This window comes from Triplophysa dalaica, chromosome 16 (genome assembly GCF_015846415.1).
Source record: "Triplophysa dalaica isolate WHDGS20190420 chromosome 16, ASM1584641v1, whole genome shotgun sequence".
NCBI classification, from domain to species: Eukaryota; Metazoa; Chordata; class Actinopteri; order Cypriniformes; family Nemacheilidae; genus Triplophysa; species Triplophysa dalaica.
Window position 1 is genome coordinate 5,910,068 of NC_079557.1, and position 121,896 is coordinate 6,031,963.

Genomic DNA, 121,896 nt, shown 5'->3' on the forward strand with positions numbered 1-121,896 from the left:
AACTCGGAGGCTTTGATTGGCCAGGGGCCCATTTAACAAGTTGGCTTTGCCCCCTGGAGTGTTGTACATGGCACTCAAATGACCCCTGTCATGTGGGCTGCAGACTCTGTGCCAGGTGTCAATGCTAGTCGCAGTGGCATAAGAGCAAAGCGAAATGACCACCAATCTCACGCTGGCCAATAATGCAAAACATAACAAAGATACATGTGGCAGGAGAGGAAGAAAAGCAAATTGGGTGAGAGATGGGGAGGTATTCTGTGGAAAAGAAGAAAGAGCAGGAGAGAATAAGCTTGGGGGAGAGCGAGAGAAAGAGAGGCAGAGAAGGGTCAATGTTACTGTGTCTGCACAGAAAAGCACAGAAAATCCCCAAAGGAATTTTTGAAGGCTTAAATCCAAAAAGAAAAAAGTCTGCTAAGGAGTCTGTCTCAGACAACACAGATAGAATACTGTTTGGTGTTCGGAGGTGATGGTGAATGAGTTCATGTGTATCCTTAAACTCACCTTCCTCAGCTTGACTTTATCATACCTCTCTATATTATAAAGATTTCTGCATTTTCACTGAGGTATAACATAAACCCAGAAGGGATAATTCACCCAAATATTTGGTAATAATTGATTCACCCTGATGTCATTTAAAACCTATGAGTACATATATGACTATTTCTTCTGCGGAACACAAAAGAAGATATTTTGAGAACTGTCTCAGTGGTGGTCTGTCCATATAATGTAAGTCAAATGGGGCCAATGTTGTTCGATTACTGACATTCTTTAAAATATCTCCTCTTTTGTTTGCAAAAGAAAGAAAGTCCTACAGGATTGCTATGACATACGGGGGGAATCATTCACATGTTTGAGTGGGCTGTCCCTTTAAGACATATTATCTGCATATTGTCTTCACTGCACAGTGGCACGAATGTCCATTATCTGGATGCTTAAATGACACTTCAAATGTAGAAATATACTGCCATTGGATTTAGCAGAAAACCATTGGCATCAAATTATTATGATAGCTCAAGCATGCTGTTTAGGCAAAGCATTTCACAATGATTATCTTTAAAAATATTAAAGTGTATTAGTATTTGCCAATAAGATACGATAAATGAAGTGTTTGTGCATCAGATCGAGTCCAAGAATGCCATGAGAATCTGTTATGTTTGGTAGCAGACAGCTACCGTCCTGAAACATGAGTTCAGAATCTACGAGAATGATAATCTCATAGGAACTGCCGTGCTAATCTCCGGTGTGTGTGTGCGCGTGTGCGTGTAATCTGCTGATGAAGGGTTCTGCCTTCCTCTCTCTTTCATAGTCTCTGTATTTCGATAACCTTTTTTATTTTCTCTTTAGTTTTGTTTCTTGTGTCTGTGCTTGTGTGTGTATATGCTCTCATTTATGTTTTGAGATGGTTTCTCATTTACTGTCTCTATGCATCAATTACATTTTTTTGTATTTTATGTGTGCATTAAAACAGCAATATGCCGCGAGAGACTGAGCTTTACAGTGATTTTGCCACACAGTAAGGATGGTTCTTATGCATAATACCCTGTGCTAAAATCACTTTCATACATGCCCTCCAGTTAGTGTTAAAAGTAAAACAAACGCACTAGCAATATCATAAAACACATAATACTAAAATGTATTTCTATATATTTTTTACTTTATTTCTATTTTAATAGTTTTGGTGCCATATTGCTGTTCACTGAAAGCTTCTGAAATTAACCCTGCGTCCCAATTCGCATACTATTCATCCTAAATAGTATTTGAAATTAGTATTAGTATGTAACAAATCATAGCGAGCTGAATTGAATATTCTTAAAGCACCCGATGGCCTACTGTTTCAGGGGGAAATTTGAAATGTTCATCCATGAACACACAAACAACTCATATCTCACCGTGAGAGCGTGGAGTTTAGTGACGCTCCCTTGCATTAATCAACTAAATTAGGGATGCATCACTGAATTTATAAAGTATACAGTAAACAATACATAAGATATAATGAATGAAAAAATACTCAAATACGAAGAAGAGCTGTATTTGAATGTGTATATAACTGTTAATGATCACATAGTCTTCTAGGCAACAACGGCCACTTCCGTTTCACCAGAGCCGCTGAATATGAGAGTTACGACACACCACAACCGTGTGGTTTCAGCTGCCAACTCGTATAAATTTTTAAAACATGCAGTTCTTTCACCAACTGTACAGCAAATGTGTTTGGGAGATGTATATAATAAGCTTCAGTGCAATTTTTGGCACTATCGGACACTCCGTGACGCGAGTTACTATCGCATTTTATTCTTACTATGGAAGTCTATGTGACTGTCATAGCTCTCATATTCAACGGCTTTGTGTCATGTTAGTATGTCCCACTGCATGCTGTTTTGCTACGCACTAAAATTAATATACTTTTCCATAACAAACACAGTACATACTTTCAGGGCATAGTATAAGTATGCGAACTGGGACACAGCACAAGACCAATTTTCTGCCAAATAATATTATACATAAGTCTAGCTCTAGGCTGTTTACGGTTGCCAAGCAACGTAGCAACTTGGTGCACAGGTGCACATTTATCTATATCAGTTTTGAACATAGCTCGTCCAATCTGAGACCGAGTCTTAAAGGGATAGTTCAACCGAAAGTGAAAATTCTGTCATCATTTACTCACTCTCTTGTCATTTTATGACTTCCTTTATTCTGCAAAACACAAAAGAAGGGATTTTGAAGAAAGTTGGTTACCAAAAACCATCGGTTTTTGGTAACCCTATTGACTAACCCTATTGACTAACCCTATTGACTTAAATTGTATGGACACAAAACCAATGCAATTGGAACGGTTATCCTTTACCAACATTTTTTCTAAATATCTTCTTTTGTGTTTGTGTTCTTGGGTTGAACCATCACTTTAAGGTTGGCTTGGCTTTGCTCATTTTATAATGCTGAACACATATCATCATTGGTACTTAGTTGTTTCTTCGCTGTGTATCTGTGTATTTCTATGTATTTCGTGGATAAAAAAATAACAAGAACTCAAGCTCCAGGTGAGCAAGCTTTCTAAAACATGATTTTTTACCCTGTTTGTGAGAGTAGATCCCGATACAGGTTACAAGACTCCTTTAGAAATTATGTAACTAAGAGCGGCAGAGAAGACAATTATTTAACAATTTGTTCTCAGCGTAATGATCACAGAATCAACCGTAAACGTCTGGTGAACATCAAAACATCAGTTGTGAGTGAGATGTTTGATAGAGGTGTAAACATGTCTCAACACATGTTTGTCATTTTCATGTGTCTGATGTAGACAGAATAATCATAAACTGACTATACAGTTCGAGACAGAGATACAGAGGTGTGTGTGTGTGTGTGCGTTTGGGTCTCCTGCAGAGGTGGAGTGTGGGTAAAATTCCACTCCCTCGTTTCGACAACATTCAGCCTGAGACTATTCCCCTGTGACTGGACTCTGTGTGCCCTAGAGAGACACAAATACACACACACACAGAGATCACAGCATATGCTCTTATATGATATAAATGCCTATCACACTATTTTAAATACATATTTGTGTAGTATGTGGACGAACAGCCGTCACGTTCTATATGTGGTTATTTATGGGTGTTGGCAAATTTGTGCCATGGTTAACATGCTCATTTTGTGTTTGTGTGTGTGTCAGACTGAGATTCAGGCAAGCTTCCTCCCTTATTAACTGACCTGCAGGGGGATGGGGAGCCAGCATCAGTAGGGGAGAGGAGAGGAAGTAGGGATGGGGGAGGGAATCGGTGCGCGTGTGTGTGTGTGTGTGTGCTGCTGGTTTTATAGATGTGTGTACTGTATTTGACATTCCTTCTCTCTCCCTCTCCCATTTTCTCCATCAATAAAACTGGGTGTTTCCCGGTACAAAAATGATGAAATTAAATTATAGGAGTCTGCTGTGTCATTTATCACGTTTGCCGAATGTACGTAGAGATTAACGCGAGACCGTTGTGTTAGTTGATATGTAAGTGTTCGTGAAGGGCCTCAACCCCATGACTGAAATTGTAAACAGATGTCGGATGATGGTGAAGATGTATGTAGACTTCAAGACTCTGGGCAGAGAGAGAGCAAATGTTGAGGAGGAAAAAACACTGTGTTGGTGTGTTTGAGAATGAAAGTAAGACCTCAAGTGTTGAATCGATGTAATGGGTTTAGAAACGATATCAGAAATCTTTTGTATGGTCAAGTGATATAAAAACCAAATCTGGAGCGATTATCAAAATCATTATCAACATTAGAATAAAGTTGTTAGAAGGCTGTTTGCCCCACAGGGATTATGCATTATAAAACTCAATCGGTTTAGTTTACTCTTGTGATTTGAAGAGAATAATTGCCTTGAATTTTTGTGCGCAGCATTTCTTAATTTACTTTTATGTCCTTTACGGAGGCGCAAGATATAGTGTATAAATTATGCTTTGCAGCTTGCAACTAAACTTAGTCAAGGTAATTGTTTCCCATAAATCACTCTGGGGAGTCAACAGTTGCTCGAGTGACACAAGTCCGACAAGCCAAGCATGTTAAACTGTGAAATTAGATTTCTTTTTTCCTTGTTTATTACTTGAATATTAATAAGATTGTCAGATTCCAATTTTAGACTTTAGACTGATAACAACAATAAGGATTATTTAAGACATTTGACGTTCTTAATGAAAGTTGTCCTTTCCTCCTACAACAATACTACTGGCGTCCCTCTTTCTCTTTATTTAGACCACTTTGCGAAATGCAGACACTGGTCCTGTTGAGTGGTTTTTAATCAATTTATTACAATTAATATACTATACATATTTATATAAATTAAATATTAAATAAATTGTTATATTATAACCAAACATTGACTGGAAATTACATTGTGCATCCCATCAAACCGTCTAAAATAAAATGTTAAAGATGTTCTTTTGAGATTTTGTATTGTGTATAATAATTTGCATGGTTGTATTTGTTCTTATGTTTGTATAGTGCTTTAAAAATTGGACCAGCGTTGTTTACGTCTTTTGAAGTGGTCTATATAATATTTAAATAGGAAATTTAAATGGAATATTGCAACGCAACTGACCTTTAACGCACAGAATGTCAGTTACCTTGCTGTCTATGGGCAGGAGTCAGAAAGCTCCTGAACCCCATAACGCGTTGCGAAGATAAACTGATGGCCTAGGCTTGTTGGACGACTTGAGGGTGAGTATTTCATGGCAGAATTTTCATTTTTTCGGATGAGTTCCGTCTTTGAGTCTATTATAGACAATGAGCCAAATCTCTACCTTCACTTCAATTCAGGGATTATATTAACTCGTAAAATTGTTGTGAGCTGAGCACCAATAGAGTTGTCATATTTAAGTTAAAATTTCTTTCACACAAACATGCCATGTGCCAGTGAAATGATGTCCTACGGTATATGGAAGTCAAACAAACAGACACGATTACCATGCGGAAAGGTCAGCTGTAATGAAGCATGTAGAAGAAGCGCACATGATATTTCACATGCTAACAGCAAATAAAATGAGATCGAAGTCTAATGCACATGAGAACAGATCAAATGTGCATAAAACAAAAAATACTATTCAAAATCAATATTATATAATTATTTAGTGTTGAGTTTGTGGGTTGAAGCTTGTGTGTCTTATTATGTTAACGTAATGTTAATGTTATCATGTTCAAATAATGTCCCTGATGTCATGTGACACATTTGCTGTCTTTTAGAGAATGTAGATAAATTGAATCACAAACAATTTTTTTACCTTGTAATAAGAAAAACTAAATATTGTTTGTCTCAGCAGTTAATGGTAGTTTTTTCAGTAAATGCTCAACAAGTCAACTATTTGTATCTAATACAAGCCGGGAAACATAATTGAAAGGCGTCTTTCAATTAGAATTTGTTTAACTTAAATAATGAAATAAAATATGGAGCTTCAAAGTTTTTGCTTTTTACGATCTCCCTCTCTCTCTCTCCTTTATCCAAAGGAAAAAAATCACTCTTGGCAATATGCAAATAAGGCTGCAAGCTATTACGATGCTAATGAGATTCTCCAGCAAAACTAGCAGTTCCTCCTCGAGCACAGGGGTACATTTCATCCATATTCAAAAAACATTAGAGAGAGTGTGTGTGTGTGTGTGTGTGCGTGCGTGTGTGCGTGTGTGTGAATGTGTGTGTGTGTCTGTTTGTGTGTGTGCGCGTATGTCTGTGTGTGAATGCAAGTTCTAGGTCAAAATCACAATGTTCAATCCCTCTGTTCGTACATTTCTACTCCTGAAGTCATGATCTTTGTACTGTATCAGTCACCACATCAACAACTGAGACATCATAATAACCCATCTGTTAAAGCTTGTTCCTCTGGTTCATCATTAGTACTTTTTACTTTGTTTGTGTTGATAGAAATGTTTAATCATACAGTAAATTCTTCTTGCAGAAATGACAAATGCTGCTTGTCCAGAGTTGTATTATCTTTTGCAGCTTGTCAAAACAGTGTTGGAAAATACGCTGGAATTGGATGTTAGATTGTAAACGTCCACATAATTACCAGTCAACAAAGTTAACAAACTTGAAGTCACGGCCCTTTAAAAATCCATTTCTGCACATCTCAAGAGAATGAAAGATCCTAAACTATATTACATTCATTCAGAGCTGCCAGACCATAACTTGATGATGTGTTTTTTATCAACAGGTTCAAGGACAACATACATAAATCAAAAGAGTTAATATAATGGAATTTATATTTTGCAAAGAGATTATGGGTTATTCAGGTAAAAGTTGTTTATGTGTTAGTGTTTGTGTGTGCGTTTGGGTTCAAACCTTCAGAGAAGGCGGCATCCGCCACGCACCATGGTATGTTACCATAGTAACAGCAGGGAGCCTGGTGAAGGATTGTCTATATGTGTCCTGACCCATTTCGATTTCCCCCAGAAGTGCTCTTCCTCTTTCACCTTACCACGTATATCTCCCCCTACAACCCTAACTCCTCATTCTCTAATTAAAAACACTCCAGTTCTATCCCCTCTCTCCTTACACCCAAAATTAAACAAGATGAGAACTAAAGGAAAAAGGAAAGTTTTTTTGGAAACAGTATCGCCTTTGGTCACACTCTGCCAAAAAGCACTTTGGGCAAATAAGCTGATTCCTTTTAAAATGTTCAATGGAAAGTTCTTGAGATATTAAATAATGTAATTTTTAATTAAGAGCTTATTAATAGATTTTTCCCTCCAACTTTTGTAATGACCTATCTCTTCGCCCAGAGTGTTTGGAATTGAATTTTCATTCGTCTAGACTCTAGATGGTTGACTTTTTTTATCTCAGCCCTAAAATATTTCAACAAAACACACAATATAGAAATAGAAAATCAGATTATGGCTAATTAGCATAATTTGAGAAAATGGATTTTGGAGAGTCTGTTGGGAATGACTTAAAAGGCTGTATTGAATGTGGAATGTATACACAAAATCATCATCACATTAGTAAATTAGTGAAACCATTAGTCAATAAAGAATCTTTCTGTTTTGAATAACTCTAAAACTATTTTAATAACTTAAAAACACACGCTGTCTCTCACTGTTATCATCTGATGACAAACTCAGAGAAGTCTCAAATGTGACTATTATTCTGTTATATGGAGATATGACCCTATAAATATGTTATACAATAGTTCTAGTTTAAATTAAAGTGACAGTGACTGTGGCTCAATTAAAGCTATTATTTGTAAGTGTAACTCATGTAAAGCCAATCATTGAGAAAATTAAAAGAAGGTATTTTCTCTTGTCTTTAAATGTCTATGAGTGAAATTTGTTTATATTTGTGACCCTGGACCACAAAACCAGTCTTATGCCCGGTTTCACAGACAAAGCTTAAGACGAGTTACCGACTAAAATGAAAGTCTGAGCTGTCTAAACTGAAAATAAATTACCTTGACATATCTTTAAATATGTAGTTGCCATTGTTTTGTCTCAAGATGCACACCAGTCTTGTTTTAGTCAAGGGGCAACCTTCCGATCTCTCTTGGAAGTCAACACGAAATTGACTTAAACTGCAATTCATCGACTGGCCACTAGAGACGGGCTCCAAAAGAGAGCAGAATCTCACTGACTCATTGAGCTCTGTGTTAAAATGGGCAACTTTACAGCGGAAAAAAAAACATGGTTACAGCCTGGTACAAAAAATATTTTCGTCTATTAAGCAAATTTTACCCTTCACTGTGTGGAGGGTTGAATTGTTCTATAACTCACCCGTATAACTTATCTTTAGCCTTAAAATTCAGCAAATTAGATGCGTGGCCACTTGAGTGACAAATGGTTTCAGCAACCAGGCGCCTCAGCTCCAACCACATCCTGCCTCTTTGCTCATTTTCGATTATCCGGAAGTGACATGCTGCTAAAATGTTGACAGCCAGCTCCTCCCATGCACATCAGAAACCAAGGGGTCCATATTTTATACAATTTATGTTTTTTGTCTATGGCATTGTAACAAAAGCGACTTAAACATCCTTATATAACTAAGGTATAGTCATGGCTTGAACTAAGCCTTGTCTATGAAACCGAGGTAATAAAAAAAGAGATTCACACATCACCTGAAAGATTAATAAATAATCTTTCCATTGATGTATTTGCCGAGAAACAACTATTTGAAAATCTGGAATCTGAGGGTGCAAAAAATCGAAATATTAAGAAAATGGCCTTTATGGTTGTCCATCAGAGGCGTTGTAGGAGCCCATTCTCTATTGGCTTACCGCTGAGATGAAGTTATGGAGAGTAGATGAGCCCAAAATCAGAAATTCTAAACTTTACAAAGATACGGGTAATTCCCAAGAAGAGAAAGCAGTGAACGAAGTTTGTTGGCTTGCTTTCTGACATTTTTGTTTGCGAAAACACTAAAATAAAGTTTCAATATATTTAGGGTAGGACATTTACAGAATTTCTAAATGGAACATGATGTTTTCTAATAATAAGAAAAAATCTATAATTTTGACCCATACAATGTATTTTTGGCTCTTTCAACAATATACCCAGGCTTACGGTATAACTGATTTTGCATTTGTTAAGGTTTAGTGTTGATACAGTATCTGAATATATCTGACGTATTTGGATTTTCTTTGTATTCCGTACCCTTTATATTATTTGCCCTTTGAAAAAACTGTGAGTAAATACAGTTCTTTAAAGGCATTAGATTATTTACTTTTGCACTGTAAGTATTGATATAGAGGCGACTGTTTTAGGTAGGTTTATTTTTGAAAGTTATAGACACTTTAAAGATTGCTATTGAATATTTGTACTGTTATTACCCAAGTAAACCTTTTTGACATTTGTCATAATGCACGGGGTAAATTGTGGGAGTTTGCTTTTTTAATAGTCTATTATATCTGGTTTCATCAGTTTAAAAAAGGGATTATAGAAAAACACTGTGTTGATTCTTAACACAAATTGTATACTAAACACATTAACTTGCCCAAACTTGACACGTATTTGAAAATAGTTGACCTGATGGGAAACTAAGTTTAAGGATATAATACAAAACCACTGCTAAAACATTAACTAATTGTTGCATAATACAGATAATAAATAATAATAATTCAGGAATGCATATATTTACATGAATTGTGACAACTTTGTTGTGAAATTGTTCAAATACCTTCATTATGATGTCACTTATTGTAACTGAATATTTAGTTTTATAATACATAAAACCCACTGCATTTTACTAAAAGCTTGATAATAATTGATGTAACCTAACGGCCCTGTGACACTTGACCCACTACGTGTATGACTGTAAATGTAACGCACATGTTTTACGGTGTTTATTACAGTGTAAATTCTACTTTCTAAGGCAAAAACCCTTATTACATTCAACTAAACCAAACCCTTATCCTAACTATATCGAAAGTATGTTGATCGTTAATATTTCCTCGTACTTGAAATTGTTACTCTAACGCAAGAACACCTTGCAACACAAACCACAAAAGATGTTTCCAAAAACAAACATTTACACAAGGGCCGGTTGCTTTGTGGGATGGTAAGACTTGTCTGGCTCACCCTCAACAATGTTCCAGTGCAGCCTGCGGCTATCCAATGAGAGGCCAGCGCTCCTCCTCTCCCACCTCCTCCTCGCGCTCTCATCTCCGCGCTCCAGAGCACAGCCACTGACTGCTGCTGTCTCGCGGCTTTTGGAGATCTTGCACGCGCGCTGTACGGATGCTGAAGCTTTGGCGCTGCTGTGAAAGCGACACGGAACCGACATGTCCAACCCTCCTCACGACCCGTTCTACTCGTCCCCGTTCGGACCCTTCTACCGGAGACATTCGCCGTACATGGTGCAACCCGAGTACAGAATCTATGAGATGAACAAGAGACTCCAGTCCCGGACAGAGGTGAGTTTGGGCATCGCTCCACTCGTGACAGCTGTAGTTTGGGAAAGTTATTCTGACCAGCGCGTTTAGAAAAACGTTCTCGTTTCACAGACTTTCTCTCAGAAACTAAGAGTACGAGTGATAAAACTGTGTTTTAGTTTTGTTACTGTGGTTTTGTGCACGAGCACTGCAAGTTGCGGGTGCACAAGTGCAACGTCGAGTGCAAGTGTCATCGCTTCTCTATTGCTTGCAGCGCTTCAGTAACCACTCGGGAATTTCCTCGAAAATTCTCAAAACTTAGCTGCATTTATTTTAAAATTAACGTTTTAAGTCGACATTTTAGGCACATGATGAAGGGACCAGAAGCCTCCGCTTTAATCACTCATTAAAATACACGTGGAGCTAAAGTTAATGAACAGCGCACGAGCGCAAACTAATGACGTTACTTTCGATTTACTCAACGATTGTTAAAAATACTTTATTAGTAATAATAACAACAATTAAACAGCCATCACTGTTACATAAAAGGAAATTTGTAGTTGAATGTATAACAAAAACCTTTCTGCTTTTGATCCCATAAACTTTACTGAAAAGTGACGTCAATGTAATATCGGTAATGTTGTACGTACATAATGTATGAATAGAATTCTTTCTTTATTCTTTCATTCTTTTTAAGAAAAACACAGGATCTTAATTTCTGCCGCCGTTGGTAAACCCCTTGATAGTACTTTAAAACACAGTAAAACAGCTGTAAATAATATCCATACATATTTTGCTGTGATACAGGAAAGTGGCTATTATGTTGATCCCAGTGGGAAAATTCATGTTTTCTTGGAAGATCTATGTGCCGGTTTCAATACGTGTCTGCCGGCACAAATTCCTCTAGGATCTGCACCCACAACCTCTGCCTCCACAGACTTGATGCTGTGTTCAATGTATTCCAGCCACCTGTCATAGAGCAAGCCCATTATTTGTCACTATCATGATCGGTGCAGATTTGGGATGTAATAAAGAGAAAAACTAAAAATTGTTGCCTATCTTCACCAGGAAGCCTTGAATTTAAAACAGCATTAAATAAGCCAGCGTTGCTGTCACGGTGGACACACATATTCCACTCTTCATGTGTTTGATGTCTCATGCGTTTGTAACTTTAAGGTTCGAGCTGTGTTGCTGAGATGTATTGGCACAACACCATGAATAATGCATGAGCAGTGGCCTGAACCCTGAAGTCTTCCAGTCTGAAACGGCACTCACCAAACAGCCTGTAATAAACACATGTGCCAATATATCATCTTAATCTTCTCAACCTCACTTTGTCGTGGCGGGGCATTTGCTAAGATTAAATCTGTGCATGTGTGATAGATCTCGATAAGAGATTTCATTGTGGTGATAACAATGAGTTTAGTTGACAAATATGATGCTCTGTTTTTGCTTGTGGAAATAGCTGTTGCAATCGATGCAGTTCTAAAGGGGAAAAATAGATTTGGAAGGAGAGAGACAGACAGACTGACGAAGAGAGACAAGCAAAAATCAAGAAATTCTTAACGAAGTTAAAATAAATTTTAAAGCTAAGTTAGTCCGATTGTATATTTTAGAATTATTTCTCTTCTGTTTGAAATATGATGATTTTTAAGGAGTATACTGATAAATGAGATATTGACAGCATGGTTCTCTCACAAGTCATCCAGGTGACATTGAACTTGAATTGATTATTGTTAGCCATAGATGTGTAATATATTTATTCTTTATATATTCTTATACATTTATATGTTTAAATATTCTATAAATGCATAATATACTGTATATATATATATATATATATGCCAATAAATGTGACAACAGAGAAATAGTGTCTAAAGAGACATGTATATATTTCAGCGTATTATATCTCTCGATATTCTTTATGTACAGCCAGGGAAAAATTAAGAGATCATTTCAAAATCATTTTCAGTTTTCAGAATTTACTAGGTATGTGTTTAGGAAATAATTTAATTCTCTAAACTACTAACAAATTTTCTCCAAAATTTTAAATAAAAATATTATTATTATTTACATTTATTTGCAGAAAAGGAAAACTGGACAAACAGGTCTCGGATAATGCAAAGATAACATGTGTCTATTCCCTTTTATGCAATACAATATTGATGCACGTATTAAGAAAAACATTATGGTACATGTGTTAAGGATAACCTTTATTTTTATCACAGTTTGCATGTGTCTTGTCATGCTGTCAGTCTATCACATTGCTGTTGAATGACTTTGTCACTCTTGAGGTTTACATTTGTCAAAAATAAACAGACACTGGACTGGAGTGACCACAATACATCTAGAAATGCTGATCCAATGAAAATCTGGAATGGTCTCGTAATATTTCCACAGCTTTATATATTAGAGAGAGAGAGTCTTCTTGCAAACCAAATCTTTAGCAGAATCCTGAACTGTCCTTATCTAGAAACAACTAACATTTTCTCTCGTCCACATGTAAATAAAAACAGACAGAAGTCTTATCATAAGTGAAAGTGACGCTATCCCTGTTCACAAACTGGTCATTTTACACCGTACAGAATAATGCATAGATTTGCACAATTGTGGTGTTCTTGAAGAAATTGGAACAAACGTGTTCAGACTTTTTACTTGATGTTCAAGGGTAAAACGACCCATTTCATACCCACAAAGTTTATTACCTCCTATGGAGAGAATGAGTTTCTCTGAGTCATCGGCTTAGAATTGTTCTTTTTATGTGTGTTGGGGGGTGGACTGTGACTAACAAACCTCTTTGCGTTCCACAACCCTTCACAGAATTTGTAAACGGTGTGCTATATCTTGTATCCTTCTTGTAAATTACAGCACATATGCAGCAGGTCTCACCGTATAAACGTAATAACGGGACTTTGTTGCTATATCTATGCAAACAGTCGGTGAAATGTTTATTAGGCGAGCGCGGTGATGTGCAATTGAAGCCGGTGGTAATTTAGCACAGATTTTACAAGGGAGAGTTTCCCTCACAGCCATCCATCATGTAGACACGCAGACTTTCTTAGTTTACAGGCTCCAGGCGAGCAGCGAAACAACAGGGGGAGCGCGGCGCAAAAGTAGCCACTGTCAAGCCGAGGTGTTTAATAACTGCTTGGCTCTATATTTCTGTATTAGTCATTTAATGACCGTCCACAAAGGCTAACAAATCGATGCATTAACGCTACAAAAAGAAGGAAAATGCTCCGTGCGCAACACATGACTGGAGGGAAAGTTGCATTGGACAAAAGCAGGAAGGAGCTCAGGAAAGCTACACAAGAGACTTTAAGAGTCCGGACTCTTGACTCGAGAGTTCTCTGTAGAGAAACTGGTGATTGATGTATTTTATTGTCTCGAGGCTAACACTGTTCAGACCATTTGCTGGCAGTAAATGAACTTCAGAAGAGCAGTTTTAAAAAGCGCTAAATAGTTAGTTGTTTGGAGCCTGTACAATAAATAAACTGTAATGAGGTGAATTATGTAATTTTATCACTGTTAATGCCGGCTTGTTGTAGCCCGTCTAACAGATAAACGTTTTCAATGTGATATTTGTTTAAAGTTACTTACCTCCCTTGAAATTTGCAAACTCACTTCGCAAGAACAGCACATATTGATTTGCCTATGGAAGATCCCCACCTTTACATGCAAATCTGACAGCTTGTCTTGTTAAATAACATCTTTTTTTTATATGAAAGCCTGAACTTCTGGAATCCATAAACAGTTTGCTCATGTAAGCAATAACATTTAATACACGTCTAGTTTTGTACGCTTGTGAATTTGGACCTTGCCTCGAGGCATCGGCGTTATACGAACAGCTCTGGCTATCTAGGATGTTTGCTGCTGTTTGAGACGTTTACCGGATAACCTGCCGCTTAAGCATATGCTAATAAGCAAGCCGGTTAACATTCAGAGGAGGAGTCTTGTCGACCTCAGCTGGTGTAAGCTCATTAGCATAGCGCTTGTTAATATTCAGAGGCTTAGAGAAAGTGAGAAAACGAAAGAGATGAAGAAGAAGAGGTCACCGGGAAGGGAACGAATGAAAGCTTTGCTCTATTAATCTATATAATGGTTTTGGAATAGGATGCGTTTATGCAAAGGAGAAGTGCAGGTTCACGACGACGCTTCGTTTTGATCTAAAGGCAATCGATAATGCATTTCACTGTGGAGCAACTCGCTCTCAAAGTCTTTGAGGTAAACCAATCACTGTTTGAATCAGCTCATCCACCGTCCCATCAGAGCTTAAAGCGGCACCAAATGGCAAATCAGTCCAACCATGTCCATCATCATTTATATTACATGATGGTTAATTGATTTTGTAAACAGCTGCTGATAGACAATGGATTGCGTTTTAAGAGCATGTGATAAGTCTAACATAAATTGACATGCACAAATTGTCAAGATTTGTTAAGCTTTGTAGGGCTTTTGTATTACTATACCAGTAAAGGCACTGCGTTGACGATTTGTGGTAAGATTTATACATATCAATGTTGTTTGTATATCATTTTGTGTAAAAAAATATTTGTTTTGTGCGCTTATTATTGTTCCAGACGAAGGAAAATACAAACACAGATAATATCTCAAACATCTCAATTATTTATTCAAGACATCATTGAGAATAAATGGAAACTTATGCTAGGTTCCCGCAGATATTTCTCCTGAGAAAAAGAGTTTCAGTGATCTCAACAATGCCATGGGCTCAGTTTGCTATGTCTCCTTTCAAAATCTTAAAATGAACTCAAACCTTTCTCAGCACATGTACCAAATCCAGATTATTTGAGCTATACCATCTAAATTAATTTGATGGCACTTTTCTCGTAGGTCATTTAAAAGGATAGTTCATCCAGAAGTGAAAATTTTGTCATCATTTACTCAGTCTCTTGTCCTTTCAAACCTCTATGACTTTCTTTCTTCTGCAGAACACAAAATAAGATATTTTGAAGAATGTTGATGACCGAACAGCAGCACCACCCATTCATTTCTATTTTATGGACACAAAATCAATGCAAGTTAATGAGTACTGCCGTTCTTTGGTTATCAAAATATCTTTTGTGTCCTGCAGAAGAAAGTCATAAAGTCAATGTCATCTTAGTTTGCTATTTGTATTTTCCCTAAGAGAAACATTTAGATATTTTTAGAGGTCTTCGCATTTAATTTAGACTGTCTGTTGGATGTAAATAACGCACCACTATCTTATCATTTGGCTACTTCTATGCAAGAACAGGTTATGGGGTCCAGTGTGATATGTGACATATTGAAAACAAAATAGAAGTAAAAAATGGATATTCTGGAACAATAAGGTGGCGTTCAAACTGGCAGGATACTAGGACAATAGTCCCACCTTTTTCCTGCGGCTTTCCCAAAGTTCCTTCCAGGGTACAGTGTTGCGCTGATAACAGATAAAGAGGGATCGCCCATTTTGACCACCTTCCTGTTTTCAGACAGTTTCTACGCAGATCATATTTTGATCCCTTCTGTCCAGTCGTGAGTGATGATGTTTTTAAAAAGCTTTGAATTCATTGTGGTGTTGTTTGATATCCTGGACATTGAGAGTCAGAAAGAACTACATGTGTGTATATTTGAGTGTTTCATCATATCTTTGTTTAAATTTAGCTAGTCTGCTGAAGATGAGGCCCTTAAAGACATAAATGCTGCATTGTTCTAAGAAATAGCAAAACGACAAATAACACAATGTGTGTGTTGTGTTTGTGTGTGGTGGCCATATCGGCTCAGTTTGAAGAAAGTTTTGATGCCCAGGACTATAAAATTATGTTTTTTCCACAATTGTTGTCTTGGCACTTTTTGGGGACTTTCAGAGGGCGTTATTTCACTTTCCTGTTCCGAATTGCGTTTGCATAATTCACAATATGTAAACTTAACCTTACAAACGACCCAAATATTGTCAACACTTAGTAACTCTTCAATAAACCTTAAAAGAATAGCAGAACAAGGGCGAGCGGATAACAGCAGCCAGCCAAATATACATTTCCATGTATTATATTTCCAACTTATTATATTACTGTTTAGTGTTTAATAAAAAAGGCATTATGATTTAATGCACAAATTGTTTACATGTTTACTGGAATTTCTACCACAGTTTTGGGTTGTTTACGCGTTTAGCATTCCCTAAGATCCGTCGGCTGCTATCACAGATACGTAGGAGGAAGAAGTTCACCAGCAGCTGTACAAACCCTGCGCGCGTGTGAATGCCCACACAGAGCTGCGCTCAGCTCATCAAAGACCTTGTGTACATTTCATGATTCCTGAAAGGTGAGTCTAAATGGAGTCTGGCTAGTGGAGGACGTTTTAAATGTCACTTCACAGATGTGGATATATAAAGACAATTTACAGCAGTTCCCGTGTTGTTTGAATTACTAGGTTGCTTTCTGCTCAGTACAGTTAAAAGAGGTGTTGAATGGGTTGGATTTAAAATGTTGGGATACATAACTGTCATCTAGATGCAGGATTTTGCAGGGACGTGGCAACCCAGGTGAAAAAAGTGCACTAAAATACACAACAATTTATTTAATGTGCTCTATTGTCATGCACTAATATTGTACCTAAAATACGAAAAAATTGTCTAGTACTCTTTAAGAAAAACGTATAATCTCAACTTTACCAAAGTACTAAAGACAGTGTATAATGTCTGAAAATAGAGCATTTAATTACACTTACACTATCGAAATTAGATTAGTATTTTTGTACATCCTATTACATAGGATGTAATACTGTATTGACAAACAATAGAATAATATTATTCTTTGATTCTTTGTTAAGTGTATAGTTATTCAGAACTGTGATTAATTTCCACTAGTTTCCTACACCTGCAATAAAGGAGTAGTTCAATTTTAAAATAAAATATATATATATATACAGTAATGCACTTAAACTTCAAAAGGCTCTACACGACACCAGCCGATGAATAAGTGAATTATCATGAAAATTTGTATTAAACCGAACTGATACTTTAAACATCATCCTTGCATAGTCATATTCCTAGGATAGAGTTTGATTGAAAATAAATAATTTTGTGTTTTTTTTCCCAATGTTAAATTTCCGTCTCACAGACTTGGTATGAATAGATTTTAGAAGTCTTTTTTTAAAATCTAGTCCAAGATTCATGTGAAAAAGTAACTACGACTACACACTATTAGCATGAGAATATTGATACAGTATTGCAAATTAAAATATTACAATACTAATCTTAAATATATGACGTCCCCAGTTAACACCAATAGGATCAGCACACTGATCCAACGAAACCCATTTATCAGAAAGTTGGTGTGTGTATGTGTCTGTTTTCTAAGAAAACAGGCACCATTGTTATTTACCAAAGATACAGGACGTTGTTGTCTCGCTAAGCTCCCGGATCTACCGTAAATCCAAGCTGCTTGGCCCCCGCGGAGCGCTGACTGGGTCTAGAGCCACCATTGGCACCTTGATGAATCCCTTTAGACGTTCCAATCAATACGGCTTTATCTTCAGGCAACCCGTGCAGACGCCCGTGTTAGTTCACCTGAGGTCCTGAAGGAGCAATCGGCGTGCCATACATCAAAGCTCACTATCAGCTATAGCGTACCAGACAGCCACAATCAGCACTGAAGGCAGGAACTTCTCATTTTCCATGTCAGCTACAGATTAGTGATCTATAGTCGACTCTCTACAGACCGTTGTGTTATGTGTCATCTTTATCAAACATGATCTGCGTCTATGAAATGTAGCAGCTTTGGTTCAAATACATTGTACAGGGATGTACAGTATATAGATTTATCAATATAAATGCAAATAGCATTGATATAAATGACCCTAGAGATCGTGTTTAACAGGAAAATTGACAGTCATATCCAGAATTGTCCAGTCTCGGCTCATCACATGCCTGCACGTGAGTCTACGGAGACAGTAAAGACTGCTGAAGCATTAAATAGGGTTAATTAGTGCAAATGGCCGATCAGATTTCCTATCGATTGTGACAGTGTAGATTGGCTTCCAGATAAAAGAAATCCTTTAACTTCTCGGCCCGCTGCAAATACTGATAATGCTGTTAGCGGTCATTAATGTTCTTTCTCAATTAACTTATCAAAGTAATTAAAACAATGGCAGTGTAATGTAATTAAGCAACACACTAATTCAATATTTTGTCCGTGTTATCTTAACCTGTATTCTTGATCTCTACATTTCAGAGCACTTTGAAGGGGCCAATGTGCCGATGTCAAGTGATTTTGATTGTGGTTTTCAAGATAATCTTCAAATTTTTATGTTTTTTTGTCTAAGTAGGGAGGTATATATTTATTTTAAGAGAGCAAAGAGCTATCGGCGCAATAATATTTATTATTAGTATTTAACTTATTCGTTATTATTCATTTATTTTGAATATGCAAGAGACGTTTATTTTTGGACCTTTTAATTTCTGTACTATAGATTTATTTCATAATATACTGTATATTGTCTTTATTATAACTATTGTTTTTTGAATATTTTTATTTACAGATATGGGTAGTTGACCATTATACTTTACAAGTGACCTATGGCGTGACCACTCAAAATAATTTGAAAACAAACTGTTATAGTAAATAATCTATTAGTACATTTATATTTATTATATAAATAGCAAGAGAGATTTATCTTCATTGTTAGTTTTTGGTTCTACATTTTTGCTGTCTCACCATAGGACACATTTATGGTTTATTTGTCAACTACCCATATATTCACTTTTTGGACTGTGTGACAAACAGCAAATCCTTTTTTTCACTGAAGATGAGCCATTTTCTGTCTCTGAAACAATAAAACAGCACCTGGCACAAAATATGAAAAAATTGTGTCAGTTCATTTGGAATAGCTTAATGCTAAGAATAAGCCACCCATCCGTCACCACAAGTACCAAAAGATAAACCTTGAACGGTACATATTCCACCAAGGACTGAACAGTTGTAAGACCCTTAAGTGATGGCAGATGTTTTCTGAGAACTGAATTGCTTACATCATTTTTAAATATCTATTTTAACCGTGTTACCTGTCAGTTGCTGAATCTGACAAAATCCCTTTTCTCAGTAGGCATAGAGAGCATTTGCATCGTGTTAAAGGAAATGTGTAAAGATGCAGTACGTGTTAATGTCAAGAATGCCAACTACGGTTGTCAGACAAGTTTATAATATGCATAGTGCACTGAACAAACCTATCCTTAAATCTAGGTCTCAATCTGAACTGCACAGTATGGGCATCATGACCTAACCGGAGGTCAAAGGCCAACAGTGCTGAGAGTAACTGTATAGATGGATCCCCCGCTGACTATTGACCCATCAGATGTGTTGGGGTGGAGTAGATCAATGAAGACTCAAAGAGAGCAGTCAACACCTGCTGATACAAACACTGTTTGATAAGCTCAGTGCAAGAGTTCCCATCAATGGAGCTGCAAAGAGATATTGAACTGTAAGGTAAATCAGACAGCGGTGGGGTTTCAATCACTACGACAGTAAGCAGGGTTCCCTCACTCTGGTTTTATTTGCGTTTTGAAATTTCGGATCAGAAACGAGTGATGGAAATGCCAAATTTCAAATTAAAAACCCTTCATTCGTGAAAAAGGTTTAATGCAAATAATGGGAGATGGAAATACATTTGCTGCATAAATTCCTCCAAAAAGTCACGTACCTACACTATGAGACGGCGTAACCTGACTAACCAGAGTATTGATCTTGTTACACAGCATGTGAAATGTTGTTATGGTCATTCTTAAATGCCTGAGCAAAGTCGTCAAGTACGTCTGTAATTGCCTCTTAGAACAGTCACGACTGTGTTTCCCAAACAGCAGGCATCCACAGAAGCACCGAATTTATTGTGTTTCGTAATTGTATTATTATAAAGTATTATTATATTGCAAGTATTATTATAAAGTATAAGAAGATTATTTTATTCAGTGGGTTCTCTTACTTTTCTTTCTGATATTTAGTAGCAGTTTATTAGGAAGTGACGATTATTTAGTTGGAAACGGTGAATATTCGCAAAATGTTTTACGCGATATTCCAACTTTGCACATAAGCTAAACTTGCAACTTTGGATGGAAACCTGGCTGTTGAGGCTGAAGCTTGTGGTGTGATACGGCAATTGTCTAGCTCAAAAGAGAGATTATACTGACCCAACGAGAATTTTCCGCGTTTGTAGAACCATTCAATAGAGAAAGAGAGAGAATAGAGTGAGGTTTATTTTAAGACTATGCTTTGTCAATCCAGGAATGTCCAAGATGGAGAAAAGTAAAAAATGGTGTGAACAAAATAAAGGAGGATTATTTAAATTATTTACATCATTATCTGATACATAAGGTTGAGTGGAACAGCAGGATATCTGAACACACCTTAGAAACAATATTAGCGTGGACCTGTCATAGATGCAAAAGTCCAAGATGATGTTTACAACAGTACCCAAATATATACATGTTCACATTATTGGATTTAAAGCAGAACATGATTTTACCAGTTTTAAGTATGCAAATAAGGAGGACCATGTCAATATTCTCACTAATTTAAAAAAAATGTTTCATTATATGTAAAAAGGTATTTTCCCAACCAAAGGCCAACTGAAGTAGTTGAAGTAGTACCCATTTTTATGGCTGATGGCTATTTTAATGCAGATATCCAATCTCTTATAATGTAATTATCCAAACCTAAAATATAACATTTTTATTTAAAATTCGGCTATTTTTACATTTACATTAAGGCATTTAACAGCATTTTTATTTCAAAATGTTGAATATATAAGATAAAGAACAACTCTGGAAGATACATTTTTGAATCCACACCGGTGTCTATCCCACAATCCCTTTCAAGATGACACTAGGCTGCTATAGAAATGAATAATTAAGACATTTCAAGTATATATAATGTTATTTTGGTTATTTTCAAGGTGTTGGACAGGACAGTGTCAATTTCTTAGGAGTTCTTAACTCTTTTACGAGCTGGCTAATACGCATGATTATGTATGATGTTAAAAAAAGAAAACATGTATAATTATTAGAAAAAAAGCAATATGGAAACCCCGCCTCCAACCCCACCCAAAAACCCTAATCAGGTTGTTAAAATGTATACGAATTAGTCACCTCCTAAAATAGTTACGAATTCCTGTGAGATGTGTGTTTGTGTATCAGGACATTTGAGGTGACATTTAAAATGGCTTATAATTTTACCTAATTGCATTTTTATTTATTTAAAGATGTGCACGTTTCTGTGAGGGCTTGGTTTAGGTCTATTTCTGATTAAAAATCAATTAAAAGTCCATGATATGAACTCACTAATATAGTGAAACACGTTTTTTTTCTTGTCGTGGATGATAGACAGTTGCTCATAACCAGCTGTGTTGGACAGTTGCAGTCTTCCGCTTTTCTGAATTAAAACGTTCACTGTTGTCAAAACTGATCATTCATATCCATTAACTAAGACGGCAGGTTGTAATAAATCACTGACTCGCTCCCAAAACACAAAACAGACTACACTGTTTCCTCCACGCTGGAAAACAGCACTTCTAGAATATGGGATGAGGGACTAAAGGTCTCCTGGGTCAGCCTCTATGGAACGTGATGCTGGCTGAAGTCGACAGCCCTAATTGTAAACATCTGAGAGGGCTTGTGATCTGTCACAATGCACCATCGTCTAGATGGCAATGTTGGTCTAAACGACGTCTGTTAGAATCAGAGCCCTGTCAATCACAGGATGCGGAGCAGTATAATTTTACATATGCTGAGGATGTTCACAGCTTGTATGCCGTCTAATGGAGTGACCTTAATTGAATACAACTAAATTTACGATTAGATTTGGATTTGGAATCTCTACGTGCCCCTTATGCACATTTATTTAAGGAATGTTTATGTTATTGTTGACAGTGAATTTATGCTTTGCATTTACATGCATAAGCTCATGTAACTTCAACTGAATCTGCAAAATTGTTGAGAATGAAAGGATTTCACATGTGTGGAAAGACAGATTCATTTAAAGCTAATGCTCTTATGTTCTGAAAGAGTTTGTAATTGGCAACTGACATATGTACATAGTTACATATAGACTACTAAATGGATAATTATATCAACCTGTTAACCTACAACCTTTTTAAACACAAGCCAGAAAAGTGACATGGCCAAACCGAACTGGCTGAAGTTCATGAACCCTTGACTATCCTGACTAAAGGAATAATTGTGGTCTATTTTTAAATGAGACACTTGGGAGTTGTAGTCCAAAAGTCAAAAATAATAAAGATCTCAAGGGAAATGTAGAGCTTGTCCTCCTCTATAGATCTTCTCTTGTTTTAGACTTTTTAATATGTATGATTTTCAAGATTTTACATCTTATAATTTTCAGATCAACTAATGTAAATGCTTATCACTTTTATTATTATAACATGAGCAGTTAAGAGAATTGAATAAAAAAAGATAAAGATATCAACAGAATAAGTTAAGAGAAGATCTTGTTTCAGTTATCTTTTAGGCTATGTCATGCATGCATTATTTGATAAAAATATGTGTTACAAATAAATATGATATAAACGTGCAGTCAACAGCTGAGTAAACAGCTGACAAATGGATCTCTATAGATCAGATTATAAATGTGACCTCTGTTGTGAGGTGGATATCATGGTGTAAGTATCTCGACTGACTTTCTCTTGTCTTCTCAAATACAATACTCAGTGGCGGAGCTAGAGTTTATACATAGGGTGACCTGGGGGTGACCAAGACTGTCTCAGGGGGTCCACAGGCCATGACGAAAATGTTTGTTTAACCTTGAACTGGCATCGAATTATAAATAAATAAATAATAGCATGGCAGATTAGAGGTACAAGTAATAATTTACTTTCCACAAATGTGACAAGTGTATACAAAACAATTGCACACCATAAAGAGAGTAAATGTAATTCCAAATGTATGTAGATGAAATAAATTATAAAAGATTAAAATGTTGAAACACTTTCATCCTGATAACTTGTTTAATTTACACAGAAACAAAACAGCACCAGAGGTGTCTTTAATGTGATCTGATGTGGATAGAGCAGTATATCAGATGTAATAAATATAAAACATATACTCATTCCATACATAAACTATGCACTATTTCTACAGATGGACACTAGTTTATTTCTAGGATTTCAACTTTTGGAACCGCGGGTTATACAGTAAATAGTCTAACTGCTCTAATGAATCTCATTTTTGCATCGTATCTGAACGCGCTTGTTAATGATCAACTTTGTGAGCGTGGTGCACTTCAACACAGCTCTTCTTCACCGTTGAATCATTTAAATGCCTCTGATTGGCCAGACTAGTCATACGATGAACTTGATTGGCTGTAATGGTCAAAGCTGAAGCAGAGCAAAAACGCTGTCATTAACATTCATTCATTTTCACCTAATCTTATTTAGACTGTGACTGTCGTAGTTAGTTTTTATTATGCAAGGACCGTTTGTCCCCTTCTATCTTGTATTTGGAGGGCAGTTTTGTTCACCTTTTTGTCATTTTTTTCCAAAGCCTCTGTTAATTTCCGACCCTGATGTAAACAATGTATGTTGGGAACTGATACTATCTATTTTTAGAGCCTGCAATGAAAATTTTTAGGAATCCTAAACATAAGGCTATAGTGAAACTTATTTCAAATACTATGCTTCCTTCATGTGTATTTCTAAAGTTCTTTTGAAGTAATGAAAGTAAATCAATGAAAATTAGATTCATATTAATGCAATGAGTTTAACATTAATGCAACACTTGTTAAAAACGTGTTTGTCACTGAGACGTGGTAGTGTGGTGTTGTTGTGCTGTCCGTGTGTTGTGCGATGGCTTGAAAAAAAAATACAAAAAATTACAAATAAACAGCCATTACAGTCAAAGTGAAAATATAAATTTTCTGGGTTAATTTTAAAATTTGTCCCTTTCTGATCTAACGCTGGTTTGAAAATTGGTTTATGAATTTATGATTGATGAATGTAACATAATGTATAGGGTATAAACCAACTATGTTTTGTAAATGGATGTATGAGTAAACATCTATTATCTTGGTACACTGTTAAAACATTCAGTATTTTTAGTAATTTTGTGCTCATTTTAAATAAAGTTTTGACTACGATGAAGTCTATCACCCAGTGTAATTAACTCTCATTAATTAATCGTGACTCTCTCTCTTCCCAGGAGAGCGACAGTCTGTGGTGGGATGCGTTTGCTACAGAGTTTTTCGAGGAGGACGCCACATTGACCCTCTCCTTCTGCCTGGAGGATGGACCGAAAAGATACAGTAAGATTTATCTCGTACAACTTCAGCAAACATCATATGAAGAGTTCAAATGCAAATCCCTCTGAAAGCCACCTCCGTCAAAAGTGAGAGTACGATGTTGAGTGAATGCGTTCCACGCAAAGTATACATTCATAATTTTGGTTCAAAACCCGCTAAATACCACACTCTGCTCAGCCTGAAATCTGTGGTATTAATTGCTGAAAGTAAATGCAGGAACCTGATGAAAAATGCTAATTTATATGAAAAGTCGTCTGACGGATTTAGAGGGTTTTGCATTTCAACTCTACATATATAAAACAAACCGACAGTTTCTGAAGTATTTGTTTGGGGAGGATTTATAATTAGTGAACTAGCTTGCCAGTCTAGTGTGAGTTATTTTGTCTGCAGGGTTGCCAGATTTACATGGAGAGTAATTGTTAGCAGTGAGCTCGCTTATGTAATTTTGGTTGTGTTTGCTTTAGCCCTGTTAGTCATTTTTTAGCGTCTTTCTCTTCTGTAAGCATCACACACTTTCCCTATCTTTCTCTATCCCTGTCTCTCTCTCTCCCTGTTTCCCTCTCTCTCGCTCTAACTCTCTGATGATTTGAGCTGTGTTGTCTGTACTTATTGAGTTCTTGGCTTTTGGTTAGTCATGCAGAACACTTCGCCTGTTGCAAAGAAGGAGCGACTCAAACCGTTCACCGAAGCCCCCCCACCCTTCCTGCAACCTTTGTAGTGCTGATAGATTCAGAAATATATACTTTTATTATTCAAAAATGAATATGCCATCAGACTATGGGGTGCATAACAATAGCGTCAGCTTTCAGCGCCTTTTCAAGACATGAATGAATTTTTCCTCATTCATTTTGTATAGCTTTAATTGATCGATAATGTTTCCTCAGGCGTGAAGTAGTTTAAATTTTAAAGAATGTCTCTCTCGCGATGAGTGACAGACAGTTTACTTTCAAAATTCTTGTATGTATGGTAATTATATTTACAGTATTTTGTAGTCCTCAGAGGCAGCTTTTAAAAGTGGAAAGACCAAAAGTTGCACAAGGTCCGGGCGCCCAAAGGGAACCAATCCCGTATATCGATTGTGGGGGAAGCTCGGTCCGTCTCCAGTGACAGCTCATCTTTAGTCTTCAGAAATGACTTCTCTTAGTTTCAGTCGCAAACATACACCCTCACTTCATCACTGTCACTCACACGCACACACACAAACACTGCACGTTTGCTTAGGCCTCTATAAATTGCTTGATATTTACTGCACAGAGGATCATAAGGTATTTCAGCACATACCGTACAGCATCAAGGCTCTTGTTTTGTTCTTGGTTGTCAGTATATGACATGTAGTCACTGTTCAAGTTCCATTCGGTTCCTCTGATTTTCAATTCAGTTTATTAGGCCACTTTTTGGTCAACATGTCAGGCTTTATTTCTTGTTTAATGTATAACCTGTTTGTACTTTTTAGTAGAAATAAGCACATATCATTCACATCTAATATTTAATTTTTATCAGATTTTATTTCACTTAATACCTTGTGACGTTTTGATGTCAAATATTTGTGAATAATGATCGGCTAAACTGTATAAATGACTGTTGCCAGGAAACCTAAAAAACATGTTTGCGCTAGGGGTGGGCGGAATGGCCGAAAATCTTTATTTATTTATTTCACGGTAACAATCTCCCATTATAATTCTATATCTTATACCTCATTTGTCTTAGATTGATTTAATTAAAGATTCATTTCAGATTCGTTGTGATGGCTACATCATATGTATACAATAGGAAGATGGACAACATGTTTAACAATGGAATATGTATACATGCACAAACAATGAGACTACAGTATGTGACAGGTATTTAAACTGGTGTTCATGGGGTCTGTACTGTAGGTACATTAGGTCTTAAGGTTTGTTTATTCTCGCGCTTGTCTTTGCAATGTGAGTCTCTGGTGACTCCACACGCATCTTTTGAAACGGGGGTAAGCGGCGTGTCACGTCAAAGCGCTCATGCAGCACGCATCATCCCATGTTTCAAAGATAATTTCACATTGGCTCGCCTAAAGTTGAACTTTATTAAAACAAAAGCTTTACAGAGCAATCTGACTTCTGAAATATGTGGTGAGAACAAGCTTTATTATATGCATATGCCGATCTAGGCACGAGCTCCGCAGGTGAGAAAGAAAGCGCTGGACTGGAGCGGATCACAAAACTACAGACTGTAAGAAGGTCACAAGAATATTTGATACGTTAATTAGTTATGGGTGGATTAATTCACATGTGTTCAGAATAACTTGCAAAACGCCGAGTTAACCACACTTACTTATTTACATTTGACTGAAAACACGGAATAGAAAAATCTTTTCGTTGACATTTTATTCTGTGGTAACTGAATATTCCGCCAAACCGTCCATCCCTAGTTTGCGCTTTATCTTAAGATGTTCATATTAAATTATTTCAGATCAAATCATATTTTATTGCCCATTTATTTGATAATTTGGTAAGTAGCCATGATATAAGACGGTTAATGTACAGTGAGCAGGTTATTGTAAATTATTACATCAGATGAAATAAATGGAAGGGACATGCTATTAGACCTAATTCCTCTTGTGTAATCCACAGTTTTGTCAAATGGGTTAGGAATGACATGAGAGCAGTTGTATTTGTGAGAAAACTGCCCCAATAATTTATTTAATATGATGTTTTCTCTGTTTTAGTTTTGTCATAGTTTATATGCCTGTCCTCTTTCAGAGATGATGAACATACACTCAAACTCTACTCACAGATTTCTTTATTGCTTTAAGAAATGTTTCCTTAACGAGAAAGAAAACAAGACTCTGAAGGACTCAAACATATGTGAAATAAACTGTGGGCTTTATTTCACCGCAGCTCTTTTGTGGGTGGATAGATAATGGATGGATTATTGAAATGCATTAGTTTAAATGGCTTCACTTTCTCTTCTGTCTTTCACACCCGTTTTTTTCTCATTTAACTTGCTCTCGTGTCTCTCTTTCACTCTCTGGTCTGAAGCTTATGGTCTGTCATGTTCATTCTCATTTCTTATCACGTGAACTTTAAAAGAGTAAATAATGATTTTGTTTTTGTGTTCTCTCTTTGTCTTTATATCTTTAGTGAGATTGTCAGAGACATAGAATGTGTGTTGTGCATTTTTGTTTCGAACTTCCGACTCAAAACTAACGCTAGTTAGTTGGCCAAAGCATTTATTTTTGTATCAAAGGAGAACATAAGATTAGTGCAGATATATTTGGCAGACACTATTATCCAAAGCGACTCACATTGCATTATACTACACATTTGCTTCTAAGTATGTGAAATCCCTGGGATCGAACCCATGGCCCAACACCATGCTCTAACCACTGAGCTACAGGAAAGATATGTGACACACTATAATGCTGACTGTCTAGACAGCACTTTAAGGCATCATAGTAATGTTCCCGAGGCAAAGGTTGTTTCTGAAAATAGGCGGCAACATTATGCTATTGTATAAGATGGTATATTCTATGTCCAAATTTTGAGACAAAATTGTATCTATTATGCATGTATAGGACAATCCCAGAATGCATTGCTTCGAGCTCAGGGAAGGAAATCATCCTGGATAGTTAAATCTAAACCGAACTTGCAACTTGTGTGTTATGTATTTTAATTCTTATTAGAATATTGCATCATTAGATTTGCAACGTTAACGTCAGATTCCATTGCAATCAATTGTGGGTCGAGTCTCTTGTGAGCTTCTTGCGAGACACGCTGTTTCTGCGGAGCTGCCGTCTATGTGGAATGCTCCAAATCAGTCACATAATATGGTGTTTTTCAGTTTGGATGTTGCCTCATAGGCAGATACAACAAGGTAGCACACTAGGTTTATAAAAGAAAAGTGTAATGTATAGATTTATTTTTAAAACAGTTTGTTCAAAGGCATATTGTATACATACCTGAAATAGACTTTTTTAGCTCATTGATCTGCATAAGCCAAGCCTGAACGCATGCAGGAGCAAAACCCACAACATTATAGGCAAAGCCATCTTTATTAAATAATCCAGTAAAAAATCTCATTCTCTTTTGTAGCGGTTGTTGCCTTAATGCTGTGCTACTACTACAGTTTAGTATTTTCTTCACACCTTCTGTCTTTTTAAGCAGGGGAGTAATTAATAACCGAACCCTGTTCTTGTTTCGGGTTGAGGCGAGGCAAGTTTCAAAGCGTGATGCAATGCTCCTGCAACTGTGACGCCCTCGAAAACTTTCAGTGCCGACCCGGAGCACTTCATCAGACAATAACACAACAATCAGACGCACATTTATTAGCAAATTTGGGTTACAGATGCTGCAGGTGCTTGTTAGGTGAAATCATCAATGCCTTTGGGTGGTTATTGCTTCAGAATCACACATCCATGTCATTGAAAGAGCGTGATTCAATGAATACTGTATATCAGGCTTCGCGATTTAGATTTGAAATGAATCAAGGGTTGATTTGAGTTTTTGAGGATCTGATACGGGTGAATTGAGATTTATCAGTCATGAATGTTAATTATGCTTTGAGAAATTTGCATGGGGTGTCAATTTTAAACATACTTTTAGTTAAATGAGAATTAAAGCAGCTAATCATGTCCTCTGACCTGTATGTAAATTCTGTAAGGGATTTTCTAACTGTTGAATCAGTCGGCACATCAAATACTCCCTAAATGCAAATCATGTTTTTTGCATTTGCAAATCATCGCAGCACAAGCTGCAAACACGTGCTTTGCCAAACAGCACGTACAGAGAGAACACAGCCGTTCACATTGTGAAAGGTAGTAATTTGTGCATCTTGAAGAGTACATAACTAGGGATTTTCAAGGTCCTACTTTGAAGTGTCCAGTCTACACAGACAAGTCTATGTAGAAGGTGTAAAAATATAATTATTTCGTAATAAAAGTCAGTTATTATTACCTTACTTCTTGACTGACTCTCAAATGATAATCCGCGATTCATATGTCTAATCTGTCTAGCAAAACGTATGCGGGGACTATATGTAGTGACATAAATCCCCGGCGGTTCGCCAAACGGACAAGGGACGACTCGTTTACGTGAATCGACTCCCTTTTTTCCAAATCAATAAATTTGTTATTCCTTCCCCTTCGGATTTACAATGTGGCAGCTTACTTTCAAACACAGCAAAATTACACACTGGATGAAATGTCATTTTCATGATCTGATGTTATGTACTCTTTAAAAGCACAATCGTAGTGATTGAACATCATTTATTGATATAGAAGTAAAATAAAAATAATTTAGCAAATTCTAAAATAACTTTTTTGTAAAGTGCTTTACCCGTATAATGACATTTGTGACGTTGTCTTTATTTGGAGGATTTGCTTGGCATATTTTGTAAATAATAGTTAATAAATCAATTTAATTCATATAATGTATTTATTTAATTCAGAATTTGATTCAGTTTGAATCGTTTTACAGACAGATTTATTTTGGGGGACATTCTATTGTTTAATAAGGCTTGGGAAGAAAACAGCAGAGAGAGAGAGAGAGAGAGAGGAGAGAGAGAGTTTTGATTGACAGTGTGGGGGTAGAGCAGGCTCAGCTGCAGTCCAGCATTTGTGAAGACACAGGTCTCTGATGACTGACAGCCCAAGTTTCAAAACAAACTTAATGCGGTCTCTGTGTTTGTTTGTGCATTTTAGAATGGTGTGTCTGTTATAACTGATTGATATTGTTTGCAGATTATTGAGCAATGTTAAATGCATTTGTGCACTGGATGAAAATATGTGTGTGTGTGGGCAATAGAAAAAAGAGAACAGCTGTGTGATGGGACGGTTTATTTCTCTTCACTTCCTGCTCCGACTCTCTCCAACTCCTTATTCAATAACAAAATAATATCGACTCTGCCGTCTGAATTCACCTCCGGGTCAGCATCAGACTATGTGGGTGTGCATGTTTGCGTGTGTATGTTTGCATGTGTGTGTGTATGGTTGCACAATATACTTCAATGCCAAAATGATGCTTTTGTATGGTGTCAACATTTTGTGAATTTTGGTTCCTGACCTGGATGACCGTCTGATGCAGTTTATCAGTTTCTCTTTGTACAAATTTCTTTGCAAATATTTTAATGAGAATGAGTTTGAATTCCAGGGACACCAATTGATCAAAAATATATAAATTGTTCCTTGCGTAGGATCGCTTGTAAGTTGCTTTGGTAAAAGCAAATTCATAAATAATATGTATAAACAGAATGCCTGGTGCTTAACACTGGTATCTTACTAAAAACAAAAATGTCTGCATCCCTGTGAATTGTTCCATCACGTCATCGGGTAACCGGTGTAGTGTCCATTAAAGCTCTCTAAAATGAGTAATGCACCGTTAGTGTAGGTTGTGTGTGTGTGTTTTCTTCAGAAACGGGGGCAGAAACACTGTCACGCTGCACGGTAGATTTGGTAAATACAAAGTCATGAAAAAATGAGAAGTTATGAGGAGCCTGGTGCACTTTTGAGGCCAGTATCTTCCAGAAAGTCAACATGCTCCATACATAATGAACGAGAGGCGCTTTCCCCTTACACACTGGGAGATTGTATAGAAAGTAGAGAAACACACAGGTGAGTGCATTGAGCACAGGCTTTTGCACATAGTTTGCAGACGCACACAAACACTCACAAAGACACATAGCTAGCTATATTGATAATGCATGCATTCGGATGGGCTCTTTTATAATGGACTAATGTAAGACTAATGGACAGAGGATGTATATGCGTGTCATCAGGGTATTAAATGTTTATGTATCTCTGTTTCCCCGCCACAATGATGTTATGTTCGGAAGGAGCCCAGGATCCTTCAAGATGACTTTTGAGTTTTGATTTACTTAAGATTTGGTAGGGGAAAACATGTGTTATATGGTGTGATATAAATTGCAGGTTGGAGATGTACCCACCACTTTATTGGAAGAAATAGAAAATACGGAGTGTCTATTTACCGTCAAAGTAGCCCGCTTTGTGAGCAGAGGCTATTTATACTAACTCCGCCTATCAGTTTCAGATTGTAATACTGTAGACAAAATGTAAAAAAGGCACATGAAAATCGACTGCTCCAGGGGCGTTGAGCGTAAAGCATGTGTTACCTACTTCATGTCGTCAGAAGAAAATTTAGGAAGTTGTACAGTTTATTTGTAGCCTATATGGTAATGCCCATGGTAATTTTTAAAGATATTATTTTTCCATCTGGGGCACGGTGGCTTAGTGGTTAGCACGTTCGCCTCACACCTCCAAGGTTGGGGGTTCGATTCCCGCTTCCGACTTGTGTGTGTGGAGTTTGCATGTTCTCCCCGTGCCTCGGGGGTTTCCTCCGGGTACTCCGGTTTCCTCCTCTGGTCCAAAGACATGCATGGTAGGTTGATTGGCATCTCTGGAAAAAATTGTCCGTAGGGTGTGAGTGCGTGAGTGCGTGAGTGAATGAGTGAGTGTGTGTGCCCTGCGATGGGTTGGCACTCCATCCAGGGTGTATCCTGCCTTGATGCACAATGACTCCTGAGATAGGCGCAGGCTCCCCGTGACCCGAGGTAGTTCGGATAAGCGGTAGAAAATGGATGGATGGATTTTTCCATCTGTTTCCCCTGTATACTTGAATGTTTGTGCTTATTAGCAGGGGGTTCCCAAACGGCTCAATCTTTGACCCACCGAGAGGTAATCAGTGTCGAACACCAAATTTTTCACATGGGGAAAACACACATTCGTTAAAGTAGTTTTTATTTTATCACAAATTAATAGGTTTAATTACGTATGTCAACAGCCATCCTTACATATAATAAAGCACAACATGCTTTAATTGATCTATTGATGAAAACATGATATAGTTTATAACAAAAGGAAGCAGATCTGATATGTGATGTGAAAATTTAGAATAGTGTGTTCAGTGGATTCGAACCTGCTTCACGGCAGTGTCAATATTATTTGTTTTCGCACTAACGTTACACCACTGAATCCATCGATAAACAGTGCAGTTTTTATACTCTTTTCTGGTGTAGGAGTCACCTATATTTGTCCCGCTTGTGACGCACATGAATATTCCCAACGAGTTATAGCAGAAACAATTTATTAAAGTTTATACATTTATTAAAGTATTGTTTGTGTCGTCTTTGCCCCACCACTTTTCAAAACAAAGTTACGCCACTGATAAATTGGATCAATTATTCAGCGCATTCACAAATTTATATTCCAATTCCTAAACTCCTTCATTTCTTATTCTTTCCTCCTCTCTTCTTCTTCCCCTGATCTCGCTTTAAATTTCATCCGCAATCCATCCAGTCCATCTGAGATGAGCCTCTGTTCCTGTAGGCCTGGCGTCAGGTGCGCACAGCAGTAAAGAGGAAGGTTATTTAAACAAACCCGGCAGGGAACCTCCCATCCCAGACTGTAATTCACTCAGGAGCAATAGGAGGGGGCATCGGACTGATCGGGGCACAATGAGAGGGATTACCTCGTGGAACACGACTTCCCATGTCCCTTTATCAGCTGCGAAAACAAGGCCGTATCTACGAGCATCATCTCAAAACCCAGCAGAGGGCTAAGAGGGGTTTAAAAGCTGCACTGAGTCCTGACAGTGACAATGAAACAGACTTCAAGAGTCCTGCCGTGTTGCCAGAAACTTTGGAGATAGTTCCGATACAGAAAATACTTGATGGAAAGATTGCTTTAGGAGATCCCATTGTCCCCAGGCTCTTAGAAAGAAGAGTTGCGAGCGGAGGTTTTACAAATTCACGCCACTAGAGAACCTTTTTAAGATCTGCTAAGATCTGTTAAGGAATTTTCCTTAGGTATTTGGAAAACTATACGGGTGTTTAATAATCAAGAAAAAGATGCTGATCTGAATAACTTAATGCAACATTTTTTTATTTGTACTGGCACTGCATTTCATGCCAGTGCTGTGTATGCATGTGTGTGTATAGGGTAGGTGCTTCTTAAACCCTTTCTTTGCTTATTTCCTTGACTTGTTGGGATGATGGGACCAGATTGATGTTTGCATCTTAAAGGTCTAGAGTGGGATTTATTGCGGCCACTAGCGCTGAGTTTGAGAATTGCAACCATTCTCTCAGTCCTCTGCTCACTTTCGCTCATCCCTCCCTTTCGAACCACAACGGTGGCCACCACAGTACAAAAAGATGTCGTTGGCTGAGACATCACGTTTTAGCATGTTGATCCAGGGAAGAAATCATGCGGGCATCAGAAATACTTTTGAAAGAGCGATGTCTTATTTATTACATAAAATAAAGGGTCTGTGGATTTTAAGTGTAGAAAGAAGGATAAAAGTCAGGCACGAGCTAAAGCAGGAGCTGCGTTAATTTATATGACTTTCCAGCAGAGACGCGTTAGGACCCGCGGTAACGTTACTAAAGCTTTTAGCAGAGATACTCCGATAGATATCTATGGAGATATTTTCTAGCAGAGAGACGTTGGAGAGAAAGCAGTGTGCTGCTTGTTTATACCCGTGTCGTCTTCGCTTATTTTATCCATATGCATTAATATTTGCGTGGTCTAAGCTATGATAAAGCTAAGTATTTCATGCTTGCATTGCAGAGCATGTTTGAGTGCAGAGTTATCTACAGTAGATAGCAACGCTGTTAAAGGCGTTTGATCTGACAGCAAGATAGCAGTTAAGAGTAAGTTAGTAGACATTTTCCCCCCTTTGTAAAGTCAAGGACAACTGAACTACATACCGCAGGTTAGAGGGAAAGGAAACGCGCTTGTAGAGGATACATAACATGAGACATAACGTTTCATTACGTAAGGTCTTTATACACCTCTGAAATAGTTTTGTGTATTATATTGCATTTCTGTCTGTAAAAATCCCATATTGCTCCTTGAAAGGGACAGTCATATTTCAACTAAATATGAAAATGAACTGCTCAACCTCAAACCTGTATAAATTTATTTGTTTTGTCGAACACAAAGAAAGATATTTGGAAAAACGTCAGCAACTGATATTTCTGGAGCACCATTGACTACCATTAAAAGAAAAATGTCAAAGTGCCCCAGAACTGTTTGTTTTCCCAAAAAATTCAAAATATATTATTTTGTGTTCAAAGGAACAAAAATCATTATATTATAAATAATATTTTTTACACTAATATATACATATATTTACATTATTTGGCATTTCATATTTTCTTCGATATTGTGCCTAGTCACTTGGAAGAAATGACAATTATTTTACTGTGCAAAAAGTATCACCACCACACCTCTTAAGAACTAAATCAAATCTAAAAGTGGATCTTTTTAACTTTCTTTTGCTGCCAGTAGTGCAGAAATTAAGAAAACGTACATGGCTTTAGATACACATACTAAGAGCGTGGAACTGCAGCTGAGCATTGTTTTTATGTTAATGGAGGCTAGGCATTTCAATGAATCAAATCAGTTACATGATGGGAAGTCATACTGGTTATGGTTGTGGTGGCATCCATCCGGAAGCCCTTGAGGAAGAATGTCCCCCATGGGTATGTGGTATAGCTTGAAGGGAGAGTGGGCCAAGCCAGCTTCTCTTGAATTATGGATGGAGGGGAAGGGAGGGGGGTGGATCAGGACTCATGGGAAAAGCACAGCACACACACACAGACGCAGTGGTGTGGGGCCAAGCGTGTTGTGAGGGCGGTTTTGGGTGAGTGGAGCTGTTCGCCTGTGTTTCGTTTTGGCGCAGATGTCTTCAGGGATTACTGCTGGAGAGGGAAGAAGTTGGAATCTATCACACAACCTCTCTCTCTCTCTCTCTCCCTTTCTTCACATCAATGAGATGTGATGAGTCGGAATATTCTCCGGTGGTGTATCATAATCACATGTCTTTCATATCTGCTGAATCTGTTTTTTAATCAGTCACCAAAGCACAGATGATACAAGACACCGCGGCCTCACAAAACCCACATTTAGATTGACGGAATTTTTCATTACGTTTAAAAGAATAGTTTAAAAAATGTTCAACAATGAAAAAATCTTTGAACTATACTTTTACAGGGCTCAAGGCTCAGGATTTTTTCTACTGGCCCAGTCGGGCAAGTAGAGCCCCAACTTAAAGAAAGTATGAAATAACATCTAGTTATTTATTTGTTTTTTTTGTTACCTATGTTATCTTAATAAGTAAGCGTTTGATACCATAAACACTATAAGCCTATAACTCAAAAATTTCAATTATTGTTAAAAACAACTAATCAGTAAGTAATCAAATAAGATCAAATAATTAAAGTGTGCAACAGCACAGATAAATGTAATTAAACAAACTTACAAATAATCAGTAATTTTCAGGTGTTTAAGATTGGTTTAATAATAGTATTTATCAGGTACAGAAATTAAATAATGTAAATAATTAAAATAAATATAATATTGATTTAACCTTACAAAAGTAAAAATTTAATCAGTGAAGAGCAGTGAGTGTTTTTTGTCTTCGTTCTTTGTTGTATGATGAACAAAACTGAGACGTTTATAATGCTGCGGCCCCTTTAAGAGAAGCACGGATCTAATATAATGTAACATGCGCGTTTTGTTTTCACATGCATTTTTTTTTCCGTTACACATAATTGATTACTTTTTACAAGTATACTTGCTAATATTGCCATTTTGCCATACGATTTGTCCGATTATGAGTGAGAAGATGTGAAAGACATCTCAATTCAGTATTTTGCGTGTTGTCTGATGCGGCATTCCGGCTGCACGCGTATCTCAAACAGCAAGTGAGAAACGAATCCAGTACTCTTTTGCATCTTCTTGGGAATATTTAAATAGGCAAGTCTTAAAAACGTACAAATTATAAATTTCCATGACGATACAGCACTGGACCAATCTTGCAAGTGACAGTTCTCTCAACTGGCCCGAGGATCTTGGATTTGTTGTTTGATTTCTGTTGCTTTTCTGTCCACCTTTTTTATGTATTTATACAATAATATATTTATTAAAAAGCACAGGCACACTTATACTTAAGCTCAATAGTGTTTCAAAAGACATTGAATTAGCTGGCTGCGCCTGCAAGCAACCACCAGAAGAAAGGCCAACCCAAGGGTTTGGGTCTCCAAGTACCCCATAAAAAATCCATAAAAAACATACAGTATGTAGATGTTGTTCATGTTATCTTTTTCTTTGCACATAAAATATTTGATTCTCTGAGATCAATGCACTCTGACGAAAGTTTGAGAGTTTGGGATAAAGGAAGAAGAAAGGGAGGAAAGAGATCGAATTAAAGTTTTATGAAAGATGAATATTTAATATTCTGGGCACTGTGCTGTGTGTGTGTGTGTCTCTTGTCGGTGCATCTTCAACACTTTCCTCACATATTTTATTCACTTATTGGTTGGGACTAGAATTGTATTGGCACCTAAGGAACTTACGACTTAAAGTATACATTTTTGGTGTCCATAATAATTTGATAAAGTATTTGGACATTCGGGTATGAGTTGCATTGCACACAACATCACACCAAGTAACATCTACATGCTTGAGCTGTATTTCTTAAAAGCCACTTGATATCTTGTTGTCGCTTGTTACAGTATAGCATTAATACATTTTTAAGGATTGCTTACTGCAGTTGTCTAAATACTTTATTGTATTTATCTACTTTCATTTTGCTTTCATTTAGTTGATGATTTTAGCCAACAGTACAAATAAGAATATTTTCAGAATGAAAAGTCGCATTCTGGTTACAAGAATTGCTATTCACTATTTTTAATTTTGGTAAAAAATGCAGTCACTTGAATTTGCCAACATTAAACTATCAGGTAGAAAGCGAAACTAAACACTTCACATTTCTTTAACAAATCATTCTCTTTGCTTGTCCACAATCTTTACTCTCACATCGCTATTTGAACTGATACCTAGTTATTATTTATAAATAATTCTTACTTTAAATATCAGTGTTGTTCCAAAGAGGTTAAGACATGGAGTCATGGGAGAATATTTCCGCTGCTTTTGCATTTTGGACTGGGAATCTGTGTGTGAAAGAAAGAGAGAGAGCGGGTTGTGTTTTGGAATGGAGGAATTGTCCCCAGAGAGATAATTACTGACAAAGAAGGGCAGGGCGAGAGATGTTCTTTTCTCTTTTTTAACCACATTCATTTTGGAAACCTGACTGAGTGTCTCGCGCAAAATGAAAATCTCGCATGCCTCACGCAGTCAGTCAATATTGAAGTCAAGTAAGTAAAACCGCATTTGTGGTGTTTGATAAGTTCACTGTAGCGCAGAGATTTGACACCCTTTGTCATTTTTGCACACTTACGTATTTGTTGCTGCGACTTTACAAGTCCTCACAGCATGTTTTATAAATAAAAATGTATTTGCATTGGTGAAAAAAGAGTTTATGAGAGGCGGGATCATTCAGTTTTGGAAAGTCATAGTGTGACCTGAATAAGTAGGTGTGATTTTTTTCTTTCTGTAATTCCGAACCACTAATAATGCTGCTGTTTCTGCGTCTAAAAATACTCACCTGTTTTTAATGGGACCTCACCTGGGGAAACACAGCCACCCACTGTGAGCGCCTCTGTACCTAATATTTCTTCTCTTGAGTTTTTTAGCACAGAATCTGTGTTTCATGATTTATAAAAGTAAAAGTGGGGAAGCTTTCTTTTTTCTCTTTCTTTCTTTGTTTCTTTCTTTTTCTTTGCTTCTTTCTTGTATCCCCTTTTCTTTCTTTAAGTGTGTGTGACTGCTTTTAATTACTTAAATAAAATTCAACACATTTTTCTTTCCATCGTTTCAATTCTAATTCCAATTGAACACCATGTGGGGCGTGGCCAGTTTAATTCTGATTCCACCTCTCATATTAATGCGAGCAAATTCTTAAACGCATCTACAGTTCAGATGGGTGCATAGTTTGTCCTGTCGTTTTTCTTCAATTTTTGTTCTTTTTTCTTTTTTAATGCTGTTTCTGAAAAATCCTCAAATAACTTGTCTGTGCCCTTCGTGAGTCTGACCTCTCTGTCGTGTTTGGCATGCCAAATGATTACTTATTCTTTCTGTCTTTCATTTACCTACTTATGCTTGTCGCTCTGCATAACCCCCCTGTCCACTAGCTCCGAGTCACCTCGCTTCCTGCCGTCTGCTGCACCACTTGAAACTAAACTCCTCTCTTGTCTTTTTGGCTGCGAGTGTTGGCATCCATCCTGGAGCCTACGCGCAGCATGAATTAATGTGCCTAATTAACACGACGTTAATTATTTGTAAATTGCGTGTTTGGGTACACATTACTTGAGAGGCATATGTTGTGCGGCGTGTTAGCCGAAACAAGTGACTGCTTAATCCAATCTCTGGAGTACTTGCTTCTGTAGATGGGCCAATCAGTCTGTAGTCCCATCAGAAGGCGCAAAAGAGGTGCACATGCTAAAACAAAAAGACAAATGAAAGCATTTGGCGTATTGTCACAAATTGTATTTTCGAGAGAAATTTAAAAAGAGTTGTATTTGAAAAGCTTCTTCTACAGGTTTAAATAAAAATTGCAAATGTTTTTGAAATTTATTTGCATTTTTTGTTCGACGCAAATAGAAAAGTTTACAAGTTTTTAGTATTTTTTTTATTAATTGTATTATATTACATTAAAACTACTTTACAGTTATTGATTAATTGTGGAGGTCTACTGGAAGTTAAAGCTGCCATAATACATGCATTTTCTGCCAATCTCATATTAATCTTGAGAACCTATAGAGTAGTACACTTTTCGATGATCAGACACAATCTCCATATTTAATTCTAGATTAAAGACACATCTTTACAGCTAAGCTTTCCATTAATGCATAATATACTAAATAATACACCGGGAGACTGCATTTACTAGATATTATTTACCAGAATGATCTTGCTTGTTCTGTAAACACCATGCAGCGTACTGTGTTTTAGCTTTTTTGTGTTTTTCTTATTTTTTCCTGTAAAGCATCTTTGGAACAATGCACATTGTGAAAAGCGCTATATAAATAAAATGTAATTGAATTGTAGTATTGCATATATATATAAAGCTTTACATTACGTTTTAAGAATACATGTCAATGAATGTTATAATTTGGATTAACATTAAGAGAAAAGAAAATGATACATTTGTTTGGTTGAGAATATTTTAGCAATTAAGTATAAAGCAATTTATTTTCAAAGTAGAACTTGCTCTTTTAAAAAGAAGTTGTTAAAGTAGAACACATTATGTCTTGAGTTTAAGTATAATACACAATAGTGCCCATACAACTATATAGAGATTAAACAGACCATGAAAAGGGGCCTGAGGGAAGTTTTTATATTTTTTATTACTGGCCATTACTTGCACAAGGCAACAAAAGTTTCAGATAAAATGTCCCTCAATGCCAGAAATAAATGTGCAACATTTATCTGGAGATTCATCCGTGGGTGCTGAAGTTTAATCCTACTTTCCTGTAGCTCATTGGTAAGAGCATTGCATTAACAATGCAAGGTTGTGGGTTCGATCCCAGGGAATTGCACATACTTAGGAAAAAAATGTATAGGAAAATGCAATGTAGGTCACTTTGCATAGAAGTGTCTGCCAAATGCATAAATGTAAATGTACTTGCGGAACTATTTTCCCATATTCTTGGAGTTGAGATCAGTCCTGGAATCATGGTGTGTTATAATTTCTCAGCATTAAGAAAACGATTGAATAAAAAAGTACAGCATGACTTCATGAGGCAGATCTGTAGTTTCACCATAGAATGTTAAAATGGTTCAGGCTTGTGCCAACCAAGCAACTGCCCTTGAGATGAATGGAAAAGCTAATGGACAGATTTCTCCAGATATTTTAGACCTCCTTGATATGGACATAATGATCACCATATTGTGTTACTTCTACCCAATTACATCTACATGTATGCAGTCATCTCATGTGTGTATTTGTGTGTGTCTGTGATTTTATGCTTTGTGGTTAGGCACAGGAGCCGATATGCCACAGTGCTCAGGACTTTAGTGAGCAGTCAGGTGTGGCCTAAGTAACAACATCTCCCTTCAACGAGACACCTCTCACTGTCACCCTGCCTGTCAGCATTTCATTTTGTATCTTTTTCTTTCTCATGTACCTCCCCATAGCATTTTATCGCCCGCACGTCTGCGCCGTTCTTTCAGTCACGGACATTTCATATTTATTTTCGCCGTCCCTCTGTACCCCACTGCTCTCTCATTAACAGTCAGCTCTCGTAGGCTCACTCTGTGTCTTAACCACTAGGGAGACCTTCATTTATACGCTCAAGCTAGCCCCCCTCCCCATTTATCTCACTCCCTGTCCCTGCCAAGTATTTACGTGTTGATTTAGTCATGCCAGACTTTTTTGCCAATTTAAGATACGGGCCGCATTCGCAACATTTCATTTTCTCCTTCTCCACGTGCAGTTTTAAACCAGTGGCGTTTGTCTTAAGGGAAGCTTGGTAATGAAGTTCTCGCTCTCTCTCTCAGTCTTTCTTCACCTCACCCCCGTCCGGCACCCCCGTTCCGCTCCCTCAGGGCCACTGGCACAACATAATTTCTCTCAAAGGAGAGTTTGACTGTAAAATGGATTATTTCTGCCTGAAATCAGACGCTAAGCTGGATAAGGCCGTTCGTTCGTTCAGTTTCAATATTAAAATGATAAGTTAACGCTCCAAAGCCACTCGGGAAAGCACAAGATGTCTCTGCGGGTGTGTCTGACGTACTTTTCTGGGCAAAGATGTCCAACTGAAGGAACGTTGTGATGTTTTATACTCTATGGTGTTTATTGGGTATTTTAACATTTCTGTGATGTTTCCCAAATAATGAAAGTTGGTTGTACTGCATCAAGATGTTCATCAAGGTCATTGCATAATATAATCTGAGAAAAAATGCATGTCTACCTCAGACCACATACCTAGAGAGGGCTGTTTTATATTGTTAAACAAAAAAAAAACGTTGCATAATTATCTCCAGCTGCAGGGAAAAAATATCTCAGACTTTTCACAAGACCTCTGCAGGTTACTGTTAACGCTGTAAACACATTAGCATACCTTGTATCAGTTAGGCTAAGCTTTATTTTTGTTGTCAAACAATTGGCACAGTCTCACAGTGACAAACCACTTTTTTGTTTAACTTGTTACTAAATATATATTTTGAGTTGTAGTTTTCTGCAATAGTAAAGTAAGAATCTTTGACTGCTTCATGACATCATCACAGAACTTGTGACTGACTGGTAGACATCAGGGGTCACTTGTGTATTTTAGATGGGCAATTTCTGCTGTACCTTTCCAGATAGCACAGGTATGTGTGTAAGATTTCAGCTAAAGATCTAGAGATCTGATAAACGTCTAAGAAATAGTAGTTTTACATTTTTTTTTTTACATTTTTTACATTATAAATCATAATCATCTTACAGTTATCTTCTGAATGTCTATATGACGTCTGACAGGAAGCGTCCCATAGACGTACTGTAGAAGAGCAAATACTCAAAAATACATCTTGCATGTGTAAATGCAGATATCAAATAGACGTCTTTAAGATGTATGTCTGCCATCAGGGTTTATCAGATAGCATAGGTACATTTTTAAGATGTCTGCTATAGATCTGAAGATCTGGAAAACGTCTTAAAACATTTGATAAATGTCTTAGAAAAGGCAGTTTTACACACTCGTTTCATCTTATGAACATCTTCCAAATGTCTGTATTACATTTGTCAAGAAACATCTTGCAGATGAGCAAAAAACTCATTAATGCAGTCATCAAATAGACGTCTTCGAGATGTATTTGTGCTGTCAGAGTGTAACGTGTGAGTTTAAACAAATGCCATATTTAGATAGAACGTAGTTTAGGTTCATGCCAAACCTTTAGATCCGGTTTACACTAGCACATTCATTTAGATTTGATGTTTTTCGTTACAATAGGAAACGGTGCTGCATTATAACAATGCATCTGATAAAACATCTGCATTGTCCAAAACAGTTTTTGACTCCCATACTGCATAGAATTTAAAGTGTAGCCTTGTAACTGCCCAAACATTATGACTCCCGCGAGGTCACATAAGGGGTTTTAAACACTGGACTTTGTAGAGACTTTCAGTGCGAATTATACAGCAACCACTGAGAGTTGCAAATTTCAGTAAGTGTGGGAGCCGACATCTTATTAATGCCACACTCGCTAATGTAGTGTGACGAACAGAGAGAAATTAAGAGGTGTTGTGAAATTTGGTGTCATTAAGGAATGCATTAAAGAAAATCATTAAGCAATGAATGTAAATGAAAACTGTCTTTCTCTCCGCAGCGATCGGACGGACCCTCATCCCCCGTTACTTCAGCACGGTGTTCGAGGGAGGCGTGTCGGACCTCTACTATATCCTGAAACATTCCAAAGAGTCTTTTCACAACTCCTGCATCACCGTGGACTGCGACCAATGCACCATGGTCACGCAGCACGGCAAGCCCATGTTCACCAAGGTAATGGGATGGACAGATAGAGACAGATGAAGTGTGTGTTTGTGTGTTACAATGCTGTGTAAATGGTGTGTAACAATTATGGCTAATCAGAACATACATTACGAATCATTGAGATTTTAGGGTCAAATTTCCACACTATCAAAACTGACCTTGAAACCTTGGGGATAGTGAGAGAGAGAGATTGAAAGATTGAGAACATATATACTAACAAATGAATGAGGTGCAAGTTCAGACATGAAGAAATCAGATTCTCTGTTTGCTAACAAAACATTAGACATCTCCTCCTTGCACTTTTCCCTCATTATATTTTCGTAATTTAAGAGTGGAATGAAACGCTTTATCTGTTTCCTTCAGTTGTTACATTCAGTGTGATAAAGCCTGTTAACTGCCTAATAGAACAAACAAACATGACAGGTGCAATAATTTACTACTTAATCGCAGTCATTGTTCAATGTGTGTTTACTGAGAGAGGTCATTAGAAGTCCTCGCGAAATATTTCAGGCCACAATGGACTCTGCTGTGAAAGCTTTTTATGAATCTGCTATGCAGTGCTCAATCTGCATTATCTTGTACTTTTGTTTTTCATTCGTTTTATTGTCACAATGCTGTGCAACGTCTTGCTCTTTGACTTTGTGAGGTGTGTTTCATAACAATACTGTACGTTTTGTTAATTCAAGTTTTAAAATGTGTAGAAACGTACTAATGGGATACAAAAGCGTTTAATGATAAATAATTGTAAATATCAAAGTTGTAGTTACATCACGTACTCAACAGCCAACATCATGACTTTCTTCAGTGAAACACACAAAAAGATATTTTGACAAATGTCAATGAGGTCAAGTGTTTTTTGTTATCAACTTTCTTCAAAAAAAGTATGTTGTGTTCTGTTGAAGAAAATAAAGTCATACAGGTTGGGAATGAAATGAGGATGATTAAAGCACAACGGATTTCATAAGTAGCGTTTCATACGTTATGTTAAAGTCCCCGGGAAACGCCTAGGAAGGCGCAGTATTATTTGATGTGTGGAGGTTAATCTCAACTGAAAAATGTAGAGAGCGCGAGATATACCGAGTGTTATTCAATAGCATTTCGGTTACGGCAAAACAGTGTGATATCCACAGAGGTGTTAAAGTCTATTGAAAAGAATAGGAAGATCAATGTTACCAGTGATGTGTCATTTGAAGCTTGTTATATACGTTGGTGAGTGACACTGGTGTTTGTCTTCTCTTTCACTCATCAAGGCTGCAATGTCCGATCTCTTCCATAGAGTTTAGCATTCAATATTCTGTGTAGACTTGAAGCGAGTCAGATATGTTTTGTTTTGTCAGCGCTTAGGAGCTTATAAGTCTATTGACATCCTTAAGGCTAACTCATTTTTAATAAAAGGAAAATACGTTCATATTGATTTCACTGGGGTTTTAAGCATTACTGAACAATTTGATGTAAATCACATTAACAGAGTTTAAAGAATAACTTATATTAAGAGGGTCTTTACCCTTTAATTTAACCCATTATTTAAGTTAGTATAGTGCTTTATTCTTCTTTATTCCATTTTAACCACTTAAACCAGTAACCATGTCTCATTATGAACAGATTTTATGTTTCCACCTTGTCCATCAAACACTTGATCGCACACTGATATAGACTAATCCACTCTAATCCATAAAAGCCTGTGTACTTATCATTAGAGAGAAATGGACCTATTACTCTTTTAGCAACAAATCTCAGATCTTTCCATATGTTCCTTATACTTATCCTAACTGCTTTATGTATTCAAAGCCATAGTCAGTTCACATTTTAACCTACTGTATCTTGCATGTGTATCCACTGTTGGAATAAATGTAATAAATATAGTGTGATGTGAAGAGGATTTAAAAAAGTTTAGGGTGTAAAAGTTCACAGGACCCAAAGTGCCAATAGTTGGAGAAACTGTCATTTTAAAAGACACAGAGGCAGAGATGTGAAGCGCTGCAGCACCAGAAGAACGAGAGCGATGCTTTCATTTTCACTTTGCTGTGTCCTCAGAATGTTACGGTAATGAGAGATACACCCAGGCGAGGGGGAATAAGACAAAGACACAATGAGAAAGAGATGAAGAGAGCAAGAGACAAACAAAAACAGAAATTCAGAGAGCAGAAACCTACAGAAGGCGAAGTAGTGGAGAGACGGTGTGAGAACGTGAAGTGGGGGTGGTCATGTGACCACGTTGCGCTTTCCCGCCAGCCTCTTTTCTTGTTGATCCTCCAGAGACCATCTGTGCTGAGGGCATTGATTAGAGTGGCTCTGGCGGATTACATCTTCACCGTTGCCATGCCAACTAATCAGCTGACGCTCCCCCCTCTCCAGTCCCCCTTCCTCCTCCTCATCCTCCGGTTGCCCCAGCAACAGAACATGGGGGCTACGAGTAGCGCAGCTTTAAATTCAGCAAAATGGAAAAATGTTTTTCTCATCCTGTCTTTTTTTTTGGATAATTGGTTACGGTTTATGACCTCTGGGTTATTCAGCATTTCATTGTTTTGTGTTTGTAAGCTCATCTCAAGAATTTCCATTTGGCTGCTCTTTGGTTCGGGAAAACAGCATCATCACCTTTCATTAATACAAGCTAACTTGGACATGATATGTGATTTTAATGTACATACTGTATATAAATCCCCTGCTATATTGGGATGATGGATTCTGTGACCACTAAACCTAAATCGCAAAAAACAGAATGCTGTGTAGAGTGAGATCAGGGTCTTTGAACGTGTTTGAGAAGATTGATTTTGATATCTGTGCATTCTCAGGTGTGTACAGAGGGGCGATTGATTGTGGAGTTCGCCTTTGACGATCTGATGAGGATTAAGACGTGGCACTTCAACATCAGACAGTATCGAGAACTTATCCCACGAAGCATTCTCGCCATGCACGTGAGTTTGATATCAATACTCTGTCCTAAAGCTCTTCTATAACAATACTGGAGACAAGGATGGGTGGTACAGTATGATGCTACACTCACATTTATGCATTTGTCAGATGCTTTTATATAATGCAACTTAAAGTGCATTTAATGTATAGATTTGATCAATATGTGTGTTCCCTGGGAATCGAACCAATAACTTTTGTGCTGCTATTAGTTAAACCGTCCATCACTTGTTTGAGGTCAGATGAGTTTATAGGATGTTCCAACACAATCTGATGGGATTCGTAACTAGTTTAGGAAGTGGCACATTTGTATGAATTCGTACAATCTTATTTAGCACGATTTGCTTTCACATCAGTGATGGTTTGGTTAAGGGGTGGGATTATGGGAGGGGCTTCTGTAATGTTTATTTCAAATCATCATATGTTTTCGGATGAATTACAGTGTATGAATTCATACGAATTAGCCACCTCATAAAAGAGATGAATTGAAACCAGGTTGGATGTTCATGATCACAGTCTAAACCTGAATTGACAACCGAATAATTTCCCACAAGGCATTGCTGCCGTTACACCTCACTTGCAGAATGTGTCATGCTCATGTACGGTATTTCAGGTTGCACTGATGCAGTCTGTGCCCTCAGCCTTTTATATGTATTTTCTTTTAACATAAAGAAATTCAGAGCATTTTTTACAAACAAAATTATTTGGGGACATCAAAGAAAAACTCCTTTGAATAAAATCGAGACAATTATGAGATCAAATGAGTGTATATCTACAGGGTTTAACACAATATGACAATATGCTGCAATAATGAAATGAAGACAGCAACCTGGCATTTTATAACTGAAGGACTTTTGAGCCCAATGTGTAGAGCTTAAAATCACATTTTTAAGACAGCCCAGTAGACTTCAGGGTAGTTTTTTTAAAGTTTGTTCACAGCAACTCTGTGTTCATGTGAAATTCACATGCTCTTAAATTGGGCCCTTTGGGTAAAGACCTTATTCTGCAGAAGATGGAGAGAGAGAAGGGTTGGGGGGTGGAACAAGGGAGCTTTGAAAGATTTTTGACAGGGCAAACAGGCATGTAGAAAAGTTTCAGCTGTGGGTTTGATCGCCTCGTTCTCGTCCACAAAGCTGCTCAGAATTCAAGTCAAACTCATCTGATCAGGATTAATGAGAATTTGAGGTTACCGGAGAAACCACATTTAAGCTACGCTGTACTTGAATATTTTGAATTTCCTATTCAGTCAAAAGACAGACGCTTCATGATCGTACAGTATTTTGCTTAGTGCTCGTGACATTTGATGCCGTTTAGTTTGATGAATCTAGTTGATGGTTTTACCAAAATAGCCAAACCTAACCAAATGTGGTCAGTTTGTCTTTTAGCTTGGCCAAGCTGGTTTTAGAGTGGTTTTAGGCATTTGTCAGCCGTGGAGAGGCTCACCACAAAATTTAGTCAATCAATATTATCAACAGTTGGTACACACTCCAGATTTACTGCATAAAATTTAAATCAGAAATGTATTCGAAAGTAATCACTGTCATTCAGAGTAATCGCTTCTGGAATCTGCCAAGTATACAAAAGGGGAAACCATAGCCCCCCAACCCATCCTCAATGTTAGCAGTTAACAGACATGATTGTTTAGTTATTGCTGTGCGTTTATGGGGGGTCTCTTTTTTGTCCATTTGCAGGCACAAGACCCTCAAGTCCTGGAACAGCTTTCAAAGAACATCACCCGTATGGGATTGACCAACTTCACTCTTAACTACCTCAGGGTAAGTAGGACGTAAATAGAAACTGTGTGTCGAACGTTGAAATATATTGTGTCCACAGTTCTCCTTAGAAAAAGCACTATTGTAATATTATGTATGGTAAAGTGTAAAGAGTGTAAAACAATGGTTCTTTTGGATATCATGTATACAATGTATTGTCCTGAATGGTTACTCTATATAACATATATACCACGTTTTATTTTGACTAATTATCTGTTACGGGTGTAAGGTTTGGCATAATGGAAAATCTAAAACCACATGCTTTCTGGATTCAACAGCCTACAATCCCCATGAGGAAAATCGTTTAATAATGTCTGAATGAAAACGCTGGTTTCTGTGAGCCTTAAAATCAGGGGTGGGATTAGAAAATATCATTAGCTCCACATAAAAAACAATTAGAGTCAATGGAAAGTCCCCGCCATGAAAACAAATGTGTGTGTATTATTGTGTATCCTTAACTGAACGCCGCTGCAGAGAAGTATTAGCCGGCTTTGTTTATTCTAATAGTTTCAGCGTGAGTGACAGCTCCGTTTTTGCAAATGGGAGAACAAGAGAGAAAAAGAAAATGAATTGGATGGAGAAAATTAGCATAACATTGATGAGGGTTCCCGAATGAGGTGCAGCGTTGTGGGTCTCCGTATCACGCCCGGGCTCAGCCAAAACTGTTGGGGGAAACGGGGAAAAAAAGGCCCTTTCAAGTTTTTCAAAACAGACGTTTTCCTCCGCTGTGTGCGTTTTACTCCGTTGCTATTCAACACAATAAACGCACTGCCTGGCTTATGAGCGCACAGTTAAAACGCAGCTGCGCAGTCTAAGCTGAGCTGTGAATTAAATTTGGATTAGGTGCAGCTCTTGTTACAGCCGGTCTGTGTGCCCTCAGCCAAATCCGCAGGCATTTTTAACACTGTTCGACAGGACTGGACAGGACAGGAGAAGTGTACACTGCATACTTCACTGCCCATGATCAGCCTTCCTTGAGAAAGAGAGACCTTTTGGATAAGGAATTTAAAAAGATTCATGGTGTTATATCGGCTTCTTTTCGAACTGTATGGCACTCATGTCCTGTGTCATGTATTCCCATGGCAATTTCCCTTGTTTAAAAAATGTAATTTCTCATTGGTCTCTGAGGAAATAATTCATAATATTTTGACCGACGTTTGCTGACTGTAAATCATGTAAACAAGGTCATTTTTTCTCCCGTTGGGGTTATTTCTCATGATACGCATTTTTGCCTGCTGTAAAAAAAAAAAGTGACTCATTAGCGTTGACTGAAAAGCCAACGTTTGTCTCAGCGGGTTTATCTGTAGATCCACACATCGATGTTTCCTGTGCTCGGACGCAATAAGGCCGCTCTCTGACGAGATGGGTGAGGAAGCTTTAGGTTTCCTAACATTCAGGCTAGAAATAGTGCTGCTTTGTGGGCCGTGATCCAGAGATTGTTTCTCTGGACCTATGGAAGTGAGAGGACATGACAGTGTTTGGAGACAATCCTGTCAGTGGGAAATGATCTGTGCTTGTTTTTCCGTGCGAATATCAGTATTCACCTACTGTGTGAAGAGATAAAATATACACATCCCAAGCTTGTTTTAATACTTTTCATTGGTTAAAGTGATAGTTCACCCAGAACTGAAAATTGTGTTTACTGACCTTCTTGTCATTTCAAAGCTGTACGACTTTCTTTCTTACACAAAACACAAAAGAAGATATTTTGAAGAATGTTGTTAACTGGCCCCCACGCAATAGAAGTGAATGAGGTTCTATGCTGTTTGGTTTACAAACATTCTTCAAGATTTCTTCATCTGTATTCTGCGGTAGAAAGAAAAGTCATAAAGGTTTATAATGACAATAGGGTCAGTAATTTTCATTTTTGGGTGAACTGTCACTCATTTGCAAAACCTATAGACAAACATAAAGGGGGATAAAGAAAGATATTTACAGTGACTAAATTGTTTTTAATTTGTCTGCTTAATAGTAACTAGTGCTCTGTTTCGTTCAGTCTTGAACTTGCTTGTTCAGATGCATGTGTGTGTTTTTTTAGTTGTGTGTCATCCTGGAACCAATGCAAGAGTTAATGTCTCGACACAAGACGTACAACCTCAGCCCGAGAGACTGTTTGAAGACATGTTTGTTCCAGAAGTGGCAAAGAATGGTGGCTCCTCCAGGTAACCTCATGTTTACTGTGATGTTTTGTTCAGATATTTATGCATGTGTGTATTAAACCTGATTGATGGTCCTGAAGGAAACTTGTTCTAATTAAGGCTGTCAAAGGATTAATGCCGCTAAATCACATCCAGGATAAAAGTTTGTGTTTACATATGTCTGTGTACTGTGCATATTCATTTTGTATTTATAAACACAATTACATACATCTACATGTACATGTACTGTATATAATCTTAAAAAATATCTAGATGTGTTTATTTATATTTATTAATAGTTGAAATTATAATTAAACGTTTATTAATTTTTATATTTTTAAAAAAATTCTGCATGCATTTTATTGGGTTTATAAATACAAAATTAATCTTAAGGTAAAAGGAAAAATCTTGAGGTAAATCTTAATAATGATAATGAAGATATAATAAAAAAATATTAAAAAAATAATAGACCTAATGGGGGGCACGGTGGCTTAGTGGTTAGCACGTTCGCCTCACACCTCCAGGGTTGGAGGTTCGATTCCCGCTTCCGACATGTGTGTGTGGAGTTTGCATGTTCTCCCCGTGCCTCAGGGGTTTCCTCCGGGTACTCCGGTTTCCTCCCCTGGTCCAAAGACATGCATGGTAGGTTGATTGGCATCTCTGGAAAAATTGTCCGTAGGGTGTGAGTGCGTGAGTGAATGAGTGAATGTGTGTGCCCTGCGATGGGTTGGCACTCCATCCAGGGTGTATCCTGCCTTGATGCCCAAAGACTCCTGAGATAGGCGCAGGCTCCCCGTGACCCGAGGTAGTTCGGATAAGCGGTAGAAAATGGATGGATGGATAGACCTAATATAAATATAAAATAAAAAATGATATATTAAAATTAGATAGCAAAGGGAGTTGCTCTTATAGTTCTCAGTTAAAACAATGGATATGCTGTTTAAATCAACAGCTAAAACAGTCGTTTTAACAAAAATAAATTTGGTTATATCAGAAAAGGTCTAGCATTTTTATTTTGTTTTCTATGTAATTCAATTCATACATTTTAAGGAATGGCTTAAGTGTCAAAATCCTTTTTTAGGTCACTATATATAAAAAAGAAACCTGATGTTTTTTGTAAACTTTAAAGAATATCAACATCCTATTTTTAACACATTCTCTAAAATCTCTTAACTGCACCGAATTTACTGTGCAGTTGACATAATTTTGAGGTTATATCAAAGGATATCTTCAGTGTTTGATGTCATGTTAGACCTTTGTATGTCTCATGGGAGGTCAATTCCAAATCAATAACAATGTCTTCGCATATATGGTATGATTGGAACAATGACACACAGTATACTGAAAACATCCTCCATCCTCTCCCAGTGCGTGAAACCCTGTGCGACCCCATGTCCACTTGTTAGTCGTCAGCACTGGCCTTTTTACAATCCGTATCGAAGTGGATCTTTTGCAATTGTCGTTTCCTTATTAGCTTCTCTTCCCTTTTTCCTCCCATTCTTTTGAAAACTGGAGAGCATTTGTGTTCAGAACAGGAAGGAAAGAAGGTTTTGCTTTTAAACTCCGATAACTTTTTTCCCCTTTATGTGTATGTGTGGAAATGCGGGCGTCTTAGTATGTCATTGTTACACTTGCTCTGATAAACATACAAAAAAAGACTTTCTACAGATGGTCAAAACACTGCACACGTCCCACTAGAGTTTATTTTTTAAAGTAAATGACTTTAAGTGGAATGTGTCATATAGAAGCTATTAATAAACCTCTCCCTGGATGTTGTTAGTAAGAACAGAAAATGTTTTTCAGGTTTAAACATTGTATTTTATGTTTTTTAATTTACAGTAATGCTAGTAACAATGTATGAAATATTTTGATGGTTACACTGATATGAAGTAGTTTTATACAATGATATATATATACCCTATCTAATATCTGTACAGAACAGTCAGCCAGATGATCTTCTTTTATATTTAACATGTCCACATGCATACAATTTATAAATCTCATTCTAAATAAAAATATGTGCTTATATAAAAACTGCTTTTTCACCATTTTATTTGTCTTTCTTTTTTACACAAGTCTTCTGGTCTTAGACATTCTACATCTCTGTATCATGAATACTGAATTCTCTGAAAACTAAAACTTTGGATATGATTTCAGCTGGACATCCACAGAACTTCAAAACGGAAATCTTCCCCTCAAATCACAAAAAAGGTGCTCGTCTTCTGAATCCTTCTTAATAACGAAACCATCTTGTGTTTCTAAAGGAATAAATATTTCTAACTTATGAAACTTATGATTAAAAAACAAGCTTTGAAGTATTAACAGCATTTATTGATATTAGCCTGTATGGATGGCTGACTGCTGATACCGCAGTGTGCACCGTTGAGCGTTTATGCAAATGAAAGCAGGGGCTATTTCTTACTACTGAATGTCCCGGGAGATGTTCCAATGCTGTTTTATTCAACCTCTTAAAATAAAGCATGGTTTATTTGTTTGTGTTGTCCGTTTGGCTGCTAATATGTTTGTGTGCGTGTTCAAATCAAAAGTCGGTGAGGTTTTTTCTGCCTGTCATCCTCTGCGTGCATCGTCTGTATGTGATGTTTCACATTGTGGCATGTGTGTCTTTTTTTGTGAGCGTGGATGTGTGTGTTTATGACTTTTATTAATACCTACATTGTGTGTGTTTGTTGGAGAACAGAGCCCACTCGACAGACCACGACCAAGAGAAGAAAAAGAAAGAACTCGGCCAGCAGTGCGTCTAACAGTAGCCTAGGCAACAGTGCTGGCGGCAAGAAACGCAGCCCTGCCAACAACTTCAGTCTGACCAGCCAGGTACCTGTAAGCATCCAATCTTCTTCTTTACACACACACATGCATCCAGATTCTATAAAGTCCAAGTGAAATTTCAAATTACAATGCCTATTTTTTTCATAAAATATTGCAGCGTTTATTGTGAATACTTTATCAATATGGGTTATTCTCTAAATTCATGTTAAGATAAAATCAGAAAATGCACTTTGGTCCTGTAATGACTGTCCATCTTTAATGATGCATGTTAGATGGCTTGGGCGGAGCATCCATTATCTCCTCCCCTTAAACTGTCAGTCTGAATTTCAGAATGCACCGGCGGTTTTTACACACCTAATCAAATCGCAGAGAATGTCTAAAGCCACGGCCACTATTTTTGTAAAAAAGTAAAACAGATTGCAACTTCCAGTTCACTGGGACTTTAAATCTACAACGTTTAGACAATCTTTTATCTCATATATGTGACCCTGGACCACAAAACCAGCCTTACGTAACATGGGTATATGTTCAGCAATTGCAACAATATTGTTTAATTTTTGTTTTACGGCAAAAATCATTAAGATATAAAAACTTTATTTTTGTGAGTGGATGCATCAAAATACAGATTTTCAAACAGTTGTATCTCAGCCATATTGTATAAAAAATTAAATAGACCCTTATGACTGGGGTCACATTTTACATGCTTCTGTTATTTCTGATTGTTTTAGAAGATGCTAAAGAAGTAGTTTAACCCCCATAAAACAATTCTGACATTATTTATTCAACCTTACATCATGGCAGTCCAAACCCGTTGCTGTTATGACATGTTATATTAAAGTCAGTTTTTCCATGCCTGTAAATCACATTCGATTTCAATTCAATGCAAAAATACATACACCCTCAACACCTTCACAAAGACAGACTCCTCAGCACTCATTTTCGATGCCTATATTACTCACTTACAGTGTTTAACCCCAATTCAGAAGCATTTATCCCCGAGTGCCTCTTTATCCCCCGGGCTTCCGCTCTAGGCATCTCTCTGACTGTGGATGTATTCAGCCCCCAGCTCACACGCTACGGGGTCAAGCACACAGCTCACGAGCGCTGAAGCTGTTTTTGGGGAGTGGTATTGTGAAGCGGTAAATTTGTTTGCAGATGGATGATGGGATTTGTAGTGCTTGGCTTTTCCCCTGGAGTTCAGGGACAATCAGATACATGAATGCCATAGAGGAGATTAGAAAGGAGAGACACTGTTGTGTTCCAAAGCAGTCCGCAGTTGAATTCAGAGCAGTTTGTCTACATGTACTGACAGTTTATATGTATTATGTATTATATTTTATGTTTGTATACATTGTATAAACCGTTTTCAAGAAGTATGTTCTGCTTGTAAATGGGGCCCAATATTTTTCCTTGATGTGCTTAAAAGAAACTAAAAAAAGACAAGAATAGTGACATAATCTACAAACTAGATATGTACAAAAAATGTATAGCAGAAAAAAAGTTATATTTTCACAGTTTTTTTAATCTAAATCTTAAGTGACAACTGATTGGTCCTCACCAATCTAGAGATAAGAATGGCCAATGCATAGCCAATATACATGCATATAATGGATGTTTATACAGTATGTAATAATCCTATTTAATTTTAACAAATAAATAGTGCACAATTGAGACAAAAATTTTCACAATATTTACAAAATAAAAAATTTAATTTATGGATCTCACACAAGTAATAGCTAACACTTCTTTTAATTGGCTTAACAGGCACATCTATCAGAAATTCCTAAAAATACTTTTCTTAAAGTATGTGTTTTGTTTTTGCTGTTGTATTTAGCCATATCATTATTATACCCACTATACATATGTTTTGTGTCCCTAGATGTACCTTTAATTACGTATATTTTATTGTGGTCGTATCTAACCAGCCTCCATCACTTGAAGGACACCCGACACATTCACACATGCAGAAATTGTTGGTGTGAGCAACTGGCTCTGTGCCAGCGCTCATTATCATATACACCCAGTGTGTGTCTGCGCGTGTGTGTAGTCTTACAAGTATGTGTGTGTGTCACTATTTTAATTTCACTCCCTATTGTAAGCAATGTTGCCATGCGTTGTGGAGAGGAACATGCTGGTTACATATGTAGCGCTGCCACTTGGCTTTGTCTGTGCAGTCATCGCATGCTGCCTGATCGGCCGCCTACGTGAGCCCAATCACAATGAGCCGGTCATGTGACCACTGGGGGGGTGACGGGGAGACTAGTTTTCAACAATATTACAACAGTGCCCCCTTGTGGTCATGTTTTTGGGTTGTAATTAGGATTTGAGTCGTCTCATTCTGTGGTTTTTTATGATATGTTGCTTACATTTGTTGCTTAGTATAGCGCTGCATATTTACATGCATTTATCGCAGATGCTTTCATTATTATTTATTGTCTTGATGTATTTCACTGGTACTAAATAAGTGAGCGCTTTCTTAACTTACCGTGTCAGCTTAAAGTGTTTTGCTCTTAGAACTCAGATAAAAGCTGAGGATCAAAAGCTGATTTTGGTTCAGTCTTTGGGGACGGAAGGTAGTCTGTTTGTTTTGTTTTGGACGGCTGGTTGTGGATTTTGCCACAGGCTACATCTAATTAGACAAGAGTACTGGACAGCCCTTCCATGTGAAAGCAATTAGAGCTTTCCATCAGATGGAAACCTGTAGGATGTGTGAGTGTGTCGGTATGTGTGTGTATGCGTATGTGTGTGTGATCCTGGAACCTGGTTTCTTTTTGGTTTCTCCAGGGCGACAGTTGCCGTTCATAAACAGATGGCAAATTCAAGGCTCGTTGGCAAGCCCTGACCTTTTTTTTCACTTGCTAACGTTTCAGCTAATGACTTAATTAGCTATGCAAATTGACAAATCAGTGTGTGGATATTGTTATTTAGTCAAAAAGCCCACCTTAATGAATGGGAGTAATTAAGCAGCGGAGGGGTGGGGGACTAACAGTGACTCTGGGGTCTCAGCCAGACACATGACACAGGAGTTTACTGCTCAAATAAACAGAACGGGCAAAGAGATGAATAAATAGATGATTTATCAATAAGCGCAGGTCCGACAGTGTAAGGCTGGAGAACTTTAACAGCAGGTTGCTGGAGGAAGATCCACACAGACCAGCTAGAGATAGTTTAGCCTTTCACTGTGGCCACACGTCTGGAATAGACTGCTTGTAACTGCTGGCCTAGGATCAGTTTTATTCCCTATATTCAAACCATGAGTAGTAATGATGCTTTCCTGTAGCTTAGTGGTTCGAGGATGGCACTGCCAATGCTAAGATCATGGGCCCGATCCCAAGGGATTGCACATGGTCAGAATTATTTTTATAATACAATGCAATGTTAGTCGCTTTGGATTAAAGTACTGACAAATGCATGAATAAATAATGAGAAGGGAAGAGTGGACTTTAGATCATTTGCATTTGCTAGTTGACATTTTTTTTTACATTAAATTAGTTTGTAAATCAAAATGAATGTATAACAGTATATCATGGTAGCATTTATGCTATAGTTTATCCTAATACAGTTGTGACCAAGTGATGAACAGAGGGGCGTATTTGTACAGTATTTGCTTTTAATTCCCCATCAGGTCAGATTAAACCATTGAAATGGTGTATGGTACAAAATGGACAAAAGTATTGATTGGTCAGAATTAGTTGGCAAAAAAGACAAATAACATCGTTTCAGGGAATATGAGTTTTATTTTTAATTTACAAAAAGTGGATAGAAAAAAAGGTCAATGAAACAAAGCATACCTTTTATAATATAAACGTATATTGAATGAGAAATAAAAATTGCTGATTTTCATATTTTGAAAAATATAAGATTTGGCTGCAATTTTTGGAAATACATATTGCATTATATTTTCTAGTGTATTCTTATATATTTTTTCTTTGTAAAGGCAGTTTTATATGTTCTTAATATGTGTTGATCATTTGTGGTAGTATTTTGTAGCCTTGTCCTCTATACATTTTTTCTAAAATTATTCTCACAGCTGTTGTAGTTTACACTCCAATGTAACCTGCATACAATGTTTTAATGCATCTTAACAAATAGCAAAGACAACAATAGTCCAAAATTGCACATCACCTCCTACTGTATGTATATAAGACATTTAAATCAACTGGTGATAAACTTCTGTATTAAAACCAGTCAGCACTTAAGTGATCGTGGTGAAAGTAAATTCACCAGACACACCTTGTGAATGCTAGGATTATACATTGGAAGTGCATATGACTGTGAGTCTGTGACCTATGATGCCAAGGTTGATCTTAAATTTGTTCTACAATAAACAGTGGTATACAGTAAGTGAAAAGGTACGATCTCTGACATGCAGATCTCTAAGGGATGTAGGAGAGAAACACAACATCTGAAATGTCATACGGTAGCTCTTCCCTGTAGTATGGTTGATAGAGAGTGCGACAGATAAATGGTTCCCATGCTGTAGCCTGACAACACGTGGTCACCGATGCGTGTGGTCAATTTAACGGATCTGTTGAACTTGAGAATGCAACTAGCAAGAGAGAGAGAGAATAAAGTAAAGCAGACTTGTGCTTTTTGAGGATTAGACTGCTGTTATAACTTTAACTTTTACATTGTGATTAAAATATTTTTAGCTTACTGGTGCTTGCTAAGACATTACTCTTACTTTTACAAATAGTTATATACTTTTATCATTAACATTCCCACTCATCTCAATGGAAGTGATGTATAGACGGTTTCAAGGTGACAACTTAAACAAACGTTACTGCACATGGGCTGCTGTTAACTTCTGGTACACATTCACAAACAAGTGCCTTGTGCCTGTAGATTATTTCTGAAAACAAGCAAAAGAAAGCCAGAAGAAGAGTTACTTGGCTAAACTTGTCTCTTCAATATTTTGAATTTAGACGGCGATACCAAGCTCAACCGCTAGATGTCAATGTTCCATACGGTTTCTTTAAATGTGACCAAACTACAGGACCAAATACAAAATTTGTATTTAATAAAATGAACATACAACAAAATTCAACAAATGGTTTATTTAATAGAATTATTATAAAATAAAATAAAATAATAATAAAAATGTATATTAACACAAATTAAATTAAAAACATTATGAGACACTAACCAAACACAAACCGGTAATTAACTGGGGTTCAGGCACGCTAGCATCCTATGAAAAGGTCTATAGAGCTGGGAGCTACGTGATTCTTTTTGAAAATGTAAAGATCTAGTTTTTAAACAAAATTATGTAATCCAACCATTTTATTATGTCCATGGCTTTAGACTCTCTCTCTCTTTCACAGAAGCACACATGCTTTGATTTGATATCAGATAGCCCATTTCTTTTAATGCTGTCCAACATGATTAGTATCGACTGATATTTGTCTGGGTCTAGCTGCTCCGCAATAATTCCTTCATCTAGTTTCTCTCACAGGTTGTTTTTCTTACACTGCCAATTTTAGTTTTGTAACCAATCAAAAACCCAACATTTCTTCAAAAGCATTAAACTTGGGTGACATTTGTATATTGTTGTATTTTAACTTTGTGACTGTATTTGTTTATTAACAGGATGTGATGGTAGTAGGCGAGCCCACTCTGATGGGCGGAGAGTTCGGCGATGAGGACGAGCGCCTTATCACACGGCTAGAAAACACACAATACGACGCCACCAACGGTCTCGACGATGACGACGACTTCACGAGCTCGCCTGCGCTCGGAAACAACAGCCCCTGGAACAGCAAGCCGCCCACAGGGCAGGACAGCAAGCCAGAGAGCACGGCCTCTCAGCCATCTCAGTAGGAGACAACAGAAGCGATGCTCCGTTATTCCACCAGGGCGGCGCTTTCTCTATCTGACCTCACTTTTTACCCCCGATGATGTTAAAACCCATTTCATGGTCAGAAACTGACGATTCTGCTTCATATTCTGGGTGAACTGACCAAATTTTTGGCCGCAATATTTGCCCACTGGATTCTTTTGATCATCTAGTTAGGATGAAATGTGACTCTTGGATGAACCTGACTTTAGTAAGGCTGAATTTACTGAGAGCTGAATCTGGGACAACTTTAGCCCAGTAATCGATGTTAAAGCTACCGTCTGTCTCGCAGCTCAGCACACATCTGCATAGTGACTCCCGTTGGTAACCACAGCCAATCGCTGAAGAGATGGTCATGCTCATTGTCTTCTCGCTGGAGACCGGAACAAGGCATCCACTGAGACCAATCTCTGAACATTTGCATTTTTATTGGAAATTCGTTTGGCTATTGTCTTTTTTTCCTCTGCTTTCAATTAAAAGCGACCCACCATGAGTTCCTTCAACACAACAGACTGTATTATCAAGGATCTGCATAAAAGAAAAATCATTGAGCGTTGCCATTTACATATTGTACTTTTATCCAAGTATTCATGTTTTATTTCAAGACAATCTGTTTTTTTATTAATTTGTGGTTAGTCTGTGTTCTTGTACTGTACCACAGAGATTAGTAGTTGAAAGGCACATACTGTACGACAAGAATATTTGTCCAAATCTTTTTTTGCCTCTCTCTCTAATGACTTATTTTCATACTGGAATATAATGTTTCTGCATGACATTTTGAAATCGCTAAAATGTTAATCAGGGTTATATGACTTAAGGGAAAAAAAGCAGTCTATCTGATGTTATTTACATTTTTAGAATTCGATTTAAGCTGCACATGTTTTGATCGACCTGTGGTTTGACATGTTTTTATTTCCCCCAAGATAATGGATTTCATACTCAGGAATTAACATCATATGAGATAATGGATAACAGAAGAATCAAACCACTTATATTGCTTTTTTTTTACTTGTTTTAGTTTAAATAACATTCATTATTTCTAGCTTCATGCTGCATTTAACATACATGAAAATGGTCTTTTTAAATATGATTAAGTGAAACAATGCTCATGTTATGTGGTCAGCCAGTTTCATTACCATTTTTTCGAAAATCCCTCTTGTTTTTAAATCAGGAACCTGCTTTGGACTGGCATTAAGTCCCTTTAAAAGTTTCATTGTGCTTTATGGAGAGGAGGATTGTGATGATGCTTTTGACAAACAGCCAAATATGTTTTTTAATTGATCCATGTCTTCATGTTTCTGTATTTCATCATAACAAAATATGAGTCTTGAGATATTTCCAAAATCGACTATGTGAGCTAAATGAAGAGAGACACAATCTCAGCCACCCGCTGTATGAACCTTGTATTATTGGAACTCTGCGCATTTTGTAATATATTTAGCAGAGGTGTTCTTTTGTGCCATATCCAAAGTCTTGTATGTTTGCTTTGCCATTTTGTGTGCCAATAAATTGTGCTTAAAGAACCTCCTTTTTTCCCATTGTCCAATGTCAAATTCACTATATAGAGATAATAGGCTAATCGGGACTCATTTTACCTGAGATGAATGTCAGAAAGAGTCCAAATTTATTTTTATTCACACTACATTCAAATAAATGCTTAGTTTTGGAAAACCAATGCATTGCAGCCATATGTACACATATGCTGTAAAGAATCAAACACGTATAAATAGCGCCATCCAGTGTTCAAAAGAATCACGCTTTACCAACCACCACAGTATGCCAACCGAACATAATGTACTTAATATTGTTGTTTTGTATATTCGTTTTCCAGCTTGCATTTTAGTGAGACATTTTTATCACGTTAAAATAATTATTTGTCAAGTTAAAATAAATTAAATGAACAAAGTGAGTTATATTACTAGTTATACATCCTAAACCTTCTGTCTTCGTCAAGTAGTATAATTTATGTTGTAATCTATATATTATTTCGTTTAACACAGTTTTACAGTTACCTATGATGCGTTATTTCATTGCATTCGATTTATTTGTTTATCAATACCACGTGCGTGGTGACGTCACAGCTAAGATGGCGGACTCGCTGGACGTCGGGGTGTCAGAGGTAAAGGATCCCGAAAATGACGATCACGAAAAGGTGAAATGTTCTCGGGCGTGTGCGTCAGGAGCTGGGAAGGTAAACGTCGCTTCCCCGGAGATCAAGATGGCGGAAACTCTGGGATTTTACGAGAAAATAGAAGCTCAAGGCGAGCAGCGCGAGCGCTCGGGTAAGCTTGAGCATCAGACTGACCTTCGCTTTAGTTTCCAACGTGTAACGTTAACTGATCTTTACCTTGATTTAACTCCCGCCCTGTTAGATTGTTCAGTGTTCCACATCTACAGTCTTTGAAATGTTTTTTTTCATCATAGCTTGCTTTGCTTGCTAGAGCATCCCTTATAATGTATATGGTTATCATTGTACATTTAAACTAATGCGATGACAGAACCAGCTTGCACGTGTGTAACTTTTGCTTGTTTGTTTTAAACAATCGTATAAGAACAGTTGTCAATCTTGAAAGCTGAATCATAACTCAATGGCGTTGAATAACTTTTCATTATCTCAATCACAGATTCAGTGGACCCTGATGATCCGTCCCTGGTGCGGTTCATGTGTGCAGAGCTGACCAGGGGATACTTCCTGGAGCACAATGAGGCAAAGTACACTGAGAGGAGGGAAAGAGTTTACACCTGCATGAGGATACCTAGAGAACTGGAGAGGGTGGGTCACGCAATACTAGTTTTTTTTCTAAAGAGGACTGTTTTTCCAGTGTTGGGTGTAACTAGTTACTAAGTAATTAGTTACTGTAATTTGATTACTTTTCCCTTGAAAAAGTAAAGTAAGGGATTACTCATATGTTTTCTGTAATTTAATTATAGTTACTTTTGATGTAATTAAACTAAATACTTTGTGAAATATATGCGTGTGCAATAGTGTAATTGACATCAACATTCAAAGTCTTACATTAAAATCTGTGCTTTAATGTATAATTCTCACATTTGTAATACTTTGGTCAGTTAATAATATTATTTATTTGAATGAATTAAATAAGCCGTTTCATGTCTATCCTTGAATCACTTAAGTGGTTCTCAACTCCAGTCCTCAGGCCCCCCCTGACAGAATACTTTGGATGTCTCCCTATTGAACACCTGAACAAGTTAATGAGATAATAACTAATCAAGGTTGATGTAGGATATAGAAAGTTATTCGTAATGAGTAACGTAATACTTTTTGAACAGAGTAATTTGGACAGTAATCCAATTACACTATTGAATATGTAATGAGTAGCTAGTAATTAATTACTTTTTCAGAGTAACTTACCCAACACTGGTTATTTCACATTACCAACGGATCAGGTAAAACTGCATTACAGAACAAGATTTTGTGAGATTATCAAGTCATTTAAAGAAATTTGAAAAATGACGTTTAGAAGGGTAATTATTTAAGGGTCAAGGTGAAAACAGGTTTACTGAATAACAAGAAATATAACCCATTATTTATTGAAAGTCTGATTTATAAGAAAAAGTCTCATTTTCATTTTTTGACTTAAATAATCCTTTAAAGGGATAGTTCACCCAAAAATAAAAAGTCTGTCATCATTAACATATATTTTTTGTTCTGCTAAACACGGAGGAAAATATTTGAAAGAATGTCATTATCCAAACAGATCTCATCCCCCGTTGACTCCCATACTATTTATGTTCCCTATTTAGTTATTTTATGAGATAAATATCTTCCGTTGTGTTCAGCTAAAGAACTAAATTTATACAGGTGTGAAACAATCTGAGAGAAATGTCATGACTGATTATGAAATGTTTTATAATATAACCTACGATGTAGTCACACAATGATAAAGTCGTGAAATATCATAATTGTGTTTATTGGTTTTAAAAGCTAAAGGGATACTTCACACAAAAATATAAATTCTTTCATCATTTACTCACTCCAGACCTTTAAAAATCTTTGTTCTGCTGAACTCGAGGGAAGATATTTGGAAGAATTTCTGCAAGGAAACAGATCTCATCCCTCATTGCCTCCCGGAGATCTGTTTGGTTGCTTATATTCTTCAAAATATCTTCTTTTGTGTTCACCAGAACAAGGACATTTATACAGATTTGGAACAATTTAAGGGTGAGTAAATGACGACAGAAGCACATTTTGGGGTGAACTGTCCCTTTAAACTAGATTACTTGTGAGTGAAGCATTCATAAGTGGATTTCTCCTGAAAACTTGTAACACTGTGACTCTGTGTAACATGCAGAAGTGAACTGTATGTTTGAGTTCTCTGAGATATTGGCTCAACTAAGGCTTTTTTCACATCTATTTCGTCACTCCAATGCACACACTTCAACCTTAAATATGGTAAAATATGGTTACTGTACTATTATGTCAAATGGAGTATTCATGAAGACACTAAATCAGCCAAAAGTCCACAGAAAGTATTGAACTGTTTGTTGCCGCTAGATGGCGATATTGGGCTAAGCAAACAATTTTCAATGTTTTATCTTTCATAGTGTTTTATTGAGATGCCAGTGATTCTCACAGTAAAGCATAGGCATGATTTCAGATGTTCACATGACATTTTTAGACACATGTAGCTTAAGACCAGGTCTGTATAATATGCTGTGCACATGTTGACAGATGAGGTATGTGCACAGTCCACACAAAGACTGCTCTGTGACTTTAAAGCCGCTCCGCCCCACAAACCTTAGTAAACTCACAATGAACACTCAAGACATGAGTGAGACAGTGTTTAGGCACTGACCTGGAAACAGTTCTTAGAAAGATTTTTTAGAATGCACACAAATGAGAATATGATGGTCAGTACATACACAGCCTAACTCATACAACAGAAATGTCACTAAAGTTTTTGTAGTCTCCTACAATTCATTGTGGTTTCTTAGGAAGTGCCATCCTCTACAAGAATACTTTTTTTAAACAAATTTACTAAGCGTTCTTATGATTTTCCACTTCTACGAGTTCAGAATGGTTGCTGTCATTCGATGTATTTTCTCTGAGAAGGTAAGAAGTTTATTTTTGCGCCTTTCTCCTGTGTTTTCATAGGGTTGTTGTGTTTGTCGTCTAACAAGCTTTTATTTTTGAACCTCCTGGGGAACATGGCCTCCGGGGTTCACGCTCGGTATGTAAAGAGCCAGTTGCTTGCGGTGCATGTTATGGTTTTTAATTTGTTTTTAATGGTCTCTCTCTGAAACGGAGAAATGCCCCCAGAACATGAAGAAGATTTTAAGGTTACGGAGTGCTGGCGGACATATTCAGACCCCCAGACATCACACCCCTCAGTCAGTGCGCTCAAGCATGTCAAGGATCAGTGCCTCTGAGGAAGATGATGTCACTTTCATATCATTTTAACATGACGGAATGCAAATATAACAAAGATGTCGGCTTCACAGAGTCCTTGTTGAAACTGTTTTTTCTACAGTGGTTGTGGAAACGTCGTTCTCCCAGAATGTTTTGTGCACTTGTGCTCATGATGTCACTGTTTATTTCTTCTGCAGTTGATAATCTTCGGGTTCTTCCTGTGCCTGGACGCCTTTCTGTACGTGTTTACCCTGCTGCCCCTGAGAACACTGCTGGCTTTTCTGAGGTTGTTGACCATTCCTTGCTGCGGCCTCGGGTAACACATCACAATTTCTTTGAAAAAAAACAAGTTTACTTTTAAGTGTTATGCAATAAGGCAGCTAAGTTGAAAGCTAACTAGTAGAAATGCATTCAAATGAATTCAGAAACACAGACCCAATTCGGTCCCCTATTTTGACACTGTTATGTTTCTGCTAAATGATTGTTTCTTCATACAGTAAGAGTACAGTCTCTAAAGTGTGCCTCTACCTTCTCTTATCAGCGATAATGTTTGCCCTTATTGCAGACGGAGCAGGTAGGACGCCTGCCTTCACCGTGAGCCATCTCAAACAATCCCACGAGTCCATTTTCATCCTGTGTTTGGTTCATGCGTTTTTATGGGCATGTGACTGTGGCATTTAGTTGGCAGTGTGTTTGTGTTGCTGGTCTGTGATTATTCTTCATCGCTCTTGGATGGGCTAGATTGCTTATTATATGATTGCACAGTCGTTTTTACTGTCAGCTGTTGGCTGGTTCCTGATGGTTGAAGAGCTTGTGTGATAAATGAAGGGCTCTGTGTATCGGTGCGGTGCTGGTATAACACAGAGGCGCTACATTACATGGATTCCTGCTAAAGCTGATGATTAGTAACGATGTTGGTGGTTAGCTTGCTTTAACTGGTCTGTAGCTGGTTTAGCTTGTCTAGCTTGGCTCTTAAAACAATGCCATCTGGTTTTCATCTTACCAGCTGCCGTGTGCCCAAAAACTCCTATAAACCAAGGTGACTTGCTTTGTTGCGAAAGAAAACCAGTGAAACCACCTTAGGTCGGTTTAAGCTGATTTCTCAGCAAGGATATTTGGTCCAGGTCTTGACTCGAATGGTAGCAGCTGTTTCTTTTAACTTGAAATAGGTTTAACTGGATGTGGAGTCCATAAATGATGTGCAGAAATATCCCTGTTTGAATGAACAGACAGTTTGCATTCATTTTTCTGTAAAACCTTAAGAAATCGATTAAATTGAATTAAAATTCTACCCACCACACCTGAATGTAAGAATAAAAAGACTAAAATCTCATGTTAATATAGGACAGAAAAGATAACGTCTATTTTAACAAACAGATCTGGAACTTTATTACATAAAATTATGCATATATATATATGTATGTGTGTATGTATGTGTGTATGTATGTGTGTGTGTGTGTTTAGTCTTTGCTTGCTGGGAAAATGAGACTGTACCCCAGCTGCCATTTGTCTGCGTAGTAATTTAACCATTTTGTATGGAGCTTTTTATTCAAAAGTGTAGAAGTTGTTGCTTTGTGTTCTTGTTTGATGCATTGTGTATTTAAGGCTTCATAATTATCCCCTCAAGCACATTAATTCTGCTTTTGCTATAAAAACAAAACATCCCCTTGACATCCCTGTTTTGAGAAAAGAATGTTTCTAATTTATCATTCGGAAAATTAAAAAGTGAAATTATGAAAACATGAAAGGCGTAACTAATATAATAAGCCCAACACAAAATACCATGATGGTGTTTTCTGAAGTACCTTTGAATACCGTGATAAAGGGACAGTTCACCCAAAAATGAAAATTCTGTCATCATTTACTCAAGCTACCTCAAGTTGTTCAAACCTTTACAACTTACCTTGAAGATATTTGGAAGAATGTTAGCAATTTTTAATTCTGGGACTTCATTGACTACCATAGTAGAAACATTAAAATGGTGGCCAAAGGTTTCCCGGAATTGTTTGCTGTTCTAAATTCTAGAAAAGTATCTCGTTTTGTGTTCAACAGAACAAAAAAATATAAAACGTTTTCGTAATGAACCATGTTTCAGAACTGAAAATTGCTAACATTCTTCCAAATATCTCTCTTTGTGTTCAGCAAAGCAGAAATTCATATGGGTTCGGAACAACTTCAGGGTGAGGAAATGGTGACAGAATTGTATTTTTGGGTGAACTATCCCTTTAATACCATGGGTGATAAATATGGTATCATTACTTTTTAGTTAAGAAGTGTCATATAAAAGCATACAAAGCTGCAGAATCATTGGACTCTCTATTGACTTTCTATACTAGTGGCTGCTATGAGACTTAGAGGATCTGCTCGTCAGGGGTTGGAGGCTTTTGTCTTAGATTTGTTTATTTTTTGATGTTGAACTGTACATTGCATTTTTAAATGAACGTTTACGAAGGTTCCACATTTGGTACCTCGAGTGACTGTGATATATCTGACACCCGGAGCACAGCATGTTTTGCACAGCTTTGAATTACAGCTCAGCTTCACAAGTAAACCCGAGACCATTAATTCTATCATCTTCTGTTAAAATTGTCTCGGCTGTGAAGAAAGAGGGATGTGATAGATGTCAACGCTAAACTGAATTATGTTGTTTTCTCATTGTCCATACATCTAAGAAATGCATGATTCTTGTGATGTTCAAGTGTGTCTGTGTTTTGATTGTCATTGTCATTTTTTTGTCACATTTTGCTCTTTTGTAATTGTGATTATTGAGTGTGTTTTATTGTGTTTGTTTGTCAGTGGCTCTCGGTTCATGCAGCCTGCTCAGGTGTGTGATCTGCTGAAAGGTTTAATCATGGTGCTTTGTTACTTCATGATGCACTACGTCGATTATGCCATGATGTACCACCTGATCCGGGGCCAGTCAGTCATCAAACTCTATATCATCTACAACATGCTGGAGGTACAGTACAGCTGCTTTTCATTCACTGATTACTGATTGTGTTTTGTGGATTGTGTTTTAAGTGTGATTTCCTCTTTAGGTGGCAGATCGTCTCTTCTCGTCTTTTGGGCAGGACATTCTGGATGCTCTTTACTGGACGGCCACCGAGCCCAAGTCACGGAAGAGAGCCCACATTGGAGTCATTCCTCATTTCTTTATGGCCGTCTTCTATGTCTGTATCCTTTGAGGGTATATGCTACAAAGACTTTTTACAAATGTTTTATGACGTGTTGTTATTTAGTGTGTTTATCATTACAGATTATAACTAAATTTGATTTGCCGTGTTTAAATGACCCAATCGCATGACTTTTTTTAGATTTGTGATTATATGTAGCCAATCATAAGGTTATCTATTTAAATATAATGAATTACCCAATAACAAATCTCTGTAGATTAAAGTTGTGATTGTTTAACCATTTCAGGGCTGCCAACCAAAAGGTTGCCTGTTATAAATATTATAAATATTTCATGTCTCAACATCATGTCACAGAAAAAACTGTAGTTTTATCTTCAGTGTTTTATTTTCCTGAATGTAATTTCGTCGCAGTTCTTCATGCCATCCTCATCATGGTACAGGCCTCTACGCTCAATGTTGCCTTCAACTCGCATAACAAATCACTGCTCACCATCATGATGTCCAACAATGTAAGTGTGTGCTCACATTAGTATACAAACTTTGAAATTCTATGAATCATGATGATCAAATGTCTCTATATAAATCATAGCCACGAAAAAAATTAGGAGACCTCTTAATTTTTTTTTTATTAAAGGTAAAATTATTATTTCGTTTTATTCTGTGAAATACTAACAATATTTCTCCTCATTTTCGAGCAAAAAGATTTCTATTTGCATTAATTCATGGAACAGGTCAAAATAAAAAAAGATGCTCTGTATTTTTCAGTTTTTAAATACTGAAAAGAAAACAAGTTCATATAAATTTTGTAATCTACAACAGTACAATTTTTTCATGCATTTAGGAATGGTTCAAAAATATTTTTTTTAGGGATGAACCGATATGTACATTTTTGGCCGATAACGATAATTCTTTAACATAGTAAACCGATAACCGATATATTGGCCGATATAGAGAATATAAATATAAAATTCTATAAAAGACTGAAACAAAAGGCAAAAAATGGACAAGTGCTTTTATTTTTAAACATTCACCGATCGGCCAATACCGATAACATAAAAAATGGCCATTTATCGTCTGACACCGATATGGCCGATAATTTGTTGTGCATCCCTAATTTTTTATGTGATAACCATCGATTTTTGACATGCGTCTTGTCATTCTGTCAGTCTTTCACATTGCTGTTGGATGACTTTGTCACTCCTGAGGTTTATTTTGTTGATATTTAACTGGAATTGCCACAATACATCTAGAAATGCTTATTATATTATCATTTGGATTAGTTTATTTTTTTTACTTTTCCCACGTCTGTATATTGTGGTTGGAAACTAAATCAAAAGGTTTTAAAAGCATGTATTTGTCTGTTTTAGTTTGTTGAAATCAAAGGAAGTGTGTTCAAAAAGTTTGAGAAGAACAACCTCTTTCAGATGTCTAACAGCGGTGAGTCAAAATCACATTCACCTTAATACAGGGAAGGCTTAGCAGTCAGGCATTATGTTTTTATCAGTACAGTCTGCTTTGACACTAGGACATTTAAAACCGAAAACCTTGCTGTAGTATTATTAAAACCATAAAGCAGTTCTGGTGTTACATCAGCGCTATCATCCAATCAGAACTGTTGCATAATGTAGATTATACTGTATACAGGGATTATATCCACAGCAGTTTACCTCGCAGTTATTCTGATTCTTCAAAATAACTTGAAGTTGTAAGGTTTATGCCATTTTATTAAAAGACTTCACAGAGTAGGTGACAAAGCGTTACGTGTGGGCTGACTCGCACCTGTTACAGCATCTTTTCGGAATGCTATTCAAAGCTCTCCACAGCTTCTTTCTAATAACGTTCGGTGAGATGCTGACAGGCTGCGGTGCAGTTTGACATCCTCTTTCCTCCGCCAGCTCTACTCTTTATGAAAGACCAGCTGATACACCAGAAGGGAGAATAGATGCCGATTACAAACCTCCCCCCTTCAAACAGACACTTATCCTTGTGGCCGTCCATTCAAGTGTTCAAATTATTGTGATAAAATAATCCCTGATACACAACCTGCTGCAAAATATACATGGATCAAATGCATTTGCATCTTTTGAAGTTAACCAAAAGCTTTGTGCCGAATGCAAATGTGGTGGTTTATGTTTTGGGTTTATGTCTGTCTTGCAGATATCAAGGAACGATTCACCAATTACATTTTGCTTCTTATTGTTTGCCTGAGGAACATGGAGCAGTTTTCCTGGAAATCAGGTGCGGATTTGGATTCATATAAAAACGGCCGTGGTCTAAAAGATGACTTCTTTACAGTAAGACTTTTTCTGCACAATTTAACTGAATTTGCTTGTTGTTTTGATATTTTTTGCAGAACACTTGTGGGTGCTCCTGCCCGATGTATTCATGGTTATCACCTCCGAGGTTGCCGTTGATGCCGTCAAGCACGCATTCATCACTAAATTCAATGACATCACGGCCGATGTGAGAGCTGTAGATTTGTTTTACCTGCTTTTTAAAGCTTCACTCCTACCATTGTGTATCTAGGCACCCATACAAGGTGCAGTATCATCGCCCCAAATACAGGCACCACTTATGAACTTTGTCCCATTTTTTTATTTTAGGTCTACAGTGAATATAAAGCAAGCTTAGCTTTTGAGCTCGTCAGCAGTCGGCAACAGAATGTAAGCGTTCATTTGTGTTCTGTAATATAAAATACACCCAGCCCTGAATATTGAAGGTGCTGTGAGCGTTTGTCGCTTTTTGACAGATATAAATGAAATATCACACGTGTATGTGACAGATCTGGGCTCTGTAAGCAGCAGAAAATGCTTTAAAGCCCAATAGTAATAAAAAGCTCACTGATATCTGATGCATTCTTGAATAGGCGTACACAGACTATAGCGATTCAGTGGCACGAAGGATGGGCTTCATTCCTTTGCCTCTGGCTGTTCTGGTGAGATTTCTAACTCCTTTAAGCTGTTATTACGTATATATACTTTTTTTTATTGTGTATCTTTTACATCTGGTATTAATTATTTAATTAATAAGCTTATACATCAGGCAGAATTTTATTTATTTGATACAATCAATATATAATTATTTATATTTTATACAAGTAAGAGATTGTTACCGTAAAGCACATGTGATCAGTAGTTTAATTGTTTTATGGTTTTTTTCTCCTTCAGCTGATTCGAGTGGTGATGAGCTCAGTAAAGATCCAGGGCGCTCTCTCATCTGTCTGTCTGCTTCTCTTTTATCTTGGGTAAAATTCATTCAATCAATCAGTTTCCATTTTATCATGTGAAATTATGACATATCCCTCAGCATGCCGTCAGCTCTCGACAGAGCCAGTTTATTTTATTAATACTGTTCTCCTGCTGTGTTTTTGAAAACCAAGTCTGTAAAAAGATGTTTTAGTAGTTGTCCTCTGCCAGGCATTTTCATTTTTTTCTCTGCAGATTATTAACACTGAAAGTGTTGAATGGCATTGTTCTGCTGGGAAAGGCCTGCCGTTATGTCAAGGAAGCCAATATGGAGGGGAAGTTGTTTGGCAGGCCGACTGCTCAAGCTCCAAAACAACATCCAAAGAAAACCGACCAGGCCACATCTTCTCCACCGCCAGGTAACATGGGTTTAAGTTATTAAAGAAATACGATTTTTAATTTCTCTCTGCATATTTTTTCACCGTTTCATAAAAAAGATTTTATATAACAAATATTGTTTGTCAAAGTTTTTTTTCTGTTTCACATCATAAGACTTGATATAATGGTAAATGGAATACTTTCTTTCTCTAAGACAAACCTAGAGTTCATCGACCCTCCATTTCCATAACCAAGCAACCGTCCCCAAGGGCCAGACGTTCCCCCCGAGCTCCACCCCCCATCACTAAGGTGACCAGTGATCCGCCCCCGGATTCTTCCCCTAAACCCGACGAGGCCACCACACAGGCACCAGAATCCACTGAACTTAAACACAGAACCTCAAAAAAAGACCTGCTGGAGATAGACCGCTTCACAATATGCGGCAACCGAATCGGGTGAACTTGAAATCCATCACCATAGTAACTGCTCAGGAATGAAAGTTGAGAATCCTCTGGTTTGTCATCGTCGCAAGTGGTTTTTAAGCCCAGAGGGTTCTTCCGAGAATTATAGCAGTGTTCTCGAATGGGAAAATTATATTTTCCTCCGCTTTGCAGAATATCTACCAAAGGAGGCAGGAAGCATGAAGCGTTCCAGATGAAGACAAAGGATACGTTCGCCCTCGGCCAGCTGGCGGATTTCAAACTAGCAATCTAGTATATGTTGCTTTAGGAAACGTCTCTGTCTCACACCTTATCAGCGCAAGAAGATCCTGTTAAATGTGCCATAAACTTGTTGCAAATTAGTCTTCGTCCACCCACTCGAAAATAGTCTGAGTGGGAACTAAATATCATATATAATTTAATAAAGCCTTAGAGAGAGACAATTTTAACCTATCAATTTCATAAAACACTCACTAAAAAAATGTATACACCCATTTTGGCTCCAACACAGTCCTAAACTAGTTTAGCGATGATGTTACCATTTAAAAATTGCTCAGTCTGGCAAATATGCGTTTTTATACTGTAGTTGTAAAGTATTATTTCCTTCGCCTGAAACTTTTTTAACAGATAAATTATGTTTTCATAAAACTCGTGAGTCGCAGTGAAGAGCTGGCAGCACTTATAGCAGTCTGCTTGATAATACAGCTCTGAAGTTTCTCACAAATGTCCTCAAGGAGCCCAACCAGCTGAATGAACTTGCACTGATTTACCACGTTGTCTTAAACTTAACATTAAAGTATTGTTTGATTGTTTGTTTACTATGACATTCACATGTTTACATCACCCATGAAAGAAATAACTGAACCTAACATAAAAAGTGTATCAATTTAATAGAAATGTTGTTTTTTCAGTGCATTAAGTGCATTTTTGGAGTAGCATATTTTGACGTTTAAAAATTTGTGACGAATAACTACGGAGAGATTATATTGTTTGAGTTCAATGTTAAATTATAATCTAATAGTTAATAGTGCACTGCCATGTTTATGCAGTTTATGGTCTTGCTTCTGAATTGAAAGATTGTATTTTATGTGAAACGTCACAACAAAATGTGAATCTGTACAACGTTATAAATACGTCAAAATTTTGTTGTGCCGTAAATAGGTACGTCATTTGCATAATTTAAATGTGTCTATATTTAATTTTATTATAACTATAAGAACCAGATCACTATTTTTGGACACGTTCTGAAAATGTTGCACAGGTTTTCTCATTTGTTTTAATGCAAGCTGTGCGTAATTTCATACTATAAAGCGTTTGTTTTGTGTTACGGCAAAACGCACTTTGGGACACAAAATAAAAGTTGTTTTGTAATTTGTTTTGCAACTCTTTTTTGCCATCTTAACTTAAAAATTTGCATGTACTGTCTTTATTAAGATAGCACCTCAAATGTATAGTGTTTCTCAAGTTTACTGGACAAATAACGTCTTAAATCACCTTGTGTTCTTTCTCTCTCTGGTGTTTAAACAGTGTTTTTTTCAATGGGTCTGAGACAATAATCTGCCACTGAGTGACCTTCTCTTACAGAATCCACAGACGGAGACAGACAGCGAGTAATCCCCCCTCTACCGCCTCCATCTCCATGGCTAGCTCTGCGATGTAATCTGTTTACCTCACTCGTCCAACCTCTGCAAACATCCACGTCCTTCATTAAAACCTCCAAATACCAGTTACAAACGCTAGATATTTGCAGAGAAAACAGAGGAGGAAGAGATTGTTTCTAAGGCAACAGGATGGCTGTTTGGCTTCAGAATCTTCGGTTGTTTGAAAATGCATTACAGATGTTGATGTTAGCATTTTGCAAAACTAGCGTGTTTGATCATCGATGCGTTGTGACTACCATAATCTGTAACTTTAAATAATCCTTTCTTGTCCAAACAAGCGTCAGTGTTGTGGCATGGTTAGATTTTATCATTGTTTAGTAAAATCTGACACAAAGCGTTCCTTGCCAGTCGCATTCCTATTAAATCCTTTAATCCAATACAGGAAACAGGAATATAATCATGGGAATTCCTGTTTTGATGTCATGTTTATACAGCATCCTGCATCTCTCTGACATTCTTTATGAAGTATCCCTCATGCTTAAATGCTTTAGGGAGACTTGCTTGACCTATGAAACCTGCAAGGTGATCGAGGACTTCCAGTTAGGAATATTATCTGTTATTGAATTATTATGGGGGATTAGATTTGGTTTTTGATTACAGATTAAGTGTTTTAGCTTGTCATATAAAGCGCAGTATGCATTTGATTCCAAAATGACCTTATGTGCAAAGTAGTACACGTACCTCATGTTCTTGCTTCAGAATCAGTACTGCCTTGCGTCTTTCTTAGTCTTAATAAAATATGAGGAATGTTAGTCATGTTGGAGATATGAGCCCACTCAGTGGGTGAAGTTGTTTGGTGATGAAGGACCGAGTGAAAAGCTTAACAACTACAAAAGATTATCCTTGTATTTTGCTTACATAACCACAACTCTTTATGATTTGTGATTGACATGTTTCTGGATTTTCCATTGATTTTTGAGAGAGAAAGTGGTTGCAGGACAGGCAGGTCGCTTTAAGACCAACAAAAATTGTTGATCCAGGTAATGGTCAACCTTTAGCATTATAAAGATGGATGTTTGTTGGTCAGTAATGAGGTTTCACACACCTCAGCAGCTGAGCAGTTACCATGGTGATTTTTTGTATTAGAAATTATGTTGTGGTTAGCCGAATGAAAGCGTCAAAAACATAAACAAGCCTTATGTGACCCAAACTTAAGTTTTGGTAGACAGCAAAGAATCAAGTAGTTTTAAGTATAGGTTTTACTACTTCTTAAGACTATCTTTAATATGTTAGTTTAATTGATTCAATTCTTAACGTCCTATTGATTGTGTTTTGAATGTATTTTGAACTTGTAACGTTAAAACCTGAAACTGGAAGTGCAGCTGGACCAGCTGTTCTTTACATCTTGCAAAATGGTTTATAGCAGGACCATTTTAGATAGTACCTTTTGACCTTTTGAGGAAATACTGTAGGAAAAAGGGTACACTTTATAAAATATAGTTTTTAATGTTTTCATTTGAGAAAAAGCCAGTTTTACATTTCTGGAGTCGGTAAATGAGACAGAAAAATGGCAACATCCACTCAAACCACAGTAGGGAGATTTTAAACAGTATATGAATAGCCTAACTTGTAAAGACGTAGCTATTGATTTCCACCTATAAAGGGACGGTTCACCCAAAAAGGAAAATTCTGTCATGAATTACTCACCCTGGTTGACCTACATAAATGCATATGTTTGGTTGAACACGGAAAAATATATTTGGACAAATGCTTGTAACCGAACAGTTATTGGACCCCATCGACTACCAAAAATCACAAAGGTAGCCTGTAGCTCAGTGATCAGGTTGTGGGTTCGATCCCGGAGGATTGCACATACCTATGTATAAATGTATAGGATAATGCAATGTAAGTCGCTTTGGATAAAAGCGTCTGCCAAATGCCTAAATGTAAATGTAGTCAAAAGTGCCCTAGAGCTGTTTGCTGTCTGACATTCTTCGAAATATCTTCTTTTGTGTTCACCAGAAAAGTATAAAGCAATTTTTCCCACTATGGTAGTCAATGGTGGCCAAGAACTGTTGGGTTACAAGCATTCTTCTGAATATCTTTATCTGTGTTCATCAGAACAAAGGACATTTTACAGATTTGGAACAACCCGGAGGTGAGTAAATGATGACAGAACTTTCTTTTTTTGGGAGAACTAAACCTGTATGAAGGGACAAAAAATATGTTTTTGTTAAAAGACTGAAGAGTTTCATTTCCGTTTTTAAAATGTCATGTTATCATGTTTTCATTTTGTTTTGTTAGCTGTATTTATTTGAGTTATAATGGCTTAAATCAAAACAAACCCACTGCAGTTTGACTGATATCAGTTGGAATGCACAATAAAAAAACATGATATATATATATATAAATATTTAAAGATTAAATGTAAAAGTTGCTTTGAACGACATGGTCTTCCAAATATATGCATAACTGTCAATGCAAATGCACTCTCATTAGCATCCGACAGGGGGAGCACAGAGAGCATCCGATACATCCACACAGGGGAGGGTATAACGTTAGTCACCTAAAACCTCCTCTCATCATCATCATCATCATTTCTTATCGCAGGGTATCTGACTGTCTGACCGGCAGAAAGAGGAGCGCTTCGTGATCTCCAGGAACCGCGAACCGCGGAGAACCACCATTATGAATCCCTCTCCGGACACCAGGACTTGAGATGTCTTTCAATCTTGTTATTACACTGTACCTTCCCTTGGTCACCGTATTATTGACGTTATAAATACGTCTAACACTACTTCACTTGGAAATACACCAGAACTGATCATGTTGTGGAAAACGGGACTGATCTTCTTGTGCTGGGGCTTGACGTCCGGGTCGCTTCAGGGGAGGCAGTCCGCTCCCGCTGCTCCAGCGCGGACAACTTTGGATTTCGGCTTCGTCCCCTCCGGAGTTTATGAGACCGTCGCCTATTACGAGCCCGGGGCCATCGGGATCTTATTTAACATGATGCACGCGTTCCTCTTCGTGGTCCAGCCTAACCCTTTCCCTGAAGGTGAGCTCAACCCATGTGGTGTTTTTGAACTTCTTTGCACCCGTGCCAGGTGTTTCATTCACAGTCTATTTGTTTGATTGTTATTTGTAATCAAATGATTCCTATTGATCACTGTTTATTATGAGCAGGCAGGTTTAATGTGTGAGATGTGCCACCTGTGTTGTCTCCATATTAAATCGGTCTCATTGTTCATCCCACTGTGTACATCATTAATTGGTAAATCTTGAGATTAGGATCCTGACCCATTGAGTCACCCTCCTAACCAGATTAAACACTAATCTGGTTGCCCATATGTTGCTGTGCTTTTATTTTGCAACCTGCCACAGGTGAATCTTGTATTATCAACAACAATAACTACAGCTTTCCTGTAGTTCGGTGGTAAGAGCAGTGGTTGTGGGTTCGATCCCAGGGGATTGCAAATACCTATGTAAAATGTATAGGATAAAGCAATGTAAATCGCTTTGGATAAAAGCGTCTGCCAAATGTCTAAATGTAAATGTAAGAAATGTGCCAAATGCTTGTGTTGTACATTTTTTTATAGGATTGTGTACTATTTTTCATGATTCATTGCTTTGGACAAATGCATAAGTGTCCAGACGCAAAAGGTTTAAGTAATAAATCCCTGTCCTCAGGTTTAAATCATCCACGCTGTCTTCTAAACACACAACCGACCGCAGTCTTTTCTTCCTCTTTCCTTTTTTTTGATAGCCACAGCTGTAGTCTTTTGGCAAAATTATTCAATCGATGAAAGCTCTTTGACAGGGTTCCAGTTTGCAGACAGTCGTATAGCAGCTGCATAGGCCAAACGGCTCACAACTCTGTTTACTTTAAATATGTTTGTGGAAATGATTTCTTAGTATTACGTTTAGCTATGTGGGTAGGGGTGGAGAGACATCCTCATATCCTTTGATCCTCAGATTTGGATGGACTTGGATAAGTAAATGTAAGGACAAAAGAATGTGATGATAACAAGATTATGAATATTTATTCTGATCCAAGCACTGTTTTTCCAATGCTTGCTCCAATGTGTGTGGAATTTGTTGAACGCCATAATAGACAGAACTTTATCCCTGTCTACTTTTCAGATGAAACGGTTAGTGTTTTAAGATGTAGGAAATAGCTCCTTGAGATGAAAGCCTGCTCGGAAAGATTGCCCAGTAATGGCCTAACAATTACACAGTTTAAGTGTTAGGTTTCAGTCATATTGCCTGGAAATATACTTAGGATCTCTTTATTCTCAACTATTGGCCAGGCTGTCCTGACGGCAACCTTTACTGTCGCTCTGAACCTTCTTCTTGGTCGCATTTTGCTCCTTAAAACCATTTTTGGATTTCTTCAAAACCATTTTATTCTGATATTTTTTGTAAAGGCAACACCAACATTTTATCTATTCTATATTCGCCTTTTTAACAAAAATAATCTCCCAGGATGTGCCAGAATAAACATTTGTATTTCTCTGATAATCGAATAATTCCACGAGGACTACTGTAGTGTGAACTTCCTTGTATATGAGGTTACAATGCATAGAACCAAAAACTAATACAGGTGAAGGGCCTGACTCCATCTGTTTGCGGGAGATGCAGTAGAGGCAGTTGCCAGGGCAACATTACAATATTCTAGTGACTGTGAGTTTCTCCCATTGGCCTACATATGTCTGAATGTTGTAGTGTAGACGAGGTGTGAATACCGAATGCATTCGGAAAGAAATGCATTGCTTTAGTAGATTTCAATAGGACACTGTTAAACAGAACTTTATTAAACAGGGTTTAATTCCAGGACATGCTTAACAAGCTGTTTCTATTTGTCAGTGTGTTGTGTTCTGAAGAGATAATGTCGGTATGACTCTATGTTTGCTTTGACAGGTGTGTGTCTGTATGGGAGACAGAGGATATTGCAAATATGTGGTTTGGGGATTTTTTTCTTATTAAAAGTTGTTTTATTTATTATGTTTATTGCTCTCTGTTTATTATTTGATACCCAGTAGTTCTGTACAGTGGCATTACTGGTCTTCCTGGGGTCCGTCCAACACTTAAAATCCATTCATCATTCCATAAATAAAACTTAAATAATGTTAAATTTTTCACATTTCATTACACATCACATTACATATCCTAGGGTGTACACAACACTTTAAATCCATACATTCGTACATACATTAAAATTAAATATAATTTTTACATCCTAAAACACCACTTTAAACATTCCTTCAACTTTTTAGTAGATAACAACACCAGCTCGTTCAATGAAGTTCTATTCGTAATGTCTCTGTGTGATAGTCTGTGTGTAATACTTCTCCCAAATATGAAAATTCTGTCATCATTTATGGGTCATTTATTTAAAATATCTTCTTTTGTGTTCTGCGGAAGAAACAAAGTCAAAAAGTTTTGACAGAATTGTCATTTTTGGGTGAACTATCACTTTAGGTCCTGGATATCAACTGACCCTAGGACAGCCCCCATTTGGAGGACCAAAAACTCCATTTAAATTCTAATACTATATACTATAATATAAAATTAATTTGTGTATCATCTGGCTTTCAAAGCCAGGACCTTGGCCTTGCCATGCTCTTCCCAGTGATCTACAGCTATTATTAGTACTTCTGCTACAAGTTTGTCACCTATTTCCATGCCAAAGTTCAGTATGATTCATGCCACCTGGGTATCTAAAGGATGGCACACTAGCCTTCACCACAGATGGCATCCTTAGTCGCATGTCTAATGAACGCCAGCTTGCTGCAGCTCCTCTTTGCCCCCTCTCTGTCTCTAGAGGAGATTTGAGAACTTCTACTCACTCTGTTGTACTTTTTTCTATTCATATTAGCTCATTTATCTTGTTCTTCTTGGCCTTCTTTCTTCTCCGGTCTTTGCCTTACTTTACATATTCATGTCGAAAGAAATGTTGTGTAGCAACTTAACATAAACAACAAGGTGCATGGAACAAAGAAAGCAGTCTTTGTGGATAATACCAGCAATCCTTGTGATATCAAGGGGTCAGAATAAATGTGGAATAAAGTTTAAAAAGATGATATTTTTATCTTGCCAACGCATTTCGGCAGGGCTAAAAAGGTTACAGGTGTAAAGATGTATATCGCATATTCATGTCCATAACGTCTCAAATGAGTCACAAACTTTAAAGAAGTTGCTGTCATTTTAAGAGATGCCACTAAGCAACAATGGACGGTCTTTGTCCATTATTTTATAATATGAATATCGGAAACAGACCCAGATAGCACAATCCATCTGGCTAAAATCTATTTGACGTCTACATTTACATCGGCAAGACATCTGCAATACATAGTTTGCTCATCTGCAATACGTCTCAGAGACGTCTGAACATCTGTAATACGTTTGTTTAAGATCTGCTGCCTAAAAACCACTGCTAAACATCTTAGAAAGAGCAGTTTTACATCCATTCTAAATCATAAACATCTTACAGACATCTTCTAGCGGTCTATATGATGTCTGACAGCAGACATCTCTGAGACGTATTGCAGATGAGCAAACTATGCATTTTAGATGTCTTGCAGATGTAAATGCAGACTTATAGACGTAAGCCAGATGTATGTGTGCTATCAGGGGATGCACTAGATTTTTTTATTAAATGGAATATGTTCTGTTTTTTTACTAATTTGCATGTTCTTCCAAATCTCTGTGGTGTTTTATTCTGTGGAACACTCGAGGAATATATTTGAAGAAGTGTCAAACTCTAAACATCTGTGATATTTTTCCTTTCATGAAAAAGCAGCATGTGTGGATAAATTATATACTGTACTTTTCCTTCAAAATACAGTAAACGTATTCAATAAATCATCTCCTTACTGCATATTATAGATGCACAGTAACTGTTTCAAGCGAGTGCCAGACTATGATTATTTTATGAAAATCTGTAAAATTTCACACATTTAAATTTAATAAGCAATATTGATGTCTGAGAAGGAATTCACATGCTGTGAGTGTTGGATACAGTATGTCCCTCTTTGGCAGTCACATGTTTTCATGACTCCAGTCAGTGTGAGTGTGGTGCACCTAAGGGCTAAAGCATGTCACAACTCCACATGACTACACTGACCTCCTCTAGGCCCAGTGCTCTACTGACAGCATTAGTAATAGAAACCCACATCTGACCGATATGTACATTTTGGCCAATAACCATTATAAAGCAAATATACACTATCTAAATATTTAAATAAAGTTGCAATGACTGAAACAAAAGTCAAGTAATGGACAACTGCTTTTATTTGAAAACATTCTTTGCCTACATCATTCAACAATGTTTTGCTAATAGCAGAAAGTGAATGATCATGACATAAAGTCTTCAACTGTGAGCAGCGTGCAGCTGATGAAGTTTAACCAGAGGAAATGATTTATGATAAATCGGCTATAATATATCGGCTTAAATTTTATTACATATAACATTTAAAATTATTCTTTATCGGGCGATACCGATATGCCCGTAGAGTAAAAGACAGTAAAGTTTATTTTAATCGCATTGATGAAAGAAACAGTAAGTTTGCTAATAATTCATCAATATCATGCACCTCACTTAAATCTGTGAGGATAATACGATCATTCTTATGAAATGATTTAATTTCAGTTTTCATGTTCCCGGCCATCTTCCATGTTAGTTTTATTTACTTGGCAAACTCAATTTTTTGTTGCATTTGCAAAAGCATCATATGCCAAATGCATGAATGCAAATAGATTACTACTAGAGACCACCTCATCTGTAAGTCTGTGCAAACTTATGGCTTAAACATTCTAGTCTTGGCTTGGCTGTTTTAAGTATGTTGCCACAGAAGTGTCATTTACAGCATGTAGTTGACTCATGGGCTGTTATATTTTTAAGTTGGACACAGCTGCTTATGTGTTGCTCTCTAGAAGTGCTTAAGCACAGTGCCCTAATTCTTGCCTGCCCACACCAGACAGTAGACTCACACACCCTTGATCACCTCTGGTGTGATTTACCTGAGGTTTTGGTTGGCAGCCAGTTCACAAGAATGCTTTAGGAGGATTTTGAATGAATTTGTCTGGTGACATTAGGGGCATTGAGGGTGATGTATAAAGAAGGTGTATAAAGAACTGTGGTGTTGGAATCTTAAAGGTGGATTATATACCCAAAACCAAACTAACATTAATTTGATCCAAAGCGATTTACATTTGATTACACAATACATTTGTTTCTGAGTATGGAATATGTGCAATCCCTGGGATCGAACCCTTGTCCCATTCGTGGACTGCCCTTAATTTCCGGTACACATTTGCAAACAATAGAGTGCCCGTAGATTACTTCTTATAACAAGCTAAAGAAACCTAGAAAGAACCGTTACTTGGCTAAACTTGTCTCTCCATTATTTTGAATTTAGACGGCGATACCAAGCTCAACCGATAAATGTCAATGTACCATACGGTTTCTGTGAAGGCGACAAAACTACAGGACCCATTCAACGAATTGTTTATTCAATAAAATGAAGATGCAACAAAATTCAACAAATCGTTTTACAATAAAATAATAATAATTCTTATTAACATAAATGAAATAAAAATATAAATAGTTTAATTACTGAACACTAGCCAAACACAGACTGAAAGTTAGCTGCGGTCTCGGCACGCGCGTCCAATGAAACGGTCTATAATGTCATAAAGATACATCAATAATGATTACAATGGGAAAATAGATTTTCAGCCTTGTTTTATTAAGTATTTAAAAAAATTGTCATTAGAAATGTTTTAATAGCAGTGGGTTTCAATATTTAATATGGATAAATGTTAGTTTAAGAGTAACTAACTCTTAATAAATGTAGGTCTAATAATACATCTTCAGTAGATTTTTGTTTAAATTGAATTTGTTTCTCTTTTAGAATAGTCCAATTGTAGCGTTTATATGTTTGTTGATGGTAAGCCTCTCTCCCAAACTGTACAGATTATGTCACATCTAAACTGCTCCTGCTGCTAATGCGACGGTCGCATTTACATTTACATTTCACCGCCGGTCTTAGCGTGGCATTATGGTATGTTCGAAAGCAAACCTTCAGGTGTTCTGTTCTGACAGTTGGGTGGAAAGAAAGGTTGCTATACCATCTGAAGGAAATACTTATTTTTAAATGAGCTGCTCACTCACTTTCTGACACACAGATGCTTTCACAAACAACATGTTGTGTGGGTTGGATTTCTCTGTGTAGTGGGAGAAAACAAAAGCCTAAACACAGACAGAGAGAATGCAATGAATGACTGTCAGTGATCGCTATATAGTCCTCGATTATACAAAGGCTTCTTGTATGACTGTATACTGTTCTTTAACTTCAGAGGTGTATAAAGACCTTACGTGATGACATCTTTGTCCTGTGAGACCCACTGCAGCGCTTCGAAATGGAGGGGGGAGCTGTGGAGTTAGCCGTTGGTTGCAGATCGCAAGATACCGCTAACATATCCAAATTGCACCTTTAAAGGGAGAGTTGACCCAAACCTTTATGACTGACTTGAATTTGTAAATGAGGCCATATGTTAATGTATCTTGACGTCAGAAATGCAGGGAATTTCCCTGTTCCTGCGGCTAACTTTCAGTAAATGATCTATCTGATCTAAGGAAGAAGTTTTGTGTTCTTAAAGCTACAGTATACATTGAAGTCCTTTATCCTAAAAGATCAAGTGTTATTTGATTCCTCACACTATGACTCCTTTAGCAAAACTGAGACAGAAACGCTCCTTACGCGGTGAAGTTTGCATGTATACTGAGTCATTTCCACGAAACAATAAAATGTCATGGTCATGAGGTCCTGGAGTTATTGACCTGTTGAAAGGTTGGGAGTGTCGTCCAGGCTGGAACTGAAGAGGGCGTTTATACACTTTACGTAAAAGCATCACAGCCGGGGAAACTGGGTTCTGTAAGGGTCAGAACAACAGAAGCCAGAGATAATGTGTAAGTGGGAGTGATAATGAAGTCTCAGATCCAGACTGGCATGTAATGATGAGGAAGAAATGCTTAAATGAGGAAAGCTGAGATAAAAAGAAGGGAGACACAAAAGAGAATGTAAAATAAGGAAAAGGACGTGTGTGAGAGAGAGACTCAGGAGAGACGTGAGATTGATGTACGAGTAGCTTATCAGGCTCAGCATGTGTTTTGACTCTTTCGAGAGGACCCTTGGCCTTGCCCACCTGGAACTGCTGTGTTATTGTCATCTGAAATGGCAGATGTGGCAAATTGAAATGTTATCAGGATCACACACACTTTTAACTTTGTTTTAGAATTTGCAAAGCTTGAAACGATCATCAAGTGTTTCATTAGTAGCTCAATTTCAGGTCATCAGTGACAGAATTGTCATTTTTTGGTAAACTGTTTCTGTAAGAACCTGTCTTAGATTATAATGTACAAAACTAAAGGCATGTAGATGTTTCCTTATCGTAGTGCGCTTTTTTATTTGCTGTCTATATATTCACAGCGCATGTAATTGTAATCTCGCATGACTCACTTTACAGCATTCATCGCTTTCAGGCAGATTCAGAGCTATATGTAGAATATCACTCTGTTATGATATTTTGTCTCTTTTTGCCTTTAAAGAAACACAAATCATCTTCACACTTTCATTAATGTTATTTAATCGACTAATTGAAAAATCAAAAATTGTTTATGTCAGACTAGAGTCATGTATTCTGTTCTCGCAGTTTGTGTTTTACCCAAACAAACATACCCTGAGGACGCTGTAGAGAGTTTTGCACATTTAACAAGACGGAAATAGAACGGAGATGTTTTTCACTCCGAAAATGTTTTTACTTAAAGCAACAGGGAGAATAACACAAACCATCCAGTCAAGGTGTTTACCAGTTCTTACATTAAAGAAGGTCTCAGCCAAAATGTTTTTATTACCGCGCTGTTGATTTAAATAAACAAAGACATTTTAAGAGTGCAGAGCATCTCAGTTTCTCTCATTAGGTCGTTTTTGTTTGGTTTACGCATGTGGCTTTGCTTTGAGAGCTTTTATAAATAAACCCCGTAGTTAAACATTAATTTATGATAATATACATGCATAAGCCAATTCAAAACAGTTGAACTTGTTATTGCAGTAAATGCCAACATAGACATTCTTCACATATAGACAGACACATACTAATCCGTATTAATCAGGGATATAATCTCAATGACCTCTATGTGTCTTTATATCAGATTAATGATGAGTAACGTATTAACCAGGGATTGTGTTTAGCTGTTTCTTCTCTCATGTACAGTAAATGGATCTACTTACAACACTCTGTTTTAGGACCAGTACTATAGATTCACCAGCTATGCTTAAAGGGATAATTTACCCCAAAATTTACTCACTCTCCGATGTTCAGTTTCCAACATTCTTTCAAATATTTTCTGCAGAAGAAAGAAACTCATATGGGTTTGAAATAACACGATGGAGAGTTACGGTAATGATAACAGAAGTTTCATTTTGGGGTGATCTATCCCTTTAATATCTTCGCTTAAAACGCTCTTTAAAACACTGAATGTTGTCTGGCTCATTCGTTTTTTAGATCTGAGATCATCTACATAGTTTACTAATACATTTGGAAAACTTTTAGGAAACATACGCATTCAAAGTCTTTCTCTTGCCTTCAAACTTGCCCGAGAATCTTAATGACTCATTTATGTACTCATGGGTGTATTTGTGGGTGTATTTCCTGCCCATAGTTGCACCGAATCATGATTCGTGGCTGTGATGTAAACTAAAGACCGCTGGCTGTTTTTTTTTTTTAAAGGGACAAGCCTTTTGATATATCTTGCCCCAGCTTTGTGTGTCGATGGGACGTACATCAACACGGGAAAGAAGATTGTGTTTGTTTGTAGGCCTTTAAGGCCTAATTAGATGATGATTAATTGGGGCAGAACAATCTGATTCCTGATTATGGCTCGAATCTAGTGCATGTCGACTAGTGAGTTTACATTCCCCTATTTTTAACAAATGTAGTCAGAACAAATCAGAATTTGTTTTTAAGCTTTTAAAATAAAGGATGCACTAGAAGAGTTGGAATATTTCTAGCACACTTGCACAGTTACTGCAGCTTTTTTGACCTTAAATGAGGTTCTAAAAATAAAACTAATACATTAAAAAAAAACAGTACTTAAGTAGGCCACAAAGTGTGGATCAGAATTTGTGTCATAAACCCAAACCACAATATGCAGAAAGTGTGTGGTGATTAAAATTACCTTATAAAGTAACCGAACATCTTTTGGTAACCATTGACTACCATAGTAAGAAGTAGACAAAAGTGGCCCAGAACTGTTTGCTTTTCTACATTCTTTTATATCTTTTTTTGTGTTCAACATAACAAATAAATATACAAGCATTTTTTACTACTATGGTAGTCAATGGTGGCCAAGAACTGTTTGGTTAAATGGAAATTTTCCAAATATCTTTATCTGTGTTTATAAGAACATAGAAATGTATAAAGATTTAGGACCACCTGAGGGTGAGTAAATGGAGAAAGAATTTTAATTTTTGGGTGAACTGTTCCTTTAAGTATTTTATACCACAACAGTCTGCCTGATTTAAAACAAACAAACGTTTATTTTCGAAATAAAAGGGACAGTACACATAAAGGAAGTAACACCTGGGTTTAAACAATTTTATGGCTCTTCATTAGATCGGGGATATTATGTATCGCTCCTTTTGTGAGCAGGTGTGTTTCCTTTCAACCAATAGCCATTGTTCTGATGAAAATTCCCCATGAGGATGTGACAATGGAGAACTATGGAAGATGGCTATCATTGAAGTCTCCTGAGGAGTTGAAAGTTTCAGGGAAGTCCGATACACAGCCACTGTAAGCAAAGGTGGACAAAAAAGTTTCTGTTGTGTTAACCATCCACTCTTTATGCCTTTTCAGGTCTCTTTTTTTACAGTGTACTTTTGGTCATTTTTGAATGTTTACTGTTATGTATTTTGTAATTGTCAGAAAGTGTATTTCTCAACTCATTCTGATCTCCATTTCACAACATTAACTGCTTTTAAAACATCTATTAATTCATTTTTTTTCTCATGCTTATTCATAAGTAGGTTTTCCTTTTGTGTTTATTTTACTGTATTAGTGGTTGTAGTTTGTGTTTTAGCATTTCTTTTATGAAATCTCATGTAATGTATGTCGTATACTTCTTTGTAGTTTAACTACTCATTTGAAATGATTTGTTCTTTTTAAGTGTGTTGTTACTATTGCTATGTGAAGTACTTTGGTCAACACTCGTGTTGTTTTAAGGCACTATACAAATAAACTTGACCTTGACTTCTGTTTCCCATACAGCCTGTATTTCTATGTTAAGAAGGTTTTTTGTCTATAGAATAGAAAACATTGTTTCATACACAAAAAATCATCTTCCTCAGTGAGTATCAGACTACTGAGATATTACAGATCATGTATTAACCTAAAGGTTTCAATATATGCCTGAAGATGCTGTGAAGAGATTGGCATTCCCACCTGTGAGTTAAATCTTCTCATCCATCTAATGCCTTTTTTATTAGCACTGCGCTTGAAAGAAGAAACCTGTGCTTTTTGTACCACCACCTCTTTCTTTTTATATTAGTTTTATCTTATCCATCTTTAACTTCTTTCTTCTCGCTGTGTATATGTTTGTGTTCTCCTCTCCCTGGTAACCGGTTCCTTGGTTCTTTTCGGTTTATGTGTGCTGGGATACACTGTTATTGTTATTGTTCAGGTACAGATTGTTTCCCTTTGGGACTATCGGCAGTCAGCAGGGTTCAGATGAGTTAAATCATGAGCACTGGATTCATGGCATTAGGGTAGTGAGAAGTGACACACTCGTTCGCTCTTGTTTGATAGACAGCGGGTGACTCTGTTATTGTGTTATAGTGTAAAAAACCTTTAGGCAAATGTCATGCAGTGCTTTGAAAGATAAATGGAGTGCTTTTACGGAATGACATACAGAATGGTTCCTAAAGAGACACTGAAAATGTTCTTGTACTGGCAAACACAACGATTAGTTCAACAGTTGATAGCAACATAAATCGAAAAGTTTTTTAATTTTTGATTTAGTCACCCTCAAGTTGTTCCAAACCTGTGCAAATCTTCTTGTTCTGCAAACATTAGGAATTATATTTGAAAGAATGTTTGTCACTAAACAGTCTTGGGGCAGTATTGACTTCCATAGGACAGAAAACTACTATCCCTTATCAAAAGGAAGTATACTGAACTTGAAGTTCAGTTTTTAAGTATGCTTAATTATAGTTCAAGTATACTTGTAAGTGTAGTTTATGCATTAAGTATACAATTATCAATGGACTAGTACTATGCTTGAAAGTGTACTATTTGAAAACCGCTTGGGACTAAATTGGCCACTTTTTAGTTTATAAAATTATACTTTTTAGTGCACTTTATGTGTAACAGTAGTTAACTGTAGAGTAAACAACAAGTTTACCATTTGGTTTTCATTTGTACTATTACTATACACCATGTAAACTTGTTGGTATTCTGATGGTTTACTAGGTCAATACTTCTGGCACATGTTTAGTGTATGAAGTCTATACCTGCTACAGCTTGCTATCTCTATACAGTAATGTATGGGTTACCTTGATGGATCCTACTGTGATGAAGGAAATTTTAGGATCAAATTTAGCTGAGACCGGTCTGGACACATACAGTATTTTTGCATGCAGAACAAGAGCCGCAAGGAGAAAAAATACACAGATTTAGATTTCAGAAGCGATTTCAGTGTCTAAAATAGAACTGGATGCATTGTGTAAAGAATTGTAACTAGTTGTTTGGTTTGCTTGTAAACGTACAGTGACGTTTTATAAACAAGGTTTCTAAAGAGTATATAGTAGAAGAGGGTATACAGAAGAGGATTGACAACCGCATTTAGCTGCAGCGTTTGGCCACAATAATGCAAAGATAGTGAAATTGTTTTACCTGTATTTTACATTTTGCACTACATTTTAGCATTAATGGAAATTACTGTAAAATAAATTAAAAGGAAAATGTACTGGTAATTTTCTGCCAGTACTTTATCGTTTATGGATTTTTTTTAACAGTGTGAAAGTGAGACTTTGAGACACAACACTGCCATTAACCAGCGCATGGGGCTGGAAACTGGGGCCAAGCACCACTTAACATAGAAACAAGTAAGCTTTTTATAGATGTCATCAGATTGGTTTTTATCTGTACGCCAGCTTCTGTAGGCCTCAGGCTGGTTACTTTGGACCAGCTAATTGACTAAATGTTACTGAGCACCAATAGCTTTGTTTGGAAGAGACACATCTACACATCTCTCTGAGACTTTGATGCTGAGACAGGAGCACAATGAAGATTAACCTCAAAAATGTATCTGTCTGTTTTGCACTTTTTAAAGAATAATAAAAGATTTGTTTGGATGTCAGCTTTTGGAATTTTTGCAGAGACATGGGTCATTTTTGTAGTTAGCTTGTCACAAAGATATTCTGAATTTCTCTATAGCTCCTGTTTATTTTCTCCACAGGAATCTTTTTTAAGGCTTGCCTAAAGTTTTTATAGTACGTTTGCTAAATTGCAGATTTTTGATGTCTGCCGCGTGAATCGTCTAACAGGGACTTTGGCTTGGCTTACTCCCAATTAAATCATTTCGAGTCATTTCTAATCACGATGTTCACACCAAGACAAAGAGAACACCTGACAGACCTGACATGTGTTTTTAATAGTTTTTACCAGGATCACTTTAGTACATTTCTAGCAGCAGATTGATCTTCATAAGCTTAGCTGGCCATCAGATCGTTCATTCCATCATTCGAGCTAGTTCGTGGCACATATTATAAGACTTCGGTCCCGAAAGGGCATTCGTCATCACTTGCTTTCTCTCGACTGATAGTACTCGTAAATCTAAATGATGAGATGTAAAACCCCTAAGCGAGTTTCCCGTTTCTGCCTTGTCGTGATATTGTGAGGTGATGTGGCTTTCAAATATATTCCAGGCTGCTTATCTCCACAGCCACCTTGGGGAGATCTCATGATGAAATATTTATGAAGATACTGTGGGTTTTTCACAAAAAAAGTGGTATACTTCTGAATAAATCGCTCGCTGAGATGCATCTCAAAAGCAAAAGCGTGGGTGTCTCTGCACGTCCTGCCGAGAGGATGACAGCGGGATCGGGCGCGTGCCGTGTGGGACGGAAACAAATTGGAAGCATCAAAGAGAAGTTTGCCATTATGAAATAATTTGTTGCACGTTATTACAAGACTAGAATGAATCCACAGTTATGTGCCTATGCGTTTCATTCTGTCTAGGGCACATATTAAATCTATAAAGTAACGTTTGCTTGAATGTAAATGAAAGCGACGAGAAAGTCAGTGATTGAACATATCAATTGTGGCTTTGTAAGTATGATGCTGAAAGGCATTCATAACATGCATGGCCTGTTTCATATGTGCATTGCTTTCCAGTGAGAGAAATAACAGGCATGAACATGCACTCAAATATTTAACCCATACCACATTCATTCCTGTCAGTGTTTTTCAAAATTTACTGAAGGTCTTTATGTACAGTGAGTATTTGACCAAAGCAAAATCTATCCAAATCCCATAGAAGTTTTTTTAATGAACTACAAAACAAAAGTCCTGTCACCTTTTATCTTTTAAAGAAACAGTTGAGTGTAACATCATCACCCGAGGGTACTAGAAGTAACCCCCCAAAATGAACTCTGACTTCCTGTGTCCATTGAGTATTCATGTGTGTGGTACTACTGTCCCGAGTCGCTCATCCTCTTGACCTGTCTTTAGTTTAAGGCTGAGCCCGAGAGTCTGATTAGTTCCCGCTGAATGAATGGAAGCACCGCCAATCAAACCAGGTCAGGAGAGAGAGAGAGAGAGAGAGAATGAGAATTACTCCCAGAGGATCATGAGAAAATAGATCAGGCCTGCGAAGCTGCCAGTATGGTTTGTTTTGCCTTTATGAGGTTTTTGGGCATTGCTTGAGTATCTCTGCATCATGAATGAGCAGATGAAGTGATTCATGGAGATTTAGTGTGATTTTAAAATGAAGAACAATTTGGTACAATGAAGTAGCTATCAAAGCTCGGGATTGTCAGACTTCTCGAGATTCACCGTGTGAGAAGGCCTGTTGTTGTTGTTTAATCTAATTGTGATCATGTGAGATTTTTGCAACATTTTGCAACCCAATAAAGGTGTGTGCGTCCGTGCGCTTGTTTGTGTACTATATATAGAAAAGTCATGAAATGTTCATTAGGTCTGTGCAGTAGTGATAATTTAAACATCGACAATAGAGCCACTCTTAGAGAATTGATATATAATACAAATATATAAAATAATTATATTAAATAGAAGTCAGTGTAAATTAGATCCTTAATCAAATTCATTTAATCATTGATAACAACAGAACTAGACTCAATAGAAGTCAAATGTGTTTTAATCGTCATATATCACTGGGTCGATGGAATTCTGGTTGGTAGTAAAAATTCTTACAGGACTGCGATATATAATTACATAAAGTATATCACGTGACTTCCCCACATGCTTTCTCATTGGTTGTTTACGGTAGTTGCCACATGGCATCTTTACATATTTGCAAAAAAATTGTAAGTTGATGGATAGTGAACAATCCCGGTTGTGCGCTGTGACTTGATTACCCAGCTCTTCTCATTCAAGTCTCTTTATCTCTGCAAATCGCTCCTTATAAGGATAGTTCACCCCAAAATTTAAATTCTTTCATTATTTACTCGTCATTTTAAACCTGTATGACGTTCCTCTTTCCTATTTTGAAGAATATTCTTAAATAAAGCATGTTGGTCCCGTTAACTACTATTGTATAGACTTTCTATACACTAGACATTCTTCAAAATATCTTCTTGTGTGTTCTGCAGAAGAAACAAAGTCATACAGGTTTGAAAGGTCAAGGGGCTGAGTAAATTTTGACAAATGATGACACAAAAATATTTTTGGGTGAACTATCCTTTTTTAAAATGGTGAATTCGCCTTCAGAATGGACAGTCAAGAGATTAATGCATAATAACAATGTTTGATTCTCTTATAAGTCTACACTAGCACTGTGTAGAATGGACCTGTGTAGTCTGCGAGAGTATTTTCAAACAGTGCTGAGTAAAATATGTTTGTGTATATTTGTGTGCGTGAGAACTACAGTATGTGACAACGAGATTGATCAGTGAAGGATAAGGAGAGACACTTTTCAACCTCGTTTCTCTTCCCCTCTCTTTTGTAATCATCTCATCTTTTCTCTTCACTGCTCCACCACCTCCCTCCTCTGGCCTGTTCCTGATCTTCTTTTTCTCCGCTCTGCTCTCCTTGTCCTTCCTGTCCTCTCTGAAAATTTGAGTTTTCAAGATGAGACAGCTGGAGTACTACGCCCCACTGGATACTTACCCACAATGCAAAAACCACTGAACCATATCTCTGTGCTATGTAATTATCAAATTATACTTTTTGATTGGTAGGTTTTGTTAATATGCTTGACCGACATAAAGTAATGAAGTGAATTAGTCATTTCACATGCTCAGACTGTGACATTAAAGACATACTTCTCCAATTATGTACAATTGCTAAGAGCATAATTATATTGGACCTAGGATGTTAGTTTTAACTATTGTAATGATAGGAAAAATATTTATGATTAAATGAAACTGATTTCTCTGTGTTTAAGCCATTGGTAACAATTTAATTCTGTATTGTTGAGAAAGATGCAAAAGTAAGCCGATAATGTGCTTAGGGATTTTTAATGAAGACCTATTTTCTTTTTTTAAGGCCATGCTAATTAGCAGAAATATAGCACCGCACCATGTGGTGACTGGTCATGTTTATTCATGTTCACACGATTATCCTGTCTCAAAGGTGAGGAGGCATTTAAAAATTGTTGGATGTCTCGGTAGTTCATCTGTGAAGTTCTTTAGATCCATATTATTGGAAAAAATAAAAGAGTTCTCCCCTAGAGGTGCCTGTACGTGATGATTTTCAGATGAGTTAAATCAGAGCTCTAAGCAACCCGGTCTCAAAACTCGAGTTTTGAGCACTTCCTCTGAAAGGGTATAGTTATCTCTTTATGAATCCAGTGTACACAAAATCCAGAACCATTACAAACTGTCTGCTGGTCTTTCTCGAAAACTGTAACCCCTGCAATGCACCAAGAGGAAGGAAGACACGTTCAGTGTGTCTGTTTCATTTTATGTCCTCATTTATCCCACTTTTACACTGTGATATTGAGACCTAATATGCATGCGTATTACAGAAATGCAGGTGCATACATTAAAAGTTGAAATGGTGTTCACAGCTTCTATTTTTCAATTGAAAGAGGAGACCTAACAAAAAACGAATGTAATTTTCCTGTAGGCATTTTATATACATAGCAAACTGTTACGCAGAAATAATTAGTTACAGTAATTTAATAACTTTTCCCTTGAAAAAGAAAAGTAAGGGAATAGTCTTATTTTTTCTGTGATTACAGTTACTTCTGAAGTTATTAAACTAAATACTGTGTGAAATATAGAGTGTGTGTGTGCAATAGTGGAATTCACATCAAAATTCCAACCCTAACTTTAAATTTTGTGCTTTAATGTATAATTCTCACATTTGTAGTACTTTGGTCAGTCAATAATACTACTCTATGTGGTTTATTATTGTTTATTTGTATGAATTAAAAGAGCTGTTTCATGTCTTAATCACTTAACTAAACAAGGTTGATATAGGATATAGAAAGTAAATAGTAATAAGTAATAAAATACTTTTTGGACAGAGTACTTAGTTTGTACAGTAATCTAATTACGATATTGAATATGTAATTCGTAATTTTTCAGAGTAACTTGCCCAAAACTGCTGTTACGTGTTAAAGAAAACAAATATTTTCCCAGGTAAATAAATAGTCAATTTTATTTTAATGTTTACCTAATCCTTATAAAAAAATATGACATGTATTGCATTACATTTTTGATATATTATTGATATATGTTTGCAATGGTTTGTGGTTGTTGATTGTGATTTTCTACATGTAGCTTCAGGACATGTGGTGTACTGTACTGGGATGTTTGCCATCAGTTGTGTTTGTGATGTTGTATCCAGGTGATTTGTGTATTGGATCATGATGCTTTGGGAGTGGAAAATCACAGCTAAACCTTTAGGATCGAGTAACTGTCCCAAAGCCTCTTGCAGGTTTTTGCTTGTACTCTGAAATGCTAAGAAGTGTGGCTTGTTTTTTATACAACTCTCAGTTTTCAATGATTGGTCCATCTCTTTCCCTTATAGTCTCTGGTTAAATTGCATCTCTGTTCTTGAGAACAACTTGGTGTTTCTCTCCCTTTAGCTTTAGTTGAAGGGTTTGTCTTATCCACAGCGGGCTTTTTGTTGGTGTTTTGAACTGGCTTTTGGACAACATTATGTAACCTGTTCTGATGTGGACGCACCGTGAGAGCCCACCGCATGCTGACTTTGTTTTCCTTTGTCATTGCAGATCTCGTCATTGGAGTTGCAAAGGATAAGTTTGGGGCCATACAATCTGAGTACCAGAAGGTAAGCGAATGTGACTGTGACTACATGAATCTCCATGAGATCACGTGCTCTCCCTCCGCAGTTAAAGTGTTAGTTCACCCTAAAATAAAAATGCTTGTGTTGTGAGAACATCGTCTCTAATAAAAAATAATTTAATTCAAAATATATGAAAGCTACAAGCAAAGATCCTTTTTATATTATGAGCTTATTTTGAAAGAAAATAAGCTTCTTCTTCTATTATTAAGAAGTATTGTTAAATGATTTTGCCATTAGACCCTGTGGAAAATAGAAAATTAAAGTATTTGTTGTTTTTTAGTTACAGGATTTAATTCAACAATAGCTCTTTCTTTGGAGTTCCAACTTCCTCAGGAAGAAAATACATATGAGACACAACTTAATGAACATCAGTTGAGGGGAAACGGTGATGTGAGCTCGGAGATACTTAGCCTCCCACATTATACAGTGTTTATTCCTCAGCAAACGGCTTTATTATTCTGCAAATTTTTACTTATATTTTAATTTTTATAATTGTTGAATTCCTATAATTATAATTAAAGTTTAATTTCTTATAATTGTTGACTAATGTTAAATGATGATACTTGTATCTACAGGAATTACAGTGCACACCAACATAAAAACACTTTTTACACAATATTTTTCTATATTTGGCCATATTAGTTGATATATTGGCTTGGTGGTCTATCAATATAATCCTATAAACACATGTTTTGTTTTGCTTGTTACACTTACACAATGATCTGGATGTGACTGTCATTGTTGACCAAATTGTCATTGTACTTTGGGATTGTCAAACTGCGTCTAACATCCATTGCAGACAATACATCTTCGTTTTATTAGCAAATTTCGTTTGATTTTGCATCTCATCTGTTCTGTTTCTTTTCCTTCTTTTTTATTTTGCTTTTTGCATGCCTTCATCATCTGGCACCTCCAGCCAGAAAACATTGTTCTGACGTTACAGGTAAAGTGTGTTCAGCCCTGACAAGAACCAAACCTGACCCGAATCTCAATATCCCGACGTCTTACATTGACAAAGCCCAGCCCTTCATTCATCCTTAAGTTTCATACTAGACCTAATTCTTTAGACTATTTTTCCTTAGGGTGTGTCATCCATGGAATTTCCCTAACTTTTACGTATTACTAAGTTTCCTCATGTATTATAAAATGTACAACCGTTTCAGCATACTATATTACATTTATGCAGTTTTGTAGAGACAAAAGGGACCAAATACATTACGAGGAACATCCAATATACAAGAAACATTAAATTATCACATATCACGATATGAATTGTCCCAAGACAGAAAAAGAAATGACTCCAGAAGCAGTATTTATAGCTTCGCTTACGCACTGATAAAACAGGCCCTACGCTTCATGTATGAACTCAAAACTTGTCTTAGCTAAGCTTTCCCAACAAGATGTTCAGCCATTGGCCATGAGGGGAAATAAGCTGTAAAGAAGCACTTTTTGAGAATTTTAAATATGGAAATGCTCTACCCTTGAGAAAAAAGCGAGGGTACTTGGTGACAGACAAAGCCTCTGGTTTAGTCAACGGATTAAGCTTATCCTCAGGCTGGCCTGAAGAGAGCTCTGCTCATTCAGATGTGTATAATGCCACAGGACTTGTGCAAATGGATTTGAAAGCAGCGTATGAAGTAAACGTTTCCATAACATTATTTCATCATGTTACACAGCATTGATAATTTGTGTTGATGGTTTAAAAAGGAAAGTGTTTTTCTGTTAGCTTTAAATAAAGGACGTGTAAAAAGCTTCCTCTAGAAAACATTTTGGGTTTGTTTTGATTTGTTCAGTTTATCAGCCCTTGTGTTTTTAAAGACTTTTATGACCCATGCAAATATATCGCAGATCATTAAATTTTAATGCATCTTGGTGCTTTTGTGTTCCTTTATAAAATCTGTTGGTAGTAACTTGCTATATTTAGTGTAATTGTAGTTCTAGTAGAATTGCAATTACAGTAGATTTCTTCCCTTTTTTCAATTAAATCTAAATGTTTAACCTTGTTAAACCTAACCTTTAGATCCATTTAAACCTATAGTTTATCATTTAAATGGACAGTTTGAATGAAAATTGTGTCATCATACCTTGTGTCCTTCACTATAATGAACATATCGCTGCTGTCCTTCCAAAACCTCGGATGTCCTAATTCACGTTTTTTCTGGAAATTAAAAATAATGCATGAAGTGAAGTCACAAGTTGTCTCCTTAACTTTTATTGTTTGGAAAAAATATGGGGGATAAGGATTTGGAAAATGCTAACAGATTTTTTCATTTTAAAGTACTGTCCATGTAAATGAAGTGTTCACTTAAAATTCACTTCTAAAATGTGTCCAGAGTTTAACTGGCTTCGAGGACCCACCCCGAATAATACTCCAGTTTGTTTTATATTTATTTTCATTTCAAACCAGTGTTATTTTGTTGTTTATACAGGTGATTTATTATGAGATTGGTTTTCTTGTGTGTGCCGCGGTGGGGCTGCTGTTCACCATCTTGTTGCCGCTGGTCGGGCTGCTCTTCTGCTTGTGCCGCTGCTGCGACAACTGTGGAGGTGAGATGCACCAGAGACAGAGGAAGAATGCAGAATGCCTACGAGGACTGCTTACCACGCTGTTACTCACCACCACTTTCATCATCACGTAGGTTTTGCTTTTCGAACCTCCATGTGTACTTATATGTGTAATGTGTAAGGGCCTGCCCAATCCCAAAATGCATTTCATGTGATATATTTTGGGTGTTCTGTTTATTAATGGATCAATATCACATTGTTAGCTTATTTACTTTCTAGCGCCAGACACCAGATTGTTTGAATCAATCAAGTCTCCTCTGACACAGAATGCAATATTAGAGCCAATAGAAGACCTCAATGCGCACACCACATGAGCTTTGCACAGTTAATCCCCCCAAGGACACATTCACTGTTTCCAAGGGTACACTTGAGAAAGAAATATGGCCAGATCGCAAAAAGACACGAGCTCATGGACAGCACCGGCAAACTGAAGAGAGTGTTTGTTGTTCCGCTGTTTTATGGATTCAGCTGGCTCGCTCTTTATTAAAGATTCCATAACACATGCCTGGCTGCCTGGAGATGGGCATCGCTCAACTCATTTAAACATCTCCTCTCGTGCGTACTGATATTAATGAAGACAGAACAGAGACCCCTGCACCGGTCTCTTCAGGGGGATATTAAAACGATTCAATCTTGTTTAAAGTTTGGTGAAAAGTTTTGACTGAAAATTATTCAAATGAGGACCCTTCACGGAAAGAAGAGTTGTTTCCTTGATTATGGAATAGCTCTTGGGTCCGAGTAGCTCTTGGGTTGAAAAGGTGCTTTAATAAATTGCGTAGTCAAGTCTTTTTATACTCGATCTGTCTGTATTCCTCAGTTGAGGTGAATCCAGGGAAGTTTGTTTTATGTTCCGGATTTCCGCACAGCAGTCTGTTGTGCTTCCTGGATGTGACAGTTTTATTGTACATTTGCTTGATACGCTTGGGCTTTTTCTGAACTGTGCTGGTTTTTCGTAGTACAGTGGGCATAATTTAGTCGTGATGAATTATTAAAGAAGCGGCCCAATTATGACAAGAACATTCCTCATTAGTGCCATTTCGCTTTTAAGTGGAAAAGGAGCATTTCATAGGCACACTGTCAACCCCGTCATGAACACAATGGCTTGATGGTCATCAACATGAAAGCTTGAGGCGTGTGTGACTCTTATTTTTAGTCCTGTATTTCCTCGAAACAATGTGTCAAGCTTGAATCTTCCAGACATTGAATAGAAATTTGTGGTTCTGTTACTTTTGACAGGTTTAGCTTTTTCTTGTTTAGCATCTAGAATGAATGGTTTGCTACGGTATGTTCTGCCTTGCATGTTTTTTTGTGCCTGGCTTACTATGTGTCTGATCTCAGATCGCAATGTGCTGATGAGCTAAAAATAGTCACCATTTCTGTTATTTACAAGTGACTGCTCACACAAGTGTGTCTTCATATCGGAAAAATGTCGCCCTATCATGACATAATAATGCATGCTGTTTCATTACACAATCATTTCAATCCGTGTTTACATCTATATTTGATCTCTCCTTAAAAACTCTAGTATAAGAAAACATGCATCGTGAATTTGACATAAGGGTTTACATGATGTTATTATCATAGCTGATGTCGTTATCTTAAATCTAATATCACACATATTTTAGATTATTCATTGCTGTCTATGAGACACAAGAGAAGAGACCCGGCTGCTGCTCTTAAGGAGTGTGATGCCCAGGGCACTGAAGGTCGACGGGTTCGGCGCTCTTCTGCCAACCCCAGAGCTCAGCTTGCAGAAGCGGCCTGTCAAATCCAATACATTGCAAAATGTGAAGCCTCCTGGCATCTACAGTGCAACTGGGCTCTGCAACGCTCACTCATTTCATTCATTAAATAACTCCTTTTAATCATCGAAAGCCTACTTTGCAGCATTCCCGCTGTTAACTGTAAGATTTGGTCCATTTGCCTTTAAAAAAAAGGATAATCCATGGACAGATCTTGATTTGGTTTGTGTGACAAATCGTTCCAAGCGAACACATGTGCAGGTTGACTGCATGTACATGTGAGCGGAGATATAGCATGATGATAACCCCCTCAAACAGATTGCAGTGTAAGTATTTTCCACACATATGTCATATATAACTATTGTTTTATTTGGAAGGCACATGGTCTTTTTAGCTTTTTGTTGAAGCTTTATTATTCTGGTATTGCTAGGATTTTTTTCAAATACACAGGTAAATAAGTATACAACTTGTAGGGAAATTATATCTAGCTGACTAACTACTGTGCAAAAATAATAAACGAAATTATATATGTGGTAGAAAACAAATGTCAAATTTATACAGTATAAACCAGTTAGCAAGATGTAAAGACTGGTTCAGCAGCACTCCCATTTTGATTTTTTTCTTGTATATATAATTAAATCTTAAAATAAATGAAATATACATTTAAACATACATAAAGATTTATTAATTTGGCAGATGCTTTTTTTCAAAACGACTTACAAGTAGGAGAGCATATAAACAATTTGTCAACACGTTAAACAGTACAATTAGTTTACAAACAGTTCAATTAGTTGATATAAATAAATATAAACTATAAAGGAGAATAAAAGAAACAAAGTAATGAAATAAAATGTCAACTGAGCCGTTGAAGAGTTTTATGCTTTATGTATTCATTTAATGCTGAAAGTAGAAATATGATTAATTATCATTTATTATTAAATATAATCATTATAAATGATTCTTAAATCAAGTAATATACTTTACTAATGGTGTGTAGCCACTTTATTGCATTATAGTGTTTTAAAATAGAATGTGCTGTTAGGTGTATTTTAAATGTGTCTCGTTCAGACATAATTTGGAAAATGTGTGTCTGGTTAAAAGAGGAAACACGGGGGACAAAGTGACTTTGTGACTCCATTACTGGTGTGTATCTATTTTTGTAGCAGTGACATGGCTCTACTTGGCACTCAACTCTGTTAAGGTACCTGTAGCTCAGTGGTTAGAGCATGGTGACAGCAACGCCAAGATCATGGGTTCAAACCCAGCTATAGGCCCTTTACGCATCTTCTGTTCTGCAGTTGTAGTGTTACTTCCGCTAGCTCCTCAGAATAGACTTTTCCAAGTCCCTTGTACAGCTGGCACAAATACGGCTAGATGACGTACAACATCTTGCAGAGAAATTTTCGCTTTAGATCAAAGCTAGATAAAGGATACAAATTCTTTGTTGAACAGTACCTGTTTTATTATTAAAACTAAGTGTTTTGTTTTCTTTTTGTGTTAGCTTGGCTTTCCTGTAGTTCAGTGGTAAGAGCATTGGGATAACAACGCAAGGTTGTGGATTCCATCCGAGGGGATTGAAAATACCTATGTAAAATGTATAGGATATAGCAATGTAAGTCACTTTGGATAAAAGCGTCTGCCAAATGCCTAAATGTAATGTTAGCGAAGGTGCTAGGATGAGTACTTGAATACGTGTTCTGTCAATTTTTTTTCACTGTTGTTAAATTCCAGCGCCAAGGCAAACTGAAGTTATTTTTCGTCTTCTCCTTTTTTGTTGCAAGACGGATGATATGATACACTGCTAGCGTAAAAGCAGAAGTTAAGTTACATCATTGTGAAAAGGGTGTACTGCATGTACAAATGTTCCTTATAATGCAATGTAAGTCACTTTGGATAAAAGCATCTGCCAAATGCATAAATGTAAGGTAAATGTTGAATGTATTTGCAGGCTTGCACATCCAGTGAGCAATTTTGTTTTGTATATTCATAACAGCGCTTTGAAACAAAACCGTCTTGACCACTACCATCGGAGCACAATTGAAAATCAGTCAGTTTGGAAGATGAATAGTGTTTAGCAAAAATAAAACCATCCACAATATTTTAGCGCAACACAATGAAGAGAGGAGTAAAGCTTTGTTTGTGTGGTTAATAATGTGTCCTCTTTCTGTCCTACACATGAATGGAAAAGAGAAATGATTGTCTCACACTTCAGTTACCCACCCATTCTGGCCTAGTTTCACAGCACACACATTGGGCTTGATGCTGCATATGCGCAATATACAAACTCATAGCTTAGGGGAATTTTAAAAGGAACACTTTCGAACTTTCTCTGGGATAATAAAATCATTTAGAAGTCTAATTTGGGAAAAAGCTTGTCGAAAGACGATTGTGTTCTTCTTTTAGCTTAAACAATTTTGCACTTATTACACTTTTATCACATGTCAAGAAAATGGAAAAGTAATCTCATCTCGCCATTCCATGCTTAGATTACAGCTCTGTTTATGCAGTCTCTCAAACTAACTTTATGAGGTGCAAATGTTTTAAACCGAGTCAAAGTTTAAGGTTTGTAATATCTATGTAGTCGCATGCAATCCACAAAACTAATTTCACGTTCATTTTACCATAATTGAAGTTTAAACAATGTTTTTCCATTTAAATTCCTCCTCTCCACCCATCTTTCCAATATAGCACTGACCCTCATTTTTCAGTCTACAGTGGCTCTCTTTGTGTGGGTCAGTAGCTCGACTGTGTTGTGGTGGTGGGCCGATCGTGTTACAAATCTGCTGAGCGCTGGGGAACCATCAGGTACCTGGAGCGCCAGCGTCGCGGGGCGAAATCAAACCCGATGGGTCATCTTCTGTTTAAAGAGGCAATCAATAAGGTTCTCACCCCCACCCTGCTCTTCAACCCTCCAAAGAGGCATTGTGATACAGGGATGCTGTGGGACTACCTGCTGGTTCCAGGATACCTGAATACAGAGATCATTGTGGAAGTAACTCGACTCTTGCTTCCTTTAGTCTACATGGACATTCTTCAGTGAAATGAAGCAACACAAATTATACAGGAGAATTTCACCATGATGCCAACATAAAGACATTTTTTAAAAGATTGCTGGGCAATTCCAGCGTTATGGACGTGACATTTTGCGTTATGGACGTGACATAAAAATGCTCATAGAAGGAGTTTGTTATGATTATATTGAACCATCTGTTTATATTTTACTGAACCCTTGTTGATAGAGTCTAAACATAATAAAAGTCAATCTATGAATAAAAATCTATAAAAAAAGGGAAATAAACATGAGTTGTGGATGCGACAAAAAGAGGACGCGGTTTATCGGAGACGATAAACTTTGTAGGATTTCTGTAAAATAAAATGCACAATCCTGAAGCAATATTACCCAATGAATGGAGAAGGGATGCCTCATTATAGAACATAAAGAGTTACTTTATATTAATTTTCATGTGTCCATTAATGAGGAATATGTAGTGTTATGGATGTGACAATCCTGAAAAGGGCACTAGCCTGACTATGAAAAATGATGCAGTAAAAATAAGACAAATGCTTTACCTATGTGAGAGAGATCTCACATAGGTATTTGAACCACCAAATATTAAAATTAGTGCTGTTACCATAGTAAAAACCGCTTGTTAAAACTAAAAAAGATTTCGTGGTAAGGTTGACATTTTCACGGCATTGCCCAGATCTCAACTCTTTAAAGGAATACTCCACCAAAGCTGAAAGTTCCTTCATCATTTATTCATCCTCAAATTGTTCCAAACCTGTTTACATTTATTTGTTCTGATGAAATCATATTTAAAAAAAATTAAATGGTAGTCAAAGGTGCCCAAGAACTTTTTGTTTTACTAAATTCTTCAAAAATGTTCATTTTGTGTTTAACAGAATAAAAAAATGATACGATAACTTTCCTACTTTGGTAGTCAATTGTGCCCCAGAAATGTCAGTTGCTAACATTGTTCTAAATATCTTTCTGTGAATTCAACAGAACAAAGAAATGTATGCGGATTTAGAACAACTTGGGGGGGGAATTCATGAAAGAATTGCATTTTTTTGGGTGGAGTAGCCTGTCCCTTTAAACTCTCATAGTGTTTTGTGTTTTGAATCTCGTCTGTTTCAAGGTATCTAAAATGTCAATTGTTATTCCCTGAAACCCATACATAATGTCACAGGCTAAGACAATGTGACAACTTGACTACTGTACAGTCATGTGTGAGAAATAATTACCACATTTCTCGTCCTTGGTCATATCATCATGTTGAGGAGTCACTTTTTGTTGTGATGTTACATTCGATTGGTGCTGTTTCAGAGCTGTTTCAGCCCAGGAGAGTTCAGTTTTAGTTTTAAGGGATTTGAATCTTTTTTCAAAAGTTGCTTTTTGCTTGATTCTCTCTTCTGGTTCATATTAGGTTCCCTACAGTGAGTGAGTAAAGTTTCAGGCTGTCTCAATGTCCTCTTGTGTGGAGTACACTTTGCCATCTTCAAAGCCTCTTTGTTTACCGTCTGTTGTGTTCCCTTTCTGTCGGTCTCTCGACGTTGTGTCGAGAACGACAGATGGGGTTCGCCCTTGAGAACCAATCAACTCTGACTACTATAGAAAAGGCCAATGAAATTTGGCGAATGCAATTTGCATGCCGGGCTCCGCCCCCGGAAATCCGGTATAAAAGGAGGCCGGCGTGCAGCATTCACTTACCTTTTGTTCTTCAGAGCCATCGCTCATGAGTACAACTCAGGATTCAATCCTCTACAACTACACGCTGGTGCTACGACGTGTTACAGCGGATCGTCCCTTCCTGCAGCGACCTTCCCCTGGGCGTCTCGGCGGTTCCGGAGGTGTTGGAGATTTTTTCTAAAAGTCCTTTTCAGGACTGACTGAGCATTCTCCAGCGCGGCATGTCCCGCTGTTCTCTTGGGTGCGGCACCCTCATCGAGGAGGGGGATGGACACGATCGCTGCATTAGGTGTCTGGGCGTCCAGCACACTGAAGCAGCGTTCGTTGACACATCTGCCTGCACTGCGGGCAGATTGTCATTCAGAAGTTGCGGTCACGGGTGGCTGTCTTCCTACGGGAACCAGCCACCATTTCGTCTGCTACCCGGGCTGTGACATCTGTGGCTACGGCCCCGATGACCACCCACGTTAGCAGCGTTAGTGATACGGGGAACTCTGCGAACGTAAACCCGCCAGCCAAGTGCTCACGGGCCGATCGCACCCCGATTCGCTCTTCTGAACGTTCCCCAACCGGCGGTGGCATACCGTCCGGATCCTCACGCACACACTCGGAAACGATGTGTGACGTAGATGAGATGTCGCTCGCAGCATCGGAGGGAGACTGGCATCCGACTCTGCCGAATCCAAACTCCACCCCCAGCGGTCGAGTTCAGGAGGAAGCAGAAGTGATGTCATCCGTGCTAACCCGGGGATGCGTGGTTCCCGAGGTCGTGCGCGGTGCAAACCGCGCCCACCCCGGGTGCCATGTTTTTCCCGGAGGTGCATGAGGAGCTGTGTAAAACTTGGAACGCTCCACTCACGGACCGTTCCAGTGAAACCAGCTCCGGCTCCCTTACTTCCCTCGATGGTGAGGCAGCCAAGGACTGCGTCGAGATCCCCCGGGTGGAACGTCCGCCTGCGGTGCACCTGTACCGCGGACGGCTACCACCTGGGGGGGGATCGACCACTCCTACCGTCCAAAGCACGTAAGACTTCGGCATCACTGGTGTCGAAAGCTTGCGATGTTGCGGGCCAGGCTGCCTCCTCTCTCTATGCCTTGGCCATCCTGCAGGTCCGCCAGGCCAGGGCGTTGAGAGGGCTCCACGAGGGTAAGGCCGACCCGGGTATAATGCAGGATCTCCGTGCCACCGCTGACAGCGCTCTACGGGCGACTAAGGCGGCGGCACGGGCCCTGGGTCGGACGATGTCCACGGTAGTGGTCCAGGAGAGACACCCCCGGCTATACCTTGTGCAGAAGAGTGACAGCAAGGAAGTCCGCTTTCTTGATGCACTCATCTCGCAGGGTGGGTTGTTGGTAACACCGTCGAGGACTGCGCTCAGCAGTTTTTTGACGGCGAAGCAGACAGTGGCAATTAACCACATTTTTTTCACGCCGCGACTCGGCCGCCTACAGGCCTCCGAGATCTCACGTGACGTCTGCTTCCCTGCAACCCAGGACCCTTTCGGCATCGGCTCCGGTTCCTGTGCCCCCACAGGCGGCACCCCGGAAGCAGAGGTCGAGGGGGAAACCTACACCCCGTCAGCAACCTCCTCGCGAGAAGGGACACTGACGGGAAGACCCCAGGGAGAACAACATCGGGCCCGAACCTTCACAGCCACGGCTCTGATCGGTCGGTACGGGACGACTCCTGCCTCGTCACCAAAGCCGGGCCCTTGTTAGGGCTTGGCGCCCACTTACTCACTGAGTTTTCTGTTCTCCCCGGGTTTACTTGCAGCCGATCGCACACTCCACTGGACTGTGCTCGGCGAACCGACCTCACACCCTGGCGAGGCGTGAGGTCGTACACATACGACAGCCGTCACCACTCTCAAACCGACAGTGCGTGCCGTTGTCCCGCCAGGCAGGTAAGCAGGCGGAGCAAAAACCTTCCCTCCGGGGACTCCCCGCGACATGGTTAGCTCCGCCAGCCGACGAACCACCCCCCGTGGGAATGATGAAGCAGACCGTCCCCTTGGTCACCCTGTCACAGTCCCTGGGAGCTCGAGAGCTGCCCACACTGTCTCGCTGGCTAATGAGGGCGGTCCGTCTTGGTTACTCGATCCAGTTCGCCAGAGACTCACCCAAGTTTCGGGGCATCATCTCTCCCTCTGTCAGAGGCAGGGACGCCTCCGTACTTCGGGTAGAGGTCACCACCCTTCTGGCAAAACAGGCATCGAGTTCGTCCCTCAAAACCAAGATGTTCAGTGGGTCACCACCCGCACTTCATCGTTCCCAAGAAAGACGGCGGGTTGCCCCCAAAGGCTGCGTACCCTGAACAGAGCACCTTCACAAGCTGCCATTCAGGGTGCTCACACAGAGGCGCGTCCTGACATCTATGAGGTGTCAGGATTGGTTCGTGGCAATCGACCTGAAGGACGCTTACTTTCATGTCTCGATCCTCCTCGACACCGGCCGTTCCCACGGTTCGCGTGCGAGAGGCGGGCATATCAGTACAGAGTCCTCCCTTTCGGTCTGTCCCTGACCGCCCTTTCTCCCTGAGAGGAGGAAGGCGAGCGGGTACTAAACTATCTCAGCGACTGGCCTATCTTGGCACACTCGCGAGATCTGTTATGTACACAAAGGGACCTGGTGCTCCGGCACCTAGGTCGATTGGGACTCCAGGTCAACCAAGAGAGGGGCAAGCTCTCCCCAGTGCAGAGCGTCCTCTTTCTCGGTATGGAACTCAACTCTGTCACCATGTCGGCACACCTGTCCGCAGTTGTGCCCAACCAGTGTTGAACTGTCTGAAATGAACATTTTAGGCAGACAGCGGTCCCCCTGAAACAATTCAGAGGCTCCTGGGACACATGGCGTCCTCGCGGGCTAATACCCCTCGAGTTGATGCACATGACACCGCTCCAACACTGGTTTCAGAGTCGAGTTCCGAGGAGAGCGTGGCACACCGGCAGCAGGCGCATGGTGATGCCGCCCTGCTGCCGACGCACCATAACCCCTAGTCTTTATGACTTTTTCGACGGACTCAGGTCCCTCTGAGCAGGTTATGAGGCAGGTCGTGGTGACGACTGAAGTCTCCCTGCAGGGGTGCGGTGTAGTGTGCAACGGGCACGCAGGTGGGGTGTTGGACGAACCCCCGCCTGCGCTGGCATATCAATTGCCAAGAGTTGTGGGCTATGCTACTTGCACTGAGCAGGCTACGGCCTCTCGTGCGAGACATACACGTGCTGTTCCGAGGACAGCACTATAGCTGTAGCGAATACAGATCGTCAGGGTGGCGTTCGCACACAGCAGCTAAACACAACTTGCTCGACGCCTCCTCCGGTGGAGTCAACAGGTGACTCGTTCCCTGCAGGCCACACACCCCGGGCAAACTGAACTAGACAGCCGACGTGCTTTCTCGCCAGTTTATGCCTCGTGGAGAGTGGCGACTCCACCCCCGTGCAGTCCAGCTCATTTGGAGGCTGTTCGGGTAGGCCCAGGTAAAACCTGTTCACCTCCCGTAACACCACCATTTGCCCGCTTGATAGTCCCTGCCCTCGGCACGGATATCCTTGCGCACAGCTGGCCGCGGGATGGGCGGAAGCACACCTTCCCCCCCCAGGAGCCTTCTTGTACAGACTCTGTGCAAGGTCAGGGAGCAGGAGCACCAAGTGTTATTGGTTACACCACACCGGTCTAACCGCACTTGGCCTCAGAGCCGATGCTCTGGATAGCGACTCCCCCTGAACCATTCCCCTGACAGAGGACCTGCTCTCTCAGGGGAAGGACACGTTCTGGCATCCCAGATCAGACCTCTGGAACACCCATGTCTGGTCTCTAGACGGGACGAGAAGATCCTAAGATGGCTACTCCCCCTATACGGCTGAGACCATCACCCAGGCTAGGGCCCCATCTACTAGGCGGTTACACGCCTCTAGACGGTGCCTCTTCTCGTCCTGGTGTCTTTCTCAACGAGAAAGACCCACTGAGGTGCTTGATCAGGATTGTGTTCCCCTCCTCACGAGACTGGAGACTAACATCTCCCTTCCACACTGAAAGTGTATGTAGTCGCTATTGCCACTCATCACGACTCAGTCGGTGGAAAGTTTCTAGGGCAACACGACCTGGTCACCAGGTTCCTAAGCAGCGAGAGGGCGGAATCCGCCTCATCTCCGCTCCATACCCTCTTGGGACCCTAAGTGGTCCTGGGGAGCCTCAGGGCCCCCCAAAGAGCCCCTCGGAGGTTCCGATCTTCCTCATAGAGTAAGACGGCCCTCCTGACGGCGCTCACTTCCTTCAAGAGGGTAGGGGACCACCGAGCATCCTCCGTGTCCCTGGATTGCCTTAAACTCGGCCCTGGAAACTCTCACGTTATCTTGAGACCCAGGCCCGGATGCGTGCCCAAGAAGTTCCCACTACTCCCTCCGGGGCCAAGTGGTGAACTTGCAGGCGCTCCCCATAGGGGAGGAAGACCCAACCCGATTAGTGTTGTGTCCAGTACGTACTGGACCGCACGCAGAGCTCTGAAGCTCTGACCAGCTCCGTGTCTGTTGGAGGACAGCAGAAGGGGAAGGCTGTCTCCAAACAGAGGCTGGCGCACTGGGTCGTGGACGCCGTTACGACGGCATTCCGATCTCAGAATCTCCCATGCCCATTGGCAGTGAGGGCTCACTCCACACGGAGTTTAGCCACCTCCTGGACACTGGCAGAAGCGCCTCTCTAGCAGACATCTGTAGAGCTGCGGGTTGGGCTATGCCCAAACACCTTCGCAAGGGTTAACAACCTTCGCGTAAACCCGGTGTCAGCCCACGTCCTGCGTGGCGACATGTAGGACTGGCATCCGGGGGGGCGTATGCCTGCGAAAGCACCTTTCCACCCTCTAACAGGTTGGGTCAGTGTGCTATTTACCTTTTCTTCTTACCCGAACACATCGCTAAGAAACTGGTACCTCACCAGCCTCCCTTCTTACCCAGACACTGGTTAAGAATAGGCATTCCATCCATCACCAAACAAGCACCCCCTGGGGGCTGGCTGGGCAGAGCAGCCTTCCCCCTTAGGCCGGGATACCATGTGAGCTATCACAGATAGCTCTAACCGGACCTAGTGCTACCGGACGTCTGTAACACCCCCTCCGTGGGCTGTTCCGTCTGATGTATCCTCATGAGAATGGTTCCCACTCCTGGTAACCCATGAGCTTCCCCAGGTGGGCCTCCACCTCGCGGTTAACTACTCAGTCCGCACGTTCCATGCGTTCTCCTCCAAGGACGAGACCATACCTATATCCACCATATTCCTCCCCACGGGTAGGAGGTGGCCTCTGTAGCGCTTCTCTGATTAAGAGTCGCGCTTACCCGGTGTAAACTGATCTGGACGGCCTCTCGCCTATAGAGAGCTAAGGCCCCGTCCGTGAAAGTTACCGGTCAGGGCTGTACCCATCTTTCTCCAAGAAAGCTCTGGAACCCCCCGACCACCACACTGGAAGGTTACAGTCTCACGAAAGCTTCGAGATGACACGCCCAGGCTTGTTACCGTCGCTTCGCTAGAGATTGTGACGCGATACAGCGTTGTGGCGTTTTCCATAGGCAACCCCATCTGTCGTTCTCGACACAACGTCGAGAGACCGACAGAAAGGGAACGTCTTGGTTACGTATGTAACCTCAGTTCCCTGATGGAGGGAACGAGACGTTGTGTCCCTTATGCCACGAACACGTATCGTATTCTGCTGCAGTTTGAGAGGTCTCAGGCTCTTCAGAACAAAGGTAAGTGAATGCTGCACGCCGGCCTCCTTTTATACCGGATTTCCGGGGGCGGAGCCCGGCATGCAAATTGCATTCGCCAAATTTCATTGGCCTTTTCTATAGTAGTCAGAGTTGATTGGTTCTCAAGGGCGAACCCCATCTGTCGTTCTCGACACAACGTCTCGTTCCCTCCATCAGGGAACTGAGGTTACATACGTAACCAAGACGTTTTCCCTGACCTCAGAACAGAGCAGATTGTGCGTTTACCAACACACAGAGAGGAGGACATGGGGAGTTAGGGGGAGAGAAAGCGAACAACAACGAGGCTTTGTAGACAGCTATCTGTTTTGGATCTCTTACAGTCTGTTGGTTTCACCCTGGGAGCATTTTGCAGTGCCCACATATCTGAATACAAAGCCACGGTGTTTCACTTTGTACGTATGTATCTATGACATGTTTCAACTTTAAACACATTTTTAAAAGATTTGGTACTTTGATGTTGTTGTCATCATGGTTCTGCGACACTTAAAGGGACAGTTCACCCAAAAACAAGAATTCTGTCATCATAAACTCACCCTCATATTGATCTAAATCTGTTTACATTTCTTTGTTATAATGAACATAGAGAAAGATATTTAGAAGAATGCTTGTAACCAAACAGTTCTTGACCACCATTGACTGCCATAGTAGGAAATTGCCCCAGAACTGTTTTGCTTTACAGCAAAATTTACAGAGTAATTTTTCTTACTATGGTAGTCAATGGTGACAAAAATTCATGCACTATACCAACAAACAGGGATTCACACATTTTGACGCAACATTACAATATGACTTCCTTGCATAACTTCCTTACTGTTGCATAAGTCAATCATTGCTTTTTCCCAGACTGCGGTAAAATACAGTAGGGCTTATATTCCTTGTCAGTGTCTTTATATTTTTGAGGAAAACTCACATTCACCCCAATATAGGCCTATTTAAAGTACAGTTCTTAGCCAGCTGTGTCAGATGAAAGCACTTTGGGATTTATTCACTGCCTTGCATAACACAAGGCTGTATGAACGTGCACTCTTACTTTAAAGAGTAGACCTTCAGCAGTACAATTTTTCCATTCAATAAAGATTTAGGAGAGTATTCCCCAAACAAGACCGGTTTAAAGGACTCTGATAGGACAGCATGGTCTTTGGCGAGAGCATGTGACTTCTGACCGTGTTAAAGTACCGCCACCTACTGGCACTCTAAGCAATAGCTTTTATTATCTAGTATCGAGTTTCTGCTGCCAGTGTAACAACAATTTATAACAATAGTAAACTAAATGTTAAGTTTGTCGAAAAATTGTGTACGTAGAATTTATTCAGTATTATTAAAGGAACAGTTCACCCAAATATAAAATTCTGTCATCATTTACCCACCCTCAAGTTGTTCCAAATCTGTAAACATTTCTTTGTACTGGTAAACACAGAGAAAGATATCTGGAAGAATGCTTTTAACCAAACAGTTCTTGGCAACCATTGACTACGATAGTAGCAAAAAATGCTCTTTCATTTTCTTTGCTCTGTTGAACACAAAGAATGTAGAAAAGCAAACAATTCTCAGCCACTTTTTACAACCATTGACATTTTTCTACTATGGTAGTCAGTGGTGGCCAAGAACTGTTTGGTTACAAGCTTTCTTCCAAATATCTTTCTCTGTGTTCACCAAAACAAAGAAATTTACACAGATTTGGAACAATTGAGATAATTTTGAGGATGACTGAATGACAGAATTTTCATTTTGGGGTAAACTGTTCCTTTAACTGTTTTACTTAGATTGTACTGTTGGGTTTACCTCAATGGGTTTGTGTATATATTTATGGTTTAATCTTGTTTAGTTTGTGTTTTTAACACTTCTCTTTTTTATTCATCAGGGCAGGGGTCCTTTGTGCATACGCTGCCAATCAGAACCTGAGTTCTCAGCTGAAGAGCATGAGGAAGCTTGTGAAAAGTAACTTGAAAGACCTGCACACCTTTGCAAATCAGACCCCAGCCGTGAGTACTGAAACCCAGACAGACATGATAGATACAACAGACGGGGACAATAAGTTCACATATAGAACATATAAACCGGGTGCCTAGGACAGTTGTTAACTGTTAACTGCTCTGTCATCTATCTCAGCAAATCGATTACTTGATCTCTCAGTACGGCACTGTGAAGGAACATGTGCTCTATGACCTTGAGAGTGAGTATGTCGTGGGTCATCTTTGAGTTTTGTTGATGTGAGTCTGCTGTTGATTCTGTCCTGTTTTTGCAGATGTAGGTCTGCTCTTGGGTGGAAAGATACAAGAGGAGTTGGGAAAAGATGTGCAGCCTGCACTTGATGCAGCTCTCAGCATGTATGCAAGTATGTCACTCGTTTAGATCTTTCTTTCTTTCTTATTCTGCCTACACCCTAAATGTACACCTTTACTTGGATAAATATTTATTGTAATATATCAGATAACATTATGCGAATACAATACTGGTAATACTATACAACCCGTTGCTTGAAAGAGTGTTATTTAACTGTTTGTCTTTGATTTGTTAGTCAAAGTGGAGAAAGGCATTAAAGGTAAACCACCTGACTGGTCCTTCCTGTGACATTTTACCTGTAATGTTGTGACTGCCTCCTCATTCTTTCCCTTCAGCACCTGGCACAGTTATTTACCCTGTTTGTCGTTGCACCCTTCCTTGGTGGATCTCGCCCATCTTGTTCCTTAAAGTGATAGTTCACCCAAAAATGAATATTCTGTCATCATTTACTCTCCCTCTTTTCATTTCAAAGCTTTATGACTTTCTTTCTTCTCGAGAACAAAAAAGAAGATACTTTGAAGAAAGTAGGTAACCGAACAGCAACATCACCCATTCACTTCTATTGTATTGACACAAAACCAATGCAAGTGAATGGCGGCCAGTTAACAACGTTCTTCAAAATATCTTCTTTTGTGTTCTGCGGAAGAAAGAAAGTCATACAGGTTTGAAAGGACAAGAGAGTGAGTAAATGATGACAGACATCTATTTTTGGGTGAACTATCGCTTTAAACCAAGATACCTGAAAGGTTATAAAGTGTACCAAATGTAACGAAGGCAACAATCTGACTACATTTTGGATAACATTGTGTGGAGCATGTTTGGTTATTGTTCCCCAGACAATACTGAATGTTTTGTTTTTTAATTTAACTTGCATGGCTTATTGTCTCATCTCTTAGCAATGCAAGACACCAAGGATGCTCTAGAGAACGTGAGTTTGACGTTGGAGACTTTGCAAGACGGAACAAGCAAACTGCAGGCTAACCTCAGCAGTGTGCGAAGCGGCCTCAACAACGCCCTAAATGATCCTGTCTGCGCAGACATGCGCTCACCCGCAGCCGACGTCTGCCGCAACATACGCAGCACCCTTCCAAGACTAGAAATCTCAGCCAACTACTCATCGGTATTACATTTGCACAGATCTTTTCTTCCGTAAAAGTGCCACCATTGACATAAAGTTCACACATGCCTGTTTTTTTGGTAGTTGCCTGATGTAACTGACCAATTAGACAAAGTGAATGAAGTTCTAAGGACGGATCTCGGGCACATAGTTGAAAAGGTACTTTTTGACCGATATACAGTATGCTTGTTTAGTTTTGCAGGTCCATTGTGTAACTTTTGTAGAATCTATTCATATAGATGCAATATAATATACATAACTGTGTCTTCAGAGGTGTATAATGTCATGTTTTTATTACCTAAGAATGAGCTATTTATAATCTACATATACCGTGGGTTCCCTTACATGATGTTTCTAAAGTAACCCTATATGGACAAACTACACTACAGGGCGCTTTTCGTAAATACGTTATCTCTTTCAGCAAAGAAACTGAAACGTGATGACATCCTAGCCCTGAACAGCCACTGTAGACTAGTGCTTTGAAAGGGAGGGGGAGCGGTGAAGTTGCAATCCACTAGATGCTGCTAAATTTCATACACTGGACTTAAAGGCTGCATTGAACTCTCTGCTTAGTCGTTGGTTTATATTAAATACACATTGTTAGTGACATGAAACTCCATAATATGATAATATGAATATCTGTGTTAAACAGGGATTTACATCTTTCAATGACACGCCCACCATGGTAAAAGACCAAACCCGAAGTATCATCGAAGGTGCGTTTTTTATGGATTGTTTTAAGATTCCTATTGAATTCTTTTCTAGTCATTTATAAAAATGCTAATTTTCCACTTTCTTCTTGAAATCTGTAAGACATTTGTAAAAGCTTTGTCTCAGTACCTGTGGTTTCTTCTGTAGGGGTCAGAGGTCTGCTGGACAATATTGGCTCTAACATCTCTAATTTCACCAAGCATTTTCCAGTTCACAGCACTCTGACCAACTTCACAAAAATTATCACTCACACACACTCACAAATAGAGGACATCTACCCAGAGATTGATCAGATGGATTTCTACAGGTACGTCTGCATTGTAAAGCCAACAATTAACCAACAGTAGACCACCATCCAGAATGCAATGTTCACATGCTAATATTCTGTTGTTTTAAGGTGGATTTGTTGCATTGCCCTTTGCTGCATGGTGGTGCTAATCTTGGTCTTCAATTTTTTGGGTCTGTTGTGCGGCATTCTGGGATTTGACCGGCACACTTCCCCGACCACACGGGGATGTGTGTCCAACACTGGCGGAAACCTGCTAATGGCGTATGTGTGAATATCAAACATTAACAAACAAATCACAGTGGAAAACAGTTTTGTCACGCGCTTCCTGTGCATCTCAGGGGCGTGGGATTCAGCTTCCTGTTCTCCTGGGTGCTCATGGGTGTGATAACAGTTCTGTTCTTGGTTGGGGGAAATCTGGAGAAGCTCGTGTGTGAACCTTTCCAAACCCGACAGCTGTTCAAGGCAAGAAAATCGACAGCATCTCATAATACACAATCATACACTAAGGAAACAGGTTTTTTTGTCAAATATTTGTCAGGATGGGTTACGTTTTTCCCGCATCCCTCGGATACGGAACTGAAAATACCAAATACTTGAACTTAATTTATTACATAGTTGACCCTCCGAATGTATGACAATATAGACATTTGAGCTTTTAGTTGCTGAATTACGGTATCTATGTCATCTTCCCTGTTTGACTCACTTATGGTCTCATTCAAAAGCAAAGGGATAATGTTCTCAGTATTTATTGTGTTTAGGTGCTGGATACTCCCAACCTTGTTCAGTCTTCTTGGAAAAACTTCATACCAGGATATCTGTACAATGACCCCGAAATGGATCTTACAGTGGATTCTCTCTACAGGTAGCAAAGGCCTGTAATGCACATCCTAAAAAACTACACAGTTCAGAGTTGTTTTAAAGTGTTGAGTATTTGTTTCAAAGCAAGGGATTTTTACTGCACACTTTCCTTACCATTAATATATATTCTGATAAATCGATTATATAGTATATATTGTACATACAATATTCCCAGAAAGTATTTGAACACTTAAAATAACCGCATAATAACCAGAAAGTGTCCAAAAAATAATTTCTTTATTTTTAACTGCATCATAATTGCTTTTTGAAACCTAACCTAACCTTTTTATAGACTATTTTCCTTTCTTTAAAATCTTTAAATGTTATAATTTTTTAGAGTGTCTAGGACTGCTCCGTTTAAGGACAACAGTCCAGCAGATGGCGGCACATGAAAATATTTGAGTAAATGATGTTGGTAACATAGTAAAGACTTGTGAAACATACTGAATGACCTATAACCCCTTTTTTCTTACAATTAAAGTCAAATCATATCAAATAGTGTAATGAAACAATTCTCTTTCTTCTCTTTCATAGTAACTGCAAGGACAACAGAGGGATTTACACAGCTCTTAACCTGGATAAGGTCTTCAATATGGCAGCGTTCTTTAACACCAGCGTTGTAAGTGGATCAAAGGCTTAGTCCATGTGTGCACACAGGATTCAAAGTGGCATTCAAAGTCACTCTGAGAATGCTGACACTGTTTACACCAGATGACATTATGAGGGTTGCTTTAAATGTTTAATGAGCCTATGACAACATCCTAATTTTAGACAGCTTACAAACCGCATATTTCATTGTTCAGACAAATTCTCTTCTTAAATTATTATAAACTTTATAAAATGAAATGAAACACTAAATCTTATGATGCTAGACACAATATAAAAGTAAATATCAATAAAGAATTATAACTAAAGAGCTCTTTGCTAAACTGGCAATCTTGCTTTACGGGTCAGTGCGTGCCAGTCTTGTAGCACATGATGAGCTTTGTTTGTTTTCTTGAAGATTTCAGTCAGCTGAATATTTAGTGTAATTCTCCTTCATATGCACAAACCAGTGCAAATATTTTAAATAAGTAGGCGGATCACTGTGCCACGTTTACCATAAATCAGTTGCTGATAGTTGAAATGCAACATCGCTTCTTTCGTAACATTTTTGAACAAGATTTGAACTGTTTTTCGAATACCATGTTTGTTGTTTTTCTCTATATTCTGCAAAATATCTCTAAAAGTTTTATGAATAGCCGTTTGAAACATTTTATATAGAGCATCCATAAATTCCTTCATTTCAGTCAGAAGAACGAATTTCATTTTCAGTTCAAATCCCTATAAACATTCTTGATTCAGCGGCGCAGTGGTCAGTTTTACAGTGAGGCTCAAAACTCAAAACAGTGAGACCACAAGTCTGTTTTCGTTTAAACATGGAAATAAAAATGTTTTAAGTATAAATAATTGAAATATTCTGTAATTATATGTAAGCAAAATGTGTAGCAACCTCACACAAAAGTTCAGATTTCCTTATTTTCGTAAAAGCACACGAGATGCTCTTGGGAACACTTCAAATCATGCTGAGATTACTTTTGTTTCAGCACGTTTCTTGGGTTTCTTAGTTTCTTAGGTATTATTTGCATTGACTATAAAGATTATTTTCTTAACCAACAGAAAGTTACAAAGATTATTGTGTAGTGAGAAATGAAAACATTGCTGCATACTGTAGAGAAATAAAACTTTATCACACAACACACACTTTTGAAGACTCTTGATGAAGAACTTCATCTATGTTTGAAGTGCTCAAAGTCAAACGCATGCTAGCAAGAACAAAAGAAACGTATCAAATTCTGAGATGTACAGTATAATGGAAAATGTTAGAAGATAAGAAGTATGAAGTATTCTTCAAGAATATCTACAACTCCCGATTTTTCTTAGATTGATGTTGGACCAACAGTTAGAATGTACACCTGATGATCTCTGTTGGTGTAGGACTGGTTTATAACATTAACTCTTGTCTTTCAACAGTACTCCAAGGACGTGTCGACAAAGTTTGAAGGGATGAAGGTGGATCTGCGGGGCATTGATCTTCTGGAGTCTAAGGGCAAACAGAATCTCATCAGCTTCACCGAAACTGGCATTAATGAGATCAACTTTGCAGCTTATTTGGCAGAGGTACAAAACATATTGGTAGAAATGTACACGATAAAAATGTAGGTCTATAGCGCTATTTAGAAATGTTTAACATAGGACGATTATAGGATTAATATAGGATCTTATACTAAAATTATATTTTTATATTTATAAAAATTATAAAGAGTATTGAGGTGCTTTAAGATTTATAGTTAAAGTCAGGTTCTGTTTGACGGGGCAGTCCTTTCTTATCCAAACATCGCAGAATAATGTGTGTGCTGAATGAGCTGTAGAAGTCATATAAAATAACATATAATTTACAATATATTGATTTTATTAAACAAATTGTGAATTCATAAGATTTTAATCATACAATTTTTTTCTTACTATTGCAAAATTAACAAAAGCATGTATCGATCATTCTATGGTTTAATTATTAAAGGATGGTTCCTTGTGTCTGTTTGTTTCTCAGCTTAATAAAGCTGTGACACGCATTGATCTGCTCACATTTGCAAATGACCTTGATTCTCAAGCTGATCAGTTGGTGAGATTTATTTTCTTCCCAATTACCGTGAATGTATAAACACATAGTGATGAATGTAAGTGTAAATAATTGCTTTTGGCTGAACTTATTTGACAAAAATACCCTTGACTGCGAATTTTCCCATTCACTTTGGTCATATGTTTATCTCTCTCTCTTTTTCAGGTTAAAGGAACATTGCAGACTTCCTTAAAGGGACATGCTAACACTGTAAGACGGATCTACAACCAGCAGGTCATCCCTCTGGAGCAGTCCATGGTAATTTATCCCTGTTTCCGTTTCCATGATCTGTTTGTATTCGAAATTACCAAGTGCATTTGATGACTGTCATTACTGTTGAGAATGTTTAGTCTGTTTTTATTACTTTCTCAATTCAATGTATGGCTTCCAAGAAATATGTGAAAGCAAGGGTAAGCCTGAATCCAACAGTTATTGTTGCATAACCTCCGACAGTTGTTCGCTCATTGTGATATCATCCTTGTTTTTTCTGTGATACCATCGGGAAAAAACAATCTTCATCTTACGGTCACCTAATCGTGTCTTTGTCTTAAAATGTTTATATCAATTTAACAACATGCTATTACAGTTGATGTAAAACGTGTCAACTGTGGCTTCTTCTTTCGTTCTGCCTCCATTGTGTAGTTCACATCTTTTGGGGGAAAAATTCACATTTCATTTTTGGGGAAATTTAGGTGTAATAAAGGGGAGTTGTCTTGTGAATAATAATACAAGCATGCTGAAAGAGTTTATTTTGCACCGCTGAAAGGTCTAAATGAAGCCTACCAGTGTCTTTTTCCCGTGTCTCTCAGAATATCATGTACATAGTCTGACTATTTTGTATGCATGTCATGCATGTGCAACTGTAAGCATGCATGCATGGTGTTTTGTCACATGACTTCCTAAAAACGATCATTTACAGTAAATTAATATTATGATCAAAGTGCTCAATGTCTCAATGATGTTGATTCCTTCACTTAAGATTATTTTAAGGTCACAATATTTTGGACACAATGTGATTTTTATTTGTTTGTCTGTTATAGAGCACACTTAACCAGAGCATCAGATTCCTGGAGAGAACTTCCTCAGATTTGCCTGTATGTTTCTTGTTCAAAAACATTTATACACACCACAAGTGCATTACATTATTTATAATAAGATGCAAATGTACTGTCATGTAGGTCAGAGTTTCAGCCATATTAGCAGCTGTCGATGCCGCCCAGTTTCTAATTTCCAACAATGCAACACTGGTGGTCAATCAGGTGTGTGAGCCAAAAGCATGCCAAAACACCCCTTTCACAGTAATACAAAGTGATTTACGTAATGCAAACTGATGGTGAATGTTCATCGCACATACAGGAAACCGAGAGATACATACAGACTCTCATCGGATATTTCAAACAGTATATGGACTGGATCAAGACATCTGTGAGTATTATTGCACAAGAATTAATGTTGGTATCGGTGTTAGGTTGGTGGTGATCAGTTTGTAGTATTATGTTTATGACTGTTGCGGTCTCATTTTAGCTAGCCATGGAGGTAGCTTCCTGTAAACCCTTCAGTAATATTGTGGACACAGTCGAGATCCTGGGCTGCAGTTTTCTGCTGGATTCAATGGTGAGAACAACTATTCGTTTTGTCAAGAGAATTGTTAACTGTGCTTGAAGTAATAGTTTCAATAAGTGAATTGAATTAATAGTAACCCCTAAAATGCAAGCTGTCTTGATCATTTACTCATGTGACCCACGTTGCATTGACAACAATTGCAGACACTCCTGAAAAAAACTAATTTTTGTGTTGTTAATGTCTTTTAGATCAATATGTTCACGGAGAGCATTTTGATCAAATGTGTAATGTGTGTTCTAGCATAGTGAGGCTTCTGGGTGGTGTCAAGAAATCATGCGTTTATTTGTTGCAGAACACATTCTGGTTTGGACTGGGCTGTTCCACGCTGTTTTTGCTCCCTAGCATAATCCTCTCTGTGAAGCTCTCCAAGTTTTACCGCAGAATGGACACAGAGGATGTCTATGACGAGTAAGTGGCCCAAAACCTTGGAGTAGTACTTAAAGGGGTGGTCCACCCAAAAATGAAAATTCTATCATGAATTACTCACCTGCGAATTGTTCCGATCCTATATAAATGTCTTTGTTCTGTTGAACACAAAGAACGATATTTAGAAAATGTTAGCAAATAAGAACTTCTTGTTTTCCTAAATTCTTCTAAATATCTTCTTTGGTGTTGAAGAGAACGACAAAAATATACAGTTTGTTTTTTACTGTAGTAGTCAATGGTGCCCCAGAAATCTCAGTCGCTTACATTTTTCCGAATATCTATGTTTTTAACAGAACAAAGAAATGTATACAGGTTTGGAACAACTTGAGAAAGAGTAATTCATGATAGAATTTTCATTTTTGGGTGGACTATCTCTTTAAAAAAGTAATGGACCATGTAAATACACTTCACTTTAAAGGAGAAATTGCAATTTGCTGTGATGTGTACTATGCATTAAAGACTTCGAACTATTAAATGTCCAATAGGTAAATATTTACCTCTCTGTGCTTTCCATCTTTTCTTTCTCTCTGCGGCCTCTAGGTCCTCAGTCTCGGGGACTTGGCATTTCACATTATGATAACCATTCTTGCTATTTCCTTCTTCATTCTTTATGTCTCTCCGTCCAGCACTTTGCACTTTACAAAATATATGTACAGAATATATTATACGATGTGTTTTTTCAACATCCATCTGTTTACAGTCGAAAATCATTGCGATTGAATAGTCACCAAGTGTCTTGAGCAGAGAATCCATTTTGACATCTGATATCTCTGCATCACTCCAGTGTAACATGTTTGCTTGTCTTGCTTGTATCTTTTTAGCATTGAGATTCCTATGAAAACGTAAGCCGTTTTCCATTACGCTTTTGCTGTCCACTATTTGAAGATCTCTTTCCTGTTTTGTACATAAATCTTTCTGCTTTATGGTGCTGGTTTAAGCTACACGCCTTTGAATGCTTCCCTGGTGAAGGGCATTGCTCGTGTTGTTGTGTTATCTTCGAAAGCTCCCTTACTTCACACGAAGGGCTGATAAAACAGAAACCTTAAGATCAAAAGTACTACATGTACATTTTATGATAAACGATTGCTATTTCTACTTAAACTGTGCTCTACCTTGCGTGGACGTTTTTCAAAAGCACGTCTTGGAAGCGAAGCTTGTTTCTGGTCGCTTGCCATTTCTTTTATGTCATGTTTGTTTATTTATTTTTTGTGTGTAATGTTTTATTTCAGTATGGAAATTGCTAATAATGGTTATAATAATGAACATTTAGAAGGTGTCCAAAACCCTGTAATGAGAAGGTAAACAAAACCATAGCACCGTTCACCCCGTGTTTGTCATGCTCATGAATTGCATGCATTGGTGGAGGCGGATTATTTGAGGTGATCAAAATGATTATAAACTAAGAAAGGTCCGATGCATGCTCGGTTTAAAGTTGCCCTTCCCACAAACAAGCACCTGTGAGTCAGCTCTTTGTTTCTTCTTTGTTTGCTATGCTTGGTGTAAGCATGCTGGCTAATTTAAAGGTGAAGTGTGTCATTTATATTTGCAGCATTGAACAGTAAGAAACCAAAATAGTGATCCACCTTCCATCGGTTGGTCAAACAGATAGCCCCGCCCCAAACTCAAGCCATTGGTTGGACCAGTGCCATTACATGAAAGGAATAGTTCAACTTCGATATAAAAATTCTGTCATTATTTACTCATCCTATTGTCATTTCAAAACTGTATGACTTTATTCACGTTTATTTTTCAATATGAAAAATAACAGAGGTCCGGACCTCTGTGACCTCATAGTTGGCTACGGCCGTGCATACAGTAAAAGCCAATGGGTATCAACGGCTTTTGCTTACTAACATTTTAAAAAAATATCTTTATTTAAATTTTCCAGAACAAACAAAAAATAACACGAGTTTAAAATGACAACAGGGTGAGTAAATGATGACAGAATTTTCATTTTGAAGTTGAAATAATCCTTTTAAGCCCACTCAAGATTTCAATTTATTTTGGTGCTGCTAATTTATTTGAGACAGTAAATATTTGTGCATTGCACACACTTGTGCATGCTATTTAAATTTACACTAACAATGCATGCATTTGCTTATTAAGCTAGCACAGTAACAGGGTTGAATTTGTGTATGTGCATATTTTTTTGCATTTCTTCGCTTGTGCATTTTCGCATGTGACTCTTGAAGATCTAACCATGCTGTGATTGGTTCATTTCTTCAGTCAGTTCATCGTCACTAACAGCATGATTCTTAGTTCAAGTTGGTCTGGAACCCGCCAGACAAAGGTGAGGATGGTGAGCTTGAATGACACAAAGTCTCTATATGTAGATTAAATCTTATATAAAGCTTGTATAATGAAAATGCAGGAATGGTTCACCCAAATGTTGGTAACTAAACAATGGCGGTACCCTTTAACTTCTATTGCATGGACACAAAACCAATGCAAATCAATGGGTTTCCAACATTCTTCAAAATATCCCTCTTCAACCCCGACCTCCAACAACAGATCAGCATGATTATAAGCAAACAAGGTTTCTGATTGGTCAGTGATATATGTCATTGTGGGCAGGTATAGAGCTCTTTGTGTTATATCAAGAACCCATCCTGCTCTTTAAGATCAAAGGGTTAAAGATGGATGAAGAAGATGGTGATGTTGAATTCCCTTCTTGACAGTTTTTATTCTTGTGTCTCAAGCATCCCTGCCTATGATACTATGACTCGATTCCCACGGGCCTCTGCGCCCCCCCGCCATCCCGACTGGTGACTCCGAGGAGACAAGCCTGGTTTTTACCTACAGTAAGGTACTACTGAAAGACACAGATGAGGGGAAATGGACGTGAACTTTCTCTCTCCCTAACATGCATGTTTCTTCCACCTGTCCAGCTAATTTTGCAAACATTTTGGGTTTGCTATTGTCTGATTTGTTGATTGATCCCTAAACATTCACTCTTCTGTGTGCTTTCATCGACAGCTCATGTCCATCCTATTTTGGTTTCTTTGATACACTAACATCATGATTTTTTTTTTTTTTTTTCATCTTCAGAATCGTTTTGCCTGGATAACTCACAAAGCTTTGTGTAAAATGTGTTTTTAGGCTCCATCAATAACCACTGGTTCTCTAACCGCTCTGCAAACAGATAGATGGCCAGTCTTTGTGTTCGTTGTATTTCTTTGCCTGTCTTATGTCTCATCTCCTTTGTCTTTTTAACATGTACTTGAAACTGCTCAGTGGGTGTAATCTGCCATATTTGTTTCTTTTCTCACCCAGAGCTATCGGAAACTGGAATTGAATCTTCGTGAAATGTGAGTTGTGAGTTTGAATTGGCCATGTTTTACACTTGCATAGATCGAAAGAGCTCAAACAACAAACACGTCGTGTTTCTCACTGTGAATTTCTTCTCTATCCACAGCTGACTAGAAAGCCGAACTCACAGACTGACAACATTTAAGACGGATAGTCAAAATGAAGCTGAGACCTGCTATCCGTGCTCACATTTCATCAATTCTTTTGATTTTTTTTGTTTTGGTCATTTTTTACCCATGAGATAATAGTGCTGTTTTACAGACCGTTTCCTTAAGAGCTAGTCTCTGATGTCATCCTGTCACAGAATCAGGGAGGCTTCACCGTACATGGCTGTTTTAATTATTAAACGTGTCTTTGTTTACAGTCTACGGCTGCTGCATTCCTCGCTTGTTTTTGTTTCGTTGTTTCTTTTTATAGTGCTTTTTGGTTTTTAACATTGTGGGGAATGTAATGTGTTGAAGTCAAGTCCACTGAATTTTAACTCTGAACCTCAGAGAATGAACGGATAGAAACAGAGCGAGCCGGCCACCCACGAGCCACGAATATTAAATGGAACTTAAATGTGTGACAATAGGTTTAAAAAAAGTATGTTTTACGTGCTAACTGTACGAGCTAGTGCTAATAATCTGTGAAGATAGATTTTGTCAAGCCATTTCAAAGGTGAACAGATTGTTGCCTTTCTCTGATTTTTTAGTTGATGGTGCAGGTTAGCTTAGTTACTGTGTGGCCGAGTGCACACTTTCTGTACCTAGAAAATTAAAGGTAATAAACAGCCAGGTTTTCTAAACTTTAT

General features: G+C 38.1%; 3 protein-coding genes across 12 annotated transcripts; all 3 read left to right on the forward strand.

Annotated features, from left to right (window-relative positions):
- Nucleotides 1-10,123: 10,123 nt before the first annotated feature.
- On the forward strand, nucleotides 10,124-59,931 carry ldb2a (LIM domain binding 2a). 2 transcript variants are annotated; one of them, XM_056770249.1, is made up of 9 exons: nucleotides 10,124-10,370; nucleotides 24,508-24,610; nucleotides 42,807-42,979; nucleotides 45,763-45,885; nucleotides 47,572-47,655; nucleotides 49,691-49,814; nucleotides 51,948-52,001; nucleotides 52,489-52,628; nucleotides 58,167-59,931. In XM_056770249.1, exons 1-9 carry the CDS (start codon nucleotides 10,239-10,241, stop codon nucleotides 58,395-58,397), a joined length of 1,164 nt encoding a protein of 387 aa, XP_056626227.1. In that variant the 5' UTR covers nucleotides 10,124-10,238; the 3' UTR covers nucleotides 58,398-59,931. The 2 variants fall into 2 exon arrangements, with proteins under 2 accessions (XP_056626227.1, XP_056626229.1); XM_056770251.1 differs by having other exon boundaries at nucleotides 52,489-52,622.
- A 562-nt stretch (nucleotides 59,932-60,493) lies between these two features.
- Nucleotides 60,494-72,286, forward strand: tapt1a (transmembrane anterior posterior transformation 1a). Of its 2 annotated transcripts, XM_056770257.1 has the most exons (15): nucleotides 60,494-60,695; nucleotides 61,038-61,186; nucleotides 63,982-64,100; nucleotides 64,326-64,358; nucleotides 66,581-66,743; nucleotides 66,823-66,958; nucleotides 67,330-67,427; nucleotides 68,286-68,355; nucleotides 69,076-69,156; nucleotides 69,272-69,381; nucleotides 69,522-69,581; nucleotides 69,785-69,853; nucleotides 70,086-70,162; nucleotides 70,359-70,522; nucleotides 70,696-72,286. In XM_056770257.1, the coding sequence occupies exons 1-15, from the start codon at nucleotides 60,500-60,502 to the stop codon at nucleotides 70,938-70,940; spliced, it is 1,770 nt and encodes a 589-aa protein (XP_056626235.1). In that variant the 5' UTR covers nucleotides 60,494-60,499; the 3' UTR covers nucleotides 70,941-72,286. The 2 variants fall into 2 exon arrangements, with proteins under 2 accessions (XP_056626235.1, XP_056626236.1); XM_056770258.1 differs by lacking the exon at nucleotides 64,326-64,358.
- Nucleotides 72,287-74,984: 2,698 nt separating this feature from the next.
- prom1a (prominin 1a) lies at nucleotides 74,985-121,469 on the forward strand. Of its 8 annotated transcripts, XM_056769417.1 has the most exons (28): nucleotides 74,985-75,577; nucleotides 93,002-93,060; nucleotides 95,505-95,710; nucleotides 109,690-109,810; nucleotides 109,938-110,001; nucleotides 110,074-110,163; nucleotides 111,008-111,231; nucleotides 111,313-111,387; nucleotides 111,881-111,944; nucleotides 112,087-112,246; nucleotides 112,337-112,489; nucleotides 112,567-112,690; nucleotides 112,987-113,090; nucleotides 113,621-113,705; nucleotides 115,100-115,246; nucleotides 115,677-115,748; nucleotides 115,911-116,003; nucleotides 116,138-116,155; nucleotides 116,786-116,839; nucleotides 116,924-117,004; nucleotides 117,102-117,170; nucleotides 117,270-117,359; nucleotides 117,661-117,776; nucleotides 118,616-118,636; nucleotides 119,024-119,092; nucleotides 120,494-120,600; nucleotides 121,068-121,102; nucleotides 121,210-121,469. In XM_056769417.1, the coding sequence occupies exons 1-26, from the start codon at nucleotides 75,349-75,351 to the stop codon at nucleotides 120,561-120,563; spliced, it is 2,658 nt and encodes an 885-aa protein (XP_056625395.1). In that variant the 5' UTR covers nucleotides 74,985-75,348; the 3' UTR covers nucleotides 120,564-120,600; nucleotides 121,068-121,102; nucleotides 121,210-121,469. The 8 variants fall into 8 exon arrangements, with proteins under 8 accessions (XP_056625395.1, XP_056625396.1, XP_056625397.1 ...); XM_056769418.1 differs by lacking the exon at nucleotides 116,138-116,155; XM_056769419.1 differs by lacking the exon at nucleotides 118,616-118,636 and having other exon boundaries at nucleotides 74,986-75,577.
- The last annotated feature ends 427 nt before the right edge of the window (nucleotides 121,470-121,896 follow it).

Coding starts and splice junctions, on each gene's coding strand:
- tapt1a (XM_056770257.1), top strand. CDS start 60,500: ATGGCGGACTCGCTGGACGTCGGGGTGTCAGAGGTAAAGGATCCCGAA. Junction 60,696..61,037: donor CGAGCAGCGCGAGCGCTCGG/GTAAGCTTGAGC, acceptor TCTCAATCACAG/ATTCAGTGGACCCTGATGAT. Junction 68,356..69,075: donor CTTTCAGATGTCTAACAGCG/GTGAGTCAAAAT, acceptor TCTGTCTTGCAG/ATATCAAGGAACGATTCACC.
- prom1a (XM_056769417.1), top strand. CDS start 75,349: ATGTTGTGGAAAACGGGACTGATCTTCTTGTGCTGGGGCTTGACGTCC. Junction 113,091..113,620: donor ACAGTGGATTCTCTCTACAG/GTAGCAAAGGCC, acceptor TCTCTTTCATAG/TAACTGCAAGGACAACAGAG. Junction 117,005..117,101: donor CAACACTGGTGGTCAATCAG/GTGTGTGAGCCA, acceptor TCGCACATACAG/GAAACCGAGAGATACATACA.
- ldb2a (XM_056770249.1), top strand. CDS start 10,239: ATGTCCAACCCTCCTCACGACCCGTTCTACTCGTCCCCGTTCGGACCC. Junction 24,611..42,806: donor GGATGGACCGAAAAGATACA/GTAAGATTTATC, acceptor TTCTCTCCGCAG/CGATCGGACGGACCCTCATC. Junction 42,980..45,762: donor GCAAGCCCATGTTCACCAAG/GTAATGGGATGG, acceptor GTGCATTCTCAG/GTGTGTACAGAGGGGCGATT.